Below are 136,638 nucleotides of genomic sequence, written 5' to 3'. Positions count from 1 at the left end.
CAGGGTTTAAAGGAATACAATTAATTAAGAATAAGCTAAAAAGACATCCCTGCCAGTGATTAAGACTCTGTACTTCCATGGCAGAGGGCAGAAGTTCGATCCTTGGTTGGGGAACTAAGATCCTGCATGCTAACAGGACACAGTTTAAAAAAAAGAATAAATTAAGAAACTTGTTTCAATGTCAACTATAATTGCTGCTGCTTGTTAAAGCTGGGTCTGTCTCAGAGGTAAAATAAGGAAACACCTCTCTGTGATTTCTGATCAAAATGCCCAGCCCCATCCATACCTCTGCTATGCTGGAATTCCCAAGCAGGTGACAATGTCCACTCATGGCTACCTCCCTTTTCCATGGGAAGGGGCAGGAAAGAGTGCAGACTTTCTTTTCTTTTCTGTAATTTCAGTCTAGAATAGCCAAACAAAGTAAAACTACCTCCTCTGAGATGAGTTCCCTTGGTTTCCAAGACCCTCTAATTCTGCTGCATCCCCTAAATCATGAAAACTGTAACTGGTAAAAAATAATAATAATAATAATCTGCATAAAAATAAACAAATTAATCTCAACAACAATAAAAACTTATCATGATAAAGGGCCAATCCACCAAGAAGACATAGCATTCCTAAATGTGCGTACACCAAACCACAGAGTTGCAAAATACGTGAGGCAAAAGTTGTTAGAAGCAAAAGGAGGAACAGAGAAGTCCACGTTACAGTTGGAGAGGTCAACATTCGTCTCTCAAAAACTGGCAAAAGAACGAGATAAACTCAACAAGGATGTAGAAGAACTCAACACAACCACCAATAAGCCCTATGTAATAGACACTTATGGATCTAGCTCAGTTGGTAAAGAATCTGCCTGCAATGCGGGAGACCTGGGTTCGATTCCTGGGTCGGGAAGATGCCCTGGAGAAGAAAATGGCAATTCAGTTCAGTATTCTTGCCTAGAAAATCCCATAGACTGTAGCCCACCAGGCTCCTCTGTCCATGGGGTCGCAAGAGTCAGACACAACTTAGAGACTAAACAACCATCACACCACCACTACCCAATAATAGCAGATCCCCATTCCTTACAAACACCATGAAATATGTACCAAGACAGACCACATCCCAGGCCATAGAACAACCCAACAAATTGAAAAGAACTGGATCATGCAGAGTTTATTCCCCAATCACGATAGAATCAAACTAGAAATCAGTAACAGAAAGATAGCAAAAAAGGATCTCCAGACACTAAGAAACTAAACACACATCTAAATAATCCATGGGGCAAAGATGAAGTCTAAAGAAAAAAATTTAAATACACCGAAATGAAAGAAGATAAAATTCCAATGTAGCAAATTTTGTGAGAGGCAGCTAAAGCAGTGCTGAGGAGGGATATTTATAGCAAAAAGAAGAAGAAGAAAGATTCTTTCTCTCCCTTAAAAGGAATCAATTTATCAGAGGTAGGACAGTGCATAGAGAAAGGATAGACAATTTGCCTTGATTCATTCAATCAACAGTATCTGTCAGGCCGAAAACGTCACAAATTTATCGTTTACAACAGAATTAAAATCTGACTCTATCAGGAAGCTTGGAGACTTTAGTGCTTTTACATATCACTGGATCTAGACTTTAAACCAGAAGAGTTGCACTGAGCCCCAGGTCTGCTTCCAACTGAATTACTCTGGGAAAGTCATTCAAGTGTGCTGAATCTTGAACTCTTCATCTGAGAAATGCTAAGGCTATTTGCCTCAACACCAACTAGCATGTATTCAGACTGTCTAGCATCACCGACTCAGTGGACATGAATTTGAGCAAACTCCAGGAGATGGTGAAGGACAGAGAAGCATGGTGCGCTGCAGTCCTCACAGGGTATCTTTTAGCTTTAAATGATGCAATAGATGAGAAAGCCTTTCAAGAGCTCTAAGGCTCTCCACTTGTCTGCTACACCTGTCATAACAAAGCACCACAAACTAGGCGGCTTAAAATAACAAGACATTTATTGTGTCACAGCTCTGGAGGCTGAAGGTCTCAGATCGAGTTGTGTGTAGCGTTCTGCTCCTTCTGAAGGCAGCAGGGAAGGGTCTGCCCCAGGGGCCACCCCGGCTCCTGCTGGTGTGCTGGCAGCCTTTGATGCCCCTTGGTTTTACAGCTCCACATGGCATTTTCCCTGGGACTGTCTGTGTCTAAATGTCCCCTATTGAGACTTCCCTAGCTGTCCAGTGGTTAAGACTTCATGCTTCCAGTGCAAGGAGAATGGGTTCCATCCCTGGTTGAGGAACTAAGATCCCACATGCTGCAGCAACAGATAAATCAATATCCCCCTTTCATAAGGATATCAGTCATAGTGCAGCTGTCCCCAACCTATTTGGCACCAGGGACCGGTTTTGTGGAAGACAATCACTCCTTCCTGTGTGGCCCGGTTTATGGCCTAGGGGCTGGGGTCCCCTGATATTTAACTAGAGGCTCACCCCACTCTGGTATGACCTCATGTTAATTACATCAATGATGGCCCTGTTTCCAAAGACGGTCATATTCACAGGCACAGGGAGGTTAGGACTCAACATATGAGTGGCGGGAGGGGGGCCATTCAACCCGTAACAAGCCCTACACTAATGTCCTATTAGAACATTTTGGTCTTTTGTGTCACTGTCCCTTTTGTTGGCTACACCTTATGTGGTCCAATTAAATCTTAATTGGATATATACGAGTGTGTGCATGTGCGCATGTGTCTCAACCTTGGCAGGCTCCCTGGGGAGGTGAATTTATGCCCTGTAAAGGCTTGTTCACACTCACATGTGGACACCACATGACTGTCCTTGTTCCAGGTTTGTGCTACCATAGCACCACTGATGGAGCAAGTTTTAGCTCTGACACTGGGAGCCTCGGGTTCCCCTAACCTTTTCCCTTAGCCCACTCCAGGGCCCCTCTCAGCCTGGAAGCCAGCCAGGATCTTGGTGAACACCCGGTGGGGTTCCATGCAGTCTTGTGGGCACCCTGGCCCTCATCCCTTGGAAAGATGCGCTCTCTGCCTGTCCTCTTCCACACAGCTGACAAGCACTCACATGAGGCTCCGGTTTCCGCAGTAACCAAGGCTGGTGACTGGTCACAGAACCTGCAGCAGAGGTGTCCCAGGGATACAGACAGGATGGCATGGTAACTCATCCCCCCTCCAGCCCCTGCCCACCTTTCCTCTGCATTACATGCCCAGCAAGCACCTTTGGGCAGGGCGGGGGTGACTGGCCCCATCCTCAGCGAGCACATGCTTGGCCCTCAGGTGTGGGTAGGAGCCACCCCAGGGCCCCGGCCAGCTGCCTGGACTGGAAGAGGGATGCGTGGGCAGTTGGAGGGTTCTGGGAGAGATGTCTGGTGGTGTGAGGGCACCTGGTTCAGCGGGAGCGTCCAGACTCCATGACCGCGCCTGCGGGCTGTGGGTACAGCCGGGCACAGAGGAGGGAGCCAAGAGCAGTTATTGGAGCTCAACCCTAGGAATTCACAGTCCTCACCTGGAGGAGGAGGACAACCTGGGGCAGAGAGGGGCCCTGGCAAGTGGGCACAGCTGCAGGAGCCAGCCCCATGGTCAGACAGCTGTGGGCCAGGGCGGGGGTGCTGGGAAGGTCCATGTGGGGTTACACATCATTCACTCAGGAGACATCTGTGGAGGGCCTGTGGTGCCCAGGCCCAATGCCAGGTGAGGTGGAGCCCAGAGGCGCCTGCAATGGGGGCTCTGGGCTCACCAGCTGCCTGGACAGAGGAGCAGACAACAGACAGGGAAGCCTTGCAACACAGTCCATCAGGGACACAGGCCAGCCTTTCCCCGGGGTTCCAAATCTCCTCCTTCCTGGTGCCCCGAGCTTCCTCCTGGCCTGCTCCTGGCCAGAAGCCCACTAAGGCCAAGAGCCAGGAAGCGGCTGGTGGATGGTGGGGAATGAGTTGGGAGGACAGGCCTGGCACCCCCTGCAGTGAGATGACAGTGCTGCCTCCTGCTCGGAAGAGGGAGACCAGGGGCCCTGGCCAAGCCGCCCCCTTCCCACCCAGAGTCGCAGCCATGACTGGGGGCCTCCAGGACTGGGGTCCCAGGCAGCAGCCCCCAGCCAGTCCTTGCAGAGGGCACCGAGCGGTCGCGGTCAGGCTGGTCCCACCACCACGAGCTGCCCAATGGTCGTCTCGCAGAGGCTTGGCCCAAAGCCCACCACCACTGGCCTCAACCCCGGTAGGTCCAGGATGGGTGTCAGCATGCAGCTGTGCCAGGATGCCCAGTGCCCCGTGATCCTGGGCCAGAGGACGTGCCCAGGTCCATCAGGAAGAAGGGCCTGCAGCAGCTGGGTGGCATCCACCTGCATTCAGAGCCAACCTGGGTTCAGACCTGTGACTCCAAAGGGAACCAGGAGGACCAGAGCCCCACGCTCTGAGGTCCCCTGTGGCCAGGATGGAGGTGGCCGGCAGTGATGCCCATGTCTCCCAGCCCCTTCCTTGGTGGCCAGCTTTGTCTTCCTGCTTCTTAATCAACAGTCTGGTGACCCAGTTCAGTTGTCTAGCAATCGTAGTCCAAGGTTCTTGGATCCATTCGCTCCTGGGGTCCACACACACTACAGGAGCCCCACCCCAGAGCCAGGCTGGGCGCTCCATGCTGGAGAGGGACACCACCACGATGTGGCCTCTGTCCCCAACTATTCTGTACCAGTGAAGGGAAAAAAGACAATGTGCCCTTACCGGGCCGATGAGGAGCTGCAACACTAAGTGGTGGTGGTATGGCAGGTGAAGTCTTTGGGAGATGACAGGGTGGGGGGAATTTTGCACATGGGCTAACGTGCACTGGGGCCAGCGGGCTGGCTGTAGTGGGCTGAAGAGTGGCCTTACAGAACACGTGTGTGCCTGGAGCCTCAGAGCGTCAGCTTATCTTGAATAAGGCCAGCGGACACGAGACAGCGGGTACATTCTGGCAAGCACTGGAACTGCAATGGGATTGCAGAAGATTCCTGAGAGAGAGGGGCTGGAAGGCAAGAGGTCACACAGGACCATGTTAGCCGGCTGAAGTGCTTGGACTTTGTCCCCAAGGCCACAAGGCCACTTAGGGCCATTGAACAATGCTGGGGGGTTAGGTGGCAAGAGCCTCTGCTTTAGGAGAGTCACCGTGTCCACCCTGAGGGGATGAGGGCAGGACTGAGGAAGGGACAGGGACAGGAGGGCAGCACGTGCCCACTCTTTAGGTGGGAACCCAGCAGGAGGTGGCAACTTGAGGTGGGAGGGGTGGCGAGAAGGGAACTGAATGATGGCCCTGAGGCCGGGAACTGGGCAACTGAGGGGAGACAGTGAGTTCCCTGTGGCAAAGAACACATCTGAAGGGCCATGGGTCATCCAGGGAGCCGTGGAGACTATGATGACACAGTCATCACCCGGGAAAGGTGAACATGGTGAAGTGAAAGTGTCAGTCACTCAGTCGTGTCCGACTGTTTGCAACTCCATGGACTATAGCCCACCAGGCTCCTCTGTCCATGGGATCCTCCAGGCAGGAAACTGGAATGGGTTGCCATGTCCTCCTCCAGGGGATCTTCCCAACCCAAGGATCAAACCTGGGTCTCCTGCATTGCAGGCAGATTCGTTACTATCTGAGCCACCAGGGAAGCCCACCCAGAACAGTAGCGGAGGCCACCCCAGGGGAACACGCAGGGGGAGAAGAGGACTCAGAGCCTGAGACAAACTTGACAGAAATGGCCAGAGTGGTGGGAAGCAAACCTGGAGGGCAGAGAGGGGTGGGAGGGACATAGGAAGGCACCTCTGAAGGTGACATCTGGGACAGTAGCTAAGGGGATGGGACAGCGGACCCCAGGTCTTCTGAGCCTGGATGCCAGGGGACTGGGACTACAACTGCTGCTGGCTTTGAGTCAGGAAGGGCAGGAAGTCCAGGGAGCTCTCACCCGATTGGCCTGAAGATGCCAGGTCATATGGGTGGCAAAGTTACCCACTGAAAGGGTCAGGCCTCAGCTGGGCTCCAGAAGACTGATGGAGCTTTGGATTGGCCACTGATGATGGTGGGAAAGGAAAATGGCCAGGGGCAAGTAAGGGATCCACAGGGTACCAAGTGGAGAGGGGACCACAGTTATGGGAGAAGCCCGGAGATGCAGGGGTTCAAATGGACAGGACAGGACAGAGGTGGGAGCCCAGACCCAAGGCCCCAGCGGTGAATCCAAAACCAGGGAGTGAGAGGTGGGTTGATTGAGAAGAAGAGCTTCAGAGGTCCTGGCATTCGGCGGGAAGATGGACAAGTCACATCTAGAAGCCATCACCTTGAGAGACAAGGTGATGCCAACCGGCCTTGGGCTCTGGGAGGTGCAGTGAGCAAGACCATGCAGGAGTGCTTTTCTTTAAACATTTTACGTTATTTGCCATAGCTTTTTTAAAAATTTCATGAGGCATTTCCTTATTTTATTGAAGTATAGTTGATTTACAATATTATGTTAGCTTCAGTATATAACCCAGTGATTCAGATACATATATATATACATATATACGCATATATAAATATACATACATTCTTTTTCAGATTGTTTTCCCTGATACTTTATTACTAAGTATCATGGAAAGACCTTTGAGAGCAATTTAGAGACTTGGGTGGAGGCAAGGCTGGTGCTGGAAGGACAGGGTCAGCAGTGAGGAGAGAGGACACAGAGATGGGGAGGGAAGGTTTGGCTAAGACAGAGAAAGCATCCCAAGCTGTCACTGAGAGCCAGAGCACAAGACCTTGGGGACTTCGTTCTGTTGACTAGGAAGAGTCCTCTCAGGCTTATAGACGTGGGGACTCCATCTTTGATTCCCTCTTCTCTTCTGGGGCCGCAGAGAACAGGCAGCTCAGGCCAGGGATGCCATAGGGAGGTCAAAGCCCGAGTCACAGTCCCTGTGGCTCCAGACAGGTCCCAAGAGCCAAGCCCTGCAGGTTGACACTTTGGGCTCTAGGTTACACTCGTGGTCCCTGCCCACGCCAGCCCCAACATGGGTCCCTAAAATGGAGGTGCGGTGAAGAGAGGCCACCACGGCTAGGAAACCAACTTCAGGCCTTGGCTTTTCTCTCTGTGATAGTGAAATGGTGCTGGGGGTGGGGGGCGGCAGGGGCAGGTGGCAGGTAATGAGGAGGGGTGAACACACCGTGTTGGAGGGAGACAGCTCTGAGGGCCCCTGCGAGGAACCCCCGACTCCTTACAGCCTCCTGCCAAGAGGACCAGCCTCAAGGGCCTGAGGCGGCGTCTGCAGGGAGAGAGTGACCGTCCCCTGGCCCTGCCGCCATCAGGCCTTGGCCTTCCCCTCGCTCTTCTTCTGGCTCTCCTTTTTGTGAGAAACGGGTACAGCAGGGTAATAGGTACTCTCTAAATTTAGATGGGAAAAATCCCCACAGAGTCGGTAGAGATAACCTGGGCCTTCCTTGTGGCAAGCCTCTCAAGTACAAAAGTAGGGAGGGGGCCGCAGCAGAGTTGGTGGGGAGGGGTGCTTGGGGACAGGGACGAGGCTGAGGGATAATGACAGAAGTCCTCATCCGGGCCAGGGTGGGCCTGAACTCACAGGCAGGCCAGGGCCTCTCCATAGGCTGTTTGCCACCATTTTGGACCATGTGGACCACTCTCCATGGTTTCTCTGTGACCTGGAGCTCCGTCCTTCCTCGCTGGGGCTGTGTCACTGGGTCCCCTCCTGACACCATGAAACCTTGAAATCTGTGAGAAAGATGGGCTTGGACGGAAGCCCCAGAGGCTGGGATCCTCAGCCTCATCTCTCAGGGCCTCGGTTTCCTCATATGGAAGCTTCGTGGCCCTTGTTCCTGGCATGGTGACAAGAAAAAGTCACTGTTCTCATTATTTAAGGGTCCCACGATGGGGCCTTCTGGGCCAGCAAGGAGGGCTGGCTCCAAACTTGGTGACAGCAAGGCTTCAAAGGGCAGCAAGTGTGAGTTGACGTGGCAAAAGCCCACCCGAGTCTCCCTTCCAGGGGCCAAATGGCTCCAGGCTCGCCCTGTGCAATGCCCTCCCCTTGACTCTGGCAGCTTAAGCACTGACACCATAGCCAAGGGGCAGGTCCCTGACCTGGGCCTTGGCCCCCTCCTGACTTAATTGATTCCAGTCACTGCTGAGGTGTTCCCAGACCAGACTGGGGTGGAAAGCTCCCACAATGGGAGGAGACGTGTGCAGAGCTGTGCTCAGCACCCCTGACCCCAGGACAGCAGTGACCCAGCCAACCTGCTAGCAGGCCTTGGTCTGGGTGCAAGGAGCTCCCGGGACCCAGGCTGGCCTTGTCATATTGGGAAGCGAGGTGGTCGATCTGTGATACAGGGAGGCAGACCCCTGAGGATGAGGACATGAGAAAAACCCACAGCGCCCCCAGGAGCCCCTCCTGGCCCCCCAAAGACAACTGAGCCAGAGCCAGGGGCCTGAACCCACTGTTGTGTTTCACACATTCCTTGCTGTGAGGTGATGGCCTGAGTCAAGAGCCATGTTCCTGGAGGGAGGACAGGGAGATGTGACCAGAAAACCCGGTGATGGCCTCACTCACAGAGGCCATCGTCAGAGCGGTTGGTGACAGGTCCTGCAGCAGGGGATGAGAGACAGGGCTGAAAGGGGCCAGATCTCCTGGCCTGTCCCTTCCACCTTTCTGGTTCCCCTCTCCTGGCCCCATTCAGCCCTCTGTCTCATCCCCTCCCACCACTGGCCCCTGGTTCCCTCCCGCCTCCCTTTGCCAGTCCAGCCAATGGGCATGGGAGTCTGGCTCTCTCCCAGTAAAAGAATTATATCATCTGAAACGTACATCCCGACAGGCGCGCTGAACGGCTTCTTGGGAAGACAAGTACCGGGAGCCCGCGTGGCTGGCCAGAGGGGGTTGATAACCAGGTTATCGAACCTGAACCAGAGCCCTCCCGGAATGGGGATGTTAATGGCTCCCGAGGTCCCGGCCCCTCAGAAATCAATCGCTGCTGCGCTGCACACACTGCCTCCCTCCTGTCTTCTCTGTCCCTTTCACCTGGGCTTCAAGCGCCAATCTGAGAACCATCACTGGGTCATTTGGTTTCCAATGCCCGCAGGTGGTCCTGCCAGGGGGGCTATGGTGGGCAAGTGGGGTGCCCTGGAACAGGGCCTAAGATGTGCTCCTGGAGGCATGGCAACTGGTAGCGCGAGATGCGTCCAGAAGATGCTGGCTAACGTGCCTCTGAGGGGGGAGGGGCAGTGAAGCCAGTTCCCCAGCGGTGGAGGGGCGGCGGCGGCCTGGGGGGCGGTTGTCATGTGAGCAAATGGCTTCAGCGGAGGATATTGCGCTCGGTGGGACCCAATGGTTGCCCAGAAATAAAGGCTCACGTGTACGTGCACCCAAACGCCAGTGCTCTGGGGACGCCAGGGCCTCCATGCAAGGACCCAGTGAGACGGACCTTTCTTCAAAGCTTCAATTGTCTGAAAAGTGACCCAGAATCAGGACCTGGAAAAGCTGCATATTTACAGGTAGGGCCACCTTCAGCCACAAATGCACGGGGGTGCATCCCGGCCACTGCTCAGTTTTCTGCTCCTCCACCCGGCACAGGCGATTTCTGCTGCGTGTCTGGGGCGGGTGGGGGGCTTGGGGGGGTGGTTCCCAGTGGGAAAAGCAGGGAGGCCACAGAGGAGAGCCCACCCTGAGGTTTCTGTTAGGACCTGAGCATGCAGGCTTGGCTGCCTCAGAGGCAGGCCCAGCTGTGCCTTCAAAACAGCCTCAATTCTGACATGGCTGGCCTCTCACTCAAGTCCTCTTCGAGAAGGTTCTCCAGCTCATCCCTCAACAGGATCACAGGCTAGGCCTGGCTAGCCAAGCCCCTGAGAATGAGGCAGGTGGCCCCCGTTTCCCCAGGCAGACCAGGTCTGTGTCCTCAGAGCTCCCAGGACTGGCCTGGTGGTTCAGGTTAGCTTTCTTCGCTTCCAGCGCTGGGTGGGTCTTGTTGCCTGAAGTGCAAAGGCCCTGTGGGAGGGCTGGGATAGCAGCTCTGCAGGGGTGAGGGTGGCATCATCCAGTCCAAATGTTCCTCCTCCAGCCGTTCAGCCCTGAGTCACTAAAGCACAGAATTGGGGCGGGGGGGGGGGGTCGTCCTCCAACCTTTCCAGAAACTCCTCTGTGAGTCAGCTCACCAAGCCTTTGCAGGGGGCTGAGTGCCCAGGGCCAGGGGCACGGCTGCCGTGTGTCTTCCCCAAATGGGAGGGTCCCCAGGGGAGCTGGCCCCCATCTTTTCTGGTTTCTGTGTATTTTGCCCCTTGACAGACCAAAATGGTCCTATTGCTGAACGGCATGCCTTTTAGCACAGGCTGCTATCTTAGCAAAGGGCCCTCTGACTCCAGGACAGCTGGCAGCATGGATGGCACAGAAGCATGGGGCAGAGTGGCAGGACCCACCCAAACCACCACCGGTTTCGTTTGCCCACCTGCGTGCCATCGTCTTGGCAGTTTGATTCCACGCCAGCCCCTGGGGCCTTGCTGCTGAATGGGAGGTGAACGATCAGCCCGGCCCACAGATGCACCTGCCAGCAAGGGTAGCCCCGAAAGGCCCAGCCGCTCAAGAGGGAAGGGTGGTAAGGGCAAGCACGTGCTGAGGGCCGAAGGAGGCCAAAGGGCGGGCTGGGCCTGCCAGGCTGGTGGCATCTGGACCCTGCCCCAGCTCCCACACCCTGGAGAGAGACTGCTGCAAAGCTGGTGAGGGCCCTGGGAGATGGTGAGGTCTGCTCCATCCCCAAACATGCAGCCTCTGTCCTCTCTTTCCCAAAGGTGATGACTCAGGGGAATTCAGGCTACCGCTGGCATCCCAGCCCTCCCTGCGTCCCCCTCCACTCTGGCCCTGTCACCACACAGCGGCGTGACCCCCGGGAAACCACTGCCTCAGTTTCCCTACCTATAGCAGGGGAACCGTCTCCTCCAACTCCCAGATGGGTGTAAAAACCAAAGGAGGCCCGTTATGGGGGGCGGACCCTGGCCCGAGGGCCAGAGGAAAGCACCCCAGGCCTGCAGACAGCACCTCCTCCCTGACCCACCCCCACCGTCCTGGCCGCACCCCTTCCAGGCACTCAAGCCCCAAAGCTCCAGGAGCCAGAATCTGATACGGGAGGATGGCAGAAGACAGGGGTCGGAGGACCGCGGGTTGGGCGCTTCGGATGCTCTCACCCGGACCTTACAGCTTAGCCCCTGGGACATCAGGAGGTGGCCCCGGGGGCCAAGCTGTGCCTGGTCCTCGATGGCCGCAGGAGTGCCAGGGCGGACTGTTCCAGGCAGCCCAGCCCAGGCCCGACCGAGGTCAGGACCTCCCACCCAACTCTGGCGGCCCAGGCTCGGAGACCCCGCGGCGAGGCGGCTGGGAGCCGGGGCTGCAGGGGCATCCCCCCGCCCCCGCCGAGAGGGGCCGCCGAGGGCAGAGCGGGCTGCGGGCGGCAGGTGGGAGGCAGGCGGGCAGGGGAGGTGGGAGCAGACGCCAAGCAGGCCGCGGCCCCTCCCCGCTCCCTCCTCGCGCGCCTCCGCCGGCGACATTGCCCCTCCTGGGCAGGGGGCGGAGAAGACGGCGGCGGGAGGGGAGGAGGCGGCGGCGGCGGAGGCGGGATTTGGAGTTTCCCTCCGCAGCGGCGGCGGCGGCGGCGGCGGCGGCAGCGGCCCCTCGGCTCCAGGCGAGGCCGCCGCCCGAGGCTCCGGTGGCGCGCGGCGGCCGCGGCGGTAGCGCTTCCCGCCGGCCGGGCTTTCGGAAACTTCCCGGCCGCGACGCGCGGAGCCGGCGCAGGAAGCCGAGCGGAACGGAGGTGAGCGGGGCACGCGGCGCCCGGGCACCCACCCCACCCCCACCCCGCCTGGCCGCCCCCCCGACGTGTGTGCGCCTCCGCCCTGCGCCCCCAAAGTCTCGCCAGCGCGCACCCCGCCAGGCCGACGCACGCGCCCCTGGGAGACCCACTCAGTGCGCCCGCCCGTGCACTCCGTGTCCATGGCCACGCACACCCCCTGACACTTACACGCGCGTGCACAAACCGTGCACCGCGGACCCAGGGCCCTGCAGTGCACGCCCCGGCAGCCGCTAAGTCACCATCGACTACTGTCCCCAACTCAGGCCAGCACCCATCCCAGACGCTGCCACGCCTCAGTACACACCCAGGCGCGCGAGAGCGTGCGCGCGCGCGTTCACACACCCCACACACACACACACACACAGACGCACACACACACATAGATACCCAACACATCCTTGGGATATCTGCACTAACACAGCTCCCCTCGCCGGCCTGCACCATCTCCAACTCCCCATATGCTCATCACAGACACCCCACCCACGTTCCCAGCCCAGAGACGCTGACATCCACCCATCCCTGGACGAAGCCCCAACAGGAACCCTCACCCAGAGGCCGACGCTGCACTCCTGAAGCCCAGCTGGCTCCCCAGGCCTGCACCTCGTACACCCCCAATATGTGTGCACACCTGCAGGATTCTGGCTCTTGGACACCCTGGCCCGCACCCATGGCACATAGCCCTGCACGTCCTCTAACACATTTCAGTCCCTCCCTCCAACACCTGGCACACGGGTTCTGGAGGCTGCAGCATTTGGTGGCATCTCTGCCAGGCGCCACTGGCTCGCCTTTGCAGCAGTGGTTCACCACCCTGAGGCCCCCCAGGTGGCTCCCTAAACAGGCCCTGGGTCTCCCCAGAGACTGACTTGGCCTGGTCCCTAAGAGATAAGGAAGGCACTGGGGGTGCAAGGTACTGTACTTAGATGGGGGAGGGCAAGGGAGAGGCAGGCAATTGAGATGGAAGCCACCCAGCTGCGGCCAAAGGGGCCCCAGGTGTTGGCAAGCACATAGTAGGTGGCTTTCCTGGAGGCAGGAATCGGAGTGCCTGTGTGTGTGTGTGTGTGTCCGCCTGCCAGTGTGGTGGGGGGCGGGTGGGGGGAGGGTAGGAACCACGTGCACACGTGTGCTTCTGTGTGTCTGGGTGAGTGACCTGCTGAGGGAGAAAGCCACCCCCCGGGCTCCCTGGTGCAACAATTGGTTTCATTCATTCATGCCTTCTTTGTTCCCGAGCATTTCTTCCATGAGCGCCGCGTGCCAGGCCCTTCCCTGGGGGGCTGGGGCCAGCTCAGGGCAGGGTACACAACCGCTTCTGCCATGGAGGAACTCCCAGTCCCGCCAGGAGGCCGACCCGGCAAAAGCCATCCCCGGCGGAAAGTAGATGTGGAGGAAAAGACACCGGATTTGCCCGGAGCGCTGTGTCTGGGAGTTCTAACCGGGCCGGACGGCCCAATTGCCGCCACCAGGCCGGCGGGGACCCGAGTGTTTGGGGGTGGAGGCGGGCTTGTGGCGAGCAGGCGGGGCGCCGCTCTCGGGAGGCTCCCGGGCCCCAGGGGCGCATGGGCAGCGCGCTAGAGGCCTATGGGCAGCGGCGTTTCCGCGGCCTCCGAGGGGCACTGCTTGGGCTGGGCGGAGGCCAGGGGCGCCCGGCAGGAGAAGGGGGCGGGCGGCGGGCGCAGCGCCCACCCTACGGGAAGTGCGCGGCCGAGCTCTGCCCGCTTGAGAGGGCCTGGGGAGGCCACTGCGCGCCTGGAGCGCGCGCGCCTGGGAAGTGGGTGCGGGGCCCAGTGTCGGAGCCCCCACCTCAGCCGGCGCTGCGGGGGGCCTGGCGAGGGTCGGGGGAGGGGGGCTTGGTGGCACTCAGCCCTGCACTGCGGAGGTGGCAACAGGTTTCAGGATATCTTCCTGCTTCTGGCGCAGCGGGAGCTGCTGGCGCTGGGCAGTGAGCACTTTGGTGATTGAACGCCCCCCCCCCCCCCCCCCGCAAAGCTCACTCTCAGCTGACCAGCAGAGATCTGGGCAAGGGGCAGACCCCCACGACCCCCGCCCAGGGGCAGAATTTGCCTCCCTGGCCTGATGCTGGTTCCCTCCCCCAGAGAGCCCTCTCCAGAAAGCAGGCCTTGGCACGGCAGGGCGACCCTCTCTCCAACCCCCGAGACCACAGCACCGGACAGGAGCAGGGTGTGTCTCTCTTGGGCAGCCACCCCCACTCTGGCGACTTGGCCAAGCCAGACACACCAGGCTGGCACATCCCGGAACCCCTGGGTGCCTTCAACCCCAGCCCACTCCGGGGTCCTGCCCACAGCTGCAGCAGGCCTGGAGGGAGCCCCCCAGGGTTGGTGGCTTCCCACCTCTGCCTGTGGGAACTGGGATGTGAGAGAAATGAAATGCACACACAAACCCCCGCCCCCCTCCACTCGGCTCCAGCCTAGCTGGTAACCTCAGGGAACTGAGGTCTGGAGCACAGAGGAGGGAGACAGAAACCTGGGGGAAGGGGAGTGAAGAAGGAATAGAATCAGGACAGGCTGCAGAGGAGGCAGCCCAGGCTAAGGGCGAGGGGACCCAGCCCAGCTGCCCACGGCCCCTGGAGCCAGGTGATGGGACTCATCCCAGAGACCAAGACATGGGGGAGTGTGGCTGGAGACAAGTCTCAGCCTGGTGGCCCACTGGGCTGGGAAGGGAGGCAGGGTAGGAAGGGGCAACCAGAGGCCCCTATGAGGCAACCTGGCTATCTGTGACCTGCCCTCTCCCCAGCAATACCTCTTGCTTTTTCCCATCCTATTTTATGTTCTGATCAGTGACCTTCCAGCAGTTTTGCACCTTTCACTCCTTAGTTACCCCTCTTATGGTACCCATCCTGTGTGCATAGCTTTACCTCTGTTTACTTAGTTCCTTGGGGTAGATTCCCAGTGTGGGGTTCTTCCCAGCTCTGGATATATATTACCAAGTTAATTTCCCAAAGAGTCACACCAGCATACCTCTAGCAATCAGCAACAGAGCAACATGCCCATCTCACAGCAGCCATGCCAGCACTGGGTATTCTCAATCTGAGAACATTTTACTAATGTAACAAGCAGGAAGTGTTACCTTGTTTTCTGTCATTGTTAGCTGGGCTTTTTTTTTTTTTTTCCTTCCCATGTGTGAAGTTGTACCTTTCTCCAAATGACTTGCACCAGTTGCATGTGCTCCTTCATGCAGTCTTTTCTGGTTCCTTGCCCATGTGCCTATAGGAGTCTCAACTTTTTGATTAATTTGTATGAGCTTTCTTTTATCTGCTGCACACCTTCCTTCAACTGGCCTATTTGCTTTAGGGCTTTAAGAAAGAAAAAAAAAGTGGGGGGGGGCATAGACCAGACTTTTCAGAAGCTCCACCACCTCATTTCATTGTCTTAGCAATTATCACACCTGGTATTCTCTCATTTCATCCCTCGGTTTATTACTGACCTGTCCTGCTGGCCTGGGAGTGCCTTGCAAACAAGGGCCCAAGTGTGGAGGCCACCGTGGGGCCTTTGCTGTAGGGCAGGGCTGAGGGGAGTTGAGGCAAACAGGCCTGGAGATGGGGAGAGGGCTTTGAAAGCTCTGATGGCGACCTGGGCCAGCACAGGGGGCAGAGGGGACAGTACAGAAGTGAAAGACATTTGATTAGGCAGAAACCCCTTGACTCTTGACTAGGAAGGAGGCAGCCCGAGAAGCCAGGCTGACTCCCACGATCAGTAGGGCAGGGCTCTTGGAGTTTTTGGCCTGGCTCATGCCAGTGAAGCTACTGGGGTGCCCCAAAGCTGCCCTTTGCCTGCCCAGCCTTCCAGCTAGCCCTGGGCCGAGTTCTGGCCAGAAGGCAGCAGTGGATTTGTGGTTCTGCTTCTTTTTCCCCTCCACCATTTCCCTGGCAGCCGTGGTGATGAGCCTGTTATATGGATGAAGCCACTAAAGTCCAGTCCCAGGACGAGATGGTCCAGGGGCACCCCAAGTGAGCCTGGCTGGAGGTAGCCTCTGGGGCCGGGACACAGGGCTCTTGTACACACCCCTCCCCCTGCCTCCAGGGGCCTGGCTGGCGCCGGCCAGGGGAGCTGCAGCTGGTCCCCTGCTGGGCCCCTGACCTGCCCTTGGCCTCTGCCCCTGGCCCTGTCCCGCTTGGGTGGAAGCCCCGGCCCAGCGGGCCACTTGCGGGGGCCCACTCACCGGCTTTCGAGGGCACCCGTTGGCTCGCTGGCCCCCCTGAGCCCGCCCCCACCGCCCCGCCCCTCCAAAGGCAACTCCACGTCCAAAGGCAACTTGCTTCCAAGGTGGGAAGCTGGGTTGCAGTGCCAGGAAGCTGCCGGTGCGCACAGGCGGCGGTGGACTTGTCTCCACGTGCGGCGCGCTCTTTCTGCCATCCTTCCCTCTTCCCAGTGGCCGGGGCCGGGGCAACCCAGCCCAGGAACGACGCCCCTCGAGCCGCGGTGGCTGTGTCCAGGACATCCGCGAGCGATTGCTCGCCGCGGGATCACGCTCCAGGTCTCGCCTTTTGTTTTCTCCGGGTGGAGTCGGGCAGCCCGGAGAGGTCCCGCCTGCCGAGGGCCAGCGCCTGGGCACCGCCTTTATCTCCTCGGCCCCGGCGGGCTGTGGGGATGATCTCAGCCTAGAGCCCCTCTCCCCGCCGCGCCCCCACCCCCGCGCACGCGGTCCCCCCCAGTTGAAAGCTGGAAAGCGGGAAGTGATCGCGGGCGTGAGAGACGCAGGAAGGGGCCTGAGCCCCTCCGAGGGGCCAGGAGGGACTGTAGCGGCTCTCAAAGGGGGCCGTCGGACGCTCAGCCTTCCTTGGCTGGGGCACCTCTCGCATTTCCCTTCTCCAGTGGGGCACTCGAGTGGCTGCCTGGGGCGTTTTTCTTGGTGCGCACTGGGGTGCCTTTGGGCATGCCGTGGGAGAGGCAGGAGAAGATCCGGCGATAGAGAGACTCCCCCGCGAGACCCCAGGCGCCCTGTTTCTGGGCGCGCAGATCGCGGGCTCACGTCTCGTGCCTTCCTTCTCTCCGCAGCTCCGGAAGCCCGACGTGCTGGGAGCCGCGAAGCCATGGAGGGTCTGGGCCGCTCGTGCCTGTGGCTGCGCCGGGAGCTGTCGCCCCCGCGCCCGCGGCTGCTGCTGCTCGACTGCCGCAGCCGCGAGCTTTACGAGTCGGCGCGCATCGGCGGGGCGCTGAGCGTGGCCCTGCCCGCGCTGCTGCTGCGCCGCCTGCGGCGGGGGAGCCTGTCGGTGCGAGCGCTACTACCGGGGCCACCACTGCAGCCACCGCCCCCCGCCCCGGTGCTCCTGTACGACCAGGGCGGGGGCCGGCACCGGCGCGCCGAGGCCGAGGCGGAGGAGTGGGAAGCCGACTCGGTGCTGGGCACTCTGCTGCAGAAGCTTCGGGAGGAAGGCTACCTGGCCTACTATCTACAGGGTAGGTACTGGTGGTGGGCGGCAGGCGGGCACCTGTCTAGGGAGGACCCCTGCCCGGGGAGTGCAGGACCGCACCTTCGGAGGGCCAGCCTAATCCATCTGATCGTGGGCGAGCCCGACCTCCTGTGGTCCAAAGTGGAGATGAGAGTCTGTCCTCCTCTGAGCATGACCTTGGGGAAGCCCTTCACTCTTGGGAGCCCCAGTTTTTGAGCCTGGAAAATGGGAGAATCTGATCTGATCTGGCTCCGAGAACACTCTGGGAATCCCAGCAGGTCACTATCGCCCCCTCCCCCAGCTGCTCAGCCATGGATAAAGGAGGCTGGAGCCCCAGGACAAATCCCCCCAGCTCACCGAAGGGTCTGGAAAGGGGAGGGGAAGACAGGGGGGGGGGAGACAGGGAGAGAAATTGCAATGGCAGAGACCTCCCCCGATTCCCCTCCCCCCCCCCATGGTCAGCGCAGGGCTGGGGGAGGCATGGACAGACACAGGCGTGTTGGCTCCTTGCCAAGCCAAACACACCCTCCACCTCAGAGATCCAGGATAGAGACAGGATTTCCAGGAACCTAGACCCCTCTCCCCATTGAGGAGGGTCATTGGACTATCGTCCCTTGCCCAATTCTGAATGCACAGGGATATAGAAATATAGAACATGTTGGATTTCTAGCGCTGCCCCCTAGCCCCCCAGCCGGGGGAAAATAGTAGTTATTTGGAGATGGAGATGTTCCCTTCTGAGCACCTTGGGACCATCCAGGTGGCACGCTACACTCTTTCCTGGACTCTCTGAAGAGCGCACAGACGTGGCTGTGCCCTGGCCCCTGATCTTGGGAATCACCCAGGCAGACAACTCACATCTGAACTTTTCCTCGTCTGTAACTGATGCCTGCTGTCCTTCCCAAGGCTGGCACTACATGCTGAGCCCTCACGCCTGCCTTGGCTTGGCCCCAGGGATGTGAGATCCTCTTTGGCTTGCCGTCCAAAGGACTGGCTCCAGGACTAAGCACACCACTTGGGACACCATGTAGGTCAAGGCTGCTCACTCCTGAGTTCCTCTTGGGGACATCTGCCCACCCACCTCTTCAGGCATCAGAAGGATCTAGGATTGCATCCCTAACCCCAGCCAGGGCACTTAGCTGCCCAAGAGGCCACCTCAATGGGCCCCTCGTCTCATCCCCTCTCCCAGGTGGCTTCAGCAGATTCCAGGCCGAATGCCCTCACCTCTGTGAGACCAGCCTCGACCGCCGAGGGGGCCTGAGCATGGCCCCACTGCCCAGCCCAGTGGTGGGGCTGGGGGGCCTGTGCCTGGGCTCCGACTGCTCTGATGCGGATTCCGAGCCTGACCGTGATGCCATGAGCTGCGGCCTGGATTTGGAGGGCACCACGCCCCCCCCAGTGGGGCTGCTGTCATCCTTCCCCGTCCAGATCTTGCCCAACCTCTACCTGGGCAGCGCCCGCGATTCAGCGAACGTGGAGAGTTTGGCCAAGCTGGGCATCCGCTACATCCTCAATGTCACCCCCAACCTCCCCAACCTCTTTGAGAAGAATGGCAACTTTCACTACAAGCAGATCCCCATCTCGGACCACTGGAGCCAGAATTTGTCCCAGTTCTTTCCGGAGGCCATCGCGTTCATTGGTGAGTCCACTCCACCCTCCCCACTACTTCCCCACCCCACTCCAGGCCTGCCTTCCCCCTGGGCCCAGCCCAGGATGGCCCTGCTGGGGCCGGGCGGCTCTGAGGATGTGATCCCCGTGATGGGCCATCTCACACGGGGCCCCCATCTGCCCCCACTAGACGAGGCCTTGTCGCAGAACTGCGGGGTGCTCGTTCACTGTCTGGCGGGTGTCAGCCGGTCCGTCACTGTCACCGTGGCCTACCTCATGCAGAAGCTGCACCTCTCGCTCAACGATGCCTATGATCTGGTCAAGAGGAAGAAGTCCAACATCTCGCCCAACTTCAGCTTCATGGGGCAGCTGCTGGACTTCGAGCGCACCCTGCAGCTGGAAGAGCGCCGTGCCCGAGAGAGGGGCAGCGGGGGGCAGGAGTCGGCCGCCTCTGATCCCCCCTCTTTCTTCACCACCCCGACCAGCGATGGCGTCTTCGAGCTGGACGCCACATAGGGCCCCAGGGCATCCTCCAGCGGGTGTGCCCAGCCCAGCCACCCACGTGCTGGGGAGGAGGCCAGAGGGGGCTTGGCCTAAGCGGGGGCGGGGGGGGGGAGGTGGGGGGAGAGCACAATACCTCATTCGGGGCTGTGGGACGAGGCAGAGGCTGGGGACCCCCTCCAGGGTGGCGGTGGGGACAGCCCTGTCCTACCCACTGGAAACATCTGCGAGGAATCCTATTAAACGTGCCTACGGGCCAGGCCTAGGGCCACCGGCCTGACCCGTGCCGCTTTGGGGCGGAAGCCCGCTCCAGAACCTGCCTGTTCTACGACTGTTACTTTTCTTTTCGGGGGTGGGGGGTGGTTGGAGGTGGGAGGTGGATTCCCATTCCGAGGGACGATTCCAGATAGCTGCCGGTTCCCAGGGCCCAGGAGATGTGTGCCCGGCCAACTCCCGAGCCTCCCTGGGGTCTCCCGTTCAGGAAGGGCATGGGCCTCTTATGGCCACAGGGACCTGCTCCCAGCCCCATCCCTGTTGCCACGCAGCTGGACCACCACTACCACCAGCATAGTCACCTGCCGCTCCTCCACAGGGGCCTGAGGCCTCTTGGGGTGGGGGCGTCGGATGAGGGGACTCCCAGGGGACATGACCTTGGAGACTCAGCAGCCACCCCACAGCCACGGGGACCATCCGCGTCTGGGTGCGCTCCTTGCCAGGAGCCATTGGGCGGGTTCCCAGCCTCACATCTGGCGCCCTGACTGTTTATCCACTTGACATTTGAAAAGATGCTTTTTTTTTTCCCTCTTCCCCCAGATGTCTTGACAGGATCACTGGGGCTCTTTGTGACTGAGGGTGGTCAGACTGCCGCCGGAGGAGATGGGGTTTAAGCAAGAGTTGGGTGGGGGAAGGGGAGAAAACAGCCTGGAATTTGCTGCTGTGGGTCCCACGCGGCCCTGGTTGGATTGGGGGGTGGGGAAAGGGCCAAGCTTCACACACACACACACACACACACACACACACACACACACACACACACACGGTCATTCATTGCAGTACAACTCCCTGATGAGCAGCCTGTGTGCATGTATGTCTGTGTGTCCATGTATCAACACTCGCACGCACATACTCTCCTGGCCTACAGACCCAGCCCAGGACCACCAGTCCCCGTGGCAAGGCTATCTCACCCTGGGGAATCCACAGCGCGGTTGCTTTCTTTAATTGGTCCTCAATAAATGGTTTCTGTTGAGATCCTGAGCACCTTGGAGAGTCTGGGGGGGAAGGTGGGGAGGGAGGCCTGGGGAAGGGGGTGCACGGGGGACTCGCACACCACACCCCATCACCACTGTCATGTGCCATCCAGCATCCACGCTGCCCAGCCTCTGGCTGAACACCTCCTGTACTCAAAAGTCACTGAACTCCAACTCCGTGCCTCGTGGCTCGGGACTAGGATGCAGGCTGCAGACTAGCATGCAGCTGCAAGTCAGAGGCATCCTGCTCACAGGCAGCTTCCCAGAGTGGGAGGGAGGCACTGAGATCTGGTGATGCAGCAAATGACGTCAGGTCCCCAGGGTGGCAAACAGACGGGGGGAGCAAGGACCCAGGTGTGACCGTGAGGGATGGGCACTTGAGCCCCAAGACTCAGTGCAGAGTCAAACCCAAGCCCCAGGACAAGGAGATGGAGCCACAGGAAGACCCAAGCTGGTGAGGGATGTGAGAAGACTGCCCATCCCAGCGTGCGGCCCTCTGGCTGACACAGGGTGGAGTTGGGACTCCAGAGGCCAGGGCTGGGGAACAGGGGAGCATGTGGAGGCCACTGGGTCACCTGAAGCAACAGCAAGGCCTTGCTCCTCTCTGGCCTCCTCCAGGGCCTTCTGCACACTGGAGCTGGAGCACCCATTCTAAAGTCACGATTCCCGGTGACAGAGATACGGCAGGAAGTGGAAGGGAGCTGGAGGGTGGGCAGAAACAAGCACAGTGTGAGAAGGCACTGGACTTTATGGGCAATGTGGCCTACATGTCCAGAGCCACCCTCCTGGTCCAGAACCTCTAAAATGTAGAATGAACCTAAAAACCTGTTTGCATGAATGGCTGAGCCGGTAGGGAAATAAGAGAAAGACTCCAAGATCAGGAATGATACTTGAGTCCAGAGAAGTAAGTCAGCTCTGGGGCCAGCGCCTGACCCAGGGGCATCTACACCCAAGAGCCAGAGCCCACCGTTTCTCCTGGGACACCTTTCCATGGCCTTCCAGACACCAGTCATGAGATGGGAGATGCCTCCTGGGCCCACACATAAAGCCAGTACTTTTGAAGGACGGTGCTGTGCTCTCAACAGGTGTCTTCAGCACAGTATCCTGCCCCCCACCCCAAGATGGCCTCATAAGAATCCTGGAATCCTGTGCATATGGCAAAAAGGGACTCTGCTGATGTGATTAAGTCACAGATCTTGAGATGGGGAGATTGTCCTGGGTTACGCAGGTGGGCCCTAAATGCATCTTTATAAGGGAAAGAGGGCCACGGGAGAGTGAGATGAGATGCGATGATTGAAAAGAGGTCAGAGTTAGAGAGATTCCAAGATACGACACTGCTGGCTTTGAAGAAAGATGAAGGGGCCCCCAGCCAAGGAATGTGGGTGGTCTCTAGAAGGTGGAAAAGGCAAGACAACTGATTCTTTCCTTGAGACTCTTCAAGGAATGCAGCCCTGCCCACACCTCAATTTTAGCTCAGTGAAATCTATGTTGGATTTCTGACCTTTCCCCTTTTAGAAGTAAATCTCCAAAGGTTCATGGGGAATCTTGGTTCCCAACCGGAAACTTGAATTCCCATCCTCCCTTGTAGCTAATTATGCCCAAGTTCTTCCATGATATCTGCTTCTCCATCAGAGCCCTTAGCATATTTATCATAGTATTTGAAATGACTGGTCTGGTGATTCCAACATCCCTGCCATATCTGAGTCTGGTTCTGATGCTTGCTCTATCTCTTCAAACTGTGGAGGGTTTTGCCCATTAGTGTGCCTTGCAATTTTTTGGTTGAAAGTCAGGCACGATGTACTGGGTAAAGGAGCTGCAGTAAGGAGGTCTATACTTACTAGTGGTAAAGTATGGTGGGAGGGGAAGCGTTCTGTAGTCCAATGGTTAGCTCTTAGTCTTTTGGTGAGCCTGTGCTTCTGGGTTGTGACCTTCACAAGTGCTTATCAGTTCCCCCCTCTCCAAGGTGGGCTAGGATGGCTAGATGGGGCTGAAGTTGGATATTTCCCTTCCCCCAAGTCCCTTAGACTCTAATAAAACCCCAATAGGTCAGACTCTGGTATAATGGTTTGTCTTCAGAGCAGGCTTTGTTAAGAACAAAATGTTATGGTGTATTTCAAAGTGTCAACTTTCCCCCCTCCCCTAACCGGAAACATGAGGAGATTGTTCTCCAGTATTCACTGTGAGAATCTGATGGGGCTCCTAGAGGTAAAACTCACAGAAGTGTAGGAGGTGAGAGCCTCCCTAAGAATAGGCTCCCTGCAATTTTTAAGTCTCATACTTCTCCACACTGCTGCTGCTGCTGCTGCTGCTAAGTCACTTCAGTCGTATCCGACTCTGTGCGACCCCATAGATGGCAGCCCACCAGGCTCCCCTGTCCCTGGGATTCTCCAGGCAAGAACACTGGAGTGGGTTGCTATTTCCTTCTCCAATGTATGAAAGTGAAAAGTGAAAGTGAAGTTGCTCAGTCGTGTCCGACTCTTAGCGACCCCATGGACTGCAGCCCACCAGGCTCCTGCATCCATGGGATTTTCCATGGGATTTCTCCACACTAGCCTCCAGCAAATCATTAGTTAAAGCTCAGGTTTTCCTAACCCAACACTGTACCCACTCACAAGTTTCTGCTCTGGTAAATTGTGATTTTCTGTATCCACCTGTCTGTTTCTTCAGTTTTGTGAGCAATACTTTGCCATTTGACCTCTGTTCTCTAATGGATCTAAAAACAGTTGGTTTTTCAGTTTGTTCAACATTTTCTTGTTGTTGGCATCAAGTGATGACTCCCAGGCTCCTCACATGCCAGATAAGAGACTGGAAATTCCCTGGGTCTGTTTTGATTGGCTGATTCTTTATCATTACAGATTACATTTTTATGCTTCTTCTCTCTCAGTCAGAAAGTCTTGGTGGTAGAGTTCACCTCATTTGTTTCCTTTCTCTCTGGTACCACCAGGTCTTCACCACCTTAAAATGGTTGATTCATATATCTGCCAAGTTTTCTAGTCATATATGGAGGGAGGGAAATTCTGGACCATGTTATTCCTTCATGGCCATATCAGTATTAACTTTAAGCTTTGTTAAGACAAATATGCATGCTAGGTTTTCTAGAGTAATTACTAAAAGAATATAAATAGAGTATACTACTTTCAAACTAGTAGAGGAAAATATCATATAATCACAAGGAGAAAAATCTCAATTCAAAAGTCAAAAGAGGAAAATAAAGAAATAGAAACATTGGAATAAGTAGAAAGCATAAAATAAGATTTTAGAAATCAGGCCAAACATCACTAAACAAAATCGACTAAATTCTTCAATTGAAGACAAGATTTTTAAAAATCCACCCATAAGCAGTTTGTAGGAGGGACATCTAGAAACTTCCATGGTGATGCAGTGGTGGAGACTCCATACTTCCACTGCAGGGGGCATAGGCTCAATTCCTGGATGGGGAACTAAGATCCCCCATGCCACGCAGCCCAGCCAAAAAAAAAAAAAGAATACACAAAAATAAGAATTAAAAAACTGGTACATCTAAATGATAGGACAGAAAAGGAAAAGATTGAAAAGTCAGGACTTCTAGCTATGGCCAAAGGAGGATATCAACAAATAACCTCAAAAAATAAATAAATAAATAAAGCTGGACAAAGCTGACAAATACCTTTATGATCTAGAACTCAACCAAAGGTATATAATAAAATGAGAAGCTGAACTTTGGGAATCTGTGGCATTCTGGCCTAGAGCTGCTCCTATCCTTCCCAGCTCAGTTTGTCATGGAGGTTCTACCAGTACAAGGCAGCTCATGAAAACCAGCAGCTTCTCTGCCTAGGTTTGAAGGGGGCTAAGTCAATTTGGTAGGGAATATCCACACCCAGGGACACTGTAAATGGAAATAAACTTCTCAGGGGCAGACCAGCAGGGAAGGGCTAACAAAGCTCTACTAGATGGTTGTGAATGTGGCTGGGGCAAGTGTGTTCCTGACTAGTTGGAGAATGGAGAGGTCCCAATCTAATCATGCTTTCCTGACTACACTGAGGCTACACACATGTATGTAGGAGATTTAAAGGCGTCAGGGGAAAGAAAACCCTGGGAAGGCCTGAAAATAACCTGAACGTTGAAAGAACTCCCCTTCCCACACACAGATTCATCAGAGCACACAAGCCTTAGTGGCCTGAGATCTTTCAACATAGTTTCTGACTAATCATTGACTTGCCACTAAGCTGGACAGATATGCGGCAGCCCCTAGAAAACCAGGCTTACATTTTAAACTGTTTTTTTTTTTTTTAACTCAACAGAGACACCACTGACTGCACACTGCAGGTGGGGGTGGGAGACAGTACAGTTTCACAGACTTAGTGCAAAAAAGTTACACAACAAAGAAACAAGTTCACACACACACACACACTGAAAACTACTTCTAGGGGTAAAGGGAATATCATAATCCAGAGTTGATGGAAACTATTGTCTAAAATGTTCAATTTGGGGGGCTTCCCTTGTTGTCCAGTGGCTAAGTCTCCACACTCCCAATGCTGGGGTCTCAGGCTCCATCCCTAGTCAGAGAACTAGATCACACAACTAAAGATCCCACATGCCACAATTAAAACCCAGCACAGCCAAAGAAATAAATATTTGTTAAGAAGTTCAATTTTCAACAAAAGAATTGTATAACATGCAAAGAAACAATAAAGTATGATCCACATTAGGGAAAGAAGTCAACAGAAACTGTCTCTGAGTGTTTCCAAATGTTAGAATTAGCAGATGAAAACTTCAAAGCACATATTACACATAGGTTCAAAGTACTAAAAGAAGCCACATTTAAAGAGTTAAAGAAAAGTATGACAACAACAACAAATCAACAAATAGAGATTCTCAATATGGATACACAAATTAAGAAATGATAACTAAATGAAAATAGCTTCAAAGAGTGCAATAACTGAAATGACAACTTCTTTAGAAGTATTCAAGACTAGGTTCAAGATGTCATAAGAAATTACTACTGACCTTGAAAATAGATCAACAATATTAATATACACTATACAATCTGGAGAATGGACAGAAAAATGATAGCACTTCAGACACCTCTGGAACAATATCAAACATTCTAAAATATGTGTATTGGGGGGTTTTGAAGAACAGGATAAGAATAAGTATTTGAAGAAACAAGACCAAAACTTCCAAAATTTTGAGCAATGTTAATCAGGTCCAAGAAGTTCAATGGACCCCAAAAAAGATAAAGAGATAGTCATAGACACTTTACAGTTAAACTGTTGAAAGCCAAGACAATTTTGAAAGGAATAGAAGAAAAATGACCCATGTAGAAGAAAACCATAATAAAATTAACAGTTAACTACTCATCAAAAATAATGGAGGCCAAAAGACAGTGAACTGACATAATCAAAGAGTTGAAAGAAAAGAAGATTATCCATCAAAAATTCTGTATCTAGAAAAACTATCCCTTAAAAAATTGAAGGTTAAAAAAAGACATTTCCTGATAAACAAAGACTGGGAGAATTCATTGCTACTATACTTCTTTACAAGAAATACTAAAAAAAGTCCTTCAGGCTGACACCAGTTAGTAAGTTGAATTCACAAGAAGAAATGAAGAGGAGCCAAAATGATTAATATCTGGGTTAATACAAATGTCTCTCTTATTATTCCTCATTTCTTCTCCTAACTTCTTCAAAAAGAGTAAGATTGTATTGATATAAAGCAATAGCTATAACACTGTCATGTTGAGTTTCTATGATAATCTATATAGATGTAATATATATATGACATTAATAACACAAAAGAGGAAGGCAGGAATGGAGCTATGTTAGAGAAAAGTCTCTACATTTCACCAAAACTAAATGAGTATTAATATGAAGTAGATTGCAATTACTTAAGATATATATTGTACTGCAACTGCAATTCAAAAGCATATAGTTAAAAATCAACAGAAGAAAAAAAGGTACACTAAAAAACATTTAACACAAATGAAGGCAGTCTAGGAGGAAGAGAACAACAAAAACAGAAGATACAGAGAAACCAATAGCAAAATGGCAAATGTAAATTCAGCCATATCAGTCACTACATTAAATATTCATGGTCTAAACACCCTAATCAAAAATCAGAGATTCAAAAAACAAGATTCAACTATTGAATATATATTGTTTACAAGAGAAATTTAGAGCTTTAAATGCCTATACCAACAACAACAAAAAGTCTCAAATCAATGGCCAAATGATAAATCTTAATAAACTAGAAAAAAAAAGCAAACTAAATCTGAAACAAGCAGAGGTAAGATAAGTGCACAAATGAATTAGAAAATAGGAAAACTACAGAAAATCAGTGAAAACAAAAATTGGTTTTTTGAAAAGACCAACACAGTTTTTCTTACCTAGACTGATCAAGAAAAAAAGATTACCTCAGAATTCCCTGGTAGTCCAGTGGTTAGGACTCGGTGCTTTCACTGCCATAGGCTCAGGTTCAGTCCTTGGTTGGGGAACCTAGACCACGCAGTGAGCAAAAAAAAAAAAAAAAAATAGGTTACCAAGGTCTAGAATGAAAAGAGGGACATTACTACTGAACTAAAAAATGTTAACAATTATAAGGCAAACGTTATGCCAACAAATTAAGACAATTCAGATGAAATGGACAAAGACACAAATGACCAAAACTGACTTTAAATGAAATGGAAAATCTCAATAGGCTTATGACAAGCAAATAAGTTGAAATATTGAAACTTCCCACAAAGAAAATCCAACTCCAGAAGTCTTCACTGGTGAATTCTATCAAATAAGGCACCTGAAAATGTATGTCCACACAAAAGCTTGCACAGAAATGATCATAGCAGCATTATTCACAATAGCTAAAAGGTGTAAACAACTCAAATGTCCATCAGTGGATCCATGGATAAATAGAACATGATCTATCCATACAATGGAGCATTGTTCACCTATAAAAATAAATGAAGTACTGATACATGTTGCAACCTGGATGAACTTTGAAATCGTTATGCTTAGTGAAATAAGCCAGACACAAAGAGCCACATGTTAGGATTCCATTTATGTAAAATATCTGAGCAGGCAAATCCACAGAGACAGAAAGGACAGAAAGTAAATCAGTTGTTGCCAGGGGCTGGGGAAGGGGAAGTGGAGAGTTACCACTAACGGGTACAGCATTTTCCTCTGGGATGATGAAAATGTTCTGGAATTAGATTGAGATGATGTAAACTGTAAATACAGATCTTCCTCAATTTCCGATGGGGTTACATCCCAATAAACTCATCACAAGCTGAAAATATCCTAAGTCAAAAATGCATTTAATACACCTAACCTACCAAACATCATAGCTTAGCTTCGACGTGCTCAGAACACTAATATTAGCCTACAATTTGACAAAATCATCTAACACAAAGCTCATTTTATAATAAAGTGTTGAATATCTCATATAAGTGAATACTGAACTGAAAGTGAAAAACAGAATGGCTATCTGGGTACAGAATTTTGATGAGCGTTATCGGTTGTTTACCCTCGTGATCAAGCAGCTGAGTGGGAGCTTCAGATTACTGCCATGGCCCAGCATCATGAGAGGGGATTGCACCACATATTGCTAGCCTGGAAAAACATCAAAATTGAAAATTCAAAGCATGGTTTCTACTAAATGTGTATTGCTTTCGCACCAGTGTAAAAGTCAAAAAATCGTTGTCAAACCATTTTAAGTCAGGGACCATCTGTATACTAAAAAAACAATAAATTGTACATTTTAAAGGGTGGATTTTATGGTATGTGAATTATATCTCAGTAAAAAAAAAAAAATTAAGTTTGAAAGAAAAAGAACTGAACAAGATACGCCAGACAAGTATTCACCAAAAGAAAGATACAGTTGCTATGTTACTATCACTGTATAAGTCGACTATAAAGCACAAGCACACAGATGGAGAGAACAAACACATGGACACCAAGGGGGGAAGGCGTAGGTGGGACAAATCGGGAGACTGGGGTTGACATAGAGACACCACCATGTATAAAATAGGTGACTAATGAGAACCTACTGTATAGCATGGGGAATTCTACTCAGTGCTCTGTGGTGATCTAAACAGGAGGGAAATCTAAAAATGAGTGGCTATATGTACACGTATACCTGTTCATGTATAAGTGAACAATGAAAAGAAATAGAGGAAAACAATAGAATGGGAAAGACTAGAGATCTCTCCAAGAAGTGAGTGGATATATGTATACATATAGCTGTTCACGTATAAGTGAACAATGCAAAGAAATAGAGGAAAACAACAGAATGGAAAAGACTAGAGATCGCTCCAAGAAAATTAGAGATACCAAGGAAACATTTCATGTAAAGATGGGCACAAAAAAGGACAGAAAGAGTATGGGCCTAACAACAGAAGCAGACGATATTAAGAAGAGGTGGCAAAAACACACAGAAGTGTACAAAAAAGGTCTTAATGACCCAGATAACCATGATGGTGTGATCGCTCACCTAGAACCAGACAACCTGGAGTGTGAAGTCAAGTGGGCCTTAGGAAGCATCACTACGAACACAGCTAGTGGAGGTGATAGACCTCCAGCTGAGCTATTTCAAATCCTAAAAGATGCTGCTGCTAAAGTGCTGCACTCAATATGCCAGCAAATATGTGTTGCAGAGGTTAAAGCGTCTGCCTGCAATGTGGGAGATCTGGGTTCGATCCCTGGGTCGGGAAGCTCCCCTGGAGAAGGAAATGGCAACCCACTCCAGTATTCTTGCCTGGAGAATCCCATGGATGGAGGAGCCTGGCGGGCTACAGTCCATGGATCGCAAAGAGTTGGACACAACTGAGCAACTTCACTTTCACTCTTTCACATTCATCAGCAGCCACAGGACTGGAAAAGGTCAATTTTCAGTCCAGTCCCAAAGAAGGGCAATGCCAAAGAATGTCCAAACTACTGCACAGTTGAACTCATCTCACACGTTAGCAAAGTAATGCTCAAAATTCTCCAAGCCAGGCTTCAACAATACATGAAATGAGAACTTCCAGATGTTCAAGCTGGGTTTAGAAAAGGCAAAAGAACCAGAAGTTAAATTGCCAACATCCATTGGATCATAGGAAAAGCAAGAGAATTCCAGAAAAATATCTACTTCTGCTTCATTGACTACATTAAAGCCTTTGACTGTGTGGATCACAATAAACTGTGGAAAATTCTTCAAGAGATGGGAATACCAGACCACCTTTTCTGCCTCTTGAGAAAACTGTATGCAGGTCAAGAAGCAACAGTTAGAATCAGACATGGAACAATGGACTGGTTCCAAATTGGGAAAGGAGTATGTCAAGGCTACATATTGTCACCCTGCTTATTTAACTTATATGCAGAGTACATCATGTAAAATGTCTGACTGGATGAAGCACAAGCTGGAGTCAAGATTGCTGGGAGAAATATCAATAACCTCAGATATGCATATGACACAACCCTTATGTCTGACAGCGAAGAAGAACTAAAGAACCTCTTGATAAAAGTGAAAGAGGAGAGTGAAAAAGCTGGCTTAAAACTCAACATTCAAAAAACAAAGATCATGGCATCCGGTCCCATCACTTCATGGCAAATAGATGGAGAAACAATGGAAACAGTGACAGACTTTATTTGCCTGGGCTCCAAAATCACTGCAGATGGTGACTGCATCCATGAAATTAAAAGACGCTTGCTCTTTGGAAGAAAAGCTATGACCAACCTAGACAGTGTATTAAAAAGTAGAGATGTTACTTTGTCGAGAAAAGGCCTGTTTAGTCAAAGCTATGGTTTTTCCAGTAGTTGCGTACAGATGTGAGAGCTGGACCATAAAGAAGGCTGAATGCTGAACAATTGATGCCTTTGAACTGTGGTTTTGGAGAAGACTCTTGAGAGTCCCTTGGACTGAAAGGAGATCCAACCAGTCCATCCTAAAGGAAATCAACCCTGAATATTCATTGGAAGAACTAATGCTGAAGCTGAAACTCCAATACTTTGGCCACCTGATGTGAAGAACTGACTCACTGGAAAAGACCCTGATGCTGGGAAAGTTTGAAGGCAGGAGGAGACGGGGACAACAGAGGATGGATGGTTGGATGGCATCACTGACTCGATGGATATGAGTTCAAGCAAGTTCCAGGAGATGGTGAAGTATAGGGAAACCAGGAGTACTGCAGTCCATGGGGTCACAGAGTTGGGCACGACTGAGCAACTGAACAAGCCTCAACTGAGAAAAAAGCAACTGGGCCTCTACTCGGAACATCACGTGAGGCAAGCTTGGCTCCCTGGCATGAGGGGAACTATAGAACTCTCAGTGGGGCCTGGGTGGGGGGGTGGAATCTAGAGATAAGATTTTTATATTTATCAAGAGGGTCCAGATAGGGTCGAAAAATACTGGAAAACTCTCTTCAAGCAAAAATCTAATCTTGTCACTATCCTACCTACAGCCCTCCAGTGGCTCCACAGTGCCCTCTTGAGCAAGTTCACTTTTTCTGGCCAATCTCTGAACCACTTTTCACAACCACCTTCAAGAAATCAAATCGGGTTATTTGCTTCTTCCTGAAACACTCCATACTCCATGTCTTGCCCACCTGAGGAGACAGGGATGGAGACAAGGATACCTGGGCAGAGCTGGGGTTGGGTAGAGAACATGGCTGCCATGGGCCCACCCAGTGGCTGACAGGAAAGAGCTAGGCTTCGAGTCCTGACAGAGGGCCTGGCTTGCCCCCTTCATCTCCTCAACTGGTCTGCTTCTCTCCTAGTCTCCCTCACAGAGCCCTGTTCCGTCCACCACTGCCAACCTCCATCTTTCCTGTCCTTCTTCAGTTGCCTTGACACAGGCTCCCTCCATTTCTTGCCTTCCCCCCTGACACGGTCCCCCAGAAGCGTCAGCCCTGCCCCTCTTCCCAGTAGCCCCTCACAGTGAACCCAAGGGGTTGACCCCACTACCCAGGTTCCTATTTCACAAGGAATTAACTCAGTGAACTAGAGGCCCAGAGGATGTTAAAGGCAAGAGAACCACTTGCAAGGCTGAGACTCCAATCCAGGATGCCCCCCTGGCCCAGTGTTCTTCCTCTGTCCTCACACAAACAATTTGCGCTCACCAAAGGAAAGGTAGAGAAGAGCTCCACTGTCTTCTTCTCAGTCCCCATGTGGCCTTTCTATTCCCAGGGAGCCATCCTCCTTGCCCAGAGGCCAGCAGGAGGTCGAGCACAAGGTTGTGTGATCTTAGCTCAGTTTTACGGCCTCTATGCCTCAGTCGAGAAGCAACAGTTAGAAATGGACATGGAACGACAGACTGAGTCCAAATTGGGAAAGGAGTACATCAAGGCTGTATATTGTCACCCTGCTTATTTAACTTATATACAGAGTATATCATGTGAAATGCCAGGCTGGATGAAGCACAACCTGGAATCAAGATTGCCAGTAGAAATATCAATAACCTCAGATAAGCAGATGACACCACCCTTATGGCAGAAAGCGAAAAAGAGCTAAAGAGCCTCTTTAAAAGCCTTCTAAAGCCTTCTAAGAGCCTTCTAAAGAAGAGAGTGAAAAATCTGACTTAAAACTCAACATTCAAAAAATGATAATCATGGCATCCAGTCCCATCACTTCATGGAAAATAGATGGGGAAACAATGGAAATAGTGAGAGACTTTATTTTGGGGCTGGGCTCCAAAATCACTGCAGATGGTCACTGCAGCCATGAAATGAAAAGACGCTTGCTCCTTGGAAGAAAAGCTATGACCAACCTAGACAGCATATTAAAAAGCACAGACATAACTTCACCAACAAAGGTCCGTCTAGTCAAAGCTATGGTTTTTCCAGTAGTCATGTATGGATGTGAGAGTTGGACCATAAAGAAGACAGAGCACCGAAAAACTGATCTTTTTAAACTGTGATGTTGGAGAAGGCTTTTGAAAGCCCCTTGGACTGAAAGGAGATCAAACCAGTCCATCCTAGAGGAAATCAACCCTGAATATTCATTGGAAGGACTGATGCTGAAGCTGAAACTCCAATACTTTGGCCACCTGATGTGAAGAACTAACTCATTGGAAAAGACCCTGATGCTGGGAAAAATTGAAGGCAGGAGGAGAAGGGAACGACAGAGGATGAGTTGGTTGGATGGCATCACTGACTTGATGGACATGAGTTTGAGGAAGCTCCAGGAGTTGTTGATGGACAGGGAGGCCTGGCGTGCTGCAGTCCATGGGGTCAAAGAGAGTCGGACATGACTGAGCGACTGAACTGAACTGCTGTGTTTGTCCACCTGTATTCAAAGTAGGGGTGATGCTCATGAGAATGACTACCTCATAGTCGAGGCTGGAGTTAATCCAGGTGCCTGGCACACAGTAAGTGCTCAATAAAGACTCGTCACTGAGCTAACTCTTCTGATTAGAGAAGGGTGAGGAACATGTCTCTGATGTTCTAATTCTATGTCCCTTCAGGTAGCGCCAAACCACCATGTTCAAAGCCAATCTCGCTGTCTCTCCCCGAAACCCACCCCAGCTGAACCCTTATTGGTGAATGGTTCCATGGGCCACCCCAGACCTCCTCTCCTTCATTCCCCACCCTCAACTCATCACCGACTTCTAAAGAGCTCCCAGGACCAGCTCCCTAGTCTCCAGATCCCCAAGGAGGACCCCCAGGTTGAGCGTCCCTGAAACTTCTGACACCCAGGGGTTTGCTCCAAGACAGAGCATGAGACCCACCCTGGGTGGCCCAGAACAAGGGAGACAGCTTCATCTCATCTCACCCACAGGGGCTCCCTTGTCCATTCAGGACCGATTTCCTTTAGGATGGACTGGCCAGTTCTTTGATCCCGACTCCCAACTCAGAGAAGCTCAGCACCTGCCCAGCGTGGACAATGGTGCTGTCTGTCTCCCACCCCAACGCTGGCTCATCACTGGCCAGAGACTCCCCCAGCCAGGCTCCAGTCTGACAGGTTCCTCCAGTAGCAGCCCCAGTGCCTGAGCCCAGAAATGCTTCCACGACCTGGGTGACCCAAAGCTTTCTTTTCACAAACTGCCCCTCAAATGGAAAGGGCTTGGAGGGATGAAGGGAAAGATGCCACCTTTGCCTGACTCGGAAGAAGGCAGGATTTGGGGGAGACGTGGTTCTGAGCAGCTGCCCCAGGTGCTGAAGGATCAACAGGGAGGTGGGGGGAAACACGTGACCTTGCCGCCACCTGCTGGCTGGAGGTCAAATTGCACTGTATCTCCCTGCGGTATGACTTCCCTGGTGACTCAAACAGTAAAGCATCTGCCTACAATGCAGGAGACCCGGTCTCAATCCCTGGGTCGAGAAGATCTCCTGGAGAAGGAAATGGCAACCCATTCCAGTATTCTTGCCTCAAAAATCCCATGGACAGAGGAGCCTGGTAAGCTACAGTCCATGAGGTCACAAAGAGTCGGACATGACTGAGTGACTTCACTTCACTTCCCTGCGGCCAGAGCCAGGGCTCTGACTCCTCAGTGAGGACCAGGGGGCAACCTGGGCTGGGTGTCTCTGAAGGAGCACCATTCCTTCTGGAAGGGTGGCTCTGGTGTGCCGGTTCAAGCTTCCAGGAGCAGCCAGCGGCTACTCTTTCCTGTGTCTGAGGAAGCCCAACTCCTCCGCTGCAGGGCCTTCTGCATAAGGGTATGGCACCCTTGACCCGTGGGCCCAGCGCTTAGCACACACTAAAGGCCCCATCAATTTGGATGGCAAAATGAGACAGCGTGGGTGTGCTGGGGAGACAGTGTGAACAACTGAAGTGAGGGAAGGAGAGCCGGTGAAGTGAACGTCCGAGGGGGCAGGACAGTTCTTGACAAGGCCCCAAGTGACAGGCAGGCCAGGTTGTTGGAGGTTAAGAGGCCAAGCTCTGGAGACCTGGCGACGGTCCCTTGGACTGTTGGCAGCTGGTGTGGTGGGACCTCACTGTTTGACTCTGTTTGACCCTGAAGCCTGGAGCAAACGACAGCCTAAAAGTGCCGTGGTGACAGAGGACGAAGCTGCCTCCCCCCACAGGACTTGCCCCGGGGCTCAGGGGCCCGTAGGCAGATGTATATGGAAGGTAGTGAGTGGGGAGAGGAGAAAGCCAGAGAAGGCACTTGGGGTTTGGGAAGCAGCAGGCAGGCATGCCCTGTTCCAGCCCCACCCCTGAGCTCCAGGTCAGCCCTGCTCTGGGCTTTCTCGCTGCCTCCATTCAGGGCCCAAATGTCAACATGGAGAAGCGTCTTCATCAGGTTCTGCGGTGGCTGGACGGGGCGGAGCTCCAGAGCCCAGCCTTGATGGGTCCAGAGCCTTTCCTAGTGCTGCTCAGGGCAACTCAGGCTGGCACGGGCTGGTGGGGTGAAGCGGTGGCCCGCTCGCCCAGAACTCAGGGTACTCCCTCTGGCCCGGATGGGGCTAAGGTCCTCAGAGTCTTCCCATGAGGAGCACAAACAGGGCAAAGGCCCTGTGGAGCCTGGATCCCAGGTGCGCCAAAGCCACGACCCAGCACACGGTGGGGGCCCCAGTGGCGCCCTCTACTGGCCAGGGGCTCCTCCCTCAGCCTTGGATACCGAGGCTGGAGAGCCTTTGCCTGCAAACACAGGGCATGTACTGTCCATCCAGGGCCCCAGGAAGCAGGGAAACGAACGGAGAGAGGGCAGAAAACCGCCCAGGACTCTAGTTGCCCCTGAGCACGGCCCAGCCCATCCCTGGAGGCCTGGAGACAGCCCTCCCCGCCTCCCACCCCCGCTGCCAGCAGGAGATGCGCCCATTCTCTCTCTCCCAGGGCCCCAGAGCCACATGCAGGCCGACCCTGAGTGGTGGCCCTGCTGGCCTGCTGGGCTGACTCTTGCTGGCATTTTGGAGAGTGGGGACAGGAAGTCCTTGGCCTGCCGGGTGCTTGTGTGCAGAAGTTTGGGCGGTGATGGGCCAAGTCTTGCGGCCGTGGACCTGCCTCCTTGATTTCCTTCCCATGGAAGACACCCAGCCCCTTCCACCCTTGCCCTGCCACCCCTCATCCCTCCTTCCAGCTCACCACTGCCCACTGCTCTGTCTGTCTTTATTGATTTGAGAGAGACTGGGGTGGGTGGGGGATCCGGAGGACCATGACACAAGCAGGACCACCCACAGCGAAGCACAGAACACCCGAGGGCCAGACATCCCTGGGGCCTCTTGGCTCATAGCTGGGGTGTGGTGGCAACAGGGGAGGGGAAGTCTGCAAATGCCCCACCCCAGTATCATGCACCCCACCAAACAGGACTCAAACTCTCCCCGTGGCAACCCGCCCTGGGCTGGCGGGGTGGGGTGTGTGGGGCTGGGGGGTCTGAGGGTCCATGTGCTCAGCCTGGGCATCTGCCTGGAGGAGAGGGAAAGAGAGAAGTACAGGAAAGTGGACACTCAGGAGCCCCCACCCCATGGCATGCCCTGTGCCCCCGGCCCCCAGCCCAGGCTCTCAGCAGAGGTGCCCACTGGGGCCTGGCACTGGGCCCCTCAAGAATCCAGGCCAGCAGCATGGCCTGCCCCCCAACCTCTCTCTCATCCCCTTCTCGGTGGACCCCGGCTCCCCTGCCGCCCCTGTCTGCGCTCTCTGCTGTCAGCCCACTGAGCTCTAGGCCACCCAGGGCCTGCCACTTCTGGAGTTCGCCAAGGAGCCATCTCCCAGCATGCACCTGGCTGTCACCACTCGGGGGGCTGGCCGGTCGGGAGGCCCGGGTGGCTGCGGCTCATCACCCTCCGTCCAGAGGCCTCCTCACCCTCCAGGCTCTGCCCCAGCTTGCGGATGTGGCGGAGGAAGGAGGTAGCATTGAATGCGCGCTGCCAGGAGAGAAGGGGCGTCAGGCCACCACATCTCAGGCCCAAGGCTTGGAGGCCCATAAAGAGGTCCTCCAAGACTTGCAGGCCCAAAACTTGGAGGCCCACAAAGGTCACTGGCCGCCCAGACCATCCTCCTGAGGCTGACGGAAGGAGCAGCCAGCCTTGAGCTGATTCCCCCAGGTCCATGTCCACACTAACCTTCCAGTGATTTCGAGCAAAATTCTTCTGGATCTGCTCACTGACGGAGCCCAGGATGTCCTTGTCAAAGGCTGTATCCCCAGAGATCCTAGGGGGTGGCCGGAGGTCAGTGGCAGTGGGGGTTCTGAAGGTTCCCCCTGGACAGTTCAGCAGGTCCCACTCACCAAAGATGCTGTAAGGCCTGCTGGCAGGTGAATCTCTTCTGAGGGTCTCGCTCCAGAAGGTGCCGGATGAAGTCTTTGGCTGAAGCAGGGAAGCCAGGTCAGGCCGGGGTCAGCCCCCCACGTCCCCATGGGCCCTCGTCCCTACCCACCTCCCTGAGCTCTGGATCAGCCTCAAGTTCACCTGATTCTGAGATGTCATCCCAAAAGGGAGAGTCAAACTCGTAGCTGGCCCTCAGGATCTGGCTGAAGAGTTCAGGGTCGCTCTCGTCGTAGAAGGGGGGGTACCCACACAGCCTGGCACCCACAGATGAATCAGCCAGCTGTCCGAACCTCCCCAACCCAGCCGGGGGCAGGCAGGCAGAAGAAGAACCTTCCCAGTGGTCACTCACAGGATGTAGGAGATGACACCCAGGGCCCACACATCTACGGCCTTCCCGTAGGGTTTCTGCTCCAAGAGCTCCGGGGCTGGAGGCCAGAGACAGACAGACGCACGCCCATGCACATGCACACTGTGCCTTCAGTGCGGCCTAGTGGACCCACCGCCTGCCCTGCCCCTGGCACCACAGTGCCCACAGGTTCTCCTGCCCTCTCCCCCGGCTCCCCGTGGAGCCTGGGGGCACCCCCTCACTCACCGACATAGCCTGGGGTCCCACAGGCGGTGCCTAGCATGTTGCCAGCCTGGATTTTGGAGAGGCCGAAGTCAGAGACCATGATCTTGGAGTCCTCGAAGGGGGTGGCGTAGAGGAGGTTTTCAGGCTATGACACACAGATAGCAGAAAGAACGGCAGGTCAGCCCCAGTGCCCCTCTGGGAGCTGGGTGCCCTCAGGTTCCCCAGATCCCTGGCACAGGGACACCGGGCAAGCCCCAGGTGGGCAGGCACCTTGAGGTCTCGGTGCACGATGCCCAGGCTGTGCAGGTAGGAGACAGCGCCAAGGACCTGGGCCACCAGGTGGCTAGCATCCTTCTCTGTGTAGGAGCCACGCTCCATGATTCGATCAAACAGCTCACCCCCTGTCACCCTGAGGAGAGCAGCAACTCAGCGGACCCAGCCCCCCGCCCCCGGCCCCAGCTTACCACACAAACCCAGTGCCCCCCACCCCACCCCGCCTGATCCTGCCATCCTCACAGCTCCATGGCCAGATAGAGGTGGGAAGGGCTCTCATGGACATCTTCCAGAGCCACGATGTTCGGGTGGCTGACCCTGCAACGGCACAAAGAAGCCCCCTGTGGGCCACCACTGGGAAGCCCAACAGTCTCTTTACTTCCTCCCAGCCCAGCCCTCCAGCCAGGCAGAGCCCCAGGCCAGGCCTTTCTTGGGTGGGGGGAGGGGCGCTCCAGCCCAGAATACTCCCCGGCCCTGCTGGGGCACACACCTACGGAGCACCGCGATCTCATTTTCCACCAAGGCCTCCTTGCCTCGAAGAGCCTTCTTGGGGATGCACTTGAGAGCGACAAGGTGTGAGGAGCCACGCTCCTGGGCCAGAACCACCTCAGAGAAAGCGCCCCTGAGGCAGAGAGGTAGGCAGGCAGGGAGGGAGAGGACAGGAAAGGACCCCCTGAGCTGAAGGAGATGGGGATGCCCTCTCGGTCCCATAGCACCCCTCCCCTCCCACGCAGGCACACAAATTCCCTTAGACACACACACACACACTCACGAGCCGAGCTTCTCGCGGATCTCATAGACGCTGCTGATATCCTCCGTCTGTTTCTTGAGCAGCAGCATGTCTGGGGGTGCAGGGCGAGGTGGGGAGAAGCTCCCTGGGGCGAGGGGCAACCCCGGGCCCCAATCCCAGACTCAGCGGTGCCCCCAGGGCGCCCTCAGAGACAGTCTCAGTCCGGAACCCGGTCCCGCACACCCTCCCCCAGCCCGGCCCGGCCCGGCCCGGCCCGCCCTGCCCCTCCCCCACCGTCCGGGTCCGCACTCCCAGTTGGACGCCCATCCTCCTCCCCGCTCCCGCGCACGACCAGCCCCCGACGCGATTAGCCCCCAGACGCCCCCTCTCCGCCCCCGCACGCCCTAGTCAGCCGCGATCGGCCGCCTTCTAGAAGGCTCCGTGCCCCTTCCCCTGCCCCGGGCCTCCCGCCTCACCACCGCTCCCGCTCACCCCCAGGCCTAGACCTGCCGCCCACGGCCCTCCTCCCCCGAGGGCTCCGACCCGCCCGAGATGCACCTGCGACCCCCGAGCACAGCGGCCCGCCACGGCCACCCACGCGGCCGCCCAGCGCAGCCCAGCCCCGTGGCGCCTCGCGGCGGGAGGGACTCCGCAGCCAGGGCCTCCCGAGTCCGGAGCTGCGTGGGCCGCGCGCGTGCCGGCTGGGGGCGCGCTGGGAGTGACAGGTGTGCGCGGCGCCGGACACGGTCGGATCCCCTGCGCGCGCCTCGCCTGCGCGCGCCCCCTCGCCTACGCGCGACCCCGCCTGCGCGCGCACCCATGGCGGACCTGGAGCCCCGGCGAAGCCGCAGCGTCGCCCCTGGACAGTGGCCGCCGCGCCGAGCCCCCCGCCCGCGCCCCGGCAGTCCCGCCCCCTCCGCGCCTGGCCCCGCTGCCCGCTGGCGGCCGAGCATGCGGCCGCGGCCCTGCAGGGCGCCTTGTAAGGCAATCGGCCCGCGCCGGCCGCCCCCGCCTCCTTCCTTGGTCAAGGTTCCCGCAGGCTCCAGCAACCACCACCTCCCCCGGCCTCGCTGGCAACCTGATGGGGTCGACCCCAGGGCCTTTGCACCACCACCAGCGGCAGCCATGCAGAAGTTTCTTCACCCACATGTTGCCCTTGGCTCTCCGCCTGCCTTCAGGTACTGTCCTCTGCGCCGACAGACCGTCAGGCCGCTTGGCCAAAAACAGCCTCCCGCCTTCGCCCCAGCCTTGCTACTGCTGCTTCTGGCAGCCCTGGCCTGAGCCCACCTGGGCACTCAGGTGGGGACAGCACCAGCCTCCTCACTGAGCTCCCCTGCCCTCTGATTACACCCTAACCCTCTCCGACTGGCCCCTTTTTCCCCCCTACCCCCCGCTTCTAGCCTCTGGAGCAAGCCTTTCCTTGAGATCTGGCAAACCCTGAGTTCCAAACCCTGCCGTGGCACTCTGTCACTGCAAACCAAAGCAGAAATCCTTAGGGAGGCCCAGGGTTCTGCAGGATGGGTCCCTCTCCCCGATCAATGCTCTGGCCGCTCTCTACACACTCTGCCCCTTGCTCTAGCAGCTGCGGCCAGCTTCAGCCACACCAGCTTCTTAACTGGTCCTCAAACATGCCACTCAGGCACGTGCCCTAGGGCTTCTGCACTGGCCCTGGCCAGCCTCACACCTGGAATACTCTTCACTCAGGTATCTGCTTGGCTGGCTACCTCATTCCATCAGGTCTCAACTAGAATGTTGCCTCCTCTGACTGGCCTCAGCTGTCCCCCTCCAACACGTTCTATAGAACGTCACCTTGCCTGTCTTGTCTGAAGAACATACATCTCAGCAAAGCATCCATTCCCAGAGAGTGTCTCTGCCGACCTAGCCCAGGAGAATCGCTTAGGAAGTTAAGTGTTGGGTGAATGAATTCAATCCTTCATCTGACAATAAGTGGATTCAGCCCATCCAGTCTCATCTCAGTTCTGGCACTCCTCCCAGGGGGTCCAGGTCCTGCCAAGGATCGGGACGACAGGTATCCTGGCTGTTGACAGGAGGGCACCCACACAGGCCAGTGTTGTGGGGTCTTCAAGGAATCTCAGGGTCTGTGAGTATCCCACTGAATCTGTCCTCTAGGGGGTCTGTAGGCCCTCAGTCTGACACAAAGTGTTCAAGAGGGTCCACGGGGCAGGCAAAGGTTTTTAAAACTCTCTCTCAAGACCCCTGGTGGTCCAGTGGTTAAGACTCCATTCTTCCAGTGCAGGGGCATGGGTTTGATCCCTGGTCAGGGGACAAAGATCCCACACGCCATGCAGGCCAAAAGATAAAATTAAAAAATCAAAATCGTCTCTCCATACCTCAACGCCTGCACATCCTTTGTTCGAAATAGGGGGGTCTCGGTGCTCTGTGACAACCGAGGGGGTAAGCTGGGATGGGAGGTGGGAGGGAGGTTCAAGAGGGAGGGGGACATATGTATACCTATGGCTGATTCATGTTGATATATGGCAGAAACCCACACAATATGGTAAAGTAATTATCCTCCAATTCAAACTACATTCTAAAAACTGGGGTTCGGGGAATGCCCCCTCAGTTTCACTTTCTCAACCGTCTCTCTCAATTCCCTTGGGAAGGCTCCAGGGGCCTCAGCACTTGGCAGCCTGGGTTCCCCTCCCAACTCCTCTGATCTGTGCACAGGGTTTCCTAGAGTCTCCACCTAAAAGAGCAAAAAATGAGGAATGGAGCCAACAGTGAACCCCATCTCATACTGGCAGGAAGTACTATTTGTTCTTGAACACTTGGACTAATTGACACAGAAACCATGTCTTACTTGCTTGTTGCATAATTATACATCCACATGTCTAATCCACTGCCCCCGTGGTCACAGGTCCTAACAAGAAATGTAATTGGTGTTTTGGAGAAGTACGAGGATGTGTGAATAATAAAAGGCGGCCCTTGAGAAGAAGGACGGCAAAGGAGGGGCAGCAGATGGAAAGGGGAGGCAGGAAGAAAAAGAACCACCTCCAAAGAGCCTGTGGCATGAACATCACCTGTGGAAGTGGAAAAAGTGATCTCACAGTTTTTGTTTGAAATCTACTATTTACAATACACTGGAAATTATAACCTTCATGACTGTTGAAACATCTGTTGAAATACTGTAGATGTCAACTTCACAATACACGTGTGTGTGTTATATGGTGGTGGGTAAAGAGCTTTTCAAAATCTTTTCAGGGGACCCCTTACAGAAAAATGAACCCAAAGTGGATTACAGACCTAAATGTAAAATGGCAAATATCTGGAAGAAAGCATAGGAGAAAAATCTGTCTTACGTTGGGTTTGATGATGAGTTTGGGGATACAATATGGAAAGCATGGTCCATGAAAGAGAAAATGATACGTTGCACTGTATCAAAATGTGACATGTTTGCTCTGTAGACAACACTGTTAAGACAATGAGAAAAAAAAAAAGAGAGAGAGAGGGAGAAAACAAGCCACAGCCTGGGGGAAAATCTTTGCAAAAGGTATATCTGATATAGGACTGCTATCCAGAATAGATGTTGCTGTTCAGTCATTAAGTCATGTCCAACTCTTTGGGTCCCCGTGGGTTGCAGCACATCAGGCTTCCTTGCCCTTCTCTATCTCCTGGAGTTTGTTCAAACTCATGTCCATTGAGTCAGTGATGCCATCCAATCATCTCATCCTCTGTTGTCCCCTTCTCCTCCTGCCTTCAAACTTTCCCAGCAGCAGGGTCTTTTCCAATGAGTTAGTTCTTCACATCAGGTGGCCAAAGTATTGGAGTTTCAGCTTCAGCATCAGTCTTTCCAATGAATATTCAGGACTGATTTCCTTTAAGATTGACTAGTTTGATCTCCTTAGTCAGTCCAAGGGAATCTCAAGAGTCTTCTCCAACACCACAGTTCTAAAGCATCCATTCTTCAGCGCTCAGCTTTCTTTATAGTCCAACTCTCACATCCATACATGACTAGTGTAAAAACTATAGCTTTGACTAGATGGACCTTTGTTGGCAAAGTAATGTCTCTGCTTTTTAATACACTGTCTAGGTTTGTCAATAGCTTTTCTTCAAGGAGCAAGCATCCTTTAATTTCATGGCTGCCGTCACCATTTGCAGTTATTTTGGAGCCTAAGAAAATAAAAATAAAGTCTGTCACTGTTTCCATTGTTTCCCCATCTATTTGCCAGGAAGTGATGGGACCAGATGCCCTGATCTTCGTTTTTGAATGTTGAGCTTTAAGCCAGCTTTTTCACTGTCCTCTTTCACTTTCATCAAGAGGCTCTTCAGTTCCTCTTCACTTTCTGCCATAAGGGCGGTATCTGCATATCTGAGGCTGTTGATATTTCTCCCAGCAATCTTGATTCCAGCTTGTGCTTCATCCAGTCAGGCATTTCACATGATGAACTCTGCATATAAGTTAAATAAGCAGGGTGACAATATACAGCCTTGACATATTCCTTTCTCGATTTGGAACCAGTCTGTTGTTCCATGTGAGGTTCTAACTATTGCTTCTTGACTTGCATACAAGTTTCTCAGGAGACAGATTAGGTGGTCTGGTTTTCCCATCCCTGGAAAAATTTTCCACAGTTTGTTGTGATCCACACAGTCAAAGGCTTCCCTGTAGTCAATGAAGCAGAAGTAGATGTTTTTGTGGAATTCCTTTGCTTTCTCACTGAGTTATGCAAGCCCCTTCACCATCTCAAGGTTGTGATCCATGAAAGGACCAAAATAGATAAGGAATTCTGAGAATTGAACAGAACACAAGCAACCCAATTTAAAGATAGGCCAAAGATACCTAATCAAGGAAAAAAATACAGAGGGCAAATAAGCATATGAAAAGATGTTTAACATAGGTCATTCATGCATTGCAAATTCAAACGATAAGACACCATTACATACCTATGATAATGGCCAAAATCTGGACCATGGACAAAACCCATAGTGGCATGTAGAGGCTGTAGAGCAATAGGAACTCTGATTCCTGGAGTTTGCAATCTGGAGGGACTGCCAAGTGATGCAGCCACTTTGGAGGACAGCTTGGTGGTGTCTTACCAAACTAAATGTACCATACAATCCTGCAACCACACCCCTTTGTATTTTACGCAAAGGAGTAGAGACAAACCAGGCACAGAAAAACCAGCACACAAATGTTTGCATCAGGTGTATTCACAATCAGCAAAAACTGGAAGCAGCCAAGATGTACTTTCTTAGGTGAATGGATCAACGCACTGTGGCCCATCCAGTCAATGAAATATGATTCAGTGATAAAGAGGAAAGAGCTATGCAGCCATGGAAAAAAAAAAAAAGCACAGATCTTAAATGCACATTGATAAGCAAAACAAGCCAGTTTGGGAAAGGCTGCACACTGTATGATTACTTTTATATGATATTTCAGAAAAAGCAAAGCTACAGGCAGTAATAGATCAGGAATTGCCAGGGGTTTGAGAAGGGGAGTAGGGTTTGACTAGGGGAAGCCCAGGGTGTGTTTAGGGCCATGAAAATACTCTGCGTGATGATGCTGTCACAGTGGATACATGACACCCTGTAGAGAACCGTCCAGCAGAAAGAGGGAGGAGGTTGGGAGATCCGAGAAAGTGATCGTCCAAGGCCCAAACCCTTTCTGTGTGCCTGTGTCTTTGATTACAGGAAACAGCATTCATTCAGCCTCTGTGACCTTCCCTGAGTTCCAATGCACAGTTTCAAGCAGTTGTTCTTTAGGAGAGGGAGGGGATGACACACCAGGGAGAAATAAACTGTGCAGAGCAGGTTGGGGCAAGGTCCTGTTTCCCTGTCTACACAGAACAACATCTTTGAGCTGTCCTGCAGATTCTGGAAATGCCCCCTGGTATACTGCCCACAAAAAATGTAGACCCCAGATCAATTGGACCTGAAGGTTGATAATCTTGATGCTTACTTACCTCACCACAATCAGAAGGTCCACAAGCCGATCCTGCTCTCTTTGAACAATTCCTATAAAATTCCTCACTGTCTTTTCCAAGCTGGGACACACGGTTTTGAGGGCAGTAGCCTGCTGTGTCCCCCTTTGCCTGGCAAAGCAATAAAGCTATCCTTTTCTACTTTTATACTTTGGGATTCCCTGGTGGCTCAGAGGGTAAAGCATCTGCCTGCAATGCTGGATTCGATCCCTGGGTCGGGAAGATCCCCTGGAGAAAGAAATGGCAACCCACTCCAGTACTCTTGCCTAGAAAATTCCATGGATAGAGGAGCCTGGTGGGCTACAATCCATGGGGTCACAAAGAGTCAGACACGACTGAGTGACTTCACTTTTCTTTCCTTCTTTCTACTTTACATGAAATTCTCTCTCTGAGACTCGATTCAGCTCCAGTGTACAGAAAGGCTGAGCTTTCAGCCTCAGAAGGAATGCAGACTGTGACAAAAAGAATCGACACGTATTAGAAATGTACAAAACCACATCCCTGAATAGGGGGTGGGGTGGAAAGGAGCTGATCTACGTCACTTTGGAAATGAGTGGCATCTGTCAAAAGCAAAAACAGAAGGAGCGACATGTAAGCCCTTGGCTGTAGTTGCCAACATTGCTCCTCCTGAAGGTAAACGTTAATAATTCTGAGCACTCTCTACCTGCCTGCTGGCATTAGTCAATTAAATACATGGAAGACAAATGCTGGGAGCCAGTGGGAAGACACACACAAGCAGGGGCAGGTGCTAGAAGGATCCACTTAGAATTTCTATTTGTCCTTGACCAGTTAAGGTCCAAGTTACCTACCCTCTTTTGCAAGATGTGCATTTTTGTTTCAGTTTTATGTTATTGTTATTATTATTATAATTTTTTGGCTGTGCGGGGGTCTTTGTTACTGTGTGGGCTTTTCTGTAGTTGCAGTAAACGGAGGCTACTCTCTAGTTGCGGTGCGCAGGCTTCTCATTGCGGTGGCTTCTCTTGCTGAGCATGGGCTCTAGGGGGCGTAGGCTCGGTAATTGCAGCTCACGGGTTCTGTGATCACAGGCTCAGTGGTTGTGGCACATGGGCTTAGTTGCTCCACAGCACGTGGGATCTTCCCAGACGAGAGAGCCAACTCACGTTCCCTGCATTTGATTATTTCTGGAGCCACACCTCTGGTCCTGTAAAGACTAGATTTACAAAACAAGAAGATCATTGTTTTTTTTTTTACATCAAACAATTGGGTGGCCACCTCAATGACATTAAAGGAGTGACACACCCATTCACCTATATGTTGGCCTGTTTCAGTTTCCCTCATTTAGCTTAGGGGAGAAAGCCTCCCCGCAGATTCCTACCAGCTATGGTTAGCTATGGTTACAGGGCTTCCCTGGTGGTTCGGATGGTAAAGAGTCTGCCCACAGTGCAGGAAACCTGCATTCGATCTCTGGGTCAGGAAGATCCCCTGGAAGGGAATGGCAACTCACTCTAGTATTCTTGCCTGGAAAATCCCATGGACAGAGGAGCCTAGTGGGCTACAGCCCATGGGGTTGCAAAGAGTCTGACACGACAGAGCGACTAACACATGGTTAGTTTAATCAGACAGGTGGCCTCCCATTTTGGTAACTTGTCTATAAACTATTTGAAGATCTTCCGTGGGTTTAAAAAAAATTATCTGATGATGGCCCCCAGTTCAGCCTCATATCTGAAGAGACTGGCCAACAGCAGCCTCACATGGTCCTGCTTCTAAAAGTAGCCTAACAGCAGTAGCTCCACCAAAAATCTCAGCATCACACACAGTGGGGTTCCCTTGAGAATCAACCTGGGGTGGAGGGGAGACCCCCTCTGGCTTAAGACTGAGGCAGGCTCACACATGCAAGAGCGCTCGTTTTTCTTGGAGGGTGGCTTCCTCGTAAGGTTCTCCAAATTGGACTCTTGTCTCAAATTGAGTGAGCAAGTCCCTTCCCAGCAAGGGGAAGGCATGCTCAGGCCTGAGCAGAAACTGACATGTGAAGGTACGACTTCCTAGTAAGCAGCTGAGGGTGGTAGAGGGCTTATTGCTTAGCTTTGGCCATCCATTGAGCCCCATTATCACACACGATCAGAAGGACCAGGGTCCAGGGAAATCAGTTAGCACAGAGTAGGTGGCCCTCATATCTGATAAGAAAATAACTGTCCTACCTGCCACGTCAAGTGTTACCTGAGGCTCCTCCAGACAAATGACCAGGTTTCCTTTTCGAGCTACGGAGGTTCCTGGCCAATCCCACTTCCATTGGCCCTCGTTTTCATATCAGGCAGGGACCCAGTGGGCTTTTCCCATACAGAAGGCATTCATCCTTGCAGTGTTCCTCTTGGCCACACTTCGATACTTTCTTGGCAAGACAGTGGCTGATTCTGGCTTTTTGAACTCTGCCCATGCCATGGGCTTTTGTAAGGGAGGGTAACTCTGAGGTGGTGCAGGGGTCAGGGCTGCCCCCAGTAATTGTGCTTTTCATCCTTATTGTCCCTGAATCTGGTTTGCTTCTTCAACCTTATCACTATCACTGAATACTCCAAAGGCCAAGTCCATGAGCTGATTCATGGGGACCTGAGGTCTCCAGATGCCCAGATGAGGAGTTAGGGGGAATGATCTGGAAGACTGTCCCCTCTCAGAATCAGGGGAGGTGGGAATTCCCAGAGCTGGACTCATAAGGGGACTCTCCAAAACATCAGTATCCTGTCAGGGAAGGAGCCCCTTTGAAGGGTTATGAGCCAGCCACATCCGATAGGAGTTCTTTAGACCTGGATCTTAGATTAAGGACAGGAACCTTTGAACATATGGGACCCCCTTCCATTTCCCTTTCCTTTGACAAAGTAAGTCCAGCTGCAAGATAGGGTTGTAACTCAATGACTTAATTTTCTGGCCAGATCTCTTGGTCCTCTAGTTTGTATTGGAGCCATACAGGATTACAAAAGAAAATTAATTTTTTTCTTAAACCACACTGTCTAAATTTTCCCCATTTAGCTAATATGCATCCTAACTAAACTCTTTCAGAGGGTCTACAGTTGCTCCCATTTTATTTAGGGTGTCACTATGACACAGGGGTCTGATGGATTCTGACCAGATCCTGGTTATTTATCCTGCACTTTGCCAGTGTCCCTGATAGATATCCTGGCACTTTGCCAGTGTCCCTGATAGATATCCCACAAGCCTGGGAGTGTGCTGCCAGGGATTTGAATGGGTGAAATGGGTGAACCCCGTTAAACACTCGAGAGAGTGTTTCAGAGATAAGTCTTGATGGCAATTTTGTTGTTGTTGTTCAGTCACTAAGTCATGTCCAACTCTTTGTGACCCTGTGGAATGTAGCACACCAGGCTTCCCTGTCCTTCACCACCATCCAGAATTTGCTCAAACTCATGTCCATCAAGTCGTTGATGCCATCCAACCATATCATCTTCTGTTGAATCCTTCTCCTCCTGCCTTAAATTTTTCCCAGCACCAGGGTCCTTTCCAAGGAGTCAGTTATTCACATCAGGTGGCCCAAGTATTAGAGCTTCAGCTTTAGCATCAATCGTTCCAATGAATATTCAGGGTTGATTTCCTTTAGGATGGACTGGTTTGGTCTCGTTGCTGTTCAAGGGACTCTAAAGACTCTTCTCCAGCACCACAGTTCGAAAGCATCAATTCTTCGGTGCTCAGCATTCTTTACGGTCCAATTCTCAGGTCTCATGACTACTGGAAAAACCATAGCTTTAACTAGACAGACCTTTGTCAGCAAAGTGATATCTCTGCTTTTTAATACACTGTCTAGGTGTGTGATAGCTTCCTTCCAAGGAGCAAAGGTCTTTTAATTTCATGGCTGCAATCACCATCTGCAGTGATTTTTGGAGCCCAAGAACGGGATGACAGAAGATGAGATGGAAAAAAAAAAGAAAAAAAGAAGATGAGATGGTTGGATGGTATCACCGACTTGATGGTCATGATTTTGAGCAAGCTCTGAGAGTTGGTGGTAGACAGAGAAGCCTGGCATGCTGCAGTTCATGGGGTCGCAAAGAGTCGGACAGGACTGAGCGACTGAACTGAACTGAACTGAGAAAATAAAATCTGTCATTGCTTCCACTTTCTTCCCTTCTATTTGCCCTGAGGTGATGGGACTGGCTGCCATGATCTTGGTTTCTGGAATGTTGGGTTTTAACCCAGCTTTTTCACTCTCCTCTTTCACCTTCATCAGTTCAGTTCAGTTCAGTTGCTCAGTCGTGTCCGACTCTTTGTGACCCCATGAATTGCAGCACACCAGGCCTCCCTGTCCATTACCAACTCCCGGAGTTCACTCAGACTCACGTCCATCAAATCGGTGATGCCATCCAGCCATCTCATCCTCGGTCGTCCCCTTCTCCTCCTGCCCCCAATCCCTCCGAGCATCAGAGTCTTTTCCAATGAGTCAACTCTTCGCATGAGGTGGCCAAAGTACTGGAGCTTCAGCTTTAGCATCATTCCTTCCAAAGAAATCCCACGGCTGATCTCCTTCAGAATGGACTGGTTGGATCTCCTTGCAGTCCAAGGGACTCTCAAGAGTCTTCTCCAACACCACAGTTAAAAGCATCAGTTCTTTGGTGCTCAGCTTTCTTCATAGTCCAACTCTCACATCCGTACATGACCACAGGAAAAACCATAGCCTTGACTAGACGGACCTTTGTTGGCAAAGTAATGTCTCTGCTTTTCACCTTCATCAAGAAGCTCTTTAGTTCCTCTTTGCCTTTTGCCATTAGGGTTGTGTCATCTGCATATCTGAAGTTATTGATATTTCTCCAGGCAATCTTGATTCCAGCTTGTGTTTCAGCCACCACAGCATTTCACATGGTGTACTCTGCATATAAGTTAAATAAGCAAGGTGACAATATACAGCCTTGATGTACTCCTTTCCCAATTTTGAACTAAAGTCCATTGTTCCATGTCCAATTCTAACTGTTGCTTCTTGACCTGCATACAGATTTCTCAAGAGACAGGTAAAGTGGTCTGGTATTCCCATCTCTTGAAGAATTTTCCACAATTTGTTGACTCACACAGTCAAAAGCTTTAGCATGGTCAATGAAGCAGATGTTTTTCTGGAATTGCTTTGCTTTCTCTATGATCCAACGGATGTTGCCAATTTAATCTGTGGTTTCTCTGCCTTTTCTAAATCCAGCTTGTACATCTGAAAGTTCTTGGTTCATGTGTTGTTGAAGCCTAGCTTGAAGGATTTTGAGCATTACCTTGCTAGCATGTGAAATGAGCACAACCATTCTGTAATTTGAACAATCTTTGACATTGCCTTCCTTGGGCTTGGAATGAAAGCTGACCTTTTCCAGTCCTGTAGTCACTGCTGAGTTTTCCAAATTGGCTGGCATATTGAGTGCAGCACTTTAACAGCATCATGTTTTAAGATTTGAAATAGCTCAGCTGGAATTCCATCACCTCCACTAACTTTGTTGGTAGTAATGCTTCCTAAGGCCCACTTGACTTCTCACTCCAAGATGTCTGGCTCTAGTTAAGTGACCACACCATTGTGGTTATCTAGGTCATTAAGATCTTTTTTGTATAGCTCTTCTGTGGACTTCCCTGGTGGCTCAGATGGTAAAGAGTCTACCTGCAATGCTGGAGATCAGGGTTCGATCCCTAGGTTGGGAAGATCCCCTGGAGAAGGAAATGGCAACCCACTCCAGTGTTCTTGCCTGCAGAATCCCATGGACAGAGGAGCCTGGTGGGCTACAGTCTGTGGGGTCTCAAGGAGTTGGACACAACTGAGCGACTTCACTTTCACTTTTCTGTGTATTCTTGCCACCTCTTCTTAATCTTTTTGTTGTTGTTGTTGTTGTTGTTGTTGTTGTTTTGTCTTAATCTCTTCTGTTTCTGTTAGGTCCTTGCCATTTCTGTCCTTATCGTGTCCTCTCTTGCAGGAAATACTCCCCTGATATCTCGAACTTTCTTGAAGAGATCTCTAGTCTTTTCCATCCTGTTGTTTTCCTCTATTTCTTTGCACTGTTCATTTAAGAGGGTCTTCTTATGTCTCCTTGCTATTCATTGATGGCAATTTAGGAGACAGTATAATTGGCCTGATCCCTGACAGTCCCTGACTCTGGGGATTTGGCAGAAAAGGTGTTTAATTAAGCATGGAAAACTGGGATTGTGGCTGTCCAGCCATGAGAGAAAGGGTCTGTTTGGCAAAGGCAACCATGGGTTCCCTGTTGAGCACCCCAAATGTTCCAGGTTGGTTAGCCTGAGTAGGCCTCTTGGATTAGTGGGGGGAAAAAACCCACCAGAGTCCCAGGGCCTAAATCCTTCAGAGAAGGAGGAAGGAGACCTAGGCTCTGAGTCAACTAGAGATTACCTTTATCACTGCCACAAAAGAGAAACAAATAGAGTTGAAGGGTAGGGCTGGTTCGTACCCACCAGGCAATGATAACAACTCAAGGCTGAAGTTCCCCTCAGGATATGGACCTTGAGATGGAGAAGAGCCTCCCTCTCTTCAGAAGTAAAAGAGGCAACACCCATCTGCTGGGAAAGCTGGCTAAGAGGTTCAAGGATCAGGAGAAAGGCCAAGAAGTCAGGAGACAAGGAGGACATAAGCAATATCCAAGATAGGAGGGAAGGTGTCCAACCAAGACCATTCCCAGGAGAGATTCCTAAGCCCCCTGAGAAGGCGCTCACTCACAGCTTCTACTGAGGGGTATCTGGGCTCCCTTAAGAGATGCGAGTGGGGAACACAGCCCTCATTTCGGTGACACCATCAATGAGGGGGTTGAAATCAAGAGGAAGATTGTGTGGGACTAGGAAGGTGCACTTCCTAGCGTGGGAAGGGACTATGACCCTCAGGAAGGAGGTGCTCACCTGCAACTTCTGCTTGGGGGTGCTACGAGGGCCTTAGTCCCAATAGCCCTCATGGGGAGCCGAGCTGCAAACCTTGAGGAAGCTTCAGAGAGTCCCCCAAATTGTTCTTCACCATAGTTCTGGTGCCTCAGAACCAGACTGACACTGTTATCCAGTATGGAGCTGGAGTCAGGCCCAAGGAGCCATAGAGGGGAACCGAGTCACCAGTGAGTGGGTTGGCCAAAAAAAGTTCCTTGGGCTTTAAAGTCAAAATAAAAGACATATTTTTCATCTTCACCATGAACTTTATTGAACAACATAGACACCATTTTTTCCCACTAAAGAAAGAAAAAGTGAAGTCAATCAGTTGTGTCTGACTCTTTGCAACCCTGTGGACTGTAGCCTACCAGGCTCCTCTGTCTATGGGATTTTCCAGCCAAGAATACTGGAGTGGGTGACCATTTCCTTCTCCAGTGGATCTTCCTGACCCAGGGATTGAACCCGGGTCTCCCACATTGTAAACAGACGCTTCACCGTCTGAGCCACCATTTTTCAGGCACTTTCATAATTCCATCTTGCCAGAACAGTTTGGCTTTTTGAGCAAAGAACTATTTCCGGTTCCTTTTACAGTCTTCCAGGGAATTGAAATATTTTCCATGAAGAGAATTTTGTAAACACCGAAATAAATGGAAATCCAAAGGTGGGCTGTCTGGTGAATATAGTGGATGAATCAGAACTTCCCAGCCAGGCTGTAACAGTTTTTGCCTGGTCATCAAAGAAACATGTGATCTTGTAGTCTCCTGATGGACAACTGTGTTTGCTGTTGACTTCAGTTGGTCTAACTGGGAGCAGTACTTGGAATTAATTGTTTGGTTTTCCGGAGGAGCTCATAACAGAGGACTCCCTTCCAATCCCACCATATATGCAACATCATCTTCTTTGGATAAATACCAGCTTTTGGTGTGGTTGGTGGTGGTTCATTTCACGGGGCCCACAATCTCTTCCATTCCACAATATTGTATAGTATCCACTTTCCATTCCCTGTCACAATTTGGTCCCCACCCCCAACCCCCTGCCCCCTTAATTTATGTGAAACCCAAACATCAAAGTGACTAACATAATCAAGTTGGTGCAGATGATTTTCGATGCTTGATTTGGATATTTTGAATATGTCATCTATCTCATGCATAATGTAAAGTTAATTGTTCTCAGTTAAGGTCTCAGTTTGATTCCTATCAACTTCAACTGGTCTCCCCAACCAAGGATCATTGTCCAGTGACAAATTTCCAGCATGAAACTTCACAAACCACTTTCCACACATTCAATCAGTCACAGCACAAATCTTTTTTTTTTTTTTTTGCATTTCAGTTGCCTTTTTACCTTTGTTGAAATAATACAGCATAATATGTTGAAAATTCTGGTGTTTTTCGTCCATCTTCAATATTAAAATGGTTACACAAACGTTTACCAATTTTGATGCTTTTTTAAAAATGCTCACTGGTATGACAGCGTCACCAAAGAATCTAAGAGCATCGTTTTGAATGAAGTTAAAGACAACTACGTGTTACTAGAACTAGCTTAGGGAAAAAAACGAACGAGCTTTTTAGCTTACCCCTATTTGCCCCTGTAATTAGGATGTCTGTATGGTTCTCTTGGTGAATCTTTTCAAGTCCTAAGAGACAGAGCAATAGGGGAGAATGATAAAGATGAAAGGACAAAAGCCTCAGGTTCCTTCATGGCCAGAGAACTGGTCTCTGCTAGATTCCACAGGTGGTGTCAGCCACCACCTGAGAGGCTACTTGAATCTACCTGGCTTGGGATGAGTCCCAGCCACCCTTCACAGAGGAGAGCCACAGCCCAACAGATGGACTGAGATTATGCCCTCTGAGGTCCCACCGTCAGGAAAGATGGTGCAGGAAAACGGGCCATAAGAGCATACCATGCCCAGCTCTCAGGTGAGGGTCCTCGCCTCTGTGTAGGAAAGAATCCAAGAGTGAGCCAGAGTAAAGTGAAAGCAGGTTTACAGAGAGAAACGTACTCCTTAGCTTTCCTGGTGGCTCAGTGGTAAAGAACCCACCTGCCAATGCAGGAAACTCATGTTCGATCCTTGGATTGGGAAGATCCCTTGGAGGAGGGAATGGCAAATCACTCCACTGGTCTTGTCTGGACAATCTCATGGACAGAGGAGCCTGGTGGGCTACAGTCCTTGGGGTTGCAAAGCCTGGGGCACAACTTGGCGTCTAAGCAGCAAACAACACACTCGAAAGGCAGAATGCAGTGTGTCTCAGAGGCGACAGTGGGCCTGAAATATAGGTGCTTAGTTTTTAGGGGCTGGGTAGCTTCACAGGCTACCTAGGGGGAGGATTACCCCAACTATTTTGGAGAAGGGGTGGAGACTGACAAGAACTAGGGCATCGCCCTCTTTTTGGCCTTTTATGGTCAGCCTGTGAACTGTCTTGTCACCTGTGGGTGTGTCATTTAGTATGTTAATGCATTACATTGGGGCTCAAGATCTATGGAAAGTAGAATCTTCTGCCATCTTGGACATAATCAGTTTTAACCAGTTTCTGTCATATCCTGCTTTTCTCAATGGGTGTGTCATTATTTAAGGATTGTGCCTTGGCCCCTTTCTTCCTATCCCCGTAGCATAACCACCACTCATCAAGGGTGGGCCATGCCCAGTGACTTCATTCCCAAGAAGACAGGATGAAAACGGGGACATCTGTTGAACTACCATGACCTCAGCCAGGTGACTGAGGTCAACACTAACAGTGGGAGTCATGTGGAAAGCATGGTGTCCTGCTGGGGTGTGATGAGAAAGGCACTTTACTTCCATGGGCCTCCTCTCAATAACCATCCCCCTGTCATCTCAAGACATGAAAACCAGAAAAACTCCAAGGAGTCCTCCAGGACCTCCTCCAGGACACCAAAAATGAGGACTGTCACAGCCCAGAGGAACCAAAGAAGACGGGATGCCAATGCAGTATGGGATCCGTGGACTGGAACCTTCCCTTTCTTGGCAGGGACCGGGCGTGTGGTCCCGGGTTGCATAACGTACAGAGGCAGAGGGAAAGGGCCCTGGGTTGCTTGGCATCATGTCTTCAGTACCGGCAGCTTCAGGCACCAGGACAAAGGCAGAAAACTGGACCTCAGTGGGTGACAATGTAGAGCATTGGTTGATTATTGTAACAACGGGAGCACACAACGGAGAGTGTTAGTAACAGGGGAAGCTGGGAGTGGGGGTGGGAACTCTCAATATTAGCTCCGCTGTTGGTCTGTGCCTCTAAAGCTCTTCTGATAAAAAGACAGTTCATTTACAACACAGAAACCAATTTTAAAAATCCTGTTGGGGGAGGTCTGTGTGGATGAGCACAGCTGTTGGACCAGTGTGCTGTGCGGGCTGGGGAGGGGTAGGTTGTCCACCATCTGCCTCCGCAGGCTTCCAGCCTTTTGGGCGGCCCTCCCCCCAGCCCACCAGGCAGCCTGCACCTTTCTTCCCCTTTCCAGTGGCTGGAAGCACAAAGCCCTTCAAGGTAGACTCCAGTTTTTCCTTTGTTCCCAGCTAATTCTAACTCCAAAGCTTCCTGTGCCTGCCAGCCTCCAAAGAGGGGGAGCCCCCAACCTGCCCCCACCCTGTCTCCAGCTGCGAGACCCTCTTGGCATAACCAGTCACCCCAGGGCAGGGTGCCCTCCCATTCAACCCACTACTCCGAAGACCCCAGTTTCAACCAGCACGGGGTCCAATCCCCAGCCCGAATTCCAAGGCCTCCCTGGACAATAGGAGCCCTCTGGGCTGGCCTTCCCTCTTTCCAGTTCTCCCCTCCTCCCCTCCCCTTCCTCTTCACCTCCTCCCTCTCACCCACAGTCTAATTGTGGCTTCTGCCTGGGGAATGCTTTGCATCTCACAGGGGAGGAGTGATTGGGAACCCACCTGGAAGGGCCAACCTTATGGCAGAAAGCGATGAAGAACTAAAGAGCCTCTTGATGGAGGTGAAAGAGGAGAGTGAAAAAGCTGGCTTAAAACTCAACATTCAAAAAACAAAGATCATGGCATCCAGTCCCATCACTTCATGAGAAATAGATGGGGAAAAAATGGAAATAGTGAGAGACTTTATTTCAGGGAGCTCCAAAATCACTGCAGATGGTAACTGCAGCCATGAAATGAAAAGACGCTTGCTCCTTGGAAGAAAAGCTATGACCAACCTAGACAGCATATTAAAAAGCACAGACATAACTTTGCCAACAAAGTTTCGTCTAGTCAAAGCTATGGTTTTTCCAGTAGTCACGTATGGATGTGAGAGTTGGACCATAAAGAAGACTGAGCACTGAAAAACTGATCTTTTTAAACCGTGATGTTGGAGAAGGCTTTTGAGAGCCCCTTGGACTGAAAGGAGATTCAACCAGTCAATCTTAAAGGAAAGCAGTCCTGAATATTCATTGGAAAGACTGATGCTGAAGCTGAAGCTCCAATACTTTGGCCACCTGATGTGACGAACTGACTCACTGGAAAAGACCTTGATGCTGGGAAAGATTGAAGGCAGGTGGAGAAGGGGGTGATAGAGGATGAGATGGTTGGATGGCATCACTGACTTGATGGGCATGAGTTTGAGCAGGCTCCGGGAACTGGTGATGGACAGGGAGGCCTGGTGTGCTACAGTCCATGGGGTTGCAAAAGGTTGGACACGACTGAGTGACTGAACTGACTGGAAGGGCCATCAATACCTGGGCCCTGCCAGTGGAGGACAGCCTCCTGGCTTTCAGCTGAGGTTCTGCTGCAGCAGAGGGATGTGCTGGCAAAGCCCCGAGACCACACTGAGGGTTGGAAACCCCTCTGCCTGTGTTCAAACACTGGAGACCTCCCTGTCCGCTGGGGCACTCCCATGGGCTGCTGGGGTCCACACACCAGAGGACCAGTCCACGAACTCCATGTGTCTCCGAAGGCCAGCTCACCTCAGTTGGACGTGGAAGGCTGTGTGGGTGTGGGCGTGGGTCAAGGCCCCCCTCAGCCTCCTCTCCAGCTTCCTGGGCCAGATAGCAGCTGACCTGAACCGTGCAGGACCAGAAGGTGGTAGGCAAGGAAGAAGCACCCCGGGTCATGGCCCGTGGGCCAGCTCCATGAATGTTAGGTGGATCTTCGGTGTGAGGAAACCACAGGAGAGGACACGTGGGGAGGGCCTGGTCAGATTTGTGCCACTGAGAGAAGTGTGGGCCACAGGAGGGGGCCACGTGGGGTCCCGGGAGGCGGGAGGTGGTGTCAGGAACCACTGGAACCAGCCTGTTGCAGCCCCTGAATGCGGACACCCCAGCTCCGAGTGGCTGGAGGTGGTCTCTGAAGGAGCTGGAGCCATTTTCCGCAGCCAGCTCACCCTTGAGAGTTCTCTGGGACCGAGTCACCTCTCCCTGAGAAGCCTCTGACCCCACCATGATCGAGGCAGGTGACAGCTCCCTCCCGTCCTGCCATTGGCCTTGACACGTGTCCCCTGCCCTCCCAGCAAGGTCACAGGGGGTCCCCACTCTTGGCTCTGCTCTTTTCACACCGTGTCCTTCTCAGAAAGTGCCAGCAGTTCACCGTATCCTCCTCCAGCCCTGCAATCCCTCTCCCCACCAACCTCCTCAGAACAAGCAAGTTGTTACATTCTGGAGGCTCCTTGCCCCAGCCAGGACCTCACCATTCCTGAACTTGTCCCAGCAGTCACGTCACCCAGGTCCCCGCCACAGCCTCCCCTCAGAGGCATCACCCCACCCGCCCTGCAAATGGCGTTCTGCCCCTTCCCCTCTGCCTGCTTTGCTTATATACTCTTTTGCTCTCTCCAATGTGTCTGGGGGTGCCTGCGCTTGATTGGCCCCTGGCTTTCTCAGGCCATCTTTGGGTCCCATACTCCTCAGTTGCCTGTCTCCCAAGCTGCTTCACTTTGAGGCTGGGCCAGAGCTCCAGATCGGGGCTTCTGAGGAGTCAGGGAACCCTCGTCACCTTGGGAAGGGGGGTTCCCTGAGCCCCAGGCCCCGCCCCCAGCCTGACCCCTGAGACCCTGCCCGTCTCCCCCAGCGGCCAGTCAAGGCTCCCGGAGCGAGCTCGGCTGGAGATGCTGCCCCTCCCTCACCTAACAAGCTCAAGCTGGCTCGGACCGGAACTGCTTTTCTTCCTAAAGCCGCCCGGAAGGCTGAGGGTTTAGCTTAACGGGATGAGCCATCTGGGGACTGCAGGGCGGCGCGCTCAGGGGAGCCTGGGACTGGGGGCAGGGGGTTGGGGGTGGGCACAGCGCGCATCTGCAGCCATGATGGTGACCCCTCCCTGCCCCCTCCTGGGGCTGCTCTCAGTCCTGGAAAATTCCAAACAGGCGGCTCAAGGGCTGCTGGGGAAGCAGCTGAACAACCTGGGTCCTGCTGATCCCTGGGGAGAGAAAAGCGTGGAGCGGAGGCCTTTGGGGGAGGGTCTGTGCACCTGCCAAGCACCAGAGGGCACCCTTACCCTATAGTGCCACAGTCTCCTGCAGGTCGGGCACGTGGAGGGGCCGCAGGAATCCCTCCCACCGTCCACTTGGGTGAAAAAGTGCGGCCTTGTCCATCGGCCAGTCAGGCTTCCCTCGGCCTGTTCAGGAGAGTCAGCGAGTGCTGTCACTCCAAGCGCTGTCACTCCGACAACCGGGACACTGACAGACCAAGGCTGTCTCCCTGGGGGGTGTGGAGGACCCAAGGGCAGGAGACAGGGTCTCAGCAAAGCCCCTGAGCACACCTGGAGACAGACCCCCACACCGCCACCGCAGCCTTTCTGAGGGGGCTCGCTGGGCCCAGTGCTTCAGCAGGTAGAAGCAGCCTGCACCCCTGAGGTGGTGCCACGGGGCCTGAAAGCTGGAGGCCTTGGTACCCAACCTCGGCTGGGACTCAGAGATGGGCCAGGCTGCAAGAAGGAGGTTGGGGCGGGGGGCGCCCCAGGATGTCCAATAAGGAAGCCAGGCCAGCGGCTGGCCTCGAAGCGGGAAGGGCAAGTGAGGTGGCTGGACGGTGCTCCGGGCCCGGAGGAACCCGGGATCAGGGGCGGCTGGGCCCCGGGAAGGAGGCGCTGGCGGGCGCCCCAGGTAGCGGGCGGCCTCCAGCGGGAGCGGAGTCTCTGGCTCTGGAGAAGGGCGGGAGGAGGTGGGCGGGGTGACCAGGGCGGGGGGGCGGGCACCCGGAGGGGGAGGGGGGAGGCCCGTCCGCGGGGGGCGGGGCTAGAGTGACGTCACCCTGGAGACGGTTCATAAGCGGCCAGTAGTCCGGCCAAAGAGGAGAGGCGAGATCAGAACGCGGTGGCGAGTCGCTGAGCTCGCTGCGGCCGGGAGAGCGGCTAAAGCCGCTGCCGCCGCCGCCGCCGCCGCCGCCGCCGCCACTGAGAAGGAGGGGCGAACGCCTAGGCCGCCGCAGACGCGGGAGCCGCAGGCGAGTCGGGCAGCCGCGCCGGGCCGGGCCGGGCCGCAGCGGGGGGGAGGGGGGGAGCGCGCGGGAGGTGCGGGCCGCAGACTCCTGCTCCTGCTCCGGCCGGCCGCTTGCAGACAGGGGGCTGCGGATGCCGCCCGCGCCCCGGCTAGGCTGAGCCTCAGGCCGGGCGAGCAACTGCCGCCGCCGCCGCCGCGGGAGCTGCGGGCAGGAGCCTCGGGAGCCGTCGCCGCCGCCCGATCGGGCCCCGCCGCCGCCCGCGAGCCCCCGGGCCCCCGACACACATGAGATTCTTTAGGCTCACTTTCAAGTGCTTCGTGGACTGCTTCTGACCGCGCCGCCCCCGCTGTCCCGCACCCCGCCCGCCTCCCGCCCGCCGCCCCGACCCCCCGGTCCGGCCGTCCTCGGCCCCCGGCGGGCCCGCGCCTTCGGGGCCTTTATCCCCCCCTGCGCCGTTGGCGACCCCGCGCCTGTCTGCCCGCCCGCCCCCGCGGGCCACCGTGCCCCCGGCCATGGCCAACAAGAGCGCGGAGAACGGCATCTACAGCGTGTCCGGCGAGGAGAAGAAGGGCCCCCTAATCGCGCCCGGGCCCGACGGAGCCTCGGCCAAGGGCGACGGCCCCGCGGCCCTGGGGGCGCCCGGCAGCCTCTTGGCCGTTCCGCCGCGCGAGACCTGGACGCGCCAGATGGACTTCATCATGTCGTGCGTGGGCTTCGCCGTGGGCCTGGGCAACGTGTGGCGCTTCCCCTACCTGTGCTACAAGAACGGCGGAGGTGAGCGCCGGGCCCCTCCCTAGCCCCACCGGGGCAGCAGGGCGAAGTCCAGGGGGTGGGGAGGCCCCCGGGCCGGCGAGGGAGGGGAAGGGCCGGGGGGCCGCCCCTTGCCCGCCGTCGCCGCTCGGTGGCCCAGCCAGGCGGCCACCCCCCTGGCCGGTCATGTGCCTGGCAACGTGGTGGGGGAGGGGGCCTGCGAAGGAAGCCTCGAGCTGTGTCCGCCCCCCACCCCAGCACCACCACCCGCAAGTGACTGGCCACTGAGGTGGCCGGGCGAGGCCTCCCGCCTCGGGGGAGGCCTCAGAGGTGAGGAGCCCTGGATGCCCCCTCCGATCAGGCACACAAGTGGCACATTGTGCCGGCCCCCCACGTGTGCACACACGAACACACACACAATGGGCCACTCTGTCCCTCCCCCTGCCTTCCCCTCCCTTCCCTTCTCTCTCTTCCTCTTGCCTCCCCTCCCCTCCCCTCCCCTCCTCTCGAGCCTGGGCCTGGAACACTGGGTGCCGGAGCCAGGCTTGGGAAGCCGGCAGCCCGGGCCGCCTGGCGCCATTGCTGGACACACTGTATGCACACCCCATGCCTGCCCGCCCCAGCCCAGCTTAGCAACAGCGATGGGCACGCGTGTGTCCTGTGACTGCAAAGCAGCCCCAGGGGGGTGGTGGGAAAAGCCACAGGGACGAGGCGGCAGGCGGGAAACTGAGGCTCAGAGCAAAGGCCTTGGCCCAAGGTCATAGCAGGAGGATGCGGAGACCGCAGGCCCAGCCAAGCGGCAGCCAAAGCTTAGCCTTTTGAGTAGTTGCCTGGTGAGCTGGGGCAAGGGTCGGGGGCCTGGAGGGGAGGGGTCCTCCACCCCCATCCTGGGCGCTCCTGTCTTGTTGTACCTGCCAGGCTCCCCCAACTTGGTCACTTCCTGTCCTTACTTAGCAACCCTTTCAGATACCCTGCACTCTGCTCACTGGTAGACAACTCTACCCACCCACCTTCTTCCTGGGTCTTCAGATGTGCGGGCAAGAGGCTCCCTTCCCTTACCCAAGCCCAGTGGGTCCCCAGGCCCGAGTGCCAACCACAGCCAACAGGCATGAGCATGCACACTCATTCATGCCCTCACAGTTCCTTCCTCTGCCGCCCAGCAAACTGCGGCTCAAGGGGTGGCTTGTATCCACAAGTGCGTGTCTCTGCCGTGCCCGTTAGTTAGCTCACCCTCGGTGAGTAGCGGCCAAAGCCCTATAGGGAAAAGGGGCTCTTAGGAAACCAGAAGGAAATGGGGTTCTGCCCGATGCCCCCCCCCCCCCCCCCGCAAGACTATTCACCTTGGGCTCCTGAGTCAGCGGCCACCCCTTATACTGATTCACTCAGTGGGAAGTTATCATGGCCTGGGTGGAGCCTGAAGGTGGGGCTCCACCCACCCCCCAGGGCTTGGGAAGGCCCTGGGCTGTCTTACCGCACTTGTGCAGTTCTGGTCAGGTCCCCTGCCTGGCCAGGGGGCAACCCTGTGCAAGTGCCCACCTCCAGCTTTGTTCCCCAGGTGTATTCCTTATTCCCTACGTCCTGATTGCCCTGATTGGAGGAATCCCCATCTTCTTCTTGGAGATCTCACTGGGCCAGTTCATGAAGGCCGGCAGCATCAACGTCTGGAATATCTGCCCCCTGTTCAAAGGTGAGCAGCTCTGGCAGCCCCTGTGTGAGCCCTGTGGACCTCTGCCTTTCTCCACCCCTGGGACAAAGATGGTGTCCACTACAGTAAACCTCATCCTGTCCGAGCACCAGGCTTGGCATATGGCCCCCAAGCTGCGAGGACTTGAAGACCACCTACCTGGGTGACCCTGGTGGGGGCAGAGAGGATGGACCTCTCCCCGTCCCCGCCGGGCGAGAAAGCCCTGTCCAGCACCCTTGGGGCTGGAAGGAGGGTGGCTGGGTGTGAGACACGATGGCAGGAAAAGCTGAAGGAGCTGACAGTAGGCTGTGGCACAGACTCATGAAGTGACTGGCTGAGGTTGCCCCTGAGAGGGTGACTGTCTCCCACCCTGCCCCAGGTTCCCAGTTGGGAGGGGCGGGAAACAGGTGAAGGCTTGCCCTTCCTTCACCCATCATGCTGGCAGTGGGACTCTTGACAGGTGTGAGACTAGGGAAACAGGACTTGCCTCTCATGCTGGGATGTGTGCTTGTCTGAGGGCTGGGGAGGAAGCAGGGGGCTGGGGGAGAAACAGGGCCTGATTTTTGGCCACAGATTGAGAGGTCTGCCTGGCCTGGGGCACTTGTACAAGGAAAGTTGGGGGCTCAGAGGAGTCTGGGTGGACAGCAACAGAAGGGTCTGGTTGTACTGAGGGGGGTCAAAGTCAGGAGATGTGGGGAGCAGGATGTTAGGGGCCCAGCAGGGACCACCGGCACTGCCTGGTCAGCAGATTGTGGGAGCAATGAGGGGCTGGCCAGGGATGAGCCTGGATAGAGACTCTCCCCTGCTCCCCAGGCCTGGGCTACGCCTCCATGGTGATCGTCTTCTACTGCAACACCTATTACATCATGGTGCTGGCCTGGGGCTTCTATTATCTGGTGAAGTCCTTCACCACCACGCTGCCCTGGGCCACGTGTGGCCACACGTGGAACACTCCCGATTGTGTGGAGATCTTCCGCCACGAAGACTGTGCCAATGCCACCATGGCCAACCTCACATGTGACCAGCTTGCCGACCGCCGGTCCCCAGTCATCGAGTTCTGGGAGTGAGTCAAAGCACCTCGGAGCCAGGCCTAGTCTGTCTTGCCTCCTGCATGTAGCTTGTGTGTGCACGTGTGTATGTGCATGTGCGCACAGGTACATGCACATGGGTGTGTCCCGGGCCCCGCCCTGGAGGCATTCCATCAGGGATGCAGAGCAGGCTGTGCCTGCCTGGGGAGGGAAGCAGGAACTGCTGTTGGGCCCACTGGGGATGGCAAGGTGCTGGGCCGCCTGGGGGTCCAGGCACACAGACTGCAGGGACCCCAGGCTGGGGACTTACACCAGGCCTCCCAGAAGCACCGGTGGGACCAGCTAGACTCAAGAGCTGCCAGAGCAATGCCACCCAGGACAACCCCAGTCTCTTGGCCTCTGCAGGCACAACTCTCATGGGCTTTCCTTCTCTAGGAACAAAGTCTTGCGGCTCTCTGGAGGGCTGGAGGTGCCGGGGGCCCTCAACTGGGAGGTGACCCTGTGTCTGCTGACCTGCTGGGTGCTGGTCTATTTCTGTGTCTGGAAGGGGGTCAAGTCAACAGGCAAGGTATAGCCAGGGGAGACCCTGGGGCTGGGTCACCACTGCCTGGGCGTGGGGTGCAGCTGCCAGGGACCACTGCTGCCACGGGAGGTGACTGCATCAGGCGTTGTACTTCAGTCCGGCCCCTGAGCCCCACTGCCCCTGCAGTGGCTGCCCCTTCCCTGGGGGTGGGGCATCCCTGTCCCGCCTTCCCACCCTCCCAGTTTCTGTCGATTCCGGCTCTGGTTTAGGGTTCTGGTCAGTTTTAGGGTGTGGGTAGACCTGGTCTACTGCCTGTTTCTATCCCCTGATGTGTGGCCTAGAGGGCCCCAGAGGGAAGCCTGGACACATCGCTCCTTCAGGGGCCCACTGTCCGGCTGGGGGGACCACTGAACAGACACAAAATAAGACAGCGTGCTGAGCAGGCGGACCTGCTCGGGAGGCAGACACCTTCGGTGTTATCTCACTCTTACCTGTCTCTGGTGGGCTGAGTTCTAATCCCAAGGACCTTGCGAGCACATGACCTAGAGTCAGGGGACCAGGGAGCATGGGACCTGACCCTGTCCCCCCTCCCTGCAGCTAACCTTGCTTGCTTTGGGGCTGCCAGTACTCCAGCTGAGCACAGCCTCCTTTGGGAGCCATGGCTCTGACTAGAAGGCAGGGTAGGGGGCGGTGGTTTGAGTGGCCAGCATGGGGGGTACTGCGGCCTTCCCAGCAGGACCCCGCTCTGAGCAGCCCGACCCCCCCAGATCGTGTATTTCACCGCTACATTCCCCTATGTGGTCCTCGTTGTGCTGCTGGTGCGCGGAGTACTGCTACCTGGCGCTTTGGATGGCATCATCTACTATCTCAAGCCTGACTGGTCAAAGCTGGCATCCCCTCAGGTGAGGGAGAGCAGAGGGAGGGGACACGGTGGTGGTGGGGGACAGGGCAGGGGACAGGCACCCCAGCAGGGCTTCCCACACCTTCTCTTCCCTGGCTCACCTCCTCTTCCCTGGCTCACCTCCAGGTATGGATTGACGCAGGGACACAGATCTTCTTCTCTTATGCCATCGGCTTGGGGGCTCTCACAGCCCTGGGCAGCTACAATCGCTTCAACAACAACTGCTACAAGTAGGCACTGTAGCCGGCCGCCCCTGCCCTGCCCTACCCACCTGTGGGCGGCAGGCAGTCTCAAGAGCCTGCGTGTCCCCTGTCCACAGGGATGCCATCATACTCGCCCTCATCAACAGCGGGACCAGCTTCTTTGCAGGCTTCGTGGTGTTCTCCATCCTGGGCTTCATGGCCACAGAACAGGGCGTGCACATCTCCAAGGTAGCAGAATCAGGTAAAGAACCCCCGGCCCCAGCAAGCCCCAGCCGGGCTTCTGGAGCCGCAGCTGGACCACGGATATGAACACACGCAAATAGCCATTGTGAGAAATGGGGAAAAGTCCAACTCAATTTGTCCCATCAGTGTGGGCCAGGAGGAGGCCTGGCTGAGCTCAGGGCCGGAGCCCCAAGCCCCCATCTGTGTCTCTCCAGGGGCCTCGGGGTGTGTCCTCCTTGCCAGAGTGTTGCCCAGGGAAAGGGTGGCCTTTTCTGGGTCCATGGGGACCTGTGACTGCAATGGCTGCTGGAACCCAGGCCCCAAAGGCTGAGCCAGACATCCCCGTTGCAGGTGTCAGTCTACCAAGGGCCTGCGGGAAGCTGCCATCGTGGTCCCTGGCATGGCCCACACACAGGGGTGGGAGTGGCCCGGTGATACTTTGCCACAAGTGGGAAGGCCTCTGTCCACAGGGTACCCTGCCATAGTTCATTACCCTGGTGCTGGGGGGCAGGGTGGGGTGAGGGACAAGATGTGGGTGGGGGGCTCTGGATGTCCACACCCCACACCTTCTCCCTCAGGCCCTGGCCTGGCTTTCATTGCCTATCCGCGGGCCGTCACACTGATGCCCGTGGCTCCACTCTGGGCAGCCCTGTTCTTCTTCATGCTGTTGCTGCTTGGTCTCGACAGCCAGGTTTGCAAGGGGTTGTGGGCCTAAGAGGTGTGTGGGGGGTGGTCGTGGGCCTAGGGCACCGTGGGCACCAGGAGACAGTGGGTGGGCAGGGGAGGGGCCCGGCCTGAGTTGCCCGGCTACAGTTTGTAGGTGTTGAAGGCTTCATCACTGGCCTGCTGGACCTCCTCCCAGCCTCCTACTACTTCCGGTTCCAAAGGGAGATCTCCGTGGCCCTCTGCTGCACCATCTGCTTTGTCATCGACCTCTCCATGGTGACCGATGTGAGTACGAGTGGGACGTGGGCTGCCCACCCCTACCCCTCCTTGCAGGCGGCCAGCTGCCAGCCCCCCTGACCCGGCCCCCTCTGCAGGGCGGGATGTATGTCTTCCAGCTGTTTGACTACTACTCAGCCAGTGGCACCACGCTGCTCTGGCAGGCCTTCTGGGAGTGTGTGGTGGTCGCCTGGGTGTACGGTAGGTCGGGGTCAACAGGCGAGCCAGGCTGGGGCAGTCAGGGGCAGTGGTGGGCGTCTCGAGCTCTGACCCACCCTGTCTCTGCAGGAGCTGATCGCTTCATGGACGATGTGGCCTGCATGATCGGGTACCGACCTTGCCCCTGGATGAAATGGTGCTGGTCTTTCTTCACCCCACTGGTGTGCATGGTAAGGGAGAAGGCCGGGCAGGGTGCAGGGCACCCAGGGGCCAGCTGGCCGTGGCTGCTGGGGTGAGTGCCAAGCTTCTCTCACCCACAGGGCATCTTCATCTTCAACATGGTCTACCACGAGCCGCTGGTCTACAACAATACCTACGTGTACCCATGGTGGGGCGAGGCCGTGGGCTGGGCCTTTGCGCTCTCCTCCATGCTGTGTGTGCCCCTCCACCTCCTGGGCTGCCTCCTCAGGGCCAAGGGGACCATGGCTGAGGTCAGTTCCCCATGCCCCCCTCCATCCACAGCCCCCCCTTGGGTCCAGACAGGACCTCCAGGGTGCCTGGGGTGCCCTCGATGGGGTATAGGTGGAAGAGAAGTGGGCCCTCCAGGGCCTCAGGTCATGAGAGATCTGTCCCCAGCCTCTGTTTTTACAGCCACTCAACCCTCCACTGGCTTCCCTGGTAGCTCAGACGGTAAAGCGTCTGCCTGCTATGCGGGAGACCCAGGTTTGATCCCTGGGTTGGGAAGATCCCCCTGGAGAAGGAAATGGCCGCCCACTCCAGTACCCTTGCCTGGAAAAATCCCATGGACAGAGGAACCTGGTGGGTGACAGTCCATGGGGTCGCAGTCAACTGAGCGACTGCACTCACTCACTCGACCCTCCCCTGAACCTGGTTTCCCTAGTGCAGGTGTCACAGCCTGGCCAGTGACCCCAGGAGGGCTGGTCTGGGGCTCCAAGTTGGTGGCAGGTGGTGGAAGTGGCCAGAGGCCCAGGGTGAGCGGGGGCCCCTCCCCAGGCACTCAAGGCGCCCCCCTCTCTCCCACAGCGCTGGCAGCACCTGACGCAGCCCATCTGGGGCCTCCACCACCTGGAATACAGAGCTCAAGACTCGGATGTCAGGGGCCTGACCACCCTGACCCCAGTGTCTGAGAGCAGCAAGGTGGTGGTGGTGGAGAGCGTCATGTGACGGGCCCCCGGCACCAGCTCCCCCTCTTGTAGCCATAGCACCCCTGCTTTAGCACCCCCCACGCCTCCCGGGGGGCTTACCTTTCCCTGCCACTCAACGGGGGTCTGCCTGCCTGGGGTGGGGGGAGGGGAGGAAGCACCAGAGTGCTTATAACTCAACTTTTTTTTCCATTTTTAATAAAACACCAAAAAAATACCACAACCCACCAAAAATAGATGCCTCCCCCACCCCCATAATCAAGCTGGTGCACACGCTGCTCCCCAGCATTACCCCCCCCCACCCCGCCCACCGCTAGTACCCGCTGTAGTCTCACCTCAGCCCGCTGCTCCCTGCCTGCCTCTCCAGGTTCTGCCCGACACACCTTTGGGTGGCCCCCACCCCAGAGGTGGCAGTGTGGGGCCCAGGATTGGAGAGCAGAGGGGGAAGGTGGGGGGCACAGCTGCAGAACCAAGGCAGATACTTCAGCTGGGCTAGACCCCTCTCCCCATCCCCGATCTAGACGCTTAGAGAGCCAGCCAGCAATGGGACCTTCGGTTCCTGCGCCAATTGCCACCAATATCAATTGTGTGAGCTTGTGTATGAGTGCACGTGTGTGTGAGTACATAGGGTATAGATCTCTTCTCTCTTAGCAATGGTGAATACCAGGTGTAAGTTGTGCCTGTGGGCAAATGAGGCTTGTATTTTGCACATTTTATAAAAACTTGAGAGATTTCTGCTTGTATATTTCTAAGAGAAACACCCCAATGTCCCTCTCCTTGCCATGCCCCGTCCCTTTCAGCCCCTCTTATACCTGTGCCCCCCAGCCAAGGAGTGTGAATTTCTAGATCTAATTTTCATAGGCAAAACAGAAGCTTCAAGCTATCAAGTGTGCAAGTCCATCGTGTGGGTATGCATGTGCAGTCCCCAGCCCCAGACCAGTGGAAAAGTGCAAGGTGGTGGGGGGAGACTCACTGGGTGTCCCCACAAGTCGAGGGGGTTGGCTGGTGCATCACCATGGGGGCCCGGGGCTTCCCACCTGGCCTGCTCAGGCTGGCCCCCACCCTGCCCTCTGGGATGGGCACCACCACTGCAGGGACCCAAGGTGGGCACCAGCCTAGGTATGGCTCCCACCTGAGAGCTTCAGGCTGATACCATGTCCGTGTCTCAAATCCTCCATGTGGCAGGTTCACTGAACCCTGTGTGTCATGTCTAGTCCTGAAGGGGCCCTTGAGGGGCTTCCCTCACACCCTGACATGGGCTGGACGGGTGGGGCTGGGGGAGGGCCAGGGTCCAGTGGGGACGCCCTTACTGTGCTAAAAGCCACTGCAAACAGCAATAAAGACATCATTTTCCAAAGATGGCTCCTGCTTGTCAGGTGTTGGGGGGCAGTCAGGGGATGAAAGGGTATGAGCCCTCCCCACCTTGAGTGGCTTCCCTGGGCAAGTATTGGTTCTAAGGTCTGTACACCTGGCACAGTTCCAGGAACAGTGTAGGGAGCCCAAGGGCAACTAAAAAGGAACACACCAAGCAGGGTAGGTGGGTGTTAAGTCTGGGCTCTGTAGCTTCTCAAGGGTGCTCCTCTGAGAGCAGGTAGGGCCCTGGGGAAGGTTGGTCACTGGGCAGGACCAGGGCACTAGCAGGTGCAGTCACCAGGTTAGTGACCTACCTGCACCTGATGCTGGGAAAGATGGAGGCCAGGAGAAGGGGGTGATGGAGGATGAGATGGTTGGATGACATCACTGACCCCATGGACATGCTGTAGTCCATAGGGTTGCAAAGAGTTGCACACAACTTGGCAACTGAACAACAGGTTTGTGGATGGCTGGGACCCCAAAAAGAGTGGTGTTGCCAGGCCCTGCATTAGGAAGACAAGGAGGTTCAGAGGGGACAGTGTTATCTACCAAGTAGAAATGTCTAGACAAGGAGTTTGAAGTTCTAGAAAGTCTGCACTGTAGACAGAACTTTGGAAGTTTCATTACATAAAGACGGCCCTGAGCCTGGATGAGTCCCTGGGCAGCTAGAGAGGGAGCCTTGGCCCAGGCACCGAGCCCTGGGGCCCTGAGACACTCAACACAGAGTGGGGGCTCCAGAGTCAGGAAAGTTGGGAGGGACACCCCTCCACCACCCAGAACACACATGTGAGGGCCCACCATCCTCTCCAGGTGTCAGGGAGGAGGGGGTGATGGCCTCTGTCGGAGCTTTGGTGATCAGATCACACAGGACAAGAGAAATCTGGGGCAAGAGGAAATGCAAAAACCTGACCGGGATGGCATTAAGGGGTGGAAACAACCCAAGTCTCCGCAGAGAGGAACAAAAAGGAGCTCCATCCTGAAAATTGAGGGAAATTCTGACAAGATGGATGAACCTCTGGGACATGACACGTGGTGGAAAGCAGCTGGAAGACACATCCTGTGTGACTTGACCTCTCTGAGGAGTGCAATTCCAAGAGAAAGTGGGGGGAGGGGGAAATTAGTGTTCAATGGGGACAGTGTCTGTCTGGAGAGAGGGAACAGTTCAGGAGATGCACAATGGGGATGGCTGCACATGACGGAAATGCACTTACTGCCATTCAACTGCCACCCTGAAAATGATTCTGGGGGAAGTTTGAGACTACACACGCTTTGGCACGAGGTTTCCGAGGGACTGGGAAGAAGTGGACCAAGGAAATCCATTTAGGATCCATCCTAACAGGAGGGAGGGTGGGGTGAGACACAGACATGGGTGGCCAGGGCCAGTCTGCTTATCAGCTGAGGCGGGCCTTCCCGGGGTGGGCATCAAGGTAGGGTACCGGCTGCCTGCTCTGAATGCCAGCCTGGGCAGAAGGGATGGGGTGGCCCTTCAGAGAAACCAGAGAACTGGCTCCTCTTCAGTCCCTCACAGGCCATTCCCCCTGTTTAGCCAGGCAGCGACCCCTTAGTGAGGGGAGGGCCTGAGCTCTCAACTGGACAGCCAGGGGTGGGCTCTGACTTGTGCCAGTCATAAGCAAACGCTCTGGTGGTCACCAAGGAGAACCTGGACAGGGTGGAGCCTGTGGAGCCTGTGGAGGAATATCAGCTGAGTAGGCCCCACCCCAAGTCAAGCTGGGCCTCTGGAGCCTCGGCTGGCGGAGGCACCTCCCTGGCGAGATGGTGGCCCAGCCCCTGCAGTGCCAACGCCTGGCCTGCCAACCCAACCCTTGTCCCACCCTTCTCTGAAAGGCTTCTCATCCTACAAGCTTCTGCTCTCACCACACCCACAATCCCAAGAAGCCTGTGTGCTGGTGGGTCAGCGCCACCAGTGTGGCTTTCCCAAAAAGGCCCTCACACCCTCCAACTCAACAGTCCCTGCTGCCCCAGGCCCTCGCCACTCCACACCCTGCATGTGCTGTCGTGTCTGCCTCTTCGCGAACCAATGGACTGTAGCCCACCAGGCTCCTCTGTCTGGGGGAGTTTCCAGGCCAGAATACTGGAGTGGGTTGCCATTTCCTCCTCCAGGGGATCTTCTGACCCTGAGTCACACCAGCTCCTTCACATCTCCATTCTTCTAGCCATGGCCGTGCCTTGGCTCACATCCTTGTCACCTCTTGCCAAATGGCCTCCAGGCCACCTGCCACCAGGCAAGACTCAGAAAACATCAACAGCGCAGTAAGGGGCACTTGACAGAGGTCATGCTGCTTGGCTGGGTCCTGTTAACTAGGGAACCCGTCCCTGCAGTAGACAGAGGACATGCAGACCAGCAGTGGGAGAGACAGGCCAGGAGATGGATCAGCCCAGCCCTGTGGTGCCCACGAGGTTACCAGAGGTGCAAGCAATGCAGAGACTATTGGGTACAGTGGCTTACAGCCCCACTCTAAGCAGAGGCTGCCGGCTGACAGCCGCCTTCAGAACGGGCCGGAGCGGGGAGTGCCCACAGCTGGCCCTCCAGTCTTAAGCAAGGTGGGCACCGTGCTTTCCACTTGTCACTCTTTTCTCGTCCCCAGCTAGCTGCTTCCCTTCCGCCCAGCCCAGGGAAGAACCTAAGGGCCCACAGTGCGGACTTTGGCCTGCAGGAGTTCAGAGCAAGGCGAGCTCAGCGAGGCCGAGGTAGTCAGGGAACACTTCCTGGAAAAGTGGGACGAGCTCTCAGCCTTGGCATAGCAACCAGAGGGTGTCATCTGCAGCCTCCCTCCACGGCAGACACCACCTAGAAGGCTGCCCGGAAAGGGGGGTGGCACTCTCCATGAGAACGTGGACAAAGAACACTGCTGAAGGGAGCCACCAGCCTGAGCCTGGTGGGAGAAGCTGGTGCTCAATGCTGGCTGTCTGCACTCCCGTTTCCAGGGGCCCCCGAATACCGACAAAAAACACCTCCGACCTGCCCCCAACCCCTCTCACCCAGTCCTAGAGCCTCCTTGATGGCAGCCACCTGCCAAGGCAGCCCAGGGGGTGTCCAGGCCAGAGCAGGCTCATGGGGTGGCGGAGGGGACCCCAAGAGACACCTGGAGGCTCTGCCCACTGCCTCTGTTTGCCCTTGGCCAGGCGTAGGTCACCACCAAGGGCACATCTTCGCTCTCTCTGGCATTAGTCAGAGGTCATCCTGGAAACCTTCAGGAGGAGGCGGGGCAGGGAGGGACTAGTGGCACTCTGCCATGCTCTATCTGGCCTCAATGTGATGAACAGGACCCAGAGGAGGCGGGCGAGGCTGCCACCCGGAAGCCCAGTGGGTTCCCTGTGTCTCCCGAGCTCCCCTGGGCCCAGGAAGATGACGGGGCCAACATGCCCCACGTGGCCGTCAAGCCAGGCCTGGCCTGGGGTGCCCGAGGCAGGGCATAGATGGGGCAAGTGCAAGCCTGCACCTGGCCTGGGAGGAAGGAGCCTTTGGGAATTAGAACAAAGGCAGGGAAAAGCGTCCTGCAGGCCTCTGGGGCCAAGCCTGGGGCCAGGGTCTCTGCCCGAGCTGCCTGCCATCAGTGTCTCAGCTGGTCCAGGCGGGGGGGATCACAAGGCGGCCTCCCCGCGGCCTCAGTCACACGCACGCAGCACAGACATGACACAACAGACTTTATTGCCCCCCACGAAGCTATTCTTCCTGCTCTGCCTGCCTTGCGGCAGGACCGGAGGAGAGGGGCCTTAGGAGCCCAGAATATCAGCATGCGACATCGAGGGGCTTAGCCCAGTGGGAAGCAAGCCCCGCCGCAGCCTGGCTCATTCTGGGGGGGGAGGGGGACCCGGATCCCCTAAGGAATGCAGGCAGTGCATGGAACAGCAAGCGGCATGAGGGAACAGAAGCGCAAAGGAGAGAATGGCGGTACCGAGCGAGGCCAGGCCCTCCAGCGGTAGCCGGCTGTGGGCGGCCGGGGAGCATCACTCCTCCTTCTTGTCCGAGGGGCCATCTACTGCCGCCTGCAGAGGAGACAGAAGATTGCAAAGCGGTGGAGGGGGGCAGGGTGCACTCCTCCCCTTTGCCTTCCAGTCCCCTCAGCCCCAAAGACCCAGCCGGGCGCCCCTTTCACCACATGCCAGACAGCCGATGAGCCTGGGAAGCCCCTCCTGAGCAGCCCCTCACTGAAGCTGCTGCTCTTTCCCATCTCCTGGGCCTCACCTGCCCTCCCTCTCATCCTCACAGTGGCCTCCACATTTCCAAGTCCCTCCCACATCCTGCCTGCGAGCCTGCTCTCAACTCCAGCTCTTGGTCCTCCTTTGGGGGCTGGGGACAGTCTCTCCACCCTCTGTGGCACCCCAACTTGGGCCCCCAAGCACTCAGTCAAGCTGTCAGAGCTCAGGGATATTTCCGTAGCCCTCACGCCCAGTTTCCGGTCTCCCGGAGCATCTGGAAATGGGGCAAGTGACTAGGACCTGTGATGCTCCCTGCTCTCTGCCCCAGCGCAGGGAAGGCCTGGGGCAGGGAGGGGAGTTTCCCATGAATCTCTCTGGTACTTGCTGGGGTACTTCAGTAAACCTGAACAGGAGTCAGGGGGCTCCAAACTGTGCACCAGGGGTACATGGCAGGAAAGGACCTCTTCTCAAGGGCACTGATGCTGGGCACGAGGCTGGGAAGGCCCACAGCGCAAAGGGCTGGCCTGGAGACCAAGGCCACCTTGCTAAGTGACTGCCATCTACCAGGCCACAGCCCTCCTACCCAAGGAAGGGTTCTGGCTATTGGGGCCCAGACTGGCACTGGCTGGAGCAGCACTAAAGGAAATCAGGGGAACTGGGAGAGACTGCAGCCAGCTTGCTGCCAAGGCCTCGCCAAGCAGACAGGTCGGCCCAGAGGCTGAGGGGCTGACCTGCAGCTTCGTGTGCTCCTCCAACAGGCGGTCATACTCCTTGGTGAGGCCCTTAGACTGCTTCCGCATGGCCAGAGCTTCATTTTCCGCCTTCTCCAGTTCTGGGGGGCGCACAAATGGTGAAGGAAGGAAAATGAAAAGATGAGGTTGAGGGAAAAAAGCCCTGTTAACTGGAGACAGCAGATGCGGCTGCCCCAGGTCCGCCCCCAGTGAGTGTGTCTGGGAGACCCCTCCTCTCTCAAGAAGACTCCTCCGCCAGCTGCAGAAGGGGAGTCTCCAGAAGTGGGAGAGGCCTGGCCAACAAACCCGGAGCAACAGGAAAACATCGGGGCTCCCTCCCCCCAAACCCTGTCATGGAGAGACCCTATGTGGCTCTCAGCAGGAGTGACTTCAGGGGGGCTGGAGGCCTGGGAGAAACATTCTGAAAAGGTTCAGGGCGAGAGCAGCAGCGGGACCCCAGCCTTGAAGCTGGGAACAAGAGACGTGTCAAGAGAGGGCTTTAGGAAGGAAGCAGATGGGAGCATCACTAGCAGCTCTGGTTTAGCCTGCCTTCCCCACCCACCAGGCCCCTGCTGACAAGACAGAGTGCCATTCCCCATGCTCTGGAGGTAGCCACTGCGTCTCTGGGGTGCCTGGGCCCTCCTTGGTGGGACCCTGCACAGACTGCTAAACCACGAAGCCCCGCTGGCTGAGGCCAACCCCAGCTGGGCTTCGGCTGGGCGAGCTGGGAGCCACTGTTTACTTTCGCCCAGCTCTTCAGCCTGCGTGCGAGTCTGGTATGAATCCTTTGGCACAGAAGGTGCAGCAGCCACCCACGGAGGCTCCAGAGTTCTGGGGGCCACGGGCAACCTGAAGGTAGCGCTCACTTTGCTTGTTGACAGCCAGCTCGTCCTTCAGCCTCTTGAGATCAGCCTTCAGGCTCCTGTTCTCTTCCTGCACCTTCTCTTCGCTGTCCCTGCCACCCAACTTGGTGACACCGCCAGCTTCCTAGGAAGAGCGCCAAGGATCCAGGTCACTCAGGTGGAGGAGGGGAGGGGGGAAGGAGGGAGAGAAGGCCTGGTCCGTCCTCCCCACTGAGCTGGGATTCTTCAAGCTGCCCTGGGCACTGGCCCCTTCGGAAATGTCAGCACAGAATCGGGCCACTGTGTGTTCCCAGCCACCTGCTACAGCTCACAGGCCACACGCCCTGCCTGCCCTGGCTCCATTCTCAGCAGCTCCTCCGAGTTTACCCCCAAGCTAGCCAACAACTCAACTTGCTGTCATTTGGGGACTGCGGCCAGTCAATCCCAACTGATCCAGACCCTCCCGTCTCCATCTCCCCAAGTGCCACCCTTCACTCTAGCCAAGACGACTCCACACAGCACTGCCAGGCCAACTGTCTTTTGCCTCTGAATCCAGCTCCGTCCATCTCCTCCTCCCCAGCTTGGCTCACACCTTACCTCCGCAGACAAGCCTTTGAGGATTGCCCCACCTCATCCCCAGCTGATAGCCATCCTCAGGAAGACCAGCGGGGTCTTATCCTGGGTGTTTCTGTGCTAACTTGCCCCATGCTCACAGCCGAGGGCTCGGCTCCTTAGGGAGTCGGTTTTATCAGGGAAGAGTCTGACCTGGCTACAGCAGACGGAGGCAACAGAGCAGCCAGGGCACCCCCTTGCCCACCATGACCCCCAGACCCCTCCCAGACACCTGTCCTCCACAGCGAAAAATGTCCATTCAGCCATCTGCCTGACTGCTTCACTTTTTGGACAACAGCAACGTCACACATTTCCGAGGCCCACAAAGAATGTCACATGCCAGGGGGGAAGGAAGGGGGTCAGGTGGACCGAACTCACCTTCTTGAGCAGGTCGTTCTCCTCCATGTACTTCTTGGCCGCATCACTGGCACTCTCTGCCTGCTTTTTAAAGGCTTCGTTGGAGGCCAACAGCGTGGCCTGCTGGGAGATGAGAGTCACCAGGCGTCTAAGCAGGCTGTAATTGTTGATAAAATGAAGGGAGAGGAAAAAACGGCTCAAGTGAACTTCTCTGGGTTGCGCCCACCCTCTACCTGCCTCCAACCGAGACCTGTCCTTCTGGATCGCCAGCCTGGAGAAGAGTAACGTACTGCCAATACGAGGGCAAAGATGGAGATGGACCTGGGAGTTGTCCTCTGCCACCATGATTGCTAATGCCCTCCAAAGGCTGCTTGCAGCCCTGGGGCTCTCTTCCAGCCTCGAAGGCACAGGCCGCAGGGGCCTGACAGGACAATGGGGACTGGGTTTACGTCCAGCCTGGAGGCCCAGAACTTGGCACTTTGCAGGGTGGGGCCTGGACATGCCAAAGCAGCCCCGCTGCCCCTTTCCTTGCTGCAAGGCTGCGCTCGCCCTGATCACCCGGAGCAGCCCGTGCTAGGGGCACTTCGAACAGGCCAGCTGAATCGTCCAGCCCACCTGGGGAGGCAGACACTACCGCTACCCCCATTTTACAGAGGGAAACAGAGACTCAGGCGGCTGAAGCCATTGCTTACGAGCCAGAAACCAATGTGGCTGGAATGTGCACTCCTGCCCATTCTGACCCCAAGGCCCAAGCTGGCAACCACGCCATGTTCTCAGTTTCCAGGGAACCACGCCCCAGGGCAACCACGAGATGGAGACACCTCTTCTTTCCTCAGCCCCTTCCCATGGGCAGTCCACAGGCGGCTGCCAGAGCACATGTGTTAGACAGGATCACCACCCTGAGGTTTCCCAGGGCGAGGGGGACAGAGGATAAGGGATCAGGGCCCAGGCACACATCTCAGGTCCAGACCAGCCACGCCGCTGCCAGCCAGATCTGTTCGTCTCCAAGGCCAACTGTTCAATATCACGGTAATCCAAGTCAATGCCCCGACCCGTAATGCTGAAGCAGCTGAAATTGAATGGTTCTATGAAGACTTTTTAGAATTAACACCCAAAAGAGATATACTCTTCATTATAGGGGACTGGAATGCCAAAGTAGGAAGTCAAGAAACACAGGCACGTTTGGCCGTGGAGTACAGAATCTAGCAGGGCAAAGGTTAGGATGGACCTGCCCAGTCACTGCCCCGAGGAAGGTGCGGGACAGCCAGGGCCCCAGGGGTGAAGGGAGGACTCAGCGAGGGTATTTCCCCAACGAAGTGCTCACTCTTAGGAGACAAAGCAACCGAGGCCGCCTGCTCTGAGGCATCATCTCTGGCCTCTACAGGGCTCTTGTGGACACCTGCTACTCACACCGGCCGAGAGGAGCAGGGAGAGACGGGAGGGCCCCTGCCAGGGATGAGCCTGAGGTGAAGCGGTTCATGGGGGCTATGAGGGACCCATCACGCTTCCTGGTTCAGAGAGCGGCTTCAGGGGCCCCTGTCAGGATGGGGAGAGCCAGGCGACTGATTCCTGGCAGGAAGGGAGAGTTTCCAGTGACATGTGCTCTCTAAAATTAGCGAGCGGGACCTCGTGGCTTGGGGCTCAGGTTTCCCTGTCTCAGCCATGACTGCCCACCAGCCTGCCCCCAACCGGGCTGCAGCCCTGGAAGTGCAGGGACCTCTCGAGTGCCCCAGGAGCCAGAGAGAGAGGAGCAATGTGCCTGAGGCACACAGGCAGAGTGGCGGTCCCCGGAGAAGCCCTTCAGGAAAGGCAAGTCTCACTCAACCCTGAGCCCACAAGCAGCCCCAAGACGATCCTGGTGGGGTGGAGCCAGCTGCTCCTCCCAGCTGGAGACTGGGTTGGCGGGGAGGGCACGTGTGCCACCTGGCAGACCCAGCCAGCAATGATGGGGCGGGCCAACTCAAAGTGACGCTCCCTGTTTGCCAGCCCCCATAGGCCGACCGCGGCAGGGCTGTGAGTGAGCAAAGCGGCTGAGCCAGGGAGGCCAGGCCCAGCTCTGCTCAGGGCCCTCCCGGCCCAGTCCCACTGACGGAGAACCAGGGTGAGCAGCAAGAGTGAACACGTGGTACCGAGCCCCAGAATTGCCCACTGTGAGGGCCTCCCTGATTCAGGTCAGGAGCCTCCAGGATCAGGGCCCTGTACCTGCCACGTGTCTTTCACGCCAACCGTCTTCATCCTTGTCCTCTCCTTTCTTGTTAGACCTGTTCCTCCAACCCAGCCCCTGGCGATTCCGGGTAATTCCCTCTGCCAGGAGCCTCATCCCTCCAAGGGCTCCTGCCCAGCAGCCCAAGCCCCTCGTGGCTCCCTTGGCCCCTCCACACCCCAACCTACACTGACCTGAGCCTTGCCCTGACCACGCCACCAGCAATAACCACCGCATCCCAGAAGCAGCCTGTCTGTAGCATTTGGGGCAGCTGACAGGTCACCCCCTTGCAATTCTCCCCTGCCCTTCCCTCCAACACTCCCGAATGCCTGCCTTCAGGATCTTGGCCAGATCTCGACATCCAGCGGCCTACCCTCTGGTAGCTCCTATGTGTCCCCAAGGCATGGCCGACTCAGCCCATCCAAGACAAGCCAACCAGCCCTGCGGTAGATGGCATCGCTGATCTACCTGAGCTCTCGGACTTGCATGTCACCCGGGGCCCCAGTCCTCCTGAGGCCTCACTGCTTCTTTCCTAACTGGAGGCTCCTAACTGGCCTCCTCCCTATCCTTGATCACACAGTTTTGCAAACCACAACCCCAAGGAAAGCCAGCGACCCTTCTCCAAGACAGTCTGACCATGTCACCCCTCTGCTGCGATCCCTGATGCCCCACTTCTGCCTCTGGCTGGCACTGAACCACTGGCTGTGCATGAGCACACCAGTTCCCACTTGCCTCATACCACGCCGCTGCATGTCGGCAGGCGCCAGTCCCCCTCCTGGTGGAGTGTGCTCACTGATGACTCAAGAGCCGGCCTGCTCTCCCCTCCAAGCCTCTCCTCAACGCCCAGGATCCCCTCTACCCGTTGAACAGTCCCTGCTCTCTCCTGACCATCTCCCCACATCACCATGTCACTTGCTCCTCACTGGATGCCCAGATACAGATACCTTTGGGCCCAGGACAGCACCCTCAATCTCCCAACCCTCCTGTCCCGGGTCCACCGGGAAGGGGCCCAGCAGATGATGTCTCCTGCCCCCCGTAGCTGTGAGACCACACCTCTGGCCAGGACAGAACATGGGTCTAGGGCCCTGGCTCTCACTAGACTCAGCCTTCCCTCAGCCCAGCCGCAGCGAGGGGGACACAGGCTGACACGGGCAGGGCTTGCCCATCAGTTGAACCATAGGCTGACAGCAGGTGCCATGTCAGACCCACGGTGATGAGCCAGCTAGGCTTGTGACTGCCATGGTGGCTGAGAAGGCACTTGGGAAACACTCATCATCAAAGCTGGGGGCAGAGCCCAGTGCCCTGGCCCAAGTTCAAAGGGTGCCCCTGCCGGTTACCTGGAAAAACCAAGAGCAGCACTCCCTAGCATGGCCATCCAGGCCTACCCAGGAGTAGGCATTCTAGAACTTCTTACTGCCCCTGACACATTAGGCCCCATGCTCCTGGGCCTGCCCTTCATTCACCCAAGATCCAGCTCTAAAGCTCCTGAAACCCTCCACTCCCTCTCAGGCACATCAGTGCACCCTTTTTCTGTCTGTCTCCTGAATGCTCTGAATCTACCCTGGGACCCAGACCCAGGACAGAGCAGGGCACACGGTGGGAGGTGCTCCACTTCAGAATCTCCAAGTCTCAACAGCACAGAGATGGCAGTCAGCCCAGAGAGAAGGCTGGCGGCCTGCTCTCCCCAGGCCTGCTGGCCCCACTCCATCACGCTCAGCTCAACCGCCCAAGTCCTGTTCTGCAGGTACCTATTCTTAGCCATTTCTGGACAACAGGTGAGAAATCACCACCAAAGGGATTTCCCAGAGGCACAGGGCTGGCAGAGGGGCCCGGGGTCTGGGTTATAAATGCATCCAGTGACAGAGGGAGACGTCAGGGCCCAAACCATAAGAGAATCCAAAAGTGGCCTTGGCAGACAAACGTCACCCCCAGAGACCTGGTGAGATGTTTCTGGATACTGAAGAGGGCTTTCCTAAAAAATTGAGTAAACAAGAGTCGGCAGTAGAGAGAGAACCAAGCATATCAAACAGCAGGGATGTGCTTCACAGGTGCTTTCCACCAATCCTGTCTGCCTCCTCTGGGTGAACTGGAGGGGAGGGCTGGCTTCATAGGAAGTAAGAAGAGAGCAAGGAGTGTCCTCGCACATCCCAAATGGAATATTCTAGGCCTGTGCCCACCCCGCTCCACCCTGGCTGTTGCCAATCCTGCCACAAGCATTTACCAAGTCACTCGGCCCTCAGGAAACGATAGGACAAGACAAATGGGCAGGCACCTTCCCTTACCCCGTTGTACTGCGCGAGCAGGAAGCTGGGGTCACAGCGCCACCTGTTGACATTCTAGGCTGACTACATCCCTGTCCCAGGTGGTGCCCTGCACTGCAAGTGGATGCCAAGGCAAAACACAGAGGCTGCAGTGCAGACGCGTGGGGAGGTGGCCGCCCTGGCGAGGAGCCAAAAGCCAGGTGCCGCCCCAGCAAAAGCTTGAGGCAAAGGAGACAGGCAAAGTCTAATAGTAGGGCTGAAGTGGCCGCAGGGAACTCTCACCCTAATGAATCTCGAGTTACAGAAATAAGGAGGCGGCAGAAGGGGAAGAACTGACTCAGAAACTGTCCAGGGAAAAATCTTCCGAGGGCTGCCCCCATCCATCCATCTCAGGAGTACATTTCAGCCCTCAGAGTTCCTCTTCACCCTTGAAGTCAGAAAAAACGGAAGGGGGTTGGGGAAAGGCCAAGACCCTGCAGCAACTCGAGCTTAAGCCCCGATGTCTACTCTGGGGACAGCAAGGCCAGACAGAGTGCAGGGGCGGCAGGCCCTCTGGAGCTGAAGAGAAGCCATAAACAGGAGCGAGCTTGTCACACTGCCTTCTTGAAACCAGGGACAGAGAGCAACCAAGAGGCCACACACCCCAGGCAGATGCTCCAGTGCTGAAATGCGCTGGGGGCACTCTGGCTACTTGGACAGAGTGGGAGGTGAGTGGGTAACAGGTAGGGAGGCCACAGCTCCCCAAGCGGCAGGAGGAAATAAAGTGCAGTTTTTTTTGCCTTCTCTACACAAAACTCAGATGGGTGTATCTCTTCTTTTCTCCTTTGCCTTTCCCTTCTCTTCTTTTCACAGCTATTTATAACGCCTCCTCAGACAGCCATTTTGCCTTTTTGCACTTCTTTTCCTTGGGAATGGTCTTGATCACTGCCTCCTATACAATGTCACAAACCTCCGTCCATAGTTCTTCAGGCATAGTTCTTCTCTATAGATCTAATCCCTTGAATCTATTCGTCACTTCCACTGTATAAACCTAAGAGATTTGACTTAGGTCATACCTGAATGGCCTAGTGGCTTTCCCTACTTTCTTCAATTTAAGTCTGAATTTGGCAATAAGGAGTTCATGATCTGAGCCACAGTCAGCTCCCAGTCTTGTTTTTACTGACCGTATAGAGTTTCTCCATCTTCGGCTGCAAAAAATATATCAATCTGATTTCGGTATTGACCACCTGGTGATGTCCCTGTGTAGAATCTTCTCTTGTGTTGTTGGAAGCGGGTGTTTGCTATGACCAGTGCGTTCTCTTGGCAAAACTCTGTTAGCCTTTGCCCTGCTTCATTCTGTACCCTAAGGCCAAACTTGCCTGTTACTCCAGGTATCTCTTTAATTCCTACTTCTGCATTCCAGTCCCCTACAATGAAAGGACATCTTTTTTTGGTGTTCTTTTAAAAAAAAAAAAAAAAACTTTTTATTTATTTATTTTTGGCTGAGCTGGGTCTTCCTTGTGGTGAGTGGGCTTCTCTAGTTGTGGCAAGGGATTAGTTGCCCTGATTCACATGGGATCTTAGTTCCTCGACCAGGAATCGAACCTGTATCCCCTTCATTGGAAGGTGGATTCTTAACCACTGGACCACCAAGGAAGTTCCCCTGGTGTTAGTTCTAAAAGGTCTTGTAACGTCTTCACAGAACCGTTCAACTTCAGCTTCTTCAGCGTTACTGGTCAGGGCATAGACTGGGATTACCGTGATAGTGAATGGTTTGCCTTGGAAACGAACAGAGTTAATTCTGTCATTTTTCAGATTGCATCCAAGTACTGCATTTTGCACTCTTGTTGACCATGATGGCTACTCCATTTCTTCTAAGGGATTCTTGCCCACATTAACAGATATAATGGTCATCTGAGTTAAATTCACCCATTCCAGTCCACTGATTCCTAAAATGTTGACATTCACTCTTGCCATCTCCTGTTGGACCACTTCCAATTTGCCTTGATTCATGCACCTAACATTCCAGGTTCCTATGCAATATTGCTCTTTACAGCATTGGACTTTACTTCCATCACCAATCACATCCAAAACTTGGTGGTGTTTTTCTTTGGCTCCACCTCTTCATTCTTTCTGGAGTTATTTCTCCACTGATCTCCAGTGGCATATTGGGCACCTACCGATCTGGGGAGTTCATCTTTCAGTGTCCATTCTTTTTTCCTTTTCATGCTGTTCATGGGGTTCTCAAGGCAAGAATACTGAAGTGGTTTGCCGTTTCCTTCTCCAGTGGACCATGCTTTGTCAGAACTCTCCACCACAACCTTCCAAATAGCTGAGAAAAGAAGAGAAGCTAAAGGTAAAGAAAAAAAGAAAGATACCCATCTGAATGCAGGGTTCCAAAGAATAGCAAGGAGAGATAAGAAAGCCTTCGTCAGTGATCAATGCAAAGAAAGACAGGAAAACAGTAGAATGGGAAAGACTACCAATCTTTTCAAGAAAATTAGAGATACCAAGTGAACATTTCATGCACAGATGAGCACCATAAAGGACAGAAACTGTGTGGACCTAACAGAAGCAGAAGATGTTACGAAAAGGTGGCAAGAATACACAGAAGAACTATACAAAAAAGATCTTAATGACCTAGAAAACCATAATGGTGTGATCACTCACCTAAAACCAGACATCTTGAAGTGTGAAGTCAAGTGGGCCTTAGGAAGCATCACTATGAACACAGCTACTGGAGATGATAGAATTCCAGCTAAGCTATTTCAAGTCCTAAAAGATGACAATGCTAAAGGGCTGCACTCAATATGCCAGCCAATTTGGAAAACTCAGCAATGGCCACAGGACTGGAAAAGGTCAGTTTTCATTCCAATCCCAAGGAAAGGCAATGTCAAAGAATGTTCAAACTACCGCACAATTGCTCATTTTACACATTAGCAAAGTAATGCTCAAAATTCTCCAAGTGAGGCTTCAACAGTACATGAACCAAGAACTTCCAGATGTTCAAGCTAGATTTAGAAAAGGCAGAGGAACCAGAGATCAAATTGCCAACATCTGCTGGATCATCGAAAAAGCAAGAGAGTTCCAGAAAAACATCTACTTCTGCTTTACTGACTAATGCCAAAGCCTTTGACTGTGTGGATCAGAACAAACTGTGGACAATTCTTCAATAGATGGGAATTCCAGACCACCTTACCTGCCTCCTGAGAAATCTGTATGGAGGTCAAGAAGCAACAGTTAGAACCCTACGTGGAACTCAGCTATCAGGGAATCCATCTGCCATGCAGGAGACCCCAGGTGCAGGTGGATTCTTTACCAATTGAGCTATCAGGAAATCCACCTGCAATGCAGAAGACCCGAGTTCGATTCTGGGGTCGGGAAGATCTGCTGGAGAAGGGATAGGCTACCCACTCCATTATTCTTGGGCTTCCCTTGTGGCTCAGCTGGTAAAGAATCCACCTGCAATGCAGGAGACCTGGGCTGGGAAGATCCCCTGGAGAAGGGAAAGGCTACTCACTCCAGTAAGTACTCTGGCCTGGAGAATTCCATGGACTGTATAGTCCATGGGGTCACAAAGAGTCGGACAGGACTGAGTAACTTTCACACACAAAAGTATTTTTCTTATGGAAATGTTTTTCTTAATGAAACTATGTATTTGCTTTAGAATCTGCCTTTCTTCAAAGTAGTTCAAGATTAACTTTTTTTCTTTTCTCAAACCTTGGGCTGATAATGGTTCAACAAACCAGTATTCATGTCAATTGTTTTATCGCCGGGGGAATGAGACAACTTGTACCATCCTATCTCAAAAATGCATATATATTGTGGGAGAGGGGCCTGGTGAAACTCCCCCAGTCTTGAGGTATCTCTCTTATCTGATTAATAAGCTTACTAACAGACATATTCTGTCCCCTTCTGATGTCTATGCCAGAAGCTTTCCCTATCTGTTATACTTGAATAAAACTTTGCTACACAAAATGCTCCAAGTGGTCAAGCCTCGTCTCTGACCCTGGCTCAAACTCCTCTCCTCTGGAGGTCATGACTCAGCTTGCAGAAGCAACCTTTCAGAGGGAGGGAGCAGTCACCCCAGATGTGCCCCACACAGCAGGTAAGTGTTAGTTGCTCAGTCATGCCTGACTCTTTGCAACCCCATGGACTGCAGCCCACCAGGTTCCTCTGTCCATGAGACTTACCAGGCAAGGATACTGGAGTGGGTTGCCACTGGTGACTTTCTTCTCCAGAGGATCTTCCCAACCCAGGGATCGAACCCTGGTCTCCTGTACTGCAGGCAGATTCTTTACCAACTGAGCTACAAGGAAAGCCCCACAAAGTACTCCAATCCATAGCAAAGTGTCTCTTGCAAGGCAATGAGCCCAGAAAAGAGGCCTGGCCCAAACAGAAACAAAGCAAAGGACTAGAGGAGGTATCAGCTACTCAATCCAACACAGAGGCCACTGGTGGCCTTTCCGTTCAAATAAATTAAAATTTTGGTCCTATCACTTCATGGCAAATAGATGGGGAAACAATGGAAACACTGACAGACTTTATATCCTTGGGCTACAAAATCACTGCAGATGGAGACTGCAGCCATGAAATTCAAAGACGCTTGCTCCTTGGAAGAAAATCTATGACCAACCTAGACAGCATATTAAAAAGCATGCCAACAAAGGTCCGTCTAGTCAAAACTATGGTTTTCCAGTGGTCATGTATGGATGTGAGAGTTGGACTATAAAGAATGCTGAGCCCCGAAAAATTGATGCTTTTGAACTGTGGTGTTGAAGAAGACTCTTAAGAGTCCCGTGGATAGCAAGGAGATCAAACCAGTCAATCCTAAAAGAAATCAGTCCTGAATATTCACTGGAAGGACTGCTGCTAAAGCTCCAATACTTTGGCCACCTGATGCAAAGAACTGAATCACTGGAAAAGACTCTGATGCTGGGAAAGACTGAAGGCAGGAGAAGGGGGACAACAGAGGATGAGATGGCTGGATGGCATCACCAACTCGATGGATGTGAGTTTGAACAAGCTCTGGGAGATGGTGATGGACAGGGAAGCCTGGCGTATTGCAGTCCGTGGGGTCGCGAAGAGTCGGACATGACTGAGCGACTGAACTGAAATGATATTAAATGAAAAATCTAGCTCCTCAGTCACAGCAGCCACACTTGTTCACAGCGAGCATGTTTCCAGCCTGGAGGCAACTGGTCAGATGGCACTGGGCTGGAGAAGCTCACAGTCCTTCCCATCTACAGACCTGCTCTCCATGCCTCCTGTCCTCTGCCTTCCGAGAAAGGGACCCTGCTGGAACATCAGGCTTCCTTCCCATGACCTTGCAATCAGGAAGACTGAGCCCCTATTGTTTGGCACTGTGCCCCCAAACTGCTCATTTGCCATTTGCCTCTAGAGTATGAGGAAGAGAATTCTTTGTCCAAAACCAAGTAGCTGAGCAAATAATCCAATTTTAAAAGAAGCTGATGCTCGTTCCGATGCATGTCAGATGGTCTTCCTTGATCTCTTCACAGGCAACTCCCCTCACTTTACTGCAGTCCCCACTTTATCAGAGCCCCTGCTGGGCCTAGCACCCACAGGACACCAGCACACTAATGCAGCTGGGGGACTTTGGCTGGAGGAGGAGGGGACTAGAAATCAATGGACTTATCAAAAAGTCTGTTACTCAGTGCCTAGCTCTGAAGCACTATTGTATTTAGAGTCTCAGAAAATGATGGCAGCTGACTGACAGATCAAGAGGAAATAAAGGCCAAAAATCCCTCTACCTGGCCTTCTAAGGTCAGCCCTTCAGTTAAATCACTTTATCTCTGGGATGATCTCGAGCATCAGGTTTTAAAAACCCCTCAGTTACCTTATTTAGATGCGGATTAAAGTAACAGTAAAAGAAGTATACTTTTCTAGGTTTCCCTTGTGGCTCAGCTGGTAAAGAATCCGCCTGCAATGCAGGAGACCTGGGTTCGATCCCTGGGTTGGGAAGATCCCCTGGAGAAGGCAAAGGCTACCCCCCTCCAGTATTCTGCCCTGGAAAATTCCATGGACTATATAGTCCATGAGGCCACAAAGAGTCAGACACGACTGAGCCACTTTCACTTTCCTTTCACTTTCAAAAAAGTATAAGCAAAACCTGCAAAGTAATCTGGGAAATGTGACCAATCACCACTGAGTTGGTTACTATGAAGTTACTCTAAGGTTCTCATACACAAAATGCTAGCATGCTTAAGACTTTTTAACCAAGTTCCCCTCTTTTCAAGGCTAAAAATCCTATTTTTAGCAAAGCAAAAAGTCCTATTTTGCCTGTAAACACGCTATTTGAGATTGGCTTCAAAATACATACTAGAGGATCATGGGGGTGATCAAACTAGACTGGCCAAGGAGACCATGGAGATGATGAAACTGAGTGACACCCTCCAGGGGCTGCTCTTCTCTGCTGCCTCCAGTGCTCGGCCAGGCCTGAGAACCCCCAGCAACATCCAACCAGACGCCAGGGCCCTGAGGCTTCCTCAGTGTGTCCCCCCCCCAAGCCCTTCCGCAGCCGGCCTCTCCTGGCCCTCCACTCGTCCCCCTGCACTCACTCTCCCCACCCTGTGCCCAGCCCGGAAAGACCCTGAGGGCCAGGCCTGGCATTCTCTGTGGCACAGCCCACCACATGAGTGGGGAAAATCCCACAAAACTCTCTCACCACTTGGGGTGATACCAGGAACAATCACTGTTTATGAAACACTCCCCACAGGCCAGGCAGGATGCCAAGAACACAGCCCCAGTCACCTTGATCCTTACACCAAGCCTGTGAAAAGGCATTCTCAGCCATTTAACCGGGAAGGAAAAGGCTCCAGAGACTGAGTGATTTCCTCGAGGTGACATGGCTCAACAGTAACAGACCCAGGGCCCAAACCCAGCTAATTCCAACACCCACTCTCACTACAGCCGCCTGCCTCTCAGGGCCATCTTGGGCTGTTACAGCCCCCTGGGCAAGGGAACTTCGCAACAAAGCCCAGGCCGCCCCATCCGTACTGACTGTGGTGACAGAACCCAGCCCTAAAGAAGTAGACAGAAAACAAGAGGGAACCGCAGACCAAGTTCAGGTCATTATAGATGGAGCAATTTCACACACAAGGCCCTTCCCAGGTCTGGATGCAACTACTAGTTTGGTCCCGACCATTCACATTTCCTCAAAGGCAAAGAAAACAGAGCTTGAGTCTTAGAACCTGCAAACCTCAGCCCAGCAAGAGCTGCTGGGCAGCCACATCCACAACTGCAGAGGGACGCTGGCCAGTTGCAGCCCCACTCAGAGCAGGGAAGGAGGCACGAAGGCAACAGATGAGAGACGGTGCACACCGCCCGGGTCCGTACTAAATGGTGACCTGCACCGTGCCCTCACAGACCAAAGACCCACAGCACGGTGCCAGAATCAGCAGCATCCGTGTCCTCAATATGCGTGTCTTCACACGCACTCCCGCAGCTGCAGCATTCCTGCTCCCAGCGCTCAGGAGACCTGAAGAGCTGGACGTCCAACCTAGAACAGTCAGCGCAGCAGCTCGAGGAGTTCAACATAGACACGGGCCTAAAGCCAGCCCTGTCTGCCCAGGACACTCCCTTCAGGCCCGAAGGGGAAGGCAGCCCTGTGTATGTGCCCAGCCCTTGGTATGGAGCCGGAAAAACTACAAGGGGTGACCCTAGGTCGCCATGTCCCAGGCCACCAGGGCCTTGGAGGTCAGCACAACACGGGCCTTGCACCATAGGATCAGGAAGGCAGAAGCACAAACAGGGGGTCTGGGCTGGAGTGGCAGGCCAGGGGGTGGGGGTGGTCCAGGCTGAGGCCACGGAAATAGGGAAGGAGCCCCACGTGGCTGGTTCATGACAGAGAGACCAAAGCAAAGACTCAGAGGGCTGCAGGAAGGGGTCACATCCCGAAGGTCTCAGGGTCAGGCCTTGATGTCAAAGCCGCTCTGAAGGCACTGGAAGCAGGGGCAGTAGGGTGGTTTTATACCATCAGAAAGCTTGCTTAGCTGGACCAGGCAGCGCAGACAGGCTATGAGGGCAACTCTGGGACAGGAAGCCTACCTGAGATGATGCAGCACTTTCTGGACACTGAGGAAGGGAAGCTCAGGATGTAAGCTCCCTGGTTTGTGGAGTGGGGACAGAGTTCCCGTTTGGAAGATGAAGAGTTTGGGAGGGCTGCCTGAACTACACTCCTGAGCTGCACACCTAAAAATGGTTTTGGGTGGAGGTGGTACTTCACTGGTGGTCCAGTGGTTAGGACTCTGTGCCTTTAGTGCCAAGGGCCCAGGTTCAATCCCTGGTAGGGGAACTAGGATCCTACAAGCCATGCAGCCAGGCCAAAACAGCAATCAACGAATACGAGAAAGTCTGTCTGACAATCTCACATACTACAGAAGAACGAAAAAGTGGTTCAGAAAGCCCGCTTGATGCTATATGTACGTTTGACAAACGAATGAACGAAGAAGATACCACAGGAGCTGGGGAAACACCTGTGATGAGAAAAACGGGCAGAACTCCCCGGGGCTTCTGTGTGGAGACAGCTGTTCTCGAACTTCACAGCCCAGCCCACAGCTGGGCTTTCTCAGCAGGAAGCACTGAGACCTGGGAAGGTAGCAAGCTGCCCCACGTTAGAGCAACCATGGAGCAGCAGGGCAGAGCTCTGTGAGGAAGGACACACTTGTTTAAGGATGTGATGCATTCTTTTAAGTCCGCGGCCCCTATTTGCAATTATGAGGGCTGCTCAAGGGTCCCCGCCACCATGTGCTCTTTTTCGGTTGGTGGTGGTCGCCCGCATAACCTGAGCTCCCCTACTAGGGATTGAACCCAAGCCCTCGGCAGTCAAAGCGCGGATTCTTAACCACTGGACCACCACCAGGGAATTCTCCCTGCTGTGTGCTCTTAACTGCAGACCCAGGAGGAGGCAGCACCACTCCCAGCCTCTTCTCCTAGCCTTGCTCTCTCCCTCTGTGGTCCCCTCACCACTAACCTGCTGTCTCTCTCTCCTAGTCTTGTCTCTCCCTTAATCGGCCTTCATTACCCTTAACCTGGCTTCCAGGGAGTGGTCACCCAGCCCTCTCACCCATCCGCCATCCTTCAACCCCTCCGTGAAGCCACCCACCTCCACCGCCCAGCCCCTGCTTCCTTGTGCCTTCCAGTGGGCCTCTCAAGCTCCCTTCCCCCACATGCATGAGTGCGTGCCACTCTTCCTCTGGGTTTTGCCACTCTGCGGGCACCCACAGCAGAACCACCACCGCCTCTGCCTCCAAGGCTTGGGATCCCCACTAGTTCCCCACCTTTCTCCCACCAACACCTCAGAAACCTGGTTCAGGGCACCAGCATTTCCCAATTCAGTGATCTCCCCTTTGCGCCCCCTGCTTCTAGGTGCTCTTGCGCTAAAAACTACCCCACCCCAGGTGCTGTTGCCAAGTACAAATGTGCAACTCGGACCATGGCACAGCACCGCTAGAAAAACGCAGCGCTCTATCACACAGAGGTCGGGTACGCACTCTGAAACTGGCATTAAAAACCCTCCACCATGTCTCTGGCCACTCCTGTGTCATCCACCCTGTTCCGTGTGCTCCTTCTCTAACAGCCCACTGGGGTTCTGGGACTGGGCCAGTACCTGCCAGTGAGACAAGTGCAAATTCGCAGGAGAAAAACAGGAAGACAGACACAAACACTGTGACCAGGAGGTCCAGCTGAGAGGCATGCAAAGTGGCAACTAAGAGAGGTTTTCCTGGTTTATGAGAGAAAACTGGGGGACTGAGCCTGATGTTCAGCAGCGGGGAACTGGTAGATTCATAAGAATACCGGAAACTGATGGGCTGTCGTAGAACAATGTTCATGACAGACAGTGGAAGATCCCAGTTCGCCTGTGGTAGTTCCAATGTGAAGACACGTGTGGCTGCTGTAGGGAAAGAACCCAGGTGCTGAGGTCCTATCACTTTAAATCGGAATTCTCAGTTCTACTGATGACTAGCTCTGGGAACTTGGGTCTCTGAACCTCAGCTTTGCAGAACTACTGTAAAAATTAATGTGTGCTTGGCACATGGAATCCTTAACATATGGTAGCTGATATCAGTCTAGAAAGATATTCAACAAAGGCATGTGGCAACGTTGGTTGACATTTTAGAGGATATCTTTTATTTGTTTATCTAAAGACTTAACTTCCTCCAAAGGCTATATACTATCAGATGGTTTAATAACATTCAGATGGGGGCTTCCCTGGTGGTCCAGTGGTTAAGAATCCGCCTTACAAGGCAGGTGACGATCCTTGGGTGGGGAACTAAGATCCCGCATGCCATGGGGCAACTGAGCCCTCGTGTAACAACTACTGAAGCCCATGCACTCCAGAGACTGTGCCACAATTAGAGAGCCCATAGGCCACAAAGATCCCACATGACACAGCGAAGCTCCTGCAGGCTGCAAGTAAGACCAATGCAGCCAAATTAATAATCTTCAGAGTACAAAAGGGACTAAGATTAAAGTCACTGTACTCCTACAACTTAGGCTAAGGCTGATGCACAGATTGTGTGCTTGACCCAGGCAGCTTCCTACCAAAATCCAGAGGAACAAACAGCCTACTATCTAGTCTACAGTCAGAGGCAGACTATAAACCAACATCTGTTACTAAGAGCTCACACCAACACAAACAAGCGGGCATCCAAACTGGTATCAGAACTAGACAGAGGCTTGGGCTGGCCATTTAGAACCTGTACAACTCAGACCATCTCTCCAGTGCTCTCTCCCCCCCCGGGCTGCCCTTTTCCACTTACAAAGGACCCCTTATTTATGAAGGTATTACAGAAGTCCTTACTGATTTCAAGCCGAACCAGAACGCAAACAATTCACACACACACAACTACTCTCCCTCAGTATTCTTGCAGCAGCTCTGTCTCCTGTACAATGATGCCCTGGTTATGGAGCTAAGACCGTGAGTGGGACTCTGCAAAACAATTCTAATACACCTAAACTTGACCCAGCCGTGACAGAGAGACATCTCTCTTGTTCTTTCACACAGACTTGCACATGGCTAACAAGAGTTAGTGGGTCATTTATGCAAAAGAAAAGTGTACAAAAGTTGAGAGGAACACGGAAGCAAAGCCATGTAGGACAATAAAGGAACTAGTCCATGTAGGGCAGACAGAGAAGAGAAGGCAGTCTTCAAAAAGAAAGCGCTTCCAAAACTACAGGACAGAGCATTGTTTCTGGAAATACCAACCAGATACACGAGGAGAGGGAAAGAGTACACCAAGTGTTTTAAATGCGCTTGACCACTGAGTCACTTTGCTGTACACCCAAAATTAACACAACATTGTAAATGAACTATAGTTCGATTTTTTCAATGGTTAACAAACAATAGGGTCACTGGGAGCTCAGCGAAATGCAGGTCCTTTTCAGCAGGCCGGGGGCAGGGCAGAAGGTCTCGATTCCCAACAAGCCCCCAGGTCTGGCCAATGCTGCTGGCCACAGGCCACGTTGAGAGCAGCTAGGTGCCAGGGAACCAGCATCCCACAGATCCCGTTTCCAATAATTAAACAGAGAAAAAGGGGAAAAAAAAGAAGCATCCTGTGCCAGATTAGAAAGCATCAATGTGAGAAAGTGGTTTTTTAATGGTAAAAATTTCCAACCAGCTCACATATGTGTGACCAGGGAACTGATTTAATACACGATGGTGCCCTTACAGCATGGAACACTGCACAGCCATGAAGCACAGAAGTCTGTGCAAGTCATTTGGAAAAACCACCAAGATAATTGAGTGAAAAGGGCAAGCCAAAGCAGAGCAAAAGAAAAAAAAAAACCCACAGTGCTCATAAGAAAAAAGTTAACATATATGTAAAAGATTATTTTTAAAAGTTTCAGAAATATCCCACTTATTACCTATAGCTATCCCTGGAAATGAACTTGCAGTTTCTCACCACACATTACTATTTGAAGTTTGGGGGGCTTTGTTTATTTTTACAGAGTAGGGATAACTTCTGCAATCAGAGTAACAAAGGTGATAGTTGTGTTCTTAAAGCGTTTCCTGCAAGCTGCCTGTGAGCTGTGTATTTGGACAATAACAGTTCTATAGCTAATGTCATGCAAAGAGAGAAGTTCCTCAAAGGTCACAGCCATCATATAGGGTCTGACCCCTAGACGAGGGAGGAGTATATCATCTTGGAAAATTCTAGAAACTAAACAGATCATCTGTGGACAACTAGTGAATCCACACCAATCCTTGGGGTCACTTTCCTTTTCTAAAAAGTCACACAAGAACTTTACATCTTTTTTTTTTTTTTGATCAGCTACTGGACAGGGATCCAGAAGAGTGTGGCAGGTACAGCAAAGCCTCTTTCAGCCAAGACAGACAACGAACAGATGGGGAGCTGCGGGAACAACCAGGCCCAAGAAGCTACTGTCTGACACATTTTAAAGGGAATTTGCTGAAACCTTCCTCACATGCTTGTCAGATGGAGAGGTCACAGCACAGTGGGGGAAGCAGCTGAGAGAACAGAGCGTACTGGACCAGCGGTCCAGATCTCACTCTCCTCTCGTAGACTCCACGACCCCCTTAGGAAAAGGCAGAGATATAGACGACGACTGCTCTTCTTTAAATTCACCTGTCTTGGGTTCGAAAGGAGACTGCCAACTGCTCTGCACCCTGACTGTGGTGGTGTTCTCTGCACTGGTCAAGCTAGAACTAGATGCTGACTTGTGCTTTATGCCAGTTTTTTTAAGTCAACTGCAGGAATTAAGCTGGAATGCCTAACTTCATGGTGTCGCAGAGGACTGAGCTGACCACACACTCACTCATCTGATATACCTGGCTACCCACTGTCCCCTGGCCCACTCAGATAATACCTGCCCTGGAGGCATTCTTCTGGAAGAAATCACAAAAGCAGAGCAGTCAGGAGAGTCAGACTTCAAAACTACAGTACGTGAGGAACGAACACCATTCCACCCACCAGCACTGTGACTACTTCTAAATTCACCACCTGAGCTTTGCCAGCATCTCTTTAAAGGTGGGACCCCAACTGCAACCCTCCAGGCAGCACTGGCTGACACTGAGCCAAGCAAGGCTGGTGCCTCCAGCCCTCACTGGAGAGGACTAACAGCTCATGAGCTTCTGCAGTAGCTCTGCCACGAACTCCTACTAAGCTGCAGTAAGGCACAAGCCCAAGTCTGAGGTCCTCGTCTCCACTGCCCTTTATGAACCTACACACGTCTGCAAACGTAACCCCGTTAAAAACTCAAGTCTAAGTTGGCCCCATCAGCAAACCTGTCTAGATGGCCATGGGTTCTGAGTAGCAGCTTATATACCTGTTGTTCAACTCCTCCCACTTCCATTTCTCCCTGCACCTGCTCGCCATAACAAATGTCCTCAGCAGAGAAGCACTGAGCAGGCCAGCAACAGAGTGCAAGCTCCTGAGACCCCTATTTGGATGGAGCTGACCCATACAGCAGCCACTCCTGGGACTTAGGACCCCACCCAACTACACTATTATGCCAGCACCCTGCCCACACTTCAGCACCTGGTCCATAAGAATCTTCTTGAATTGGAGACTGGCAAACCTTTTGCAGAAATCCACACACCCCAAATGGGCAAAGGCAGGGATAAGACTGACAGAACCTATCCCCCAAGCATTCACGATAGTTGCCAATGATTCCTTTCTCTTCAGAGGGATGGTACGGGGAGGGAGGTGGGAGGGGGTTCAGAATGGGAAACACGTGTACACCCATGGCGGATTCATGTTGATGTATGGCAAAACCAATACAATATTGTAAAGTAATTAGCCTCCAATTAAAATAAATTTTATATTTTAAAAATAAATAAACAAAAGCATATAAGCTGTTCTTTCTGGAACACAGCTTGACATCAAAGTCAGACCAGACCCTCCAGTCTGTTTCCTCACCTACTATCTCCCTCCTTTGGAAACTGGGATGCTTGCCCATCTGCCGTCGTACAGAATCTTTCCTACCCTGCAATTCCTCAAGGACTGGCGATTCCAGCTGCAAATGAACTCCAGAGCCTCTGGACATCATTTCATTAGCGAAAGCGGAAACTAAATCAGAGAAGCTGGGCACTCCAGTATCGCCTTGCCCATCTGGGATTTCAGTTCTCTCATCCCAGTGCTTCCTTTGCCCTGACCCCCTATCCACCACTTCCTTACTTTACACAGAAACACCGAGGGGACTGTCTTTTTCCCAGGCCTCACAGTGCTCCCAATCCAGTGCTTTTGCCTTCTCAATACTATTCTTTTTTTTTCCTCTTACCAGACTGTGGCAGGTTTAATAGCGGCCTCAAAGGTATGCCCAAGTTGTAACCTCCAGAACCTACAAAGAGGACCTCATTTGGAAAAACAATCTTTGTACATGTGATTGTGGATTTTGAGATGAGCTCAATCTGGATTAAGGTGGGCCCTTGTTTGTGCTCAGATGCTCAGCTGTGTCGACTTTGCAACCCCATGGGCTGCCAGGCTCCTCCGTCCATAGACTTTTCCAGGCAACAATACTGGAGTGGGTTGCCATTTCCTACTCCCATCAATACTATTCTTAAGGCTCCCTATCCTCTTCCAGTCCAAGCCTTAGGTTTCTTTCTGTCCTTCCTAACTTCCAGATGAAATCCTCCCCAAAAGCCTCTGTGGTCCTTCAGACACAGCCAGTTCTCTTTTCCTACCCTCTGGCTCACTTGCGGTTAGACTCAGTCCCCCGGATCTGCTTCCCTTTCAGTTTCAGTCCACAAGATCATACTTCTTTTTTGGAGCTTCCTGAAACCCTAAAACCCTGGGCTCTGTGTCCAACTCCTCCCAGCACTCTCAGTTCCTGACTCTCGGAAGGTAGAACACGGCAGGCCTGCACATCACTCCTGGGATTAGATGTATCCCCCTGAAAAGCCCTTGCCAGCTCCACCTCTTGTCACTTTCCAACTCTGACCCAGAGACACCAGGCTCAGCTGAGCAACTGACTTTTTTTGTGTGCAAAAGGGAAACCAAGACAGTCATTCCAATGCCTAGTGAAGAAGGAGGTCCAGGTGATTAGAATTAAGACAGCCCAGCCCAAGAATCCACAAACTCACCTTACTTCTGAGTAACCTCACAGTAAGTTTTCCCCAATACTCCTGGAAACCCTTGTCCCGAGCACAATGTCTTATTCCCTGCCAGGTAAGCACACTTGAGAATAGCCAAACCCTCACTCCATCAGAACCCCTGTGAACAGGAGGTAGCATGCCAGCCCTCAGGTTCCAATAGGTCTCACGCTCGTGTGATAGGTCTACACCAGGGAAGGCCCTGGGGACACGGTTGGTCTCAGTCCCATTTTGTGCCCTTTCTGCTCAGGACTGGACCCCATACACAAAAAGGCCCCATTCAGTTGTTCCCTTTTAAAGCTGGGCTCCAAAGGGCCTCTCCAGAGGAGGGAAAACACCCGTCACTTACTTCACTCTGTGTACAGAGAGCAAGGTGACAGTAGCACACATGCCCTAAAAGAACATGTGGCAGGCTATGGCAGAGCCACAGCGTGGTCTTCTGACCTTCCCGTCAGCCCTCTCCCATCTTCAATGCTGCCTCTGGAGAAACTGTGTGGTTCCCCGAACGTAGAAAGGGCCTCCAATTCAAGGCCACAGACTAGCCCATAGGTCCCTTCACACTCCCTCGCCCCTCCCCACTCACAAGGACAGCAGCAAGGAAAAGCCAGCAATGTAGAGGTTCCTCTGGGCACGGAAAAGCTTCATGTGGAAGTGCTCCACAGCCCCAGGGTTGTTCTGGAGGTTCACCTTCTCTGTCACATCATCATACTTTCGAATCTCACGAACAGCATCTGTGGCAGAGCAGAGATACAGGTGTTCAGCCCCGGATCAGTCCAGCTGAGATGCAAGGCGTGAGTCTGGGCAGCCTCGCTTTCCTCAAAACTATCTCCCCTGCTCTTCCCCTTCTACACACATCTTGATGGATGCCTTATCAGAAGTGCTGCCCTCCGACCTGTTCTCTCCTCCAGCTTTTCTCATGTCACCCTCTAGACCCATTCTACCCAGACCACAAGCTTGCTCTCCGTGTCAAGAAGCTCACCGAATCTGAGATGTCGCTGGCAACCAGGGCAACTCCCTTTGCCACGGTGCCCCCACTGTTTGGTTCTGTTTATCACAAACGGGGCTGGCCATCAGCCACCCAACTGATAAGCCAGGCGAGTCCTGTTTATGGAAATGCCCACAAGGGAAGCATGAGCTGCCTAGGAGTCAAGACCTGGAGGATGCCTGCTAAAGATTCAAAGGTTTTCATTTCTAAGTGTCTAAGCTTTATAACTGGTTACTTAAACTGGTGTATTCTGCTTACAAAAAAAAAATTCATGCTCATCAATGTTCAATGTAGGAGAAAGAAGCCCATAACATAATCAATCACCTCCAGTAGAACCTACTTCATGTGGCCAGCTTAAATAAAGCAATCATTTCCAGTCCCATTAATCAATGTCATACACACACCTAAAATTAATGTTCATGTCCCCCAAATTAGACTACAGCGCCACAAGAACAGAAACCTTTCCTATTACATCCTTAAGGCCTAACAGAGTTCTAAGCTGTTACAGGGGGAGCACAAACACCTGAACAGTGAACAACCTCTGCTCTAAAAAACCATTACTGGCCACTCATATATATATATATATATATATATACTCACATCTGTGTGTTTACAGGCTAGAAATGGAACGATCCCATACCTACTACTTTTCTCCCTCAACCCTGCTATCTCTTTTTTCTCAATTGAAGTACACTGATTTGTAACATTATATAAGTCCATTACTTCTATTTCTGTATCCCCTACAACGTGCTTTAAAAAAAATATGGAATGCTTCATGAGTTTGTTTGCCATCCTTATGCAGGGGACATGCTAATCATCTGTCTCATTTCAATTTTAGGATATGTGCTGCTGAAATGAACATCTGAGACATCTTTTTAAATCATTATGTAAAGATCTACCTAAAGAGTGCTCTTAATGGATCCCCATGGGAGAGGGGCAATGTAAGGCTACTATCTGGTTCTTAATTTCTGGTATGAGACTGCTTGTTTTTTAGGCTGATTTTACATCATAAAAACACACCTCCACTTACTGGTATCTTTGTGTTACATCCGTGGGCTTCCCAAGTGGCTCAACAGTAAGGAATCTGCCTGCCAATGCAGGAGACACAGGAAATGTATGTTCGATTCCTGGGTTGCAAAGATCCTCTGGAGGAGGAAATGGCAACCCACTCCAGTATTCTTGCCTGGAAAATCCCATGGACAGAGGAGCCTGGCACACTACAGTCCACAGGGTCGCAAAGAGTCAAACCGAACTGAGTGACTCAGCATACACACATGTGGGTTCCTGACCCCCAAAATTCCCATTTGGGCACCTTAACTCTCAACCAGATGATACTAGGAAGTAGGGCCTTTGGAAGATGAGCACAAAGCCCTCATGAGTGGGTTTAGTGCCGTTATAAAATAGACTCCAGAGGGCTCCCTTGTCCCTTCCTCCATGTGAGGACACGGCCAACACAGAAAATGACTGTGGAAACATAACACAGACTGTTAAAATAGTTACCTGTGAGACATGGGTTTATGGGAACCTTTAACTTTGTAAGTTAAATTCACAAATTTCTAAAGCTGTGCTATTTTTGTGATTTAAACAAAAAACATGTTTTCCCACACTGTCTTCTGCAGCCAGAGACCCCAGCACCTCAAGGTCCACCTTGACTAATGGCAAAGAGCCAACCAGGGATCGGGGCATTGGGCCAAACTAGCTCAAGTCATACAGCAGAGGGCTACCCTCTCTATCTCAGGCCTCCAGCCCACGGCAGTTGACCCTGAACTCTCATTAAGCCCACTCCCCCAGTGAGATGTGCCCTAGATCCCTTCCCAGGGATGGCTAGGGGCCAGCCAGGGCTGCAGCTTCTAGCTAGTTATGCTATGTCGCTAGCATTTGCTACTAGCTAACAACTTACTCTGACTCATTGGAAAAGACACTGATGCTGGGAGGGACTGGGGGCAGGAGGAGAAGGGGATGACAGAGGATGAGATGGCTGGATGGCATCACCGACTCAATGGACATGAGTTTGAGTAAACTCCGGGAGTTGGTGATGGACAGGGAGGCCTGGTGTGCTGCGATTCATGTCGCAAAGAGTCGGACACGACTGAGTGACTGAACTGAACAACTTATTTAGGCAGACCTCTACAGATTACATTAGGATACGAAGCAGCCTTTTATCATAGCAGGATGTCGCTCTAGAACATCCAGGCAGTTCCCTGACTCCTCAAAAAGAAAAACGGCACTTTTGCCAACTACCACCTTCTGCAAAGGGCCTCTCCCACCCAATCTGCCATACCAGGAGAATTCGTGGAATCTGGTGTGCAGAAGGGCAAAGCTCTAAGTGAACACCCCCCAGCATGGTCCCTCCCCACCCCAACTCTTACCCCCAGCCCACACCTAAAAGCAAAAGCACACACACCCAGTTCATAAACCCTGCAGCCTACTGAGACCAAGGTCAGGACAGGTCCATTAGCCTCTCTTGGTTTCAGCTCTGGAAGGACCCAAGGAGCTGCCTGAGACACAAGATGGTCAGCACCAGGGGCATAAAGGCTGCTGGTCAAAGCAAAGACCCTGCCAGCAGTCAGTAGCAGGGATGCTGACGTCTTTGTGGATGAAGGGAGCTTTTCTTCCCCCAAGAGAAAGACAGGCGCACTAAATGGTCTGTCTCTGAGAAGTCAAAGCTGTACTCTAATCATGGAACATGGCACATGGCACAGGGCTTTGTAGCAGAGGCCATGGCAAAAGGTCTAAGTCAGATAGCTACCATCAGCCACAACTCACTCACCAATGACCAGTAGCACAAGGATGACAATGAGAACCACAAAGAAGGTGTTGCCATATGTCACTACCAACTCCACAAGGCGGGACTTGAAAATCTTCTGCCATCTGTGAAAAAGACAAAAAGGCTAAGGTCAGTAGAGTAAGAACACACACCTGGGATCCAGGGCCCTGAAAACAGATACAGTTTTGCACTCTTCTTCAAAGACTGAATATCTCATACAGATTCAGCCTCAGCTGCTTGCAATTTTCCAACTTATGACATCTGTTCAACAGTGTTAAAAAGAAAAAAAAAAAGACACCTGTCCAAGTATAGAAATTTCTAGAAAAAGTCTTAAACACTGGTAGGCTCTGGGGAGAGAAATGCGAAACTTAGCGTCCCCTCTGTAGTATCAAAATGCTTGCCAAATCCACATTATTTCTTTAAACTGTTTTCCCATGTGCCCAATCTTGGCTCATCTAGACTCCCACCACCCCCGATTACCATGAAGCAGACCCCAGACCTCCCTACCTTTCCCTCCATAAATACTTCAGCATACAGCTCCGTCAAAGAAGACCCTTCAGAAATGGCTACCAATCGCAATGCCACCGTCAAGCCTCAAAAATATCAAGAAAAATCTCTCATCATCAGAGCCAGAACTCCAAAGTCCAACTGAGGCAATTATTTTTAACAATTGGTCTGTTTGAATCCTGACAAGGTTCTGATTTTGCATTCTGTTAATAAGTACCTTCAGTTCAGTCGCTCAGTCGTGTCCGACTCTTTGCGACCCCATGAATCACAGCACACCAGGCCTTATTCTACGAACTCCCCCCTCCCTTGCTCTCTGATTTCTCCCCTAATTCACTGTTGCAGAAACCAGGCTGTTTGTCCTGCAAAGCTTTCCATGTAGCAGCTCCAAGTGGGCCACTGTCTCTGCATTTCCTGTGAACTGTATGAGGTGATTCAGATCTAGCTTTTGTAAAGAACATTCCTTAAGCAGTGCTGTACACTTTCTATCACAACAGCAGCCTGTGATTTTTCATTAAAAAGAAGCTTCTATGAAAACATCTGTAAGTCTTATTTGTAATGTTCTAACTTAAGATCAGATGTGTTCCTATAGTATATGTAATCAAGATGAATTTCAAAATAACTTTTCAGAAGTCCTCTGTTCACTGAAAAGAAACATGGCTTCGGCCTTCCTAGGCTGAGTAATGCTCATGAGGCCACTTCGCAACCCCAGCGAGACTGGTTAGGAGGACAGAAGTCACCAAATCAACGGTAACATGACCCAGAGGCAAGTCTTGCAGATCTCACAATGCCATCTCCTAAACACCCGGAGGGCATCGTTTCCAGAATGGTCACTTGGTCTTGTCCCCTCTGGCACACTCTGAAGACCAGAAGACAGGGTGCAGGGGAAAGGACCTAGTCAAGATGTGACTGAGCACAACTGTGGGCCTAGCTGGCGATAATAAACACAGTCCTTGCCACCCCCATCCCAGACAGGTTCTACCTGTTTCCGGCTGGCTTCAACTCTAAGGCCCCCCAACTCTGCAGGCACAAGCTACCGAGACTCTTCCTGGCTTGCCTGCCCATACCTTTTGGGAGAAATGAAGGGAATGCAGAGCAGCAGCACAGCGAAGACCTCTGCATAGAGGAAGGTGGCGACTGCGGTCCACTGCAGACTCATCGTGTTGCTAGCAGCTTTCCACCGGGATGATGTGAGCCTGTTCCTGATGGAGCACAGAACAAACAGGCGTCGTGACAGCTCGGCAGCCACCAGCCCTAGACCTCAGAGCATTCCCAGCCCTCGAGCCCCGCAGCCTGGCTGCCAATACCTCCAGAGACACTTTTCCAAACAATTCCTCCCCGTGGAGTCCGGGAGACTCCGCCTGCGGAACCCTGGCAGCAGTGGGTGGGAATCGGCAGTTCAAGCTACCGCCCACCACACCGCAGCCTCGGTCCTAGTAATGCCTTTGCGCTTCCTCCCAACCTGCGATGCCTCTGGGCCCTTCCACCCGGGCCGACAGAGGAGTAGCGAGCAGCTCCTCCCAGGGCAGGAGCGGAACGCAAAAGCCTCCCAACCACCGCCCCTTCGGCTCAGCTTTCAGTATCTCCGAGAGCCCCCGAGAGCGACTCCTAGAGGACGAGAGTTGGAGCCAAGGGCAAGAGCGGGTCTCAACCCAGCACCTCACGGCCCCGTCCAGAGAAAGTTCTAGAAGACTGTCTCCTCCAAAGCCGGAGAAACCCCTCCCGGCCTCCCAGGTCGGTCGCGGCGCCTACCCGGCTCCAGAAGACCCCTCGACGAGGCCCCGACCCGGCACGCCCTCTCAAGCCCCACCCCGCCGGCTCCTCCGGAGGGACTTCGACGTCGCCCCCTACCCTGGAGATGGCTCCACCCGCCGCCAGCCTGACTTCCCTCCGCCCGGTCCCGCCCCCGCACTCTAGCCTCGGCCCTGGCCCCGCGCACCGGGCCTCCCCGCGCCCCCTCGTCGAGGAGCCGGGGGACCTCGGCGGCCCGGAAGCCCAGCGCGGCGCGCGAGTCCGCTCACCGAGTTCTCCAGAGTCACCACGCACGCCCAGTCGTCGCCAAACTCTCCCACCACCAGCCCGGCCCCGCCCCTTCCCCGCGGCCGGAACCGGAAGCGCCCGGCCAGTCCCGGCCCGCCCCCAACCGCCACAAGGCCCCGGAGGCCCCGCCCCCGAACCGAGGCTCCCGACGTCTGGGACTGGGGAAGGAGCCACGCCTCGCGCGCGCGCGCGGAGAGACGGGTCCCCGGCCTTGGCGGGAAGGCGAGGTGCCGCTTCTCTAGCCCGCGCGGTCCTCCGGCGTCTCTGTGGTCCGGGGAGGGGGCGGGGCCCCACCGTGGGGCGAGAACGGGGTGGGGCGGCCCGTGCCTGGGCTCCGCCTCCCGCCCCTCCTCCGCCTCCTCCCCCTCCCCCGACTCGCCCCTGGGGAGGGGTGGGTGGGTAGGTGGGGATTCTGGGCGGGTGGCGGAGTCACAGTCGCTTCAGCCGGGCTGTGGAGCGGACGGACGCGGCCGGTATCCCAGGGAGGGGCGCTACCAGGGGAGGAGGAGTAGGAGGTGGAGAGAAAAAGACGCCCTCGGCCGGAGACCTCTAGAGGCTCTGACCCCAAGGGCCAAGGGACTGACAAGTTCCTCCACTTCGGCCGCCTGAAGAGGCCGTGACCCTGGAGGGCCCTGAGCCCACCCGCGCCAGGGGCCCCAGCGCCACCCGGGTGGCCTAAAGCGACAGTCTCAGGGACCACTGCGAGGTCTCCAGTTGCCTAGACAACGAGCCCGGGGTCAGAGCCACCACCCTTGCAGCCACCTGCCTCCTCTGCCGCCTCAGGCACCCGTCCCGGTCCCGTGAGTCCAGCCCAGGTGACATGACGGTGCTCTCTACCCCCAGAGCCTCGCGGGTGACCACGCTGAAGCGTACTGCCGTGGTCCTGGCCCTCATGGCCTATGGAGCCCACAAACTCTACCCTCTGGTGCGCCAGTGCCTGGCTCCGGCCAGGGGCCCTCAAGCGCCGGCGGTGGATGGGGAGCCCGCACCAGACGTCTCCGGTGCCCCCGTGGCCTCAGCGGCCAAGGCCGGTGTCAACCAGGTGTTCTTGCAGCGGCTCCTATGGCTCCTGCGGCTGCTATTCCCCAGGATCCTGTGCCGGGAGACGGGGCTGCTGGCGCTGCACTCGGCCGCCCTGGTGAGCCGGACTTTCCTGTCGGTGTACGTAGCCCGCCTGGACGGCCGGCTGGCCCGCTGCATCGTGCGCAAGGACCCTCAGGCCTTCAGCTGGCAGCTCGTGCAGTGGCTGCTCATCGCACTGCCTGCCACCTTCATCAACAGTGCCATCCGCTACCTGGAGGGCCAGTTGGCCCTGGCATTCCGCAGCCGGCTGGTGGCCCATGCCTACAGTCTCTACTTCTCCCAGCAGACCTACTACCGGGTCAGCAACATGGACGGGCGGCTTCGCAACCCAGACCAGTCCCTGACGGAGGACGTGGTGGCCTTCGCTGCCTCCGTGGCCCACCTCTACTCCAACCTGACCAAGCCGCTCCTGGACGTGGCTGTGACCACCTACACCCTGGTTCGAGCAGCCCGCTCCCGCGGGGCTGGCACAGCCTGGCCCTCGGCCATCGCTGGCCTCGTGGTCTTCCTCACGGCCAATGTGCTGCGAGCCTTCTCGCCCAAGTTCGGGGAGCTGGTGGCTGAGGAGGCGCGGCGCAAGGGAGAGCTGCGCTACATGCACTCCCGAGTGGTGGCCAACTCAGAGGAGATTGCCTTCTACGGGGGCCATGAGGTGGGGCTGCTCCTGGGGCCGGAAAGCGCGTGGCTGGGGGAGTCCGGGGCAGGAAGGCCTGGGGCTGCCTATGGCTGATGGCACAGGTGTGGGCTGGCCATGGGAGAGGGAGGCTGTGGACGACCAGGGCCGTGGGCAGCCCGGATCGGCACAGAAATGGAGAAGCAGGAAGGCTGGGTGGAGACTGTCCTGGGTCACTTCTGCTTCCTCTCCACCTCCCTTGTCCTGGCCTTAGGGCTGTGGACCCTAGTGATGGGAGACCCAAGAGCTCCCAGCCTGCCCCCTGCCTGCAGCCAACAGAGAAGGGGCTCCTGCCATCTGGGGGCAGGGATGACAGGATGCAGCCTGCTGTCTGGCCCCCTCCTATTCCCCCAGGCCCTTTGAAGCCCGGCGTCCGGCCGGGCAAGTGGGCATTATGGGCATGACTCAGCCCAAGCGGAGGTTAACAAGCAGCAGTGCTCGGTGTGTCGATCGGATCTCAGCGCTCCAGATCAAGCTTCTCCCCCCTCCGGAGCCCAAAGGCTGGCCTGGCTGCGGGCTTGGCTGCCTCCCCGAGGCCCCAGCCAGGGGTGCCGGGGCCCAAGCCGCCACTGCAGCAGGACGCACTTCCTGCCCTCCCAGCGGCCACCTTGCCCCCAGTGTGGCCGCCCTTCCGCCCAGGTCCCAGCCGTGCAGCTCCCCAGCAGGCTGGGTCAGCGGCCAGCCGGCTAGGGCCAGGAGCCGGGGCCTGGGAGAGGTTACTCCAGGCCAGTGCTCCGGCCCCTCCCCTCCTCCTGCCTGGGTTGCAGCTGCCTCCGGCTAGGTTCTCTGCGACTCTGGTTTCGGTTCCCCAGTGCTTCTGGGGGAGGGGTACAATGGCATCCAGCTCCTGAAGGCCCATGGATCCTCCCTAGGTCAGATGGCCTTGTGTCCTCGACCTTGTCTCATTGGCAGCCCATCTTATCAGGCAGGGAGGCAGGCTTGTCCCTGATTTTTTTTTTTTTTTAAGACTTATCCCTGAGCAGATAGGGGCATTCCCGGCTGGGCTCCAGATAAGGAGAAAAAGGGCCGGATCTGCAGCCGCAACCCCCGTCCTCCTCCCCTGTGCTCCAGGGACGCAGGGTCTTGGCAGGCAGCCGTGGCCCTGGGTGAGGCACTTGGCACATTCCCCGCAGCTACATTGTCAGCCCCAGCTGGCACTCTTGCCAGCTCCCAGCACGAGCCTGGATCGCCAGGGCGCTCAGAGTAGACGTGCTCACTTCAGGAACGGCAGAGCGATGCCCAAGACCTAGCTGGGGACAGGGGAGGTGGGAAGAAGGGAGAATCACTAGCTCTTTGAAGGATTTCCTCTGGGTTAGTTTCAGGAAATAGCATGTACTTGGGGCAGATTCACCAGCTGGGGTGGGAGGGGCCTGATGTACGTCCCCAACCTGTCTGTCAAGGCCTCGGGCAAAGGGCTGTGTGATGTGATGGGCCTTCATGGGTGGCTTGATTGCCCTCACTGTGCGGGCACGTGGCTCAGCCCAGTCCCATTGGCTGATGTCCCCATGGACACTGGCCCAGGCTCAGATCAGCAGGCTGGGGCAGAGGTAGCTGGCTGACTGGAGGGCAGACCGCCGAGTATTTTGCTATTCCTGGGATGTCAAGGAGAAGGGTTATTGCTGCTGCTGCTGCTGCTAAGTCACTTCAGTTGTATTCGACTCTGTGCGATCCCATAGATGGCAGCCTACCAGGCTCCTCTGTCCCTGGGATTCTCCAGGCAAGAATACTGGAGTGGGTTGCCATTTCCTTCTCCAGTGCATGAAAGTGAAAAGTGAAATGAAGTTACTCAGTCGTGTCCAACTCTTGGCGACCCCATGGACTGTAGGTAGGCTCCTCAATCCATGGGATTTTCCAGGCAGGCATACTGGAGTGGGTTGCCATTTCCTTCTCCACAGAAGGGTTATTACACGGGCTCATACCAACACATCCAACCTCTTATTAGCCTGAGCACGGGTAGACTTTCTTAATAAGTCAAAGCATCGTTCACAAGAATTGGCTTTGTTTAATGGCTCAGCCTACCTGGTCCAAATGCCATATGTCTTGCCACCTCCAGGCTGTGTGAACTGGAGCAGGTCACTTTGCCTGTCTGGGCTACCACAGACAGGAGAATACACATACAATGGGACGTGGTGAGAATCAAGTCAAGAGTCAGCTATAACATGGTGAATTGGCAAAGGAAACTATTCCAGGCTGGGCAGCTCTTGTCCGTTGGGTAGGGAGACAGGATCAGAGCAGGCGCCCCTACCAAGCCATCCAGGACCCAATGGCCACCTTGCTGCGACTGCTTCTTGGCCACTCCAGCCCATCTAACTGCTGCTGTCCCAGAGAGCCTGTTTCTCGCCCACTCTCTCCTGAGATGGCAAGTGGTGGCCAGTGCACAAGCAAGCAGGGCAGGTCCCCTCGTGGCCTGGCTGGCGGGCTGGCGTCCTCAGCTGGCTTGGGTGTGGGGCTGTCCACTGGGGGTGATGCCTGAACGAGCTTGCTTGGGAGTGTGCCCTGCCGATCACAATGGGAGGACACAGTGCAAGTTTATCACCCAGAGGAACTGTGGGAAAGGAAAGGGAGGCCAGGGCCTATGGAGGTAGAGATGACCGGAGCACGTTCTTTGAAACCAGCTATTGCCTTTGTGTTTCCTGCACTCCCCTCCGCTTCATTCAGGGTGACCCCTCCGCAGTTGCTCAAAGAAATGGGCAAGGTGGCTGCCCTCAGCCCGTGTTGAAAAACTCTCTGGGGCAGAAAGGGGGCACGGTGAACATCCCAACTGAAGAGACAGTGGAAAAGGGGTGGGAGCCTCAGAAATGAGGGGGTGAGCCCCTTCACTGCCGTTGTACCCCAGCTCTGCATTGTCTATGCCATACCTCCCCTGAGTTTGAGACCTGTCCCCCGTCCATGGTAACCCAGACAGGGAAAGTGACCTGCTCCAGCTCACACAGCCTGGAGGTGGCAAGAGGTATGGCATTTAGACCAGGTAGGCTGAGCCATTAAGCAAAGCCAATTCTGGTAAACAATGCTTTGACTCATCAAGCATGGCCCAGTCCTAAGCCCCAGCTCTCAGCCCCGTCATGGCCTTTGAATGCCATGGCCTGTGTAGCCTGGCACTCAGGGATGCTCGCTGTTGCCCCGGGGGACTGACTGCCACACCTCTGGGTCTCCGGCACCCCTTCCCCACAGGTGGAGCTGGCCCTTCTGCAGCACTCCTACCAGGACCTGGCTTCCCAGATCAACCTTATTCTGCTGGAACGCCTGTGGTATGTCATGCTGGAGCAGTTCCTCATGAAGTACGTGTGGAGCGCCTCTGGCTTGCTCATGGTGGCTGTCCCCATCATCACTGCCACTGGCTACTCAGAGTCAGGTGAGAGGGGGCCGGCCTTCTGGACCACTGGGCTAGGCTTGGGAGGGCCCAGTGCCCAGCTGGCCCACCTGCCTCTTCTACTGCTGGGGACCCCAGCTGGCACCCTCAGGAAACGTCCGAGGTCACACCCTCCCAGAGCTCCTCTCTGCCACTCTACATGTGGTTCCCCCTTACAGTATCTCACGCTTCTTGGTCCCACTCAGCCAAGCCCAAGGATGGCAGTTCAGGAACACCCTTCAACAGGCATCTGCACAGTTGCCCATCTGGCCCTGTCTTGACCCATCTTGGCAGTGGGAGGATGGGGAAGTATGTTCAAGGAACCCCTTTCTGGCTCAAACCTGGGCTTTCCCATGCCCGCAATAGCTCTTGCAGGTTGTCAAGGGCAGGACCCTCTTCCTTGAGGCCTAGGGGACTGTGAAGGATTCCCAGTTTGTTCCTCTACCAGTTTGCAAGGAATTCATTCTATTTGCAGTCTTCGTGGTTGCCCTTCGAAAGTTAATGTGCATACTTGGGAGAAGTCTGGGTTAACCAATAGCTCCTCCTCATCCCAGCCCTTGCTTACCATATTTTGGAGGACCAGCCCACCATCAAGTTTGCCATGGCTTTATCGGGTCACTGCATGTTCAGATTCGCCCGTGAGTTTCTGCTTTTTTTGTGGTTCTCTTTCTCTACAGTTTTTTCTAGGAAAGCCCTTCCCTGCAGGCCGGTAACCCTCCTTCGGACAGACGTCCTTCAGAAGTTCTTACCGTGAGGCTTTTGTCAAGGGAGCTTTGAGAATATTTTGTTGCCTGAAAATGTCTTTATTTTACCCTCCCCCCCCCACAACTGAAGTTCAGTTGGATGAGGAAGTTGAGGCGGTCCATTGGTCTCTCTTTAGCCCGTTGACAACATCCCATTGCCTCTATTGGAAAACCTGCCATCAGCTTAACTGCTCTCAGCTGTGGTCTCCCTGGTTAGACCTTTTTCTCTGCAGTTTCTCTGGGAGGTGTTAGCCCGTGTGTTTCCATTTATTCTGCTTGAAACTTCTTGTATGTCCTGTGACTATCCAGACTGTTCCGTCACTCAGATTGCTTCCATCATGGAAAGTTCTCAGCTGTTCCCTTTTCAAATATTTGAATGAATTGAATGAATTCCTCTCTCGTCCTGTGTGCTCTTTCCTTCTGGCCTCTGTCTGCCCCATTCCCCACCTCGCACTGTCTGTGCTAAATTCTGGGAGGGGTCTTCCTATTTTCCTGCTCACTCATTGGCTAGTTTTCTCTTTGGCTGCATCTAATTTGAATTATTTTAATTTTCAATTTTTTTTCTGTAAAGTTCTACTTGATTCTCTTTTAAATAGACATTTGAAAATAGAAATTTCAAGCTGTGTTTGTCTGCTTTTCTCATCTCTCTGACTGCCCCTTTTCGGCCAGCTACCATACTAATCATGCTTATTCCAAGGTCTCTATCCAGCGATTCGAGACCTGGGTTCAATCCCTGGGTCAGGAAGATCCCCCTGGAGAAGGAAATGGCAACCCACTCCGGTACTCTTGCCTGGAAAATCCCATGGGACGACGGAGGAGCCTGGTAGGCTACAGTCCATGGGGTCACAAAGAGTCAGACATGACTGAGCCACTTCACTATTTATCCAGCCATTTGGTTGTCTGAATTCTTGAGAGTGTAAGCCAATTTCATCTTCCAGCTTCTGGTCTTCTTTGCTCAAGGTCCTTGTGGGCTTAGCAAGCACTGGAGGGTAGGATTCCCCAGAACACTCATTGACTTTGGTTTTAGCTGAGCTCCCAGGTAATGAACCGTTTGGCGGCCATTTCCTGTTAACTTCTCCACTTGGGGTAGAGGGGTTCCTGAACTTGAAAGTGATATTAATTTGAGCCCTAGACACATAATCACCAGTTCGGAGAGGAGACCTTGCATCTTGAGCCCTGGCTTTGTGACAGCAGCTCCCATCTCTGTCTCCAGGGACATCACAGGAGCACTAGCTGCTAGCTTCTCTTCTCGCTCCTGGGAATTTCCCTCGCTTTCCTGCAAGCACAGCTCCTATGGAAAAGGTGTTGTATCTTGTGCAGTTGGGTAGTTAGAGGGTTTCCAGTACTATGTAAAGAGAGTGAGCCTGACGTGCACGTTCCAGAACCAGAAGCATCTCTCTCTGTGTCTGTATCGGTGCCTCTCTCTTGGGGCTTCCGTACCCTCAGCTGTCTCTCTCTGCCAAGAGGAAAGATCTAGTTGGAGGCGGTCGTTGTTTCCACCAATGGATCTATTCAAAGGGTGGCCTTGATTTAGGCCAGGAGCACGGGAAGGGACCCAGGAGGAAACCAACCTTCAGTTTCTGGGAGGAAGCGCCTGCGGCCACTTCCCTTCTCTACAGGCCTAGGACTTCTGGAGCCTCTGCCATCTTGGGCTTTGTGGGCAATTCAGAGGCCTCAGCTCCTATGCCCACCTTCGTGGCCAGACTCAAGGAAGTCAGAAGTGTATCTGTTTTTGTATCTGGCCTAAATCTGTTTTGTCCCTGCTGTGTCTCCAGTAACTGCAAACTGGAGAGCACTGGGAATGAGGTAAGGAGGCAGGCGATCATCAGGGAAAACAGATGTAGCTAACTTTGCCCTTCTGGCCTGCTGGCACCTCCAAGCTAGAAGGCCAGGGAGGGGCCACCTGGCCAGGAATAGCTGTCGAGTGTCTAGCTGCAGGCACTGAGGAAAGCGGCAGAGGGTTATGCTGTCTCCAGGGATGTACCCGCTGTTGCCAGGGTCCCCGCAGACCATTCCCCTTTGTGTGCAGTCCCTTTCAAGCTCTCAGGACATCTGGAGAAGATGGTTTGTGTTCCCCCCTCCCCCGCCCTGGCTAGGACGGTTGGAAGGAAGGTCTGGGATCTTAGATTCTCAGAATCGCCAGTCCCCTCCCCTGCCCAGTGCCCTGGATTCCTGGTGCTCTGGCCAGCGGTCTAGCATTGTCTACCCCCTATTGTACCTGCCCTAACCTTTCTGCCCCTTCCTACCCCACCCTCACCATCATATCCTTGAGGGCTCCTGGCTCAGAACCGTTTATGCCCATGGATAGAGTTAACCTTCAGAGTCAGCCTGTTTTGCTTCCATCACCATTTAGAGAACATTCCTTGTATAAAAGCCTTGCCCCTCTAGGGGACCCTAGGATCAAGAGAGTCAAAGCCATGGACAAAAGAGGGTTGCACTGGGCAACCATAAGGTCTCAACTGAGACAGAAAAGAAAAAAGCAAGTCAAGACAGGAGCGGGCTCCTTTAAATAGTGGCATTGAGGATGGCCAGAGAATACACCATCAAGGGGAGAGATGAGGGTAAAACAGGGTCTATCAACATTTTTTCACATGTTTATATACATCTGTGTATCTTAAGATGGAAACGTTTATTTAGATCCTTTGCCCACTGTTTGCTTGGGTTTATCTCCTTACTATTGAATTGACAAAGTTCTTTATGTATTCTGGGACCTAGGCCCTTATCGGATTCATGATTTGCAGATACTTTCTTCCAGTCCATAGGCTGTGTTTTCACTTTGTGGATGATTTACTTTGGTGCCCCCAACTTTTTCTCTTCGGTGAAGCTCCCTTCTCTGTTTTGCTTTTGGTGTCCTATTCAAGGAGCTGTACCTAATGCCGAAGTGCTTTCTTCTAAGAGTTACGTAGTCTTAGCTCTGTGTGCAGGCCAGGGCTCCTCTTTGAGTTTGTTTTTGTGTGTTGTGTGAGGTCGAGGTTCGTCTTTGGCACATGGAGACCCGGTTGTCCAAGCACCATGTGGTAGAGGGACTTCCTCTCTCCCCTAGTGGGTCAGTTTTGATTTTCCACTGTCCTTGCCCCCTCCCCACCCACCCCACCCACCCCCACCATGCTCTGTAGACTCAGAGACGGTGAAGAAGGCGGCCCGAGCGATGAAGGAGGGGGAACTGGTGAGCGAGCGCACGGAAGCCTTCACCATCGCCCGCAACCTCCTCACCGCTGCCGCAGATGCCATCGAGCGGGTCATGTCATCCTACAAGGAGGTAGCCCCCGGTCCAGCCCATGCCCCAGCCCTCCCCCAACCCCATTTGTGCCCTCTCCCCTCCACCCCTGCTGGCAGAGGCTAAGCCAGGATCACCCTCTCTGCAGGTCACAGAACTGGCTGGCTACACAGCCAGGGTCTACGAGATGTTCCAGGTGTTTGAAGATGTCCAGCAGTGCCGTTTCAAGAGGCCCGGGGAGCTGGAGGATATGCAGGCAGGGTCTGGGGCCGTCATGAGGTCTGGCGTCCGCGTGGAGGGGCCCCTGCAGATCCGAGGTAAGGTCGCCCTCCCCAAAGAGGCCCCACAGGTCCCAGCCCTCCCACCACTGCCTGGTGTGCCCTGGAGGGCTTCCCGGGCAAGCTGTGGTCCCCACTGCCCTCCTTCCCAAAGCAATAGCCCTGGCCAGGATTTCTCTTTGCAAAAAAGGTGGAGGGTGGCCCCTGAGTGGAGTAGGGGCTGGGGGGGCATGCTGTGGAAGAGGCCCCAAGCATCGGAGCTGGTGTTGGGGGGCACTGCAGGGCAGGAGCAGACACTGTCCCTCTCCCCAGCCCCGAGCACAGCAAGGGGCGCATGGTAAAGCCACACACTGGCGGGCTGCCAGGAGGTGGGGACCCATGGAAGCCAGCAGAAGATGGGGGAGCACTCCACCCCCCTCTCTCTGCCTCACGCCCTCTCTCCAGGCCAAGTGGTGGATGTGGAACAGGGCATCGTGTGTGAGAACATCCCCATTATCACACCCACTGGGGAGGTGGTGGTGGCCAGTCTCAACATCAGGGTAAGTAGAAGGCACAGCCAAGCACCAGCCCAGAAGCTCGGGTGGGGCTGAAGCCAACCCTGAGGCCCCGGGCCTGGCCTTCTGCACCCGCAAGCCACCCGCAAGTCTCAGCCCTTAGGACCCAGCCTGGTCATCCTGCCTTGTGTTGTCAGTAGCCATTGACCCCAGGTCTACGTGGCAGGCAGCTGAAGCTGAAGGTGAAAGAGCAATGTGTCTGCTTATTAGTTCTGGGGCAATGGAGTCAGAGCTGATAAAAGAGCCTTGTGATTACCAGGATTGGGCAAGAGTCACCCATAGGTTCCTGGCCATATTATTGCCAGCACCCCACACCCCGCCCCATGCCTGAGAAGCCCAGGACTTGGGGACTCTGGTCCAACTCTGTTCCCAGGTTGGTTCTACCAACCTGGGCATGCTGTCCCACCCATCTGCTGCGAGAGGCCCCCAAGGCAGATAGGTGGTGGGCATGGCCTGGCCCCTTGGGAGAGCTCTCATCTACGATGCAGGCTGTCTGTGGACAGGACTCCCTGGGGGCTGAGAGCCACCAGTCACCCGTGTGCCTAGCCAGGGCTTTGGACGGAGTGATGGACTAAAGGGGCATTCTGGGGATGGGAGTCATTCATTCGTTCACCTAATGTTCCCTGAGCTCCAGGCTGGGCAATGTAAACCAGAGGTAAATCAGGGAAGCCCTTAAGGGTCACAAAGAGCCTGGGTCAGATGGCTCTCCAGTTTCAGCAAGAACCACAGCTCACCAGCTCTGGGGGCAGAGAAGTCACATGAAGCTTCACCCAGGAGCCTCTGGGCAGGTGGGCAGGCTGCCAGCTAGAGGCTGGGCACAGAGCAGTGGTATGATCGCCATTACCCCTGGGAGTAGTCACCTTTGGGAGATTGGGGTGCCACTGACGGCCAGTTTATCCAGGTTGAACGGTTGCCAGGCAGGCCCAGGGGAAGCCCAGGTGGGCAGCTAGTTAGAAGGTGAGGTGAGGCGAGGGAGTGGGGTCCGGGGGCTGAGAAAGAGCTCCATCCTGACAGAGCCACTGGTGGAGTTGGGCTCTGGTTAGGTTAGGGACGGGGAGCCCCCGGCCCTGTTCAGCCAGGTGATGGGGTAAGAAGGGCAATAGCAGAGGTTCAGGGAAGGGGGCGAGGGAGACCGCCTGAGACACATGCTCTGGGATGGTGAGAGGACCGCCCTAGCTGGAAGGCCCGGGGTCTTGCGGTAAAATCACACAAGGTGGTGGTGGTGGGGGGGATCGGGGAGCTGTGCCTTCAATGCCGTCCCCACCCTGCAGACAGCAGCACCCCCCAAATGTCTCCAGATCAGCAGATGTCAAGCTCTTTGTGGAGCCCAAAGCACTTGCTGCCCACATGGCCTCCGGGTGTGCTGGGGGTACCGCTGACTGTTTGCTGGGCCATGGAAGGACAGGCTGTCCTGCTGTCCCCGTGGTCTCTGGCGTGCGTCAGGGACAAGCCAGGGCCCTGCAGCTGAACCCCAGAGCCTGCCCCAGGGGCTCTGCCGTGCCGCAGCCAGAGATGGAGGGTGGGTGTGGGCCAGGTTCAGGGTGTTCTCTGAGGCCGGCAGGTCAGCCACAGGTGAGGGGAGGGGCCCTGGGCCATGCCCACAGCTGCCTGCCGCCCCCACAGGTGGAAGAAGGCATGCACCTGCTCATCACTGGCCCCAACGGGTGCGGCAAGAGCTCCCTGTTTCGGATCCTGGGCGGGCTGTGGCCCACATACGGTGGCGTGCTCTACAAGCCCCCACCCCAGCGCATGTTCTACATCCCTCAGAGGTGAGTAGCACCCCCTGCCCACTCTGATCCAAGGGGGCTGAGGGTGACAGTAGGCTGCCCCTGGGGTCAGAGGGGCTGCGCACCTCCACCTGCCAGTCCCCTACCACAACCCGCTGGCCCAGAAGCCTCACTGCCATGGGGCACATGTGCACACGTGAGTGTGTCTGAGTCTGCCAAGGGGTGGGTGTGCCACCCTCTGATCGGTCCCCCCCACCGAGGTGCCAGCCTTGCCTCCATGGCCACCCGGCTCTCCTGCAGGCCCTACATGTCCGTGGGCTCCTTGCGCGACCAGGTTATCTACCCCGACTCAGTGGAAGACATGCGCCGGAAGGGCTATTCCGAGGAGCATCTGGAAGGCATTCTGGACATCGTGCACTTGAACCACATCCTGCAGCGGGAAGGAGGTAGGGGAAGGGGCATCCCCACCCACCAGTGCCGCCCCTGCCTCCCTCCTAGCCTCCCCCACCCCGGGGTGAAGATGACCCCAAGCAACGTGCAGTAGTCCAAAGTGCAGTGGAGTCAGGAGAGCCTCACCCTGGTGGAGGACCCACAGGAAGCACACAACTCCAGACAGCCTGAGCGTGGAAGGGAGCCAACCCTGGCAGGGGCATCCAGAGGGGCACTGTCTCCAGGCGGTGGGCTCAGGGGCAGGCAAGGCCCCCTCGGGCCAGGCAGGGAATGCACAGGTACGTTAGGCATTTCAGTGAGAGGATGGAGCCCAGGTGTGGGCAGGGCAGCCTAGCATGTACATGGCAACAGTGGAGGTGGAGGGGACGCCTGCCCTCCCATGTGTCTGCCTCCAGCCTGGGGCTGTGTCCCCTGGGAAGAGACCACAGGAAGGAGGGACAGGCCAGTACTCGGGGGCCTCTCAGGTTGATCTTTAAATGCCCACGGTGCCCAGAGGAGGGTAGGGTGGCCCAACTGCCAATTTTGGGATTTCTGTACTGAAAGCTGAATGATAGAAGTCAGAGTCCTGCCTTGGCCACTGAGGGGCAGCTTAACTTTGAGCCAAACCTGACTCCTGGACATGCCCTCCACCTGTAGAAGGGGCAGGTGCTAGTCTCAAGCTCAGGGCTGACAGGTGTCATCGCCTGTGCAGAAAGGGGCCACAGACAGTGGATTCAAAGGGCCGGCTCCTCTGGGGCCCCTGGTTGCCATGATCCCTGAAAAGCTTTATCCTCAGCTTCCTCCTGGCAATGCAGAGACCCGGGTTTGATCCCTGGATTGGGAAGATCTCCTGGAGAAGGAAATGGCCACCCACTCCAGTATTCTTGCCTGGAAAATCCCATGGACAGAGGAACCTGGTAGGCTCCAGTCCATGGGGTCACAAAGAGTTGGCCACGACTGAGCGACTTCATTTCACTTTTCTTCCTCCTGGCCTGCTGGGGCCCCTTTTGCTCACCCTGGGAGCGCTCCCCTCCACCTGGGCTCCACATGTGTCCCTGAGTGCCTGGGGTCCCCGAGGCTGGCTGTTACACCCCATTAGCATCGAGTTCAGCTGTGAGTAACAGAACTACCCACCAACAGTGGCTCAGATCATTTACGAGTTTATCTTACTGGGACATAGAAGTCCTGAGGAAGTCAGGCCACAGTTGGCGGGGATTGCCCCACCCCATAAAGGCCCCTGGGTCACTGCTGTATGTGGTCTCCATTCCTGAGGTCACTTCGCAGTCCACAGTGGATGCTATCACATCACATATCCTGGGCCATAGGATAGAGGTGAGGTGGGGGCAATCACTGAGTAAATGCTGTCTTTTAAAGAAAGTTTCAGAAGCTGCCACATGTGTAACCCTTAAACGTACACCCCATTGGCCAGGATTCAATTCTGTGGTTAAACCTCCCATCGGGGCAACTTGGGCATTGAAGTGTTTTGTTTTGTTTTTTTTTTGGTGGGTGGCCACATGCCCTACCGAAAGTTCTAGTTCTCTGGAAAGAGAGTGGAGGGAGCAAGCCAGGAGGTGTTTCTCATGAATCACCCACTTCCCTCCTCATCCAAGGAGTTCTCCTGAGCCTTGCTGACATGCTTCACACTGGGACACACAGGCCTCATCCCAGTGGGTGAGAAGGTTTCCAGAGAGACCACCAGAGCCATTCTTGGGGCTCTGCCTTGACTGCTGCCCACTGGCACTTCATTAGCCCCGTTAGGTCCTGTGTGATTTTGCTGGCACCAGAGACTGGGTGGGACAAACAACAGAAACGTATTGTCTCCCAGTCGTGGAGGCTGGATGTCCATGATCCAGGCGTGGGCAAGGTCGGTTCCTCCTGCTGGCCGTGAGGGAGGGTGTCTTCCAGGCCTCTCTCCTGGGATAGGAGAGGCCGTCTGTGCCCTGTGTCTTCACGTCATCTTTCCTTCATGTGTGTTTGCATCTCCAAGTGTCCCCTTTTATAAGGACACAGTCCCATTGGATTAGGACCACCCTCGTGACCTCCCTTTAACTCAACCACTCCTAAGAAGACCCAGTGTCCACATGCGGTGGGTGGCATCCTCAGGGCCTGCAGGTGAGGACTGCCCGGTGTCTATTGGAGGAAATGTGTGTAAATCTGGACCGAGTCCTTTTGGACTAATACAGTGTCCGCAGACGTCCCCAGTGGCCGACCTTTCCCTGCCATATTCTGCTCTCACTTGTGTCTGTATTCCTTTGAGCAACCCCAAGCCTTCCTACCACACCCACCATGCCCGGGTCCTTCTGCAGATGCTGCCCAGCCCTCTTGAACTGAACGTCAACCCTTGTCCTGTGCCAGGTTGGGAGGCCGTGTGCGACTGGAAAGACGTCCTGTCGGGAGGCGAGAAGCAGAGAGTTGGCATGGCCCGCATGTTCTACCACAGGTGAGCTGCCAGCCTCCCAGTCCCGGGTGCTTGGGCTCCCTCGGGCACCGGGAGTTCCCCGAACCTCTTTCCCTGGGACCTCCTAAAGCGGGGAGAGCAGAACTGCTCGGAGGCCTGGCCCCAGCCCTGGGGGCCTGGCAGGACTGGGGGTCAGGCTCCCCGCCTCCACCTGAGGGGCTGGGACCAGCCTGGGGCATTGGCCCCAGAGGCCCACAGCCTCACCCACATGGCCACACCCCCAAGGCCCAAGTACGCTCTCCTGGATGAGTGTACCAGCGCCGTGAGCATCGACGTGGAAGGCAAGATCTTCCAGGCGGCCAAGGACGCAGGCATCGCGCTGCTTTCCATCACCCACCGACCCTCCCTGTGGTAGGTGTGCCCTCCCTTCCCACAGGACTCTGGCCAAGGGTCCTGGCCACCCGCTGAGTGCCTCCTCTGGGTCCCTCTCCTGACGCAGGAAGTACCACACCCACTTGCTGCAGTTCGACGGGGAAGGTGGCTGGAAGTTCGAGAAACTGGACTCGGCTGCCCGCCTGAGCCTGACTGAGGAGAAGCAGCGGCTCGAGCAGCAGCTGGCGGGCATCCCCAAGATGCAGCGGCGCCTCCAGGAGCTCTGCCAGATCCTGGGCCAGGGCCCCGGGGCCAACCAGGGCGCTGCCACTTGACCGAGGGCCCTGGCTCTCTCTTACTTGGCCCTTGGCCCCCCTCCACCCCCACCCCAACCCTCGGATCACGTGAAGGAGACAGAGCGCCTGCGCAACCCAGCCCCATGTCCCCCCACCCCCCGCTGCATGCTTCACCAGCCTCCCAGGCCTCCCAGGGGACCACCCACAAAACCTGTGCCCCCTTCCTGGGGACCTGAGCAAGGGGAAGGGAGAGCAGCCAGAGGCGCACCCTGCTGCCAGCAGCAGCCTGGGCCTTGGAGCCCTGGGGTTTGCCAGGCAGCACCTCCCAAGGCTGTAGCTCATCACTCTTGGCTTTGCAGTCCCTTGGAGACATCATGGTCCATGCCTCTATTGCCATCATCCCAGGGACCCAGCAAGGCTCCCATCCCCTGGGATGCCCTTTTTGCTGTAAAAACAGCCAAGTGAGACCCTCAGAATGAGACACAGCCCCTCATTCGTGGCCCCCCCCCCCGCCACCCGTCATTCTGTAGAATCCACAAGGAAAAGAATTGCACAGCTTTTCCTACCGAGCCATAATAAGAATGTAGCCCCGTCCCTCCCCGCTTCTCCAAGCTAATTTATTGGATTCCTGTTTGTAGACATCTCCATTGCCAGCGGGAGCACCTGGTCAGCCAGCCCCTGGCCCGCCCACCACCCCACCAGCCTACACTGCCGATCACCAGAGTGTGGGTGGGGGAGGGCTGGCCCCAGGGGCGACGGACCCTGGGGCCACCAGGCATGAGGGCACCGTGGTGCCCAGTCTAGTGCCAAAGAGGGGTCAGCAGGGAAGCTGTGTCCACAAAGGCAGCCTCGACCTGAGAGGGAGACCCCCACCGCCGCCATGCCGCCGTGTGCCTTTTGGGCCCTCAGCCCTGGGGTCAGGGAGCCTCCCTGAGTTCCTCAGTAAAGACCTGCCGTGGAAAGTGCACTCTTGCCTCGCAGCCTCTCTGTCCACATGGGGGCTTGGTTGGGGGAGAGGCAGGAGGGGCAGCTGTGGGCCTGAGTGAGGGGCAACCTTGGTGGCCCACCTGCAGCCAAAGATGCTGGCCTGCACGTCCTCTGGACCCAGCTGTGGCAAGGAGGCATCTGTAATATCTCCCGAAAATGATGTTTAAGACCAAAGAGGACCCTGGACCCTGTGCCAGGGAAGAGGAAGGGGCTGAGGCCTGGTCCATGCATGAGAAGCTTCGAGAGAGATACCAAGCAGCGGACTGGTGGGGGACACAGAGGAACAAGAGTCCTGAGCCAGCCAGCCCAAGGGAAGCAGGACATGGCTTCCAGACCTTGTAGGAGTGGGAGACGCTTGTGCCACATGCCAAGCGCAGGGGGAAGGGAGGGGCCAAGGCCTTGCTTAAAGAGCTTAGACTTACTCTGGAAGCAGGTTGGAGATAACATAGGAGCTCTGCTTCAAGAGGCCGAGTGGAGGGAGGCAAGAACACCACACCTGGCCCTTATCCCCTGCTGGTGGGGCCGGAAATGGGGCAGCCATGGTGGGCAAGAGGGTGGTGGGTCTGGGAAAGCTGGGCACGGAGTTCCCACGTGACCCAGCACTTCCACTCAGAGGTTTAGACCCAGAGAATGGAAACTAGATGTTCAGTCATAAACCTTTACACATGAATATTCTTCACAGTACTGTTGATGGTAATCCAAAGTGGAAACAACTGGAATGTCTATCAACAGATGAATGCACAAGCAAAATGTGGTCTCTCCATACAATAGAGTATTATTCCACTTACCAAGTAGACTGATGGCTGCCAGGAGCTGGGGAGTGACTGCTGAATGGGCTCAGTTTTCCTTTTTGGGGGTAATGAGAATGTTCTAGATCTGTAGAGGCCATGGTTGTAGATACTGTCCATCTGCTAAATGCCAACAAAGTATGCACTTTAAAAGGCATGCCTTTATGTGAATTGTACCTAGAAAAATAGATGATATAGACACTGATCCTAAAGAGGTAGAAGTGATGGATGACCGATAGATAATAGAGATGATAGATTGATGATGATGATGGGTGGATGGATGGATAATAGGTGGAGGGATACAGAGAGACATAGATAAGGAGCACACTGCTTGACAACCCAGGCTGGATGTGCTGAGGCCTGAAACCCCAGATGGATTAGAGAGTAATTAGAAATCAACAGGGGGACTTCCCTGGCAGTCCGGTGGTGAAGGCTCTGCACTTCCACTGCAGAGGGCCCAGGTTCAATCCCTGCTTGGGAGAACTTAAGATCTCACATGTGCATGCCACACAGGGCAGCCAAAAAAATAAACGGATGGGGGTGACACAGCTCAAACTCCGGGGCAGGAAAGGGGTGGGGTGAGACTCAAGGTGATGGTTGGGTGGCCGGGTGGGTGGTGGCACCTGCTGAAGAAAGGACAGGTCAAAGAAGGTGCTCTGCCCAATTACTGCTTGCTGGCCCTGGGCCTGCAGCCCCAGCAGAAGGCACGACTGGAGGTGATGATCAGGCAGTTGGCACTAGGAGGGTGCAGCTGGCCTGAGAGCTTCAGGCTGGAGGTCCTCTGAGGGGGCATTGGCCAGCAGAGAAGCAGCGTGGGCAGGAGGTGCCTTGGTCTCTTATCTGGGAAACAGGAGGCAGATTGCGTTTTATCTGAGATTTGAGGTTAGGAGTTGTTCCTGATCCTGGGAGAGCTAACAATTCAGAGGTTTAGGAGTTGTTCCCCTGTCTCTTGCAAAGATTATGCAAGTTGTCCCTACTTGACAATAAACCCTTTTTTTTTTTTCAACTTACAAAGCTAGAATGGTTCTGTGGTCTGCCACCAAACCCTAATTGATATCGATGGAAAGAGACATACCCAGTGAATATCACTCAAAAGGAAGTTAATGGAAAGAAGTTAACTTTGGACAAAGTAGACCTCAGGGCACAAATCATTACTAGAAATTCAAGAGGTTGCTGCCCAATGATTAAAGAAGTAATCCATTGAGAAGCACTAACCATTCTGAAGGTGTGTGTGTAGCTGCCTAAAGACAGAGCCTCAAATGTACATCAAACAAAGTAGCAGGAAAAGGAAAAAATAATAAATTAGTAAATTCACCACAGTAAGTCACACTACCCCTCACTCCAACTGGTAGCTCAAGCAGACAAAAGGGGGAAGAATGTAGCACCAATTGAACAAGCTTGATAAACAGATACACGAAAACTAGGGAGTACACACTTCAAGTTCACTTTGAACACTACTAAAACCCACCATGTTCTCAGCCACAAAACAAATCTCAACAAATACGAGAATGAGCATCACACAGAGCATGTTCTCAAACTGCAATAGAATAAACCCATAAATGGATGATAAAGCTAAAATGAAGTCCTCCCACATTTGAAATTTTAAATTTACACAGTTAAATTTAAAAATACACTTCTGAATAATTTATTGGTCCAGAAGAATGATAATGAAAATCTAAAAGATGTTAGAACTGAACGACAATGAAGACGTGCAGCATGTAGCTCAAGTAGGACTTATGAGGAAACGTCCAGCTTTAACCTGAGGGAGCTGAACCCCGACACAGGAAGTCAAAAAAACCGCAGTAGAATAAACTCAAAGAAAGCCGAAGGAAGGAACTCACAAAGACAGCAGAAGTTGATGAAATTGAGAAAAAACAAAGATAAAACTAAAAGTTCTCTGAAATTAGTAACATAGATAAGGCTCTGTCAAGAAAGACCGGCTTTCCTGGTAGCTCAGCTGGTAAAGAATCCGCCTGCAATGCGGGAGACCTGGGTTCGCTTCCCGGGTTGGGAAGATACCGTGGAGAAGGGAAAGGCTACCCACTCTAGTATTATAGAGAATACTGGAGAATTCCATGAAGTGTATAGTCCGTGGGGTCGCAAAGAGTTGGACACAATTGAGCGAGTTTCACTTTCACTGACAAGAATGAAAGGAGAGGGTATCCAAATAAATGATGTCAGGAGGGAAAAGAGGTAGAATCACAGCTGCCACGTCCCTCGCCAACGTAATGAGAGGATCTGGATAAAGCATGGAAGCGTGCACACCTGTGTAGCCCCTGAAAGGTACTCCTTTTCTGTGGTACATTTATTCCTTTTTTCACTTGTCATCCCCTTACCATCACTTTTGCAGTATTTTGAGAAAGCAGAACTAATTTCAAAGTACCAGCCTTTGGTTTTGTTGAAAACAGCATTGAGAGGCAGCCGGCAGCAGAGGCTGGTTTCCACAAGAATTGGAAGCACCAGATAACTCAGAAGAAATACTGTGTGTATGTGCATGTATGAGTGTGTGCGTGTATGTGTGTGTGCATGTATGTGTGTGTGTCTGCATGTATGTGTGTGTGTGTGTGTGCTGGGGTGGAGAACAGGAGGATCCATTGAGAGTCTGTGTAAGAGGCTACTAGATCATATGTATTTCAATTATATACATAAATTATATATATATATACACATATATGTATATATAAAGCTGCTGGATTCTCACATCTTTGTCCCACCTCATGCAGAAGAGCTGACTTTACTCTCTGGTGAGTTAGAAAAGAAGGTCTGTGGAAATGCAAATTAAAGTCACAGTGATATATGGAATTTAGAAAGATGGTAACGATAACCCTGTATGCGAGACAGCAAAAGAGACACAGATGTATAGAACAGTCTTTTGGACTCTGTGGGGGAGAGAGAGGGTGGGATGATTTGGGAGAATGGCATTGAAACATGTATAATATCATATATGAAATGAATCACCAGTCCGGGTTTGATGCATGGTACAGGATGCTTGGGGCTGGCGCACTGGGACGACCCAGAGGGATGGTACGGGGAGGGAGGTGGGAGGGGGGTTCAGGATGGGGAACACGTGTACATCCGTGGCGGATTCATGTTGATGTATGGCAAAACCAATACAATGTTGTAAAGTAATTAACCTCCAATTAAAATAAATAAACTTATATTTTTAAAAAAAAAAGTCACAGTGAGGACTTCCTTAGGGGCCCAGTGGTTAAGACTGTGCTTCCAATGCAGGCAAATGTGGGTTCAGTCCCTGCTTGGGGAAGTAAGATCCCATATGCCATACAGCACGGTAAAAAACAAAAAAAGCCACAGTGAGATATCGTTTTAGTCCCATGCACTGACTGACAGAAATGAAAAAGGCAGAGGAGAAGGGGGCGACAGAGGATGAGATGGTTGGATAGCATCACTGACTCACTGGACATGAGTTTGAGCACACTCAGGAAGATAGTGAAGGACAGGGAAGCCTGGTGTGCTGCAGTCCATGGGGCCCCAAAGAATCAAGGCTTAGCAACTGAAAAATGACAAAAAGTCAGACAATGCCACGTGTTGGCAGTGATCTGGAGTAGCAAGAACTCATACACTGTGGGGGAGATATAAACTAGTACAATCACTCTGGAAAACAATTTGGCATTATCTAGTAGAATTGCCTGGAAAATCTCATGGACAGAGGAGCCTGGCGGGCTACAGTCCATGGGGTCGCAAGGGTTGGACACGACTTAGCAACTAAAGCCAGTGGAATCGAAGATGTACATATGTACAACCTGACGATGTCACTCCTGAGTGTATCCTATAGAAAGTCTTTCACAAATACACCAGATTATGTGTACAGATCATTCACAACTGCCTTATTTATAATAGGCAAAAGCCAAGAAAAAAAAAAAAAGTAGGTGTCCATTAACAGGAGAACAATGTTACAGTCATATGATGGAAAACTACTCAGCAATAAAAATGAATAAACTCTAGCTATATGTTTCAAACTTGGGTTCATGTCACTAATGTAATATGAAACTAAAGCAACAAGTCACAGAAAAATACATCCAGTATGACCCCATTTATATAAATTCCAAAAATATAAAACCAAACTATGTATATTGTTTAAGGATTATCCATATTTGAGCCAAGTACAAAGAAAAGTAAGGATAGTGCTTGCTTCTGTCAAGGGAGGAGGAGGGTATATTGGGGCTTCAGAGTCACTGGTAATGTTGCCCTCCAGTTGACACTGGGGACATATGTGCAGTAACAGGATACAATGAACAGAGTAAAACGGCCTCCTACAGAATGAGAGAAAATATTTATGTCATATAGCTGATAAAGGGTTAATACTTAGAATACACAAAGAACTCTGACAACTCAACAACAACAGATCAAATTACCTGACAAAGGTGATATACAAATGGCCCACAAGCCTATGAAAACATACTCAACATCACTAATCATCAAGAAATGTAAATCAAAACCACAATAAAATACTTCACACCCATTAGAATGGTTACTACTAAAAAAAAAAAAAACACAGAAAACATCAAATAGTGGCAAGAATGTAGAAAAATTAGAAGCCTTGCACACTGCTGATGGGATTGTAAAGTGGTGTAAGCTGCCATAAAAAAAAAAAAAATGGTCTGGAAGTTCTCCAAAAAAGCAAACAAAACTACCAATAGCATTCCCACTTCTGAGTATATATCCAAAAGAACTGAAAGTAGACCTATATACATATCCATGTTCTATTCACATGCAGCACTATCCACAATAGCCAAGAGGCAGAAGCAAGCTGAATGTCCACTGACAGATGAATAGATGAACAAAATGTAGTCTATACGCAAAATGGAAGGGAATCCAACCAGGTGCTATAACATGGGTAGCCCTTGATGACATTACGTTATGTGAAATAAGCCAGTCACAAAAGAGAAATACACGATTCCACCTATGTGAGGGCTTCCTCAGTGGTTCATAGGTAAAGAATCTGCCTGCAATGCAGGAGCCGCAGGAGACACAGGTTTGATCCCTGGGTCGGGAAGATCCCCTGATGGCAACCCACTCCAGTATTATTGCCTGGAGAGTCCCATGGACAGAGGAGCCTGGTGGGATATGGTCCTTGGGGTTGCAAAGAATCAGACATGACTGAAGTGACTTAGCACATATGCACCTAGGTGAGGTACCTAGAGTAGTCAGATTCATAGACACAGAAAGTATAATGGTGGGTGCCAGGGGCTGGGGAAAAGGAGATGTGTTTAATGGATATAGTATTTCAGTTTCGCAAGATGAAAAAGTTCTGGAAATCTGTTTCATAACAATGTGAGTATACTTAACACTGCTGCTGCTGCTAAGTCACTTCAGTCGTGTACTGATATGTAAACAAAAATGGTTAAGATGGTAAACTTTATACAACGCATTCTTTTACCGCAATGCAAAAAATTGACTCAAAAAGAAACAGAAAACCTGAACAGTCCCACAATTATTAAAGACACCGCTAATTTAAAATGTATGGATAGAGGTGCTGGTGGCTGCAAAAACAAGGAAGGCCTAGATCGTTTTATAGATGAATTCTACCAAGCCTTCAAGGAACTGATAACCCTTGTATTAGATAATTTGTTCCAGGGAACAAAAGAGGAAATGCTCCAAAAACAGTAACAAAACCAATCCAGCCAATACACCATGACAAATTTGAGTTTAGTCCGAAAAACATAAGAGTAAGCATTTCTTTGAAAGAAGGGTTTAAAATTACAAAATCAATTAACATAATTTACCACATTAACTGATGAGAGGAGGAAAATTCTATCATTGATCGACTCAGTCCATTCAGGAAAAATATTTGATAACATTCATCATATGGCAAACTAGGACTGGAAGGGAACTTCCTTAATCTCATAAAGGTGTCTATAAACACCTGCTGCAAGCATCATAATTAATGATGAAATCTTAATAATATTCTCTTTGCTTCCATTCAACCTTGTACTGTCTAGGGAAATAAAGTGAGAAAAAGAAATTGTACTTAAAAAGACTGAAAAAACAAACAAACAAACAAACACTCATTCCTTGTGGAAGGTATGATTGTGTAAGTAGAAAACCAAGAAGAGTCCACAAAAAAAAGAATCCAGAAAGAATTATTAGACTTCATGCAAGCATTTATGAAATTACTTGATACAAAATCCATATACCGGAAGTAGACACCACTTCCCTGGTGGTCCAGTGGTTGAGACTCCACTCTTTCAGTGCCGGGTTTGATCCCTGGTCAGGGAACTAAGATCCCACATGACACATGGTGTGGCCAAAAAACCCACCAAAATCCATACACTGAAGTCCACTGTGTTTCCTTTGTTGTACACCTGAAACTAACACAATATTGTAAATCAGCTAACTTCAATTTTTTAAAAACCAGTTGTGCTTCTATGTACCAGCAACACAGTCAGAAAGCGAATTTTTTAAAAAAGATACCATTTCTAATGGCATCAAATAATAAATAAATCTAACATGAGATGTGCAAGTCCTTAGGGGAAAATGTATTCAAATGATGTTAATAAGTAGAGAGAGGTGCCATGGTTAGAGATGGAGAAATGATATTTTAGAGGTGATTAGTCTAGAAAGGGATTCAAAATTCAACAAAATCTCCATTTACCTGCTCAAAAAAGTACCAACAGTTTTTCCTGGAACTTGACAAGCTGATTTGAAAATTCTAAAACTTTCTATGGGCAGGGAGAAGGACGGTCCTTCCAGTCTTGAAATGCAGAGACATCTGCATTTTTTTTTTGTCTCTGCTTCCAGTCTTAGTGTCCAGAGACCCTTGCCCCATCACTCTGCCAGCAGCCTGCCCCGCCCAGAGATTATAGATCCCACCCTTCTAAGCCCTTCCATTCTAGGCCCCTTCTTGGGCATTTGGCCTTCCGCCTTGGAGATGAAAGTTGTAGACGGAGACAACTCATTGAGCACCCACGCTCCAGATCTGCTGGACGTTCAGGTTCTGGGTGGCTCACCTCCCTTGACACCCTGGTCTCCCAAGTTCCCTCCTGTGACCCTCACTCACCCCCAGAGCTCATCACCCCTAGCCAAGCTTCTCAGGCTAAGACCTCACCGGCTCCATTGGCCACCTTCTTCTGCCTTGTGGAACCCCAACCCCGTCCTCCCCTCCACTGGCAGTCCTGTTCTCTAGGGATCTCCTGGGTTCTCCTGCCTTCACCACCTCAACCAACTTGATTTCAAGGTTGGAGGAAATGCTCTGTGGGCGTGTCAACTGCAGGCTTGGCCTCAGGCAGATCCCCTCTCCCCTGCCGCCCAATGCCTGCTTCCTACTTCAGGGCCTCATGGCCTGATAGTTAAGGGTAGCGGCCCGTGGCTGACTCTTGGCCTGGCCACTTACAAGCCATGTGATTTGGTGCAAGTTCCTTAACCTCGCTTGCCTCAGCTTCCCCACCTGCGAACCAGGGAAAATAACTGCAACCCCCTCCAGGGTCATTGGAAGGACTGAATGACTTCACATACACCAAACACTGAGACCAGCCCTTGTTCACTGGAGGACAACAGTAGGGGTAAGACCATGTGGTTCATGGTCAGCTGAAACCTCACTTCCTCTGTGAAGCTCTCCATGATGCACTTGTTGCTATTGTTCAGTCGCTCAGTCGTGTCTGACTCTTTGAGACCCCATGGACTGCAGCACGCCAGGCCTCCCTGTCCATCAACAACTCCTGGAGCTGGCTCAAACTCATGTCTATCGAGTCGGTGTTGCCATCCAACCATCTCATCCTCTGTTGTCCCCTTCTCTTCCTGCCTTCAATCTTTCCCAGCAGCAGGGTCTCTTTCAGGGAGTCAGGTCTTTGCATCAGGTGGCCAAAGTATCAGAGCTTCAGCTTCAGCATCAGTCCTTCCAATGAATATTCAGGGTTGATTTCCTTTAGGATTGACTGGTTTGATCTTCTTGCTGTCCAGGGAACTCTCAAGAGTCTTTTCCAGCAACACAGTTTGAAACCACCAATTCTTCGGTGCTCAGCCTTCCAAGGTCCAACTGGCTCAGACGGTAAAGAATCCGCCTGAATGCAGGAGACCTAGGTTCAATCCCTGGGTCGGGAAGATCCCCTGGAGGAAGGTATGGAAACTCACTCCAGTATTCTTGCCTGGAGAAACCCTGTGAACAGAGGAGCCTGGCGGGCTATAGTCCATGGAGTCTCCAAGAGTCGGGCATGACTGAGCAACAAAGCCACAGCCACACTCACATCCGTACATGACTACTGGAAAAGCCATAACTTTGACTATGTGCATGTATGTCGGCAAAGTGACGTCTCTGCTTTTTAACATGCTATCTAGGTTTCTTATAGCTTTTCTTCCAAGGAGCAAGCGTCTTTTAATTTCATGGCTGCAGTCACCATCTGCAGTGATTTTGGAGCCCCCCCAAAATAAATTTTGTCACTGTTTCCATTGTTTCCCCATCTATTTGCCATGAAGTGATGGGACCAGATGCCACGATCTTTAGTTTTTTGAATGTAGAGTTTTAGGCCAGCTTTCATTCTCCTCTTTCAGTCTCATCAAGCAGCTCTTTAGTTCCTCTCCACTTTCCTCCATAAGGGTGGTGTCATCTGCATATCTGAGGTTATTGATATTTTTCCCAGCAATCTTGATTCCAGCTTGTGCTTCATCCAACCCAGCATTCTGCATGATGCTTTCTGCATATACATTAAATAAGCAGGGTGACAATATACAGCCTTGACGTACTCCTTTCCCAATTTGGAACCAGTCCATTGTTCCATGTCCGGTTCTAACTGCTGCTTCTTGACCTGCATACAGATTTCTCAGGAGTCAGGTAAGGTGGTCTGGTATTCCCATCTCTTGAAAAATTTTCCACAGTTTGTTGTGACTCACACAATCAAAAGCTTTCATGTAGTCAATGCAGCAGAAGTAGATGTTTCTCTGGAATTCCCTTGCTCTCTCCATGATCCAATGAATGTTGACAATTTGATCTCTGGTTCCTCTGCCTTTTCTAAACCCAGTTTGTACATCTAGAGGATCTGAGCACCCCTAGACTCGAGTCCCCATCCTTAGTGACCCACAGTGCCGTCCACAGATGAGCTGGGGTCTCATCTGCTGGTAGGTAGTTATGCCCCTTAGATCCAGGAATGTCTTGAGACAGATGGCAGTGGGTTTTGTCTCTGAACGGTGCCAGTGCCGGGGTTGCATCTGACACTCAGTAGGCATTTCATGGCAGGCCAAGGACTGCATGCCTGCCAGTCCCGCCATGGGAGGGCACCATCTCCTCTGGGCAGGTGAGCAGCTGGCCCTCTCACCTCTGCCCACCAAAGCCAGCAGAGGGCAGCAGTGCCCTGCCCTGAGCCGTCGGGCAAAGGGGCGGGTACGGAGGGGCTGGACTGCCCAGGCTGGGCCACCGGGATGAGGCGGGTTGGGTGCGATTGCATTGTGGGGAGGGAGGCCAGGACTCATTCCTGGCACTGCTAGCTGCTCCTCGGCCCCGGCTAGGAGCCCCGCCCAGGTAGGCAGGAGCTGGGGCTGGCCAGGCACAGGGTTCAGGGCCCTCCGGGTCAAGGGTGGGGAAGTAGGGGGCATGGATCTCTCCACCCCAGCCAGGCGGGTGGCCCTAAAGCTGGGTGGTAAGAATCCCACTGTGGCCCCAAATGGGAGAGCTAGCTCCTCTGGCCACGGGGCAGGGCACGGGGGGTAGGGAAGCAGCCCGCCTCGCTGCCCACCCCCACAGCTACCCAACCAGCCCAGCCAAGTGGCTGCCAGCCTTGCTACTGCCACCGGACCCTGGAGCTTGCTGCGGTTGCACACCGTGGGTGAGAGGGGGAACCTGACTGGTTCCTGCCCCACAGCCACGGCCTGAGCGCTGTCAGCTCTGTGTGCAGATGGGGCCATGTGAGCCTGGCATAGGAAGCTGGCCACCTGCTGGTAGTCTTGTCCCCACCCAAAGCTGAAGGCTGGGTGCCCATCTGCTCCTGTGCATCCACTTGGCCACGGCCCCCTCCACTGGCACCAGATTGTACCTGGCACGACTTTGCCAGTCCCTGGGGGTGGGGAGTTGGGGGCATAGGGGGAGGTCTCCCAGCAGGGGGTGCTGCCTTGGCCGGCGTCTCCCCTGCCTCCAGCCGCAACAAAGGCCGGCATTGAGGGCCAGGGCTTGCCTCCAGCCAGGCGCCAAGGCTGCGGAGGGTGAGGCTGCCCATGCAGGCACTGACCCTCGGCGGGTGGGGCGCTCTGTGACCTCCTCCAGGCCCTTCACAGGGACCCCTGGGGGCACACGGGGAGGAGCCTGGTAGCTGGCACCGGGTGGGCATGGGAGAACTGGCTGTGTGGGTCTCATTTTTTTCTGGATGAAGGCAACTCTGCCCCCTTTGTCCCCAGATCCCCAGGGGGGTGTCTCCCTGCGGGTGGGAAGTGACAGGGAGCCCCCGGGTCAGGGCAGCTTGGATGTGGGACTAGGAACACCAGAGAGTGGGTCCCTGGCCTGGGCCTCCAGACAGAAGGGACATTGTTGGGGCAGAGACAAAGCTGCCAGCTGTGGGGGAGCCCGCCTGCCAGGCCCCGGCCCCCTCCTTCTGCGGAGTGAATGTGAATGGGGCCAAGCCTCGACTGTCTCCCTCCCACTCAGGACAATGCCCCCTACAGCCGTCCTGTGTCCGTCACCACTGCCCCGGGGCAGCTGAACCCAGGAGGTATGTGCCACGCCACCCAGGAGATGCCTCTGCTGCTGCTGTCTGCCAGGGTAAGTGCCCGAGTCCCCCGAGCACAGAAGAGCCTGGAGCCCGGGGGTCCCCTGCCCAGCACCTCCAGCTGCAGGCCCTCTAGCCTTGGACCCCCCCCCCCCAGACACGGCCGCCGATACTGGGCTCCAGAGGAAATGGCCCAGTCCCCGAGGCAGGCCTGACTTTCCTGTCTGTGCCCCCGAGATAAGGGAGCAGGGGCCTTCCTCGGGGGCTCTCCCAGCAGCTGGCACGCCCATGGGGGCTGGAGCTGCTGGCTATGGAATGCCCGCAGGTGCCCTCCTGGCTGGTGCCTGCCCGCACCCCCAGTGGTGTGGGACCCTCGGTCAACAACTCAGGACCTGCTTTCTGCCCGTCTCTGGGGCTCTGCCCCCGGGCTCAGGAAGAGGGAGGCTCAAGAGGTCATGGGCCCAGGGGCTCATGACATGTATCCCTCACCTTGTCACCTGGGCACCATGCAAGGCTGCTAATTGCCCCTGGCCGGGAGGTGAGCTGGAAGGTGCAGCAGGGACCCCACTCAGAGCCTTCTGCTTTGGGCTCAACCTTGGGCCCCGACAGGGCCGGGGCAGGGTGGGGGGGTTGCGGGGGGCTCCCTCAGGTCTGAACCCCAGATGGCTGCAGGCCGGGGGGGACGGGGATGCCTGACTCCTGGCTTGATTTCCTTTCAAGTGCTCCTCTCACTCCCCCGGGCCCACTCTTTCTGCTTGTCTTCTCTCTGCCCTGTCTTTTTTAAGTTTCTATTTAATTATTTGGCTGTACTGGGTCTTAGTTGTGGCATGTGCGATCAAGTTCCCTGACCAGGGCTCAAACCCAGGGCCCCTACATTGGGAGCGTGGAGTCTTAGCCACTGGACCACCAGGAAGTCCCTGCCCTGTCTTTTCTCATACCCCATCCCCATCAACACTCTCCACGCCAGACCCTGGTGGACCCCTGGCTGCCAGAGCCATGGAGCAAAGGACTGGCCTCCCCCGATCCCTGCACCCTGGGTGGTCTCTCGGTCCCTTGCACCTCCCCTGCCTCGGCACTGAGCACCCCCAGCTCAGTCTGGGCCACAGCCCCCTCTATCCCCCAAGCCCTCTGTTCTCTGCCTTGGCCCTGGCCATTGGCCCCTGCTGTCTGTAGGGCCTTTCAGGGGTTTCTCCTCTCTCGGTGACTCAGTCCTTCTGTGGGTGTTCTCGTGCATGGCCTTGTAGAATCTGCATATAAAGTGAAAGATGAAGAAAGTTCTTCCCTTGCACACACACGGGCACCCCACCGTCATCCCTGGGGACTCTCCATCCCTTTCTTGGTCCCCCAGTCGCTCGGACTTTCTCTCTCTCCTCTCCCTTTGCTTCCATCTGCCCCAGCTTTCTGCTTCTGTCTCTCTGCCTTTCTCTCCCTCCCTTTCTGTCTGTCTGTCCCTCCTGCTCCCCAGCGCTGTTCCCACAGCCACCCTGACTCGCGCCCTCCTGCACGGCCTCCCCAGGGCCCCGAGATGGCACCCCGGCGTCTGCTCTGTGCCCACCTGCTGCTCATGCTGCTTCTGCTGTGCCCGCCACCCGCCCCAACCGGGGCGCACCGCTTCTCAGCACCCAACACCACCCTCCACCACTTGGCGCTGGCACCGGGCCAAGGGGCGCTCTACGTGGGTGCAGTGAATCGCCTCTTCCAACTTAGCCCCGAGCTGCAGCTGGAGTCAGTGGCCATCACGGGTCCCGTCCTCGACAGCCCTGACTGTGTGCCCTTCCGGGACCCGGCCGAGTGCCCACAGGCCCGGCTCACAGACAACACCAACCAGCTGCTGCTGGTCAGCGGGCGGGCCCGGGAGCTGGTGGCCTGCGGGCAGGTGCGGCAGGGTGTGTGCGAGAAGCGTCGGCTGGAGGACGTGGCAGAACTCCTCTACCGGGCTGAGGACCCGGGCGACGGGCAGTTCGTGGCCGCCAACACCCTGGGGGTGCCCACGGTGGGCCTGGTGGTGTCTGGACCTGATCAGGACCTCCTGCTGGTGGCCCGGGGCCTGGCGGGCAAGCTGTCAGCAGGGGTGCCACCCCTGACAGTGCGCCAGCTGGCCGGGCCACAGCCCTTCTCCAGCGAGGGCCTGGGTCGCCTGGTGGTGGGTGACCTCTCCGACTACAACAACAGCTATGTGGCGGCCCTAGCCAACGCCCAGTCGGCCTACTTTGTCTTTCGGCGCCGCGGGGACCGGGCGCAGGCCGAGTATCGCTCGTACGTGGCCCGGGTCTGCCTGAGGGATGCCAACCTCTACTCCTACGTGGAAGTGCCCCTCAGCTGTCGGGGCCACGGACTCGTACAGGCCGCCGCCCTTGCCCCAGGCGCCTTACTGGGGGCCTTTGCCGCCGGCCTGAGGGGGGTGCAGGCGGCCCTGTGTGCCTTTCCCCTGGCCGAGCTGGACGCCAGCATGGAGCGGGCCCGGCGCCTCTGCTACACGGCAGGCGGCCGGGGCCCCAGCGGCACCGAGGAAGCCACTGTGGAATATGGCGTCACATCGCGATGTGTCACCCTGCCATCCGTGAGTGACTGGGCCCAGGCCTCACCCCTGCCTTGTCCTCTGAGACTCTGCACGCTGGCATCTGGCAACCTTATCTTATCCCAGTGTGCCTCCCTTGGCCCTGGCCCTCTGTGGACCTGAATCATCTCCCAGCCCAGAGCCACGGCTGTCACAAGTCGTCCTGGCCAAGGGTAAAGTGAAGTCACTCAGTCATGTCTGACTCTTTGCGACCCCATGGACTGCAGCCCACCAGGCTCCTCAGTCCATGGGATTTTTCCAGGCAAGAATACTGGAGTGGATTGCCATTTCCTTCTCCAGGGAATCTTCCTGACCCAGGGATCAACCCAGGTCTCCCACACTGTAGGCAGACACTTTCACTGTCTGAGCCACCAGGGACTCTCTGAGCCATCCAGCCACTGTCTGACCAAGGGTGGCTGGATGCTTTCCCCATCACCAATGACCTCTGCTTTAGAGGATGACACAGAGGGCCAGCTTAGGCTAAGTCCCAGGGCTCTTCATCTCTCCCTCTTACTTGCGAGCTTGGGCATGTCCTACCAGCTGCCTTGCCCTCTTCCACGGACCGCAGACCAGGGCCTAGGGAAGGCGCCTCCAGCCTCCCTCTTCTGGGCACTAATTCTTTCCCTGCTCATCCTCACCTCCGCAGGACTCCCCGGAGTCATACCCCTGTGGCGATGAACACACGCCCAGCCCCATCGCAGGCCGCCAGCCTGTGGAGGCAAGGCCTCTGCTACAGCTCAAACACTCCATCAGCGCTGTTGCGGCCCTCCAGGCGGACGGACACACGATCGCCTTCCTGGGGGATGTTCGGGGCCAGCTGCACAAGGTGAGGGCTTGAGGAAGGCAAGGGGGTCCTCAGCCAGACCCCCAGTGCCCAGCCTCTATGCTGCCAGGCCGGGACTGGCCTCAGTAGCCCGACTGGATGCCCTCTTGCCCTGGGATGGCTCACAGAAGGATCTGTCTCCTTCCACCTCTGGATGTGTAGCTTAGGGATGTCCCGCAGGCAGCGGCAGCTGGTAACAGGGGACTCTTGCTTCTTTGTGGTCTGCGTGTCTCCCTTAGCTGGGTAAGGCTCAATCGAGGAGGCTACTTGGGCACGCTGGATGCCCAGGGGCCTGCCTCACCCTCCATAGCCTGGCCCAGCTTCCCTGTCTTGGGGGGGAATGGGAGTCGGCTCTGTGGGCCAGGAGGTTCCCCTAGAACCCCAGCCGTGACAGCACCTGCCCCGAATGGTCGGCCTGTGGCCATCTTGAGAGTGGGCCTTGTCCCCTACTCCCCCAGGTCTTTCTCAATGGCACCCAAGGCCAGGTGTACCACTCACAGCAAGTGGGGACCCCGGGCTCGGCCATCAGCCCGGACCTGCTTGTGGACAGCAGCGGCAGCCACCTCTACGTGCTGACGTCCCAGCAGGTGAGGGCTGTCCAAGGGGCCCAGGCACACGAAGCCCGAGGCCCTGCACCCACCACCTCTGCCCTCTGCCTCCTGTCCAGGTGGCCCGGGTACCCGTGGCAGCCTGCCCACAGCTCCTGGACTGCAGCAGCTGCCTTCAGGCCCAGGACCCTCTGTGTGGCTGGTGCGTCCTGCAGGGCAGGTGAGGCGGGGCACTGCGCCTGCAGTGCTTCTAGATGGGCCTGGAGGTCAGTCCACCTCCCCCAGCCTGGTTGGTGTCCCTTTGCCAACACTGCCTCAGGCTGGGCAGGGCCTCTGTCAGCCTCTCTCGGGTGCCCCCTGGCCCACTCCAGCTCCCCTCCACAGCCCCAGGAATCAATCCCCGATGGCGCCCCTCACTCAGGTCCGTGTGCTCGTCTCCACTGCAGCAGCAGCCCTCGACTCACAGTCAAGACCAAAGGCTGTGTGTCAGTCCCCAGGCCCTGCGGGGTCAGCCCCTTCCTGTCTGAGCGGAGTCCCTTTCCCTGCCCCCCGCTTGCTGCGCTCTGCCTGGACCGTATCATGCCCCTAACTGCCCATCACCCAGGGAGCCCGAGTCCCACACAAGACCCCATTGGGCCTCTGCCCCACAGGTGTACCCGCAAGAGCCAATGCAGGCGGGCAACCCAGCCCAACCAGTGGCTGTGGACGTACGAGGACGGCCTCTGTCTGCACATCCAGAGCGTGCTACCAGCCCACCACCCCCGCCAGGAGCAGGGCCAGGTGAGCCCCATTTTCCTTCTCTCCTTCTGCCTCTGCCCACACCCTCCCTGCCTGGACCCCTCTGCCTCAGCCCCGTGGCCCCCTCCAAAGGTCCCCACCTGCTGGGTTTCCTCGAATGTGCCCCAGGTCACCTTGTTGGTACCCCGGCTGCCCACCCTGGCCATGGATGAATACTTCCATTGCGCTTTTGGCAACTATGACAGCTTGGCTCATGTGGAAGGGCCCCAGGTGGCCTGCGTCACCCCTCCCCAGGACCAGCTGCCACTGAACCCTCCAGGCACAGGTGAGGGGCCCCTGGGGTGAGGGGCGAGGGCGGGAACTGGAAGAGGCAGGAGCCACCTGACCTGTCCTGCCACTGCCTTCCCCCTCCCAGACCACATCACCTTGTCCCTGGCCCTGATGTTCGAGGACGTGCCCGTGGCTGCCACCAACTTCTCCTTCTATGACTGCAGCGCAGTCACAGCCCTGGAGGCAGCTGCCCCGTGAGTGCCCAGCCTGGCTGTGGGGTAGGGGTGGGGACCCCAGATAGTGCCCCGTCTCAGCAGCCCCCTGCCCTCCCAGGTGCCGTGCTTGTGTGGGCAGCCTCTGGCGCTGCCACTGGTGCCCCCAGAGCAGCCACTGTGTGCATGGAGAACACTGTCCAGAGGGTGAGAGGACCATCTACAGCACCCAAGAGGTGGGTGGATCCACCCTGCCCCACGCCCCCCCTGCCCCCAGGCCCCTTGCCTTCCAAAGTGCTAAGCGGTCTCCTCCGGCCAGGTGGACATCCAGGTGCGTGGCCCGGGGGCTTGTCCTCAGGTCGAGGGCCTGGTGGGCCCCCTTCTGGTGCCAGTGGGCTGGGAGAGCCGTTTGGCCCTCCGCGTGCAGAACCTTCAGCATTTCCAGGTGAGCATTCCAGCAGGTGGGGGCCGGGGATAGCCGATGGCGTTCAGGCTACTGACAGCATACACCCCCCAGGGCTTGCCTGCCTCCTACCACTGCTGGCTAGAGCTGCCCGGACAACTGCAGAGGCTGCCAGCGTCCCTGGAGGAGGTGGCTGGGGACTCGGGCCTCATTCACTGCCAGGCCCAGCAGGCAGGTGCCCGATCCCCCAGTCTCACTTGCCACTGGACACCTCCTGCCGCCTGGGCTTGTCCCAGGCCCTCAGGGACTCACTCACCCCCTTTAACCCACTGTCACTCATGAGGCCTGCTCTGGGCACGCCACGGCTGGGAGACGTGCCCTGCACCGGGTGGGGGTGGGGAGGCATACCCGTGGGGAGGAGCTTCCCAGAGGAGGCGGGCAGGGGTCCTGGGAGGTTCTCAGTTGCGTCGGGCCTGACCCTCCCTTCCATCCCCAGTTCCAGCCCTCCATGGTCCAGCAGGAGCTCCCGGTGCCCATCTATGTCACCCGGGGCGAGGGCCAGCGGCTGGACAATGCTCACAGTCTTCATGGTGACTTGAAGCTTGGGGGCGGTGGGGTGGGCAGGGCAGGGCATGCAGCCAGTGGGGGCGCCTTATCATGCCTCCTAACCCCCCCACCAGTGACCCTGTACGACTGTGCTGTGGGCCACCCTGACTGCAGCCACTGCCAGGCAGCCAATGGGAGTCTGGGCTGCCTGTGGTGCAGCCACGGCCAGCCTGCCTGTCGCTATGGGCCACTATGCCCACCTGGAGCCGTGGAGCCGCTGTGTCCCACACCCAGGATCGAGACTGTGAGCCCCTGAACCTTCACCCACCGCCGCCTCCCCCATGGCCTAGCAGTCTGCCTCCTCCCCTCAACCCCTAGCCCCCACTTTCTTGGTCCTAGCAGCCCTTCCCACGCCCCCCTCAGAGGGTGTGGGTCGAGGGCATTCCCTCACCATCCTTCTTGGTTACAGGTTGAGCCCCTGACTGGCCCCCCTGAGGGCGGATTGGTTCTTACCATCCAGGGCTCCAACCTGGGCCGGGACTTCGCCGACGTGCAGGACGCCGTGAGTGTGGCTGGCTGGCCCTGCAGGCCTGAGCCGTCTCTCTACCGCATCTCGACCCGGTGAGGCATCCTGGCAGCTAGGGGCAGAGGGATGCCATCCCAGGGAGGCCCACAGAGACTGGCCACCCAGAAAGAAGGGAGGCTTGGAGCCGAGACACGTGGGCCTGGGGTCAGATGCACCAAAGGATGATAAGCCAGAGGGAGGGGGGCTGGGCCTTGGGCAGTGGCTGGCAAATGCCCTGTGGCTCCCGCCAGGCAAGGGCCCCTGAGCAGCCATGGGCTTTCCATCACCAGGATCGTGTGTGTCACATCGCCTGCCCCCAACCGCACCATGGGGCCGATCCAAGTGGCCATCAAGGGGCGGCCCCCAGGCATCTCAACCCAGTACTTCACCTACCAGGTCAGTGCCTGCCCAGGGTGTGTGCCCACACAGGGGGATTGTAGCAAGAAGGGGCAGAAGGCTACTGACATCTGGGTGAGCACTTCCAACTTGACCCGAGGGGAGCAGGAAGAGTTGCCTCTTGTCCAGGAAGGAAGCCATGTGATCTGAGGGGTCATTCTGGCCACTGAGTGTGGGGTGGGCTGGGGGCCGAGGTGGGAGGGTGAGGAGGGCACAGGGATGCAGGAGAGCAGAGATGCCTCCAGGTGCCAGCCTGAGCCCTCCTGTCCTCCTGCCCGGGGCCCTTTCCAGGGCCAGGAAGCCCTTGGCACAGACAGCACCCCCGAGGAGGTGATGAAGAGGTCCCCGAGGAGGTGACGGCATCTTAGGGCTTAGAGCTGGGGCTGAGGACAAGGCGACACAGGGAGGGGACCAGAGCACCCCCTGGTGGGGCATGGCAGTGGGGCACAGGGCTTTAGGGACTGGAGCCAAGGTGAGGAAATGCCAGGCCAGATGGCTATGCCTGCCCTGGCTTGCCTTGTTTCCCAGGACCCTGTCCTGCTGAGCCTGAGTCCCCAGCGGGGCCCCCAGGCAGGAGGAACCCAGCTCACCATCCACGGACAGCGCCTCCAGACAGGAGGCAACATCAGCGCCTTTGTGGGCAGCCAGCCCTGCCCTATGTAAGTGGCTCCTGCTTCCAGCTGGTCGCTGCCAGCTGGGGTGCTCCCGACGGGCCCGAGTCCCCTGGCATACAGTGGTGGTGGTGGGGTCTCTGCCCTTGGTGGGGGAGGCAAAGTGGGTCTCTGACGGGCTGGCCAGGCCAAGGCTCAAACCCAAGGTGCCAGACCGCTCCCCTCCCTGCAGCCAAGAGCCGGTGTGTCCTGAGGCCATTGTGTGCCACACCATGCCCCAGGCTAGCCCAGGAGACGCAGTGGTCCGAGTGGTCTTTGGCCAGGCCCAGCGCTTGCTGCTCGCCAGCCCCTTCCACTACACTGCCAACCCCCAGCTTGTTGCAGCCGAGCCCAGTGTCAGCTTCCGGGGGTGAGGACCTGGTGCACTTGCACCCTGCCAGCAAAGTGGGGTGGCAGGACGGGGCCAGGCTGCCCGGGCCACGCTGAGTCCTGTCCTGGCGCAGGGGTGGGCGGCTGATCCGAGTCAGGGGCACGGGCCTGGACGTGGTACAGCAGCCCCTGCTGTCCGTGTGGCTGGAGATCTCGGAGAGGGCTGCTGTGAAGCTGCAGTCCCAGGACCCGACCCCAAGGAGCAGCTGCGAGGCTCCAGCTGCAGCCCCCCAGGCCTGTACCCAGCTGGAGCGGGGCTGGCTGCAGGTGAGCCTGCAGCGGCAGGCGAGGCTGTGCCCAGCAAGGGATCGGGGCAGGCTGGGAGCCCCCAGCTCACCTCACCTCGGCCTGCCCCCTCACAGTGCTCCAGCGTGTGCTCCATCAACTCATCCACCCTCCTCCTCTGCCGGAGCCCCGCGGTGCCTGACACGGCGAGCCCCCGGCGGGTCTTCTTCAGCCTGGACAACGTGCATGTGGACTTTGCCAGCGCCAGTGGGGGCCAGGACTTCCTGTACCAGCCCAACCCTCGGCTGGCCCCCCTCCATCACGAGGGGGGGTCCACCCGCCCCTACCGCCTCAAGCCAGGCCACATTCTGGATGTGGAGGTCAGGGTTTCAGCCAGCAGTCCTGGGGGACAGGGGGGACCTGCAGACACAGGCTGAGTGACTCCACTCAGGCCCGTGATCGGCCTCCCAGGGCGAGGGCCTCAACCTGGCCATCAGCAAGGAGGAAGTGCGCGTGCACATTGGCGACAGCGAGTGCCTGGTGAAGACGCTGACGCTCACCCACCTGTACTGTGAGCCGCCCCCGCAGGTCCCACAGCCCAGCAATGGCACCTTGCTGCAGTTCGTGGTGAGGCTGGGACCCCAGGCACAGTCGTGGGCGGCCAGAGCCATCAGAGCCAGTGCTCAGGAATCCTGTGCCTCCCACCACCCCCAGGTGCAAATGGGCAACGTGCGCCTGGTACTGGGCCCGGTCCAGTATGAGGCAGAACCCGTGCTGTCTGCCTTCCCCGTGGAGGCCCAGGTGGGCCTAGGCGTGGGTGCAGCCCTGCTGATCACTGCCGTGCTCCTCCTGACCCTCATGTACAGGTGAGGATCACACACACGCCAGTGTCCAGTCCAGT

At 54.5% G+C, this 136,638-nt stretch overlaps 7 protein-coding genes and 2 non-coding genes across 24 annotated transcripts in view; 6 read left to right on the top strand and 3 right to left on the bottom strand.

Annotated features, from left to right (window-relative positions):
- The first annotated feature begins 11,604 nt into the window (after positions 1-11,604).
- On the top strand, positions 11,605-19,616 carry DUSP9 (dual specificity phosphatase 9). Of its 2 annotated transcripts, none has more exons than XM_042241856.2 (4): positions 11,605-11,752; positions 16,801-17,202; positions 18,382-18,831; positions 18,991-19,616. In XM_042241856.2, the coding sequence occupies exons 2-4, from the start codon at positions 16,836-16,838 to the stop codon at positions 19,314-19,316; spliced, it is 1,143 nt and encodes a 380-aa protein (XP_042097790.1). In that variant the 5' UTR covers positions 11,605-11,752; positions 16,801-16,835; the 3' UTR covers positions 19,317-19,616. The 2 variants fall into 2 exon arrangements, with proteins under 2 accessions (XP_042097790.1, XP_011963192.3); XM_012107802.5 differs by lacking the exon at positions 11,605-11,752 and adding an exon at positions 16,066-16,279.
- Positions 19,617-35,527: 15,911 nt separating this feature from the next.
- On the bottom strand, positions 35,528-39,230 carry PNCK (pregnancy up-regulated nonubiquitous CaM kinase). 5 transcript variants are annotated; one of them, XM_027963679.2, is made up of 12 exons: positions 38,834-38,998; positions 38,318-38,387; positions 38,036-38,167; positions 37,789-37,863; positions 37,543-37,681; positions 37,294-37,417; positions 37,051-37,126; positions 36,843-36,955; positions 36,662-36,740; positions 36,498-36,585; positions 36,155-36,299; positions 35,528-35,841 (listed from the first exon to the last, which is right to left on the bottom strand). In XM_027963679.2, exons 2-11 carry the CDS (start codon positions 38,383-38,385, stop codon positions 36,162-36,164), a joined length of 1,032 nt encoding a protein of 343 aa, XP_027819480.1. In that variant the 5' UTR covers positions 38,386-38,387; positions 38,834-38,998; the 3' UTR covers positions 35,528-35,841; positions 36,155-36,161. The 5 variants fall into 5 exon arrangements, with proteins under 5 accessions (XP_027819480.1, XP_027819479.1, XP_042097759.1 ...); XM_027963678.2 differs by lacking the exon at positions 38,834-38,998 and adding an exon at positions 39,104-39,230 and having other exon boundaries at positions 35,528-36,299; XM_042241825.1 differs by having other exon boundaries at positions 35,528-36,299.
- Positions 39,080-41,395, top strand: LOC105605544 (uncharacterized). 2 transcript variants are annotated; one of them, XR_001025240.3, is made up of 3 exons: positions 39,291-39,453; positions 39,980-40,376; positions 41,154-41,395. XR_001025240.3 is itself a non-coding variant. In XM_060408047.1 (2 exons), exons 1-2 carry the CDS (start codon positions 39,095-39,097, stop codon positions 41,158-41,160), a joined length of 366 nt encoding a protein of 121 aa, XP_060264030.1. In that variant the 5' UTR covers positions 39,080-39,094; the 3' UTR covers positions 41,161-41,395. The 2 variants fall into 2 exon arrangements, 1 of the variants encoding a protein (XP_060264030.1); XM_060408047.1 differs by lacking the exon at positions 39,980-40,376 and having other exon boundaries at positions 39,080-39,453.
- A 12,629-nt stretch (positions 41,396-54,024) lies between these two features.
- LOC114111818 (small nucleolar RNA SNORA57) lies at positions 54,025-54,152 on the top strand. Its single transcript, XR_003587558.1, has one exon. It is a non-coding gene; the product is annotated as a small nucleolar RNA SNORA57 (small nucleolar RNA).
- Positions 54,153-58,282: 4,130 nt separating this feature from the next.
- On the top strand, positions 58,283-67,363 carry SLC6A8 (solute carrier family 6 member 8). The gene is made up of 13 exons (XM_027962936.2): positions 58,283-59,205; positions 60,737-60,868; positions 61,679-61,928; positions 62,329-62,461; positions 63,184-63,318; positions 63,444-63,547; positions 63,637-63,761; positions 64,321-64,433; positions 64,556-64,693; positions 64,783-64,885; positions 64,973-65,073; positions 65,164-65,334; positions 65,888-67,363. Exons 1-13 carry the CDS (start codon positions 58,944-58,946, stop codon positions 66,026-66,028), a joined length of 1,908 nt encoding a protein of 635 aa, XP_027818737.1. The 5' UTR covers positions 58,283-58,943; the 3' UTR covers positions 66,029-67,363.
- Positions 67,364-71,008: 3,645 nt separating this feature from the next.
- Positions 71,009-99,900, bottom strand: BCAP31 (B cell receptor associated protein 31). Of its 9 annotated transcripts, none has more exons than XM_027963692.3 (8): positions 99,587-99,900; positions 98,902-99,036; positions 97,334-97,434; positions 94,162-94,309; positions 74,084-74,219; positions 73,118-73,238; positions 72,252-72,352; positions 71,009-71,367 (listed from the first exon to the last, which is right to left on the bottom strand). In XM_027963692.3, the coding sequence occupies exons 2-8, from the start codon at positions 98,991-98,993 to the stop codon at positions 71,329-71,331; spliced, it is 738 nt and encodes a 245-aa protein (XP_027819493.1). In that variant the 5' UTR covers positions 98,994-99,036; positions 99,587-99,900; the 3' UTR covers positions 71,009-71,328. The 9 variants fall into 9 exon arrangements, with proteins under 9 accessions (XP_027819493.1, XP_042097949.1, XP_042097948.1 ...); XM_042242015.2 differs by having other exon boundaries at positions 99,686-99,900; XM_042242014.2 differs by having other exon boundaries at positions 99,774-99,900.
- LOC114111790 (U6 spliceosomal RNA) lies at positions 95,321-95,423 on the bottom strand. Its single transcript, XR_003587539.1, has one exon. It is a non-coding gene; the product is annotated as a U6 spliceosomal RNA (small nuclear RNA).
- A 405-nt stretch (positions 99,901-100,305) lies between the features above and the next one.
- ABCD1 (ATP binding cassette subfamily D member 1) lies at positions 100,306-115,960 on the top strand. 2 transcript variants are annotated; one of them, XM_027962918.2, is made up of 10 exons: positions 100,306-101,609; positions 104,802-104,982; positions 108,839-108,981; positions 109,088-109,256; positions 109,662-109,756; positions 111,395-111,540; positions 111,799-111,944; positions 114,283-114,367; positions 114,611-114,736; positions 114,825-115,960. In XM_027962918.2, the coding sequence occupies exons 1-10, from the start codon at positions 100,695-100,697 to the stop codon at positions 115,030-115,032; spliced, it is 2,214 nt and encodes a 737-aa protein (XP_027818719.1). In that variant the 5' UTR covers positions 100,306-100,694; the 3' UTR covers positions 115,033-115,960. The 2 variants fall into 2 exon arrangements, with proteins under 2 accessions (XP_027818719.1, XP_027818720.1); XM_027962919.3 differs by lacking the exons at positions 114,611-114,736; positions 114,825-115,960 and having other exon boundaries at positions 114,234-114,347.
- Positions 115,961-126,179: 10,219 nt separating this feature from the next.
- PLXNB3 (plexin B3) overlaps positions 126,180-136,638 on the top strand; it is a 14,725-nt gene continuing 4,266 nt past the window's right edge. The window contains exons 1-22 of the mRNA XM_042242262.2: positions 126,180-126,237; positions 127,354-127,467; positions 128,931-129,974; positions 130,618-130,797; positions 131,253-131,381; positions 131,462-131,562; positions 131,993-132,122; positions 132,249-132,405; positions 132,496-132,604; positions 132,684-132,798; positions 132,882-133,007; positions 133,080-133,196; positions 133,462-133,555; positions 133,646-133,815; positions 133,981-134,132; positions 134,367-134,472; positions 135,001-135,131; positions 135,316-135,492; positions 135,587-135,779; positions 135,875-136,117; positions 136,209-136,364; positions 136,452-136,603. Of these exons, the coding sequence (XP_042098196.1) occupies positions 127,420-127,467; positions 128,931-129,974; positions 130,618-130,797; positions 131,253-131,381; positions 131,462-131,562; positions 131,993-132,122; positions 132,249-132,405; positions 132,496-132,604; positions 132,684-132,798; positions 132,882-133,007; positions 133,080-133,196; positions 133,462-133,555; positions 133,646-133,815; positions 133,981-134,132; positions 134,367-134,472; positions 135,001-135,131; positions 135,316-135,492; positions 135,587-135,779; positions 135,875-136,117; positions 136,209-136,364; positions 136,452-136,603 (3,830 nt within the window). The 5' untranslated portion in view covers positions 126,180-126,237; positions 127,354-127,419. The remainder of the gene's footprint in view (positions 126,238-127,353; positions 127,468-128,930; positions 129,975-130,617; positions 130,798-131,252; positions 131,382-131,461; positions 131,563-131,992; positions 132,123-132,248; positions 132,406-132,495; positions 132,605-132,683; positions 132,799-132,881; positions 133,008-133,079; positions 133,197-133,461; positions 133,556-133,645; positions 133,816-133,980; positions 134,133-134,366; positions 134,473-135,000; positions 135,132-135,315; positions 135,493-135,586; positions 135,780-135,874; positions 136,118-136,208; positions 136,365-136,451; positions 136,604-136,638) is intronic.

Source organism: Ovis aries, chromosome X (assembly GCF_016772045.2).
Source record: "Ovis aries strain OAR_USU_Benz2616 breed Rambouillet chromosome X, ARS-UI_Ramb_v3.0, whole genome shotgun sequence".
Lineage (NCBI taxonomy): Eukaryota > Metazoa > Chordata > Mammalia > Artiodactyla > Bovidae > Ovis > Ovis aries.
The sequence above is the reverse complement of the archived record's forward strand: the minus strand, read 5'-3'. Positions and strand labels throughout refer to the sequence as shown.

Excerpts from the sequence above, each read along its gene's own strand:
- ABCD1 (XM_027962918.2), top strand. The coding sequence starts at position 100,695 with ATGACGGTGCTCTCTACCCCCAGAGCCTCGCGGGTGACCACGCTGAAG. Across the intron at positions 109,257-109,661 it reads GGGGCCCCTGCAGATCCGAG|GCCAAGTGGTGGATGTGGAA; the intron begins GTAAGGTCGCCC and ends CCCTCTCTCCAG. Across the intron at positions 114,737-114,824 it reads ACCCACCGACCCTCCCTGTG|GAAGTACCACACCCACTTGC; the intron begins GTAGGTGTGCCC and ends CTCCTGACGCAG.
- DUSP9 (XM_042241856.2), top strand. The coding sequence starts at position 16,836 with ATGGAGGGTCTGGGCCGCTCGTGCCTGTGGCTGCGCCGGGAGCTGTCG. Across the intron at positions 17,203-18,381 it reads CCTGGCCTACTATCTACAGG|GTGGCTTCAGCAGATTCCAG; the intron begins GTAGGTACTGGT and ends CCCCTCTCCCAG. Across the intron at positions 18,832-18,990 it reads GGAGGCCATCGCGTTCATTG|ACGAGGCCTTGTCGCAGAAC; the intron begins GTGAGTCCACTC and ends TGCCCCCACTAG.
- PNCK (XM_027963678.2), bottom strand. The coding sequence starts at position 38,385 with ATGCTGCTGCTCAAGAAACAGACGGAGGATATCAGCAGCGTCTATGAG. Across the intron at positions 38,168-38,317 it reads ATCCGCGAGAAGCTCGGCTC|GGGCGCTTTCTCTGAGGTGG; the intron begins GTGAGTGTGTGT and ends TCTCTGCCTCAG. Across the intron at positions 37,682-37,788 it reads CTCTATCTGGCCATGGAGCT|GGTGACAGGGGGTGAGCTGT; the intron begins GTGAGGATGGCA and ends TGCTCTCCTCAG.
- BCAP31 (XM_060407441.1), bottom strand. The coding sequence starts at position 98,993 with ATGAGTCTGCAGTGGACCGCAGTCGCCACCTTCCTCTATGCAGAGGTC. Across the intron at positions 73,239-74,083 it reads AGAACGACCTGCTCAAGAAG|GAAGCTGGCGGTGTCACCAA; the intron begins GTGAGTTCGGTC and ends CGCTCTTCCTAG. Across the intron at positions 72,353-73,117 it reads GCTGGCTGTCAACAAGCAAA|AACTGGAGAAGGCGGAAAAT; the intron begins GTGAGCGCTACC and ends TGCGCCCCCCAG.
- LOC105605544 (XM_060408047.1), top strand. The coding sequence starts at position 39,095 with ATGGCGGACCTGGAGCCCCGGCGAAGCCGCAGCGTCGCCCCTGGACAG.
- SLC6A8 (XM_027962936.2), top strand. The coding sequence starts at position 58,944 with ATGGCCAACAAGAGCGCGGAGAACGGCATCTACAGCGTGTCCGGCGAG. Across the intron at positions 61,929-62,328 it reads CCAGTCATCGAGTTCTGGGA|GAACAAAGTCTTGCGGCTCT; the intron begins GTGAGTCAAAGC and ends TTCCTTCTCTAG. Across the intron at positions 64,694-64,782 it reads ACCTCTCCATGGTGACCGAT|GGCGGGATGTATGTCTTCCA; the intron begins GTGAGTACGAGT and ends CCCCCTCTGCAG.